This window comes from Diadema antillarum, unplaced genomic scaffold, assembly GCF_040938485.1.
Source record: "Diadema antillarum isolate AM-2024a unplaced genomic scaffold, OU_Dant_1.0 seq00000121_RagTag, whole genome shotgun sequence".
NCBI classification, from domain to species: Eukaryota; Metazoa; Echinodermata; class Echinoidea; order Diadematoida; family Diadematidae; genus Diadema; species Diadema antillarum.
In genome coordinates this window covers 1-144179 of record NW_027271201.1, presented here as the reverse complement: position 1 = coordinate 144179, position 144179 = coordinate 1, and the positions used below count along the sequence as shown (strand labels likewise).

General features: G+C 38.1%; 4 protein-coding genes and 1 non-coding gene across 5 annotated transcripts in view; 2 read left to right on the top strand and 3 right to left on the bottom strand.

Annotated features, from left to right (window-relative positions):
* LOC139727157 (uncharacterized) overlaps window positions 1-2668 on the bottom strand; it is an 82246-nt gene extending 79578 nt beyond the window's left edge. The window contains exon 1 of the mRNA XM_071638132.1: window positions 1841-2668. Coding sequence (XP_071494233.1) covers window positions 1841-2246 — 406 coding nt within the window. The 5' untranslated portion in view covers window positions 2247-2668. The remainder of the gene's footprint in view (window positions 1-1840) is intronic.
* A 51388-nt stretch (window positions 2669-54056) lies between these two features.
* LOC139727159 (TATA element modulatory factor-like) lies at window positions 54057-88623 on the bottom strand. The gene is made up of 18 exons (XM_071638134.1): window positions 88454-88623; window positions 88367-88422; window positions 85156-86424; window positions 73302-73375; window positions 69373-69476; window positions 67328-67501; window positions 64951-65118; window positions 63791-63876; window positions 62033-62159; window positions 61136-61292; window positions 60161-60308; window positions 59191-59485; window positions 58249-58411; window positions 57723-57845; window positions 57070-57210; window positions 56385-56510; window positions 55452-55562; window positions 54057-54573 (listed from the first exon to the last, which is right to left on the bottom strand). Exons 1-18 carry the CDS (start codon window positions 88597-88599, stop codon window positions 54544-54546), a joined length of 3498 nt encoding a protein of 1165 aa, XP_071494235.1. The 5' UTR covers window positions 88600-88623; the 3' UTR covers window positions 54057-54543.
* Window positions 88624-89400: 777 nt separating this feature from the next.
* On the top strand, window positions 89401-89509 carry Trnai-uau (transfer RNA isoleucine (anticodon UAU)). Its single transcript has 2 exons — window positions 89401-89438; window positions 89474-89509. It is a non-coding gene; the product is annotated as a tRNA-Ile (tRNA).
* An 11272-nt stretch (window positions 89510-100781) lies between these two features.
* Window positions 100782-131467, bottom strand: LOC139727155 (DNA topoisomerase 3-alpha-like). The gene is made up of 27 exons (XM_071638130.1): window positions 131298-131467; window positions 130596-130729; window positions 128054-128129; window positions 127083-127191; window positions 126402-126453; window positions 125598-125689; window positions 125118-125288; window positions 123649-123749; window positions 123044-123118; window positions 122293-122375; window positions 119446-119543; window positions 119056-119222; window positions 118099-118275; window positions 117531-117609; window positions 115913-116096; window positions 115090-115177; window positions 113756-113822; window positions 112720-112904; window positions 111230-111303; window positions 110101-110195; window positions 109277-109354; window positions 108829-109153; window positions 108233-108333; window positions 107628-107883; window positions 106971-107122; window positions 105001-105126; window positions 100782-100813 (listed from the first exon to the last, which is right to left on the bottom strand). The coding sequence occupies exons 1-27, from the start codon at window positions 131454-131456 to the stop codon at window positions 100782-100784; spliced, it is 3336 nt and encodes a 1111-aa protein (XP_071494231.1). The 5' UTR covers window positions 131457-131467.
* A 1462-nt stretch (window positions 131468-132929) lies between these two features.
* LOC139727156 (eukaryotic translation initiation factor 3 subunit D-like) lies at window positions 132930-143807 on the top strand (the record flags this gene model as incomplete). The annotated part of the gene is made up of 11 exons (XM_071638131.1): window positions 132930-133127; window positions 136274-136319; window positions 137080-137216; window positions 137695-137844; window positions 138903-139024; window positions 140034-140166; window positions 140779-140874; window positions 141186-141234; window positions 142547-142677; window positions 143005-143087; window positions 143678-143807. Coding segments are annotated over exons 1-11 (1203 nt in total), but the record flags the coding sequence as incomplete, so codon positions are not given.
* Window positions 143808-144179: the final 372 nt, after the last annotated feature.

Sequence of the window (144179 nt, the reverse complement as noted above, 5' to 3'; positions counted from 1 at the left end):
GATAAACAAACTGCCCTAGCTGATCAAGACAAACAAGCTCAATTCAGCTCTGCAAATTCGTGATTACGAAACACTCGCTGTACATATGAAACGGCGCCATCGTTATAAATAAATCGCCGAGAACGTTGCAATGGCGTTATGTATACGGAAGCAAGTTGCTGACTGTTACATTGTACGCTAACATGTACGAATGCGCAATTCATGTGCATTCATGTCTTATTGCGCGCAGAAACAACCACATAAACTTAATCATTTCAGACTTTATATATTTCAGTGCATGCAGGTACAGAAACAATATAGGAGTAATAAAGGACGAGATTGAACTTACTGAAATGTTTGTCAGGATCACTTGATCGTTTTGTGTATGTGAAGGCTGTGTACAAATTGTTTACAATTGTGGTTACATCGTAGTTACACGGTAATGATCATGAAAGAGTCAAGATATCTGTCTCAAAGAAAGGAAAGACATTCAAAGATCAGCGACTCGAAGCTTGAAGATGACGTTACACGATTTTCATCTCTATGAATAATGTGACCACAGGATTGAAATATGAAAAAAAAATGGGAAAAGAGGAATGAAACAAAATACAAAAACCTTCTTGGCAGGTGTGTATTACTAGTATGTAAGGTACTTGGGATAGTCAGTTCTATTTGTTACTCAAAGAATGCGGAAGCTTCCGTGAATATACTTTGAAAACTTTCGAAGATTTTGAGAATGGACTCTGGGAGTACGATACCTCGCTGAATGGTATGACCGATAGTGTCAGATTAAATCTAAAGAAGGAATAAACATGATAAATGCTTCGTAGTTTTTTTTTTCCAATTTCGTTTGTTGTTGTTGTCGTCGTCGTCGTTGTTGTTGTTGTTGTGACCTATATTGATGGCTCGTCAATCACGAAGTAAGTTAAAGTCTCCGAACATTGCTGATTCTACTAACTTTTCAATAATCCAGACTGTCAGCTTTCAGGTCATGATGAACAAATGATTTAATGAAGTTTATCGTTACAAAAAAAGAATATTCATGGAACTACTAAGGCATCTGGCTATTTCAGGAGAGAGAGAGAAAAAAAAAATATCGCGTTTCAAATCGTCAACTTGGAAGGTTATGCGGTCAAGCGTGTAGAAGAGGATTAGACGTAATTATTACAAACGAATTTCGGTTGGTATATAAAAAATCTCAGCGGCATGCTGAGGGGGAAAAAACGAGTTTCAAATTCCAGTGGCGGATCCAGGGAAATCCCCTCCTTTATTTATTTATTTTATTTTATTTCTTTTTTGGTCGTCAGCAGATGAAACCCGGAAGTGGCACATGAAATTTAAGCCACCCCCCCCCCCGGTCCTCCCCCTCCCTTTACGAATTCCTGGATCCGCCCCTGGATTCCAAGATTTTCTTTAGAGACTTAAGCTCTTAAACTCAGTAGTGACGTCATGGCAAACTACTTACTCAGTAGTTAAGTCATACGTCATTGTTTGAAAGACAGCAAAATTAATTTCACAATATTTCATCGATCAATTCAACTCATTTTGTAGTTTCCTCACCCTCACTCATGTCTGCGATTTCATCATGATAATGTGACAACGGGCAGATCTGCTATCAACATCAAGGTAACTGTCTGTGACGATTTCCCGCTCTTAAAGAACACTCTAAAACTCTGGGATTTAACTTCTTGGCATGCAAATCAGGACTGGGTGCAATGTTCTATAACCCATCATGTAGACTAGTGTCTTGAGATAATCAATGAAATCATGTCGACTTTGAGCAATTGATTAAAAAGAAGTTAGAAAGTCGCTTATAGTAGAATGGTAACTACAAGAAAAAATGCAATGATAGAAACGTTACCTTCATGATATTCAAGGATGTGGTCTGGATCACATATCCATGATATATTCCTAGTACTATCTCCAACCCATTGCACAACGTTGGTCCAACCACAGCCGTCGGGGTTACTACGAGGGCTAGGGTACCGCCACGAGACCCAGCCAGGTGAAAGCGGGGCACCACGGACTATCGGTACTGGACCGAGCACGAGAACCAGGAACGAGGACAGGTAAAGGAGGACTCCAATGGCTTGCGATGCAGGTGTCTTGATCAGTCGTAACCCCGAGCCGAGTTTGCGAAGTGTAGGGAGGAGCGCAGGCAGTGGCATAATAGCGCCACGGTGGGAAATCGCGAGTGGGACACACGGCGAAATTGTCGCCGGTGCTTCGGTGCTTGATCCCGCCACCCCGCTCCTGTGACATACCATAAACACGTGTGGCTTTCCACAGAATGCTGTCTGTCTTTCTTGTTGCCAACAGCCTGCAGACAGACGGAACTCACATCTTTAACGCACAAGAAACAGACGTAAGATTCCACCACGTTATCACCATATGTGTCACCAAAACAGCAGAAGGAGCACTTGTCACATGGACAGCAACTCCAAGAGAAGAGAATTCCCACAGTCGCCGACGGCACAGAGCTACATTATCACCCCAGCAGCGGAGTTTTCGCGCGGGCGGGGAGAGCTAGCTCGGAGCACATAATAATGGCACCGACCGTCTGCTTAAATCACTGTATGCATTTCCTTGTGTAAACAAACCCGACTTTTGAGTGCGAAGTACGACCACACATTTTAGATATCTAATATAGGAAGAACCGATCATACTTTGTTGATGAACGCAGGCGAGTTGATTCTTTCGCGGCTCAAAGCAGCAAAGATTGTGCATAAGCCCAAAGCTAATTGAAAGTAAAAGTCGCTCGTGTGGGCCGCGTGCAACCGAAACCTAGATTTCCGATGGCTAGAGGGCGGTAGCATTGTATCGTAACGCAGTTTTCGGTAAAGGACAAGTTCACCTTCATAAACATAAGGATTGAGAGAAAGTAGCAATATTAGTAGAACACATCATTGAAAGTTTGAGGAAAATCAGACAATCCGTTCAAAAGTTATGAATTTTTGAAGTTTTTGTGCAGTAACCGCTGGATGAGAAGACTACTGCAGTGTATGAATAACTTAGATGTCACATGCGTACAACAATATAAGGAAAATATAAAGAGAATTTCACAAAATTCCATCTTTTGAAAAAAAGTATACATTCCCCTGACTCGTTACCGACAAATGTTATGGGTAATATTATTCCCCCTGCCTTTAGAAAGAGGCAAGTCAAGTGCTCTTTTATTATGCGAAAAAAGTGAAAATTTGTTGAATTTTCTTTTACATTTTCTTTATACTGTTGTACGCATATGACTCACAAGCTGTAGTAGTCTCCTCATCCAGCGGTTCCAACACAAAAAATTTAGAAATTCATAACTTTTGCATCGATTGTCCAATTTTCCTCAAACTTTCACTGAAGTGTTTTACTAATATTGTTGCATTCTCTCAATCCTTATGTTTATGAAGGTGAACTTGTCCTTTAACGCTTTGCCTTGTGTGGCTTAGATGAGTAATCATAATTATTTGATATGAGAATTCATATGACATAGGAATTGCCGCGTGACATAAAATGAGCCAGATTTTCATTGCAGTGACTGCAGCAATAGTAATCTATGTTGTCCAGCCCTTGAAGTTCGGCCTCGACCGAAATGGCTTCTTCTCTTTCAGACGACACGATTGGAAAGCTTTCAATCTTTGTTGCAGTTAGACTACTTTACTCATTGCTATTATTGAATGCTCGAATGCTGTATTTCTTAGTATGTTCGCTTTCCCCGACGTGGAATTCATGAAAATGGTTTTACCATGATGGACATTAATGCATGGGCAGTCCCATAGGTAATTTCAAACACATCTACATTGCTCTCTTGAAACGCTTGAACCGTATAGGGGTGATCAGTCCAGTATCAACATGAAAAATTGCAGCAATTTCAAGGGGAAAACCTATCACAGATGACGGCTAACTTTTACTGAATCATATCGCAAATAATCGAAATTTACAGAAAAAAAAAGCTCAACCCATCGGAGCTAATCTAACTGAACAAGATATAAAGTAATGAAGTAAAATAAAGTTATTAAATTAAAAAAGTAAGGGACATGTAAAGTAAAATAAAGTAAAGCTGACATGCTACCATAACTTAGTACCGGATATGAACTTGTCACCTCCAGAATAAAGCATTTCCAAATCGGTCTTTCCATCAATACAGCTTTCACCTCAAGACCAAAATGAAAACATGAATACCAGCATCGGATAAGACCAGTTGGTGATGATAAATAAAGGAAGCACGCCAAAACATAAGCAAAATGGACCGTTTCAGCGATGTATTCAGATGTATTCAAATTCTACGCATACTTTATTCACAAAAGTTGCTTAACGACCACAAAGCTTGACGGAGGCTTGCACTTCCTAGCAACAACTACTCGTGAGAAAATGTACCCGAGGAACTTATAGAGGGGAAACAGGTGAATAAAATGGTTAGTTACGAGACTATAGGAACAAAAAGCTCCATGAATTGCAGTACAGTGCAGAAACTGCTTATTGGAGCTGTAATTGCATTCCAGTGCACGGGTTAGGCCTAAATGACCCTATCATCGCCACTAACGAGGGTGGTAACTCCATTCTGCTATGAAGAGACTGAGGAACCAATTAAAGGGTTCAAGTGTACAGGCAGGGAAGGCCAGACGCAGCTTCCATTCACCTTATAATTCGTTGGATTTACTGGCATGCCCTCCGATGTTGTGCTGACATTGTCAATCCATAGTATAATATAGAAACCGATGTGCCTCATTCATACAAGGTAGTGACAGGGTTGTCCCCGATCTGACCTCAAAAGAATAGGAACCACAGATTGCTTTGTGATTAGTACTTTGAATGGTTGCGAGGAGAAAAAAAAGGTATAGAAAGCTTTTCAACCTGAATTCTGCTCTCAAAGGGATATAGCTACCATTCCCATTTTCAAGTTGGCGTTAAAACCTGGAGTCAAAACAATTAAACAAAATTATTTAAAAAAAGAACAAAGCGACGGAAATTCATCGTGTTCACACTGATATTTGACGTAACCTTGATTATTGGCCACATACGAGGGAGTGACGTCATTGTTTGATAAACTCCCATGGACCTTCATACAAAATTTCGCTACGTTTTCCCCCTTGTTCAACATGAAAGCATAATAGTATAGAGGATAAACTTGTATTTTTTCCATTTCACTTTTAATCATTTTACTCTTTACTTTAGCAAACTCAAGTGGAAGTTGGAACTACAATCACTACTTAAACACGTCAAGATTATACTATCACAGACACTGTATCACAGGTATACCATAAATTGGTATCGGAGTCCCCTATAGATGTGCTGCATGAACACGTGCCGTAAGACAAGTATTGGCATAAAGACCTTAATGCAGTCATTCCATGAAAACTGCATAGGAAGCATGCAGGGTGAAGTTAAAGTTCGTGCAAAAAGCAGTTAGCAACACTCACACCACATCAGTACATACAAGTTATCCAGACAAAGAGAAACCAAACAATAGCAACTCATTATTGCGCATGCGAATAGGGACAAACGCCTTACAAATTAAATGATCATTGTTATTACCCATCCTTACCATCGCTTCGTTTCATTTTGATTGCAAGACCTCTTTCCTTTTAGCACACATGCATGACATTTCTTTGAATGAATTAGTTCTTCGGGGAAATGTCAATCATGAGAAGAATTCGTTTTCAAGGAAAAGAGTGGAATTTTTACGACATAAAGAGGAACGAACCCTGGTAAACAAAGTGAGCGATGTCGGAAAATGAATTGAAAGACATGAACACGTTAATGTAAGTGACCTTAAGCTATGAGATTATTGTCTTTTCCAACAAAAGTACTTCTGATATGAACAATGAAAACAAAATCCTATTCTTTAAATGATCTTAAATAGCACATTTTATTTTGTTTGAATAATCCCAAAGAGCACATTCAATTTTGTTATCAGAGAACGTTGGTAAACAAAAGTGTAATTAGTCCTACTAATTGTTACAAATTGTGAAGAATTTCCCGTACTTATGCCGGCACAATAGTTGTGTGTTTTCAATTCAAAAGAAAAACATGCGAACAGTGTATACTATATTTACTGAGCACATTTCCAAGGGCCAATCGACGAGTGTTCAGCTGGCGGCTCCGTCTCGCCGAGGTGAATCGAATTATTAACGGCGCCCCCATTTGCTTACTGCAAGTTAGTAATGCGGCCGTGTTTATAGGGAACAGGGGAAAAGGGCCTCTGCCTTTAACCGGAGGGCCATACCCCAAAAAGTCGCTTACTTAACGAGTGAGTTGCACTCTCTCTACAAACTAAGTAGACCATGCTTATTTTCAAGTTTTTGTTGTAACAAACAACATTCCACTGGTCTACCTCAAAAAATTTGTTGCGAAAGCCTCCAAATCCAAGATGGCGTCCAAGATGGCCGCCATATTTACTGAATTTGTTATTTGAAAGATAGAATTTGATTGAAACATCAGACTTCAACAAATTTGATGTCATATGAAAAAGAATAACATTTTCTACAAGTTGATACCATTTTTGTGGGTTATTGTGATAATTGGATTGAGATTTTTAGGAAAAAACACTCATTTTTTGATATTTTTCTGAAAAAAGGAAAATCATGAAAATGCTTGATTCAGCATAAATCACAGAAAAACTAAAAGATTATCTTGAAACGTTTCAAGAATTTTGTTTGACATATAATTAATATTTGGAGAAAATTAGGGGTCAGTACCATTTTCGGTTCAGGAGTTATAACGTCTCAAACTTGAAAACTCACTATGTATAAATGGCCACTTTAGTTGTGACAAGACCATGTTGGTCGTAAAAAAAGCTTGCGCGCGCCAAGACTACTACACGCACCACTGGCACTGGCGCTTGTAGCAGTGCCAGTGGTGCGTGTAGTAGTCTTGGCAAACGCAGATTTTTTCTTTGACAAACAAGGGTTTGTGCCTGAAACTAACTCTTCATACCAAGTGGTAGCTCAGGTGACGCTGATTGCTATTATTTCAAAGTAGATTGTTCTGAAGCAGATGAGATGAAGCAAAACATATCTTTCAAATAGAGGTTGAAGCTCGAAACACTAACCTTGCTATAGAAAGTTTAAAACAAAACTTGGATCAATCACTCAAAAACTTCAAGATTGCAGGCCATCAAAGCTGACATAGTGTATTGCGAATAAAGTAAACGTATCATTTCGATTTTGATACAATTTTGTCTGTTTTGCTGTCTATTTATACGGTTTTTATATATTCTGAACATTTTAATGGTATTTCAAACCATCTTAGGTTTTTATGGAGACATTTTTCAGAATGCACCATGAATATTTCTCTAAAAAGTAAAAAAATAAATAAAATTAAGAATGTTTATGAAAACCATGCAGAAATTAACATCTTTCCCATGATATAATCAATATTTGGAGAAAATTAGGGGTCAGTATTGTATTTGGTTCAGGAGTTATAATGTCTAAAACTTGAAATCCAATTTAACATAATATATATTTGCACGCATCTGTTCCCAAAGACGTCACAGAGGGTCAAATCCAAGATCGTCCTTACTTTTCGAGTTCCACTCTCTCTATAAACAAGACCATACATAATAATAAGTATACTAAGCAATGTTCCGTAAGGACACCTCAGTAGATTTGTTGCAAAAACCTCCAAAGTACAGATGCGGTCCAATAGGGCCGCCATTTTTATTGAATTTAACATTTCAAACATGAAATTTGATAGAGACATTGGATTGCAACAAATTTGATGTCATATGAAGGAGAGCAAAACTTCCTAAAAGTTGATACCACTTTAGCTGTGTATTGTGATAGATTGGGGGGGGGGGGGGGGGAGTTGTTGTTTGCTTCTCTTTTTTTTTTGGGGGGGGGAATACATATTTTTAAATTGTTTTGAAAAAAGGAAGAATGTAAAAATGCATGATTTAATATTTATCAAAGAAGAACTGAAGAATTGTTTTGAAACCTGCGATTGAGATCGAGATTTACTGAGATTGAGACATAATTCATATTTCTGGAATTATAGGCAATATCATACACTGTTGACAAGTTAACATCTAAAACTTGAAAAAATTATGTTTATGCATTATAAATTTTGCATACAATGTGTTTACATGGTCACATGTAATATTGTTATGGTCTAGTGACTTGAAAGTACCTGCAAACTAACTTTTCATGCCAAGTGGTAGGTGACGCTGGTCGCCATTACTGTAGCATTTCATCATAGTAGATTGTTCTGAGGCAGATAAGATTGAACAGAAAGTATTTTCCAAAAAGAGATAGGAGCTTGGAATTTGGCACAAATTTTGCCAATGTGTAATATTTAGCGATAAAAATAGTATCCACACAAAATTCAAGACGGCGGTAATTAATCGAGGTTGTCGTTCAAGGCATTATTTACCATTAGTGCGCGTAAAACAAAAACCCAGCTTTACTTAATTCCTCAAACTAGTTCTAAACTGTGAGTTAGGGATAGAACAACTAATGCACAAACTTAAATCAGTATAATCAATGCTAAATATTGTTAGATATACTAAATAGATCTGATAAGAATGTCTTTTTATATACTAGATTGTTAACAGTTATCATGGTTATGGTTTCTTGAAAAGAAATGGTGTTATCTCCGTATGTTTTAGGCTTTATTATTTTTTTTTACATGGTAGAATGTTTTGTGATACAACTAACCTGCACATATAAATCGAATGTGATATCTCTCCCAATGGTAAACAATACCTTTAGTGTGTTGCGTGAAAGTTAAATCTCAACTTATAACTTATAATTTGATATATTTTGTTCAATCTTCTTATATTGCTGTCTATTACATGTTTCTATACATCCGAACGATATTGTACTAGTGTAAACCATATTGAGGGTCTTTTTTTTTTGAAGGGGGGGGGGGGGTGAGCTCATTCCAGTGTTTGGGTAAGGCCCAATCTTTGATAAAAAAGAAATGCTTCTGTATCCAAGATATGCTTTTTTACTTGTATGTTACTCTGCTGTTGTAGAAACGTGAATGATGATGGTGTGTATGTGTAATAATGTCTGATCCGCAGATGTCCTTGAAAGCCCTTCTGATCCGAACCCCCCCCCCCCCCCCAAAAAAAAAAAAAAAATCCGACATGGCGGCAAATTTCTCAACTTTGCTCTTAAATGTGTTGTGCGAAATTACTTTTTCAGTATTTTGTTCGAATAAAATTGTCCAAATTGATTATTCGTGCTGTATATTAACATTTACAAATAAGCATGCTGAAACTGTATTTACTGTTATCAGATTTTTCTTACATTGTTTTTAGGCTGATTTCTTGTGGGTTATAGTGTCACAATTGATCTGAACTTATGCCATTGGTAGATGCTTTCCCATAATATAGATATCAGGATCACTCGAGAGTGAAAATGTTCATTTTCATTCATTTTAGAGTGACCTCGGGGATCACTCGAAGTGTGACGAGTGATCCCTAAGGCAGGGCTCGACACTAACGGTGGTCCGGTGGCCCAGGGCCACCAAAAACGCACGTCGGGCCACCAAAATGTCAGAAATGAAGAATTTGGTGGCCTGATCGGGCCACCGAAAAAGGTCGGATATTTGCCTTTGGGCCACCAAAAATAAAAGTTAGTGTGGGGCCCTGCCTAAAGTCACTCTAAAATGAGTGAAAATGAACATTTTCACTCAAAAGTCACTCCAATTTCACTCTAAATTCACCGTTTTCTGTTATTCACTCCTCACATCAAAAGTAAAAACTTCCACTCGATTTGTTTTAAAAATGTGTCCATAAAAACCTAAGACGGTTTAAGATAGCGCAACAGACAAAATTGTATCAAAATTGAAATAATACATTTGATTTGGCGCAATAATGCACTATGTCAACTTTGATGGCTGTCATCTTGATTTTTTTTTTTTGAGCGGTTGATCTAAATTCTGTCTTAAACTATTTATAACAAGATTGGTGCCAAGTTTCAAGCTACTACCTCTATTTGACACCCGTAGTTTTTTTTTTTTTGGCTTCATCTCATCTGCTTCAGAACAATCTACTTTGAAATAATAGCGATCAGTATCACCTGAGCTACCACTTGGTATGAAAATTTAGTTTGCAGGTACAAACCTTTGTTTGTCAAAGAAAAAGTCTGCATTTGCCAAGACTACTACACGCACCACTGGCACTGCTACAATCGCCAGTGCAAGTGGTGCGTGTAGTAGTCTTGGCGCGCGCAAGCTTTTTTATGACCAACATGGTCTTGGTCACAACTAAAGTGGCCATTTTTACGTAGTGAGTTTTCAAGTTTGAGACATTATAACTCCCGAACCGAAAATGGTACTGACCCCTAATTTTCGCCAAATATTAATTATATGTCAAAAAAAATTCTTGAAACGTTTCAAGATAATACTTCAGTCTTTCTGTGATTTATGCTGAATCAAGCATTTTCATGATTTTCCTTTTTTCAGAAAAATATCAAAAAATGAGTGTTTTTTTCTTAAAATCTCAATCCAATTATCACAATAACCCATAAAAATGGTATCAACTTGTAGAAAATTTTATTCTCTTTCATATGACATCACATTTGTTGAAATCTGATGTTTCTATCGAATTCTATGATTTAAATAACAAATTCAGTAAATATGGCGGCCATCTTGGACGCCATCTTGGATTTGGAGGCTTTCGCAACAAATTTTTTGAGGTAGACCAGTGGAATGTTGTTTGTTACAATAAACACTTGAAAATAAACATGGTCTACTTAGTTTGTAGAGAGAGTGCAACTCGACCTCTGTTTTTAGCTTTTGGCCCCCCGGTTATTACTATGCGATAACAATAAACATCGAGAAGATTGGCTTCGCCAAAGATAACACCATTTTGTAAAATCAAGAGGAATAAAATTGCTTAAACGATAAGTAATAGCCACTAATATCTTTACAACGAAAGTTAAGTGAATTACGAGAATTGCCTAGATTAAAATTTCTATCGCGAAAAGCTGATAATCTTTTTAAAAAATGAATTTGTATTTTATACTTGGGTCCCGTTACCAAAACACGGCTTAGAATGTCCTGCTTGCTTGGCGATGCTCGAACATCACACCACACCACTATAAACCTCAAAAAAAGGATGGTGCCGACGTTCGCGAATTTCGCTGCTTTGGATCTTAGAAAGGCACACAAATTGCATACAGGTAATATAGATACTGATTCAATTCTTAATTACTCAATAAGTTATCGACATACGTATAAAATGTATTATGTGTATAATCTATGCATGGGGAGGAGGAATATTGTTTTGTCGAACAATTTATTCTAAATAGGCCTTATTGAATAAATTGTTTAGACGACAATTTCCTTTCCTCTTTCGAGATATAATGTCGATGACCCTTTACTCTATAAAGACTTCCAGTAAAAGCTACGAACAATCAAACACTTGTATTGTCCCATTTATGGTAATCAAGATGATCGATTTTAATTACAAAATCTTTATCAATGATTCTGAGTGTACCTTTATATAAAGTTGGTCATATTTAATTTCATGTTATGTTTTTCACACAGGCTTGTGCAACATGTGCAAGTTGTTTCACTGGTACTAAGAGTATAGTATTACTGTATTTGATCGAAATTGTGCCTTTTTTTGTATAATGAAAGGGGGGGGGGGTGAGATTACTCAAAAACTTTTTAAACAGTGGTTTTTCTGTACCCCGCACCCGATGTTTCTTCGAAATGCACATCATACTCTCGAGTATAGCAATCCGGCGTTCAATTATATTTACGTGTTGAGGGCAGCTCAAGGTTGTTAATCAGAAGTTATACATGCAAGTAAACATGTTAAGAGTATGATGATTATACGCTCAGTAATAACGGGCAAGGTTCTCGCTATGATATTTACTTTAGTCTCGCTTATCAGAGTCATGGAATATTGCGCCATTGCGATCGTAGTCAGGAATGACTTCCCTGGCGAACACGGGCAAGTGGCTGGCTCTGCAGTGTGGTTACTTCGTATAGCATACTGGTAAATGCACTTATCCTTCACATATTCTACGTAGGTTCGATTCCTACTGCGACCCGTCACTACACGCGCTATCCAGCCTTTTGCGTTTTTTATTCCTTGAAAGCATTTGCAAAATATTGAAATTCTCCCATACGGCCGTATACGTCTGTCATCTTGCTATTCTTTTCCACTACTAATGTTACCATAAAATGTTACATTCTTTCTTTTAATTCTTTGTAGTTTTCATTGAGGATGGGGGATAAATATGTACCATTAATTTTGCGTTTATGTTTGAATGATATATATACTATTCATATTATAGTTTTCAGCATTTAGTGTACCGGACCCCATGGAAGAACAGATTCATTATATGAAAATGACTATTTGACAGGGCAATCCATCCATTATGTAATCTTTTATTTGATTCGTGTGTGATCTATAATATATTGTTTTGTGTATTTCCTTAATCTGAAATGGAAAAGAGATAAACCAAAATAGAAACAAACAAGCAAACAATAATTATCTCCCCTCCTGAAAAAAAAAAAAAACATCAACTTCAAGAGCCGAGAAGGAAAGAGCAGCGGACGTGAGTGACAGGGGGCAGATGGGGATAGGAGGGCCACTGTTTTTGGAAGTGGTAGTGAGAAGAGACCTATTTTTACGGACTCTTCCGTTAAGCAATGGAGTAACTCCCTGTGTTTTGTCCCTTTCACTGAATTGAGTTATACATCATTTTAAAGCTTAGAGTCTGCTCTTTTGGAATCTGTCCTTAACTTAAAATCCATATCTGGCGACTTTTTGTTGGTTTTGTGATGCAGGGTCACATAGGCAATATGTAGGCAACGAGTCCTACAGCCCATGAGTTCGACACTATATAGGCAACAATAAAGCCCATGAGTTCGACACTACGTAAAAAAAAAAACAGCCCACGAGTTCGACAGATTCAACACGGGGCTTAATGTGTGGGTCTCGTGGGCCTTGCTAGCTTAGTGCTCAACTAATGGGCCGTATGATTCGTGAGCTGTATAACTCATGGGCTGTATGACTCATGGGTTGTATGACTCACGAGCTGTATGACTCGTGGGCTGTATGACTCGTGGGTATCGGTCTTGTGACGTGCACCCGAGATGACACCCTCTATTGCTTGATAGATTACCTCGTGACTGATTTCCAGGAGAGTGAACTAGAATCATTTCCCTTTGTCGCAAATAGTTGGTGTATACTGTGGGTGTGCCACAATTTGCAACAGGAGAGTATAAAGGGGTTATAGGGCATTGATTATTGTCCATACTTTCAAGCAGTAACTGACGGCACTGTAAGGGGTCAGAGCCTCGATGGGTAAACATACAGCGCCCTCTGCGTCCAAGTTCAGAGTAATCTTGCGTCATACTCACGGTGAGTCCCCGTGCAGAGGATTGCACCATCGTGATCGTAGAACGAATGATTTGCCGTTTAACCTCATTGACTTGGCTGGCTCGGCAGTGTGGTTACTTCGTATAGCATATGGTAATGCACTTAACTTTCACTTAAACTACGTAGGTTCGATTCCTACTGCGTCCTGTCACTACACGCGCTATCCAGTCTTTTTATATCGCCCTAGAAGTATCTGCAAAAGAGTTGTAAATTACTTCGCTGTATGGAAATTGTAATCAAGATTAAAACAAAAAGTGTATTAATTTATGCAAATTCTGTTAGTATTATTGACAATAATGTGATTGTCATTGTGTTGTCATCATCATCATTATTATCACTATTATTTTCATTATAATGATAATAATAATAATAACAATTATCGTTATCATTTTTGTTATTATTATTTTTATTATTATTATTATTACTATTATTATCAACATTATCACTATCATTACTGGTGGGCCTATACATAAAGTAAAGATGGTTCGTCTTGAATCAGATCAATCGGATTTATAATCATAAGCTGGCAGAAACCTAGCTGATACTATCGAACATTATTTCATGCATCGTTGGCAATATTCGCCACAACGGAAGGAAATGAAACACTTCAGGCAATGACAGGTAATGTCACCCTGAAAAAAAAAATCATCAAATCATGATTGTTAATGTACCTCGAAAAAAAAAACCCCAAAATGTTACATGATATAAATCGATATTAGATTTGTAGTGTTATCAACATAAACGAATCAAAATGAATGTGGTGTTGAATAGAAATGCAATAAAATGTGTTATAAATATGCAAGATTTAAAAGATGAGTTTTGATCATTTACTAAGAAAAGAAACGAATCTTCCTTAGTATGATCAAAGAGGTACTTGGCGAGTACCTCCGTGGTATGATGCTGAAGAAAAAGAAAAACGACGACGGGTTTAAAGCAGAATGTCATTAAATTTGTGTTGCACCTAATGATGCTCAAATAACGTGATGTGGCTCAGAGAGCTAACCCTATTGTTCCGTTTGTTCTCATATTTCTGATGTAGCCTACCCTTCTTATCAACATCAACGCCAATGTTTGTAGACATAAAGAGAAAGCGAGAGAGAGAGAGATAAAAAAAAAAGAACTTCTACTTCACAAGCAGTAGTATTTACAATGTAATATGTTGGTTAGTGACACGTTTGAGTGAAAGCCCTCTACGGCAGAGTAAAGGCCAACAGAACCTCCGAAAGCATTACGTCACGTATGACTAAAAACGTCATAACCAAACTACAGCTAGCAGCAACAACGACAACTTTACATTTTCCGCAGTCGCCATTACATGGTATTGCACAAGCAGCCGCGAGAACGGATTCACACCTGAATAAAGACGTTGTGCAACACTGTGCTAGCTGGCGGGATGTCTCTTAATTATCATGAATAGGTGGATATTATCCTTCTTGAAGAGTAATGATAAAACATCTAATTTCATCTTAACTATAATATCCACTCCTCAGAATAGAAAAACATTATTTTCCAAGAATGTTCCTACTGAAAAGGACTCGCACAAAGGTATTTTCTATTAGAGATCTATGGTACAGTTCCATATCCACTTCACCATGACTCCCATTGAAGCCTACGCAATAGATCACTTATGGCGTGTATTATTATGTCGACGTTCTCGGTACACTAGTCTTTTGTTGCCCTCATGGCTGGGGCGTATAATTCTACATCGCGCGACTTATTTGAGACTAATTTAGCAATGTAGCGTGGAGAACGGCGAGGCAAGGCCACTGGGGTGAATGTACTGAGAGCTGTTCCTACAGAGATACTGAACGTTAGTGAACGCCACTGAACTACAGAACTACAGTGTATAGACATTTGGGATTCTTTGCATAGAGCGCACAACAGAGTAGCTACCGCCCTGTCTCTCTGCCTCGCCCAAAGAGGTTCTAATTCCTAATAGAGTTCGCGCGCGCATGAAAGCGGGGCCACTTGAACGACCAGCCGCCATTAGCAAAGAGGTCGAAAAACGAAGCTTGTGCGAATGCACTGTCCTACCTACCCTGTGGTGGAGTTTACTGACCCAAAATGTCTCAAAGATGAGCAGCATTTGGCAGCATTTGGCAGCTAGAACACGAGAGGAGACAAAATTTCCTTCCGCTGATTTTGCACTCTATAATATGATATAATATCATTTTGGCTAGAACTAAAATTTTTGATGTAATCTGAGGTAGAATAATCAATGGGTGTTTATTATGGGACTTATGTTAAAATGTAGCATCAGTATACAATGTACAATACATAATCAACTTCATTTGGCTACGTTTTCCCTTATTATCTTTGACTTTGCTACAATGAAAAATTACCTTATTATAATGAGATCCACGAACAGAAACATGTCACATCGGTATGAAAAAAATTAACGTGTTCACAATTTTGTGACTTGACGTTAGGACTCCTATTTGAAAAATAAAAGCAAGCCTTTTTCCATCAAACATAGTGACCATCTCGTGAATATATCTCTCTAATAAAAATCTGGCGACATGTGGACAAATATTGATTTTGTTTAAGAATAGAATGCGAATCCAACTCCACCTTCGTAGGTATACCTTACGTGCATTGCTATAATAGGCGCTTCCGGGTTCTGGGATCTGCGAGTTGACTAATATTCTTTCGTGCGCGAGCGCCAACGCTGTTCAAAATGGCCCCGTTCTCATTTACACGCATTGAATGGCGAGTGCTCACTCTATGCATATCGAACCTCTCTGGCCCTGCCGCGCTGCTAGTCTCAAATAAGTCGCACTATTTGGAATATAAATCCACATGATCCTTATCAAAATCTAGGTTGCAAAACCGTCATGTTTCAATCGGTATAATGTCTAATTATGGTGAAGAATGAATAATCTTGGTAGATGAGTAGATACGATGACTGAATGGGCTGCAGTAGGAGAGAAAAACAAACGAAATCAATAAGTATGCCTGTTTTCCCCACTTGGTGGCTGGCTACGCAGTGTGGATACTTCGTATAGCACAATGGTCAATGCAATTGTTTGTCACACAATAAGATGTAGGTTCGAATCCTACTGCGTATCTTTCCTCACGCGCCATCCAGCCTTTTTATGTTGTTGTTATGGTTGTTTGCTTTACTCTGTGTTTATTTTTCTTCTACCATCCCCTGTATGGCACATTGATTACAGGTGGTTTTTTTTTTATTCAAATTGACCAACATTATGTATTATTTTGTTGTACTCTGATTTCTAATACTCTTTTATACAGCTTGCAAGGTAAACGTGTAAAAATCGTTGACATACTCCTCCAAAATTTTCCTTCTATAATCTGCCGGATGACAAGCCACTGGTATATATAGTTTTATAAATAATCAACTTGTGATCAAGCAAAGACTAGTAAGAAATCTATTTTCCTTCATTTGTGAAGTTCTTAATTTGTCTCCTAGTATGCCCTTTAGTTATAGGGTTAAAGAAAAAAAATAATCCTATATTATGCAACGTATCTTGGAGATCTCACACCAATGTTTTGTTCTCCGAAAACAAGATTTTATAGATAACTGATCTTTATTATCATCAACTTGGCCAATTTAGGCACAAACTCAGTAATAATTCTTGAACTCCCATTTTCACCAGCATGTTTGCGAGAAACCGCGCCTTCCATAAATACCAACTCGTCGCTGTAATGAATTTCATTTGCCTGTAACTAGAACTGTTTTCACACAATCTATATTTACATTATTTTGCTGGAGCTAAATATTTGAGTAATCTCTGTGACAGTATGAAAGCGTCCCAAAATTTAAGCTCTTCCACAATCAATTAAAAGAAAATATTGTTTACACATATGTATTTTATCTGAGTCATATCACCAACATAAACATTTTATTCTATATTAACATTGTGAAATTGAAAATTTCCCAAAAAGAACCGGAAGATCAAAATCCATTTTCTCTTAACATCAAGTATTTTGCTGAGCGGCTACAACCATCCATCAATCTCTCTTGTCAGAGTCATCTACCTTCTTATCTTCACACCGCGTAATTAGTTTCTCTCTCGCTTCCTCCTTGACGGCATGACGGGGGGGGGGGGGGGGGGGGGGAGCCAGTTTGAGTCACCAAATCCTGAGATTTCTTCTTCTTCTTCTTTTTTGAATAAGGATACAAAGCAAACATAATCCTTTAAAAAAACATTAAAGTAGACTGATACCCAAGTGAAATTTGACAGGTATATGATAAAGTGCTTTACTTTAGATGCCACTTACTGCAATAAACAGGAAAACATAAAAAGTATATATAGTAACTTCCTTAAAGTATATGAAATGAATACAAGCATGACAAATGAAAACAGCAAAACGGCTGCTTGCGAGTATATTTAAACCATATATGAATGAAACAAATAAATGATAAAATTTCATGAAGATTGTCGGGTATGACAAAAAGGGATTCAAATATCGTACACTGTGACTGAATTTACTAAGTCTGACCACTGCTCTTTATAAGAAATAATCAGTGAGTCTGACACATTTGCTATTGAATTGAGGTACACACACACATACGCACACACACACATACAAATGACACACACATCAACTGCACATATTCAACATTTTGAAACCTAGTTATATATTATTGAATGCAAATACTCACTAATTTTTCGTAGGCCGTACCATCAAAACACACCATTTTCATTTAAAAAAAATGGTAGGTGTGTTCTCTATGGGGTCATTCCACAAGACCGACACCCAAGAGTCATACAGCCCACGAGTTCGACATTGAAAACAGGCCCACGAGTCATACAGCCCATTATTAGTTCGACACTAGGTAAGAACAGCCCACGAGTTCGACAAATACAACACGGGGCTTAATGTGTCGGTCTTGTGTGGGCCTTGTTTGCTTAGTGTCGAACTCGCTGTATGACTCGTGGACTGTATGACTGGTGGGTTGTATGACTTGTGGAGTGTATGACTCGTGGGTTGTATGGGTGTCGGTGTCGGTCTCGTGACGTGCACCCTTCTCTGCAGTTCTGATATAGACGTAAACTGTGACTGTAACCAATCTGTGTCTATATCACTGTCCTTGAGGACAGAGCTTGGTAGGATGGAAAAGTCGGTGTCCACAGTCCATGGTGGACGTTGCACTGCAAAAAGTCCGGTGTTAAATAGTGAACACCGAGCTGGTGTTAAATTTTCGGTGCTCATTTATGGTGTTAAATTAACACCTCCGGGTGTCATTTCCAAATTTTAAACTGTTTTTTGAAGAGTTTCTTAGTAACTGCACTTCTTGTTGATTTTTAATTTAAACAAGTCGATCAAGAATTGTACATTAAAATACTAGATTTTTGAAAAAAAAATGTGAAAATAGATTTACACCAAAGTAACACCAGCTGGTGTGGTCTCTTATTGAAGCTGGACGGGTGTTAAACCATTGATATTAACACCAACAAATATCAAAGCAACACCATGTGGTGTCATTTTTGAATTAACACCAGTACAGTGTCAAATTAACACCACGAAGTGTCAGGTGAACACTTTTCAACACCATCACAGTGCATTTTTAACACCTGTGGGTGTGGTCCTCTATTGAAGTTTGATCGGTGTTAGATTTAACACCCGTGGTGTTAAATCTAACACCAATGTTTTTACAGTATGAGATTCTATATAAGTCAAGAGTTTTATTGTTTATCATTTGTCCAAGATAAACGCACATTTTAAAAAGAAAACCCTCAGTTATGGAGCTAAACTGCGAAATAAGTTGTCACGAGATCTTACATGTAAATCTAAAGGCACTTTTTGATGGTTTTAAAGAGACAATGTTTTGAAAAGATTATAATAGAGCAACGTCTAAAATGTAACGTGAATAATGGGCGCTATAATCGGACAAAACAATATCGATATCACACCAATAACATTTTAGAGTTACACATTTTGTAGTTCACTCAAATTTGAGCTATAATGTTATTTGTTGATATAGTACCTCATCCCGTGTTACTTTTTTCTTTTCTATGGTATCGTGTGTTCATTTTTTCTATCACTTTGCAATTGCATTTCTGTTCTTTTCCTTCTTTTCAGCTATGCACAGACATGCTTAAGAATAGCCTTGGTTGAAGCTTACAGTGCTGAAATGAATTGTAATGAATGAATGAATTCTTGTTTTCCATCCCTTCTTTTTTAACGTAGAAAAAGAAAGTTTTGACACAGAAGATATATATATATATATATATATATATATATATATATATATATATATATATATATATTTTAAGGTGCCAGTCACCGGAGAGTCAACTGCAGAACTGTACGATCTCAACGATGTGTGGCAAAACGTTTGATGGCGATATAAGACGGTGTTTTTTTTTTAATAGTATCTTCCGATGTATCGCAGATACGAGCTCATTTTACACCTGGGATTGTCAATGATATCTTTGTTCTAGTAAGAGACATATCAGAATGGTTTCGATCCTGGGGACGTTCCAAACCTATCGATGACGAGGTTTAGTATATCATTTCTTTGTCTTTAAATGTCCACAGTTGATGTCGTTTTCCATTGGCTATTTTTCTTCTGTGGAAATGGAAGACATATACTCGATATCATATATCGACTGAACTTGCCGTATTGCTGACATAGTCGTAGGCCAAGACTTGAGAATGATGGAGAAAAGTACACATCATAATTATATTCACGGGGAGACGTTTACTTGTTATGTGCAATTCAGCTATAGCTTTTATTTACAATCCTTTACCGACATGGCATGCATGGAGCCATGCTGTATACAACAAGTGACTGTGCGGTGTGCTGATCGCTGACCCTAACAGTACAAAGTTACTTTGTAGGCCTACATTAGATTTTGCAATAAATTGAAATCTTCATGTTGAATTATATAGCATCAAGTTTTTGTTAACAGAATGGTTTACATATAGTTTCTCCTGTTTATGATACTGCTGGTCATACAAAGGCTATTAAAGCATCATAACGCATTATGTAATGGAACAATACATCACATGGAGTATCAATATATATTAATCAGAGGAACGTAATAAAATTTTGTACATTGACGTGACAACACGTGAATATTTATATATATATATATATTTTTTTTTTTCCGGCATCAGTATTTCATTGCTCTAACCCAGTTAATACAAAAGTGCTTCATAAAAAATGGTCCCATAAGCAATCAAGGAACATGTTCTCAAGTAGGGCCAACGAGTAATTCAATCACGTATAAGTCAAAGATATCAGGCTATAAAGCCTAACATCTTTGTTTTTATATTGATTGTTTCAACTGCTACAATTATCATTCTTGCAATCTTTTCCTTATCTATTTGCTCACAATTAGTTTTGCGTAAATTCGAGCTTCGTGTACTCAAATTGAGAGAGGCAAGTGTTTTAATGTCAGTCAAACAAGTTTACCATACACATTTCCTGCGATACTTTGGAACAGCATTGTACAAAATACTGCCATTGTATATATAGTATGCATAGTCCTGTCTTCAAGTTTCCAATTTCACTGCGGCCAGTCTGTAGCGGATGGATTTGAATCGGAATACAGGTAAATCAATGTAATGGAGCAGAAATTATTGACAGCTATTAATCGTGCACAGTCAGTAATATCAGCAGCGCGTGACTGAATTGGAGTCACACCTGAGACAGAGATATTTTTTTCTCCACTTTATAAAGAAATTGTCATTGTACATGCATGATATTCAAAACTGAGAGAAAATATTTGAAAAAGTGGCTCATTTCAATTCTTTGTACATGAAAGCAACTCGTTTCAGTTTGTCAGGTTTTGAAGTTGTGTTAGTTGTGAAAGGATATGCGTCGATTCGATTAAATAATACGTTCCTTTTTACTGGTTAGACGAATGTTATATATATATATATATATATATATATATATATATATATATATATATATACATATATATATATATATCTACATATGAGATTAAAACCCAATATGGCATTAAAACGCTTTATCCTGGCGAGGAAAGCGCATGTTTTAGAAACAAGACACCAAACAGGTTAGTCATCGCATTCTTCATCAGCGACCAGGATGCGATGTGATGTTATATATATATATATATATATATATATATATATATATATATATATATGTCTCATACATAACTACCCATATTTTTCAATAGTTATAACATCATGTACACATCTTTTATATCTACCTTTTAATTTAGGATTAAGTTTTGTTCTCCTAGCATAAGTCATTTTCTTTACTTCACATTACTGCAAAGTACAAGCTCTGCAATGAAACACCTCAAGTGCAGTGAAAATAATGATATTATGGCCAAGCTGAAAAAGACATTCCTTAAGAAAATAGAGAAATACTTCTAAATATCGATAACATACGATGTTTTCTTCTTGTCCCACACTAAAAGCATATGAACTTGTATTACTATCATGTATACTGCATGTATAAAAAAGGTTGAATATTCGATTATCTTTCAGTCATTTCTTCTTCTCCTGGCTTGAGAGCATGAGTCTTTATCCTTTATCATTTTCATTGTTATCACTGATGATGAAAGTGTCTTTGATGTCCCATGTGCAACAAGATAATTTCCTTAAACGTCGCTTACGTGTGTGCGAAAGTCACAGCCCACGCACGTAAAACATCCCGCGGCTTCATTCTTTCATAGCAAAGAGCAAAGAGCATCTGTAACCCGGTGATGGTCTGACCATTCAACTGGACCCCATGGAAGACAGATCAGTGCAGCTAAATATGGGCTATCCGGCCATCTTTTCAGGTGAAAAATATAAAAAAAGGCCTTTCATTTTGTCTGGTGTCAGCGAAGAGATTGAGGGCTTGATTACCCAATAAGTCTTGGCGGATTTAGCTGTAAGAAGTATCATTTGTCGACATGAACATGGTACGTCCGAATTTGCATATTGCATTAAAAAAAAAAGTTTGTATAAAACTGTTAAAATTCATTAAGTTTGCAAGCATTAAAAAAAGTGCTGCTAATTTTCAAATTTGAGAGGGACATGTAAACTATAATCTTAAAAAATGTTTCGGCAATTTATGAATTACAATTTTGGCAGTTAAGAAGCTTTTGCTATTGAAACAATGATAGTCTAACAGGAACAAAAGAAAGGGTTTTGTAATGTAGTTTTTGAAACCCTGATAATGAATGGTCGATGTGTAACACAAAATAAACAGTTTCAAACCCCAGTACGTTTGGATTTTTAGTGTAAATGGACTGTACCTGCGACAAAAAGACGAACGACGGACAAAACACACTGACTTTCTGATGTATCTGCTGGTATATATAGCCTTAAAATTTGAGTAACGAAGTTTTCAGCAGGACTGTGCATTGGCCAGGATATGACTTTGGCGAAAGGACTGAACTTATAAGGCGAAGTGGTACTGTTTTATGGTGTCTACTAACCACTCTAGTGTGATGAAATTTATCATGCCAGTGATTTTGATTTGGGTGTAAATCGTTTCAGGTGTGGTCAAACATTGATTAACGTATTTGCCAATACCAGATCAGTACGAGTGCACGATTTACATGTCGAAATCCTCCATAAAATTTTTATATCTGACAACATTGTTATATGTACCACAGTAAATCTGCCCCTGATAACAGGGATTCCTTCATAACATTTCCTCAGAAATGAAATCATCTTGCAGCACCTGTGGGCCTATAATACGTAAGGTAGGCCTTCTTTCCTTGAGAAGGGCTTTTTGCAAGATCAATGTGTAACATTCGTAGGCAATTATTGTTCCATATGAGGAGAACAGTATTGAAAATGGAACTATCAATACATCCATGACCTGTAGGATTTTCTCGCTGAAGAAATTGACTTCCACGTCACGCTCCAGTTCAGCAAAATTTAACCTTACCCACCTTGTGATGTTTATCGTCATAAAGAAAATAAGGCCTGCTAAAACCAACTTGATCTCCACCACTGAACTTGCTGTCATCCTCTGAACACGAAGGAGGAATTCAGTAGTCAGCCATATGGCTACAACGGAGACTAGCGAGTAGAGGATGGAATAAGTTGGACTCGCGATGCCGTACTTTTTCACATATGCATCACTGGAGAGAAGACCAATCCCCGCTGACACACGGAAAACATCTCTACAGAAGAGTCCACAGGAGCAGAGGAGAAGAAGAACATCGTGTGACTCAAGAAACACATGAGAAATGGGCTTTAGGTGAATATCTCGAGGGAGCTGTGTCCTTGCCATACGACGTCCATGAACTAAGATTAGCCCCAGTGGAAAGACCAACACCACCTCGAGGCTCTGCAGCACATAATTTTCACGAAGGCCTGTGTACTGGTACCGTTGGGACACCACAAGGAAGGCAAGAATTAAGTGGCACCCAGACATCACAACTGACAGAGTCCAAGACTTGTAGACGTATGCTTGAAGTCCAGTGGTTCCTTCCATCCGTGGGAACGTGCGTCGGTCATCCTCGTTCAGAGGCATTTGATGTGGCATTAGCACGTGTCTGACATACATCTTGCAGTGATGTGCAATCGACTGAAGCAAAGATCGGACGCCTTGTGACTTTGAAGTTTCAAAGTGATGCTGGCCAAGAGAAGGTGACAGGGTATCTCGCGGAGTCAATGATGTAAACATCTGCCACAGAATTGCCACTGCGGTTATGAGACACTGTTGGTAGAATGGGGTCATTCTAGAATAATCAAAGACCTTTTGAAGTGTTCCGTTGAAGTCACAGGGCAGATTTCCCGTGCTATAAGGGTTATTCATGATGTTGGCGATTGGCTTTTGTATTATAGAGACACATACCGAAATGCAAACTGATAGAAAAAGGGCAAGGGTAGCACTGTTCCGTCTGGTCGAAACAAAAACGGCATCGTGGTAATTCGCAACAAACTTTATTGACAGCGGAATAAATGACGACGATAACAAAAGAGATACCTCCTTTATACCGAACAAAACAGTATCGCCTTTGTTTTGGATGAGACAAACCACTTCCACAACAAGAAGATACTGTAGTCCCAACGAAGAAAGTAGGCAAAAGAATATAAAAGTATTCTTTAAAGAGTTGCGTAAACACAATCCAGTGATGTCTGCTGCTGTGTCTGTATTCGGAGAAGTGGAGTCGAAGCTATGCTGAGGTCTACTTGATGGAGCCGTATTTTCCATAGGTCTGATGTGCATCGGATGTGACTGCGACCAATCTGCGTCCTCGTCACTGTCCCCGTTTATTGATGACCACGGAGTTTGGTCGGATGATGGAGAAGACGGTGTCAACGGTCCGTGGTGGACGTCGAGATCTGACGAAGAATTCTCATTCGGTGATAGCATGTTAAGAACTTGCGCACATTCTTGACACCTTTTAGGCCAGAGGACGAGTTGCCTTTTGTGAAAATTTTTACGATTGCGAATAAAGTGTAGTAGAAGCAGTTCTATGGAGAGTGCAGCGACACAGTGTACGACTTTTACCACTGCGTATGTAATCTCCTTTATGCCGAAACTCTGTCCCACGTCAGACGGAAGATTTGGAAGGAAAGCGAGGCATGCTCCCAAGCTTGATAGAAAACACCCCAAAATTGATGAGTGGTGATAAAGTCTACCTTCAGAACCATTCTTTTTAAGCACATTCCTGCTTTCCATCTTCTCTCTCCCTTTTTAACGTGAAAAAAAGTCTTGACACACGAAATATTTTTGAAAGGTGCCAGTAAGCTGCGGAGTAAACTGGAAACTATGCCCTGAGTGATGCGTGGCAAATCATTTAATGGCGATGTAAGATATCGTTTTGTGATATCATTCGATATTTTCCAGAGAGAAACTAATTTTACCTGGGATTGACATTGAATTCCTCATTCTGGTAAGAAATGTCACAAGATATATAAATGGTTTTGATCCTAGCGATGTCAGGGACTTAAGACAGATTTCATTTTACATGCCCCATTAGATAATGAGGTTTGCTTTGTCATTTGTTAGTCACTAAATATCAAATGGTTTATAATGTATTGAAAAGAATACCTACGAATGTTATTAAGCGAGTTTTAATGAGTGATACTCTTTGGCATAAAAGGCGTTTTGATATGGTATAATGACACGAACAATACATCATCAATCATTTTGCCTTCTTTAAGACGTTGTTATTGTGGCCGTGCTTGCCAAAAGATAAGTGTTATTGGCCAGATATAGCATGCTCGTGTTCCTTGTACACAGCCGTTCTTCAGCTAGACTTCCGGGTAACATGATCATCCCCTGATTGAGCTGCACTTAAGTATAATCGATGGACATGCAACTCGCAGACAACCCTGATCGTATACAAGGTCTGCAAGGGTGCTCGAGAGGGTTGCCCCTGTACTGACTTTCCTTTTTCAAAGTTCATGTTTTCAGAAACACATTTTCAGGATTTTTTAGATGATTGTTCAGATGACTTGACAGTTGTAAAACCATATACATGAAAGTAGTCTTATACGCTAATCATCCCCTATATTTAAACGCATTTGTCTGTCTCCCGTGACCGAAATAAAAACTTGCGAAAACTAAATATTTCGAGGTTGAGCCCTGCGATGAATCAATGGAATTGTCCGTAGTTAATGATATATTCATGTTTTCCTGAGCGTGATGAAGCGAAAATAGCTATGATACTCTGTACGATCGAACCTCTGTAGATATTGTAGAAAATTCAATTGAAGAACAGAAAAGCCTGCCTTATAGCGAGAACCTGTCTGTAGCGGTCACCTGATGTGTATTAATGCGGCGACTGCACAATCCCCCAATAGAAGAGGCATGTTAAAACCCTATGTATAATGCCACCTGTCTCACGCAGCTAGCGGCCACTACTTTTGTCTCCATCGGCAGATCTTAATCTTTCTATAGCAGTCACAGACCCATTATGGAGCCACACCCAGGACCACAACTCAGTGTGTTATTAGAAGCATATGACAATAACAATGCACAAAATAGCGAATAACCCGTCTTTGGTGGCCACCTGTCTATAACGACTACTGTCTTTTCATCTCCCTATTAGGATGGCAAATAGAGACAGGTTTAACTGCATGTGGAAACACGTAATTATATTACGTTGTTTGTATTTGTAGTTTTTTTTATGGCCACACCTGCTGTCATTTTCCATGTACGCCTACTTTTTACGTTTGCAGATCTCAAAGTCAGAAATGGAAGTCATACTTGATGTCACAATTTATTATAGCAACTACCAATCTGCCATATTTGTGTAGGCAAAGTCAACGATTTGATAAAGATGCCTGGGCATATACGAGGAGACGTTCATTAGTCATTATGCAATTCAGTTAGCTTTCATTTAGAATCCTTTATCGCGATTAAACAGACTGAGGTGTGCTGATCGCTGAACTTAACAGCATAGAATTACTCCGTACGTTAGAGTTTACATGAAATCATAATCTTCATATTCATTTATTACCAATTTGATGCTGAATGATAAACACGATAAATGGTCTACACAATTACCGCTGTTTTTCATCCTGCTGGTCGTAAAAAGGGCACGTAGAAGAGCAGCACCCATATATGAAAGGAATATAACATTTAATTTCATTTCATTTCATTAATGATATGCACATACAAATTTGATACGCAATATCACAATAAGCATCATTACATATTTGGGGGAGCGTAATAACATTTTTGATACTAAATGACAACGCATGAACATCATTTTTTTCTTTCTATGGAAATATTTCATGACAAGATAGAGTTAGTTAACATGCAAAAATCTATAACACAGCAAAAAAAAAAAAAATGAAATATATATTTCTGCCAAGACACATGCTCTGAAGCTGTGCCGTTAAGATCAAGCTCTTTTAAGACTGACATGTTTTGATATTTTCAATTTCTACATTTGTCTTTGCACTTTGTTTCATGTTTATTTGCTCACAATTATTTAATTCATATCAAATTTCAAGTAATCACAATGCTCATTTCGTATGATATCTTGGAGCAAGTTTGTACAGACGGTAAATTTGGGGTAATAGTCCTGTGTGCAATGTTTTTTCAGACACTGAATTCAATTTAGATTAATTGAAGAAAAGAAAATTGAAAGTTTTGAATGGTTGTCAATAGTGTCAGCAGCACGAGGCCGTAAAAAAAACACAACAAAAACAAACAAAACTATTGAAACACGTGCTGAATTGGAATTATACGCCTGAGACAAAGTTGGTATTTTTCTTCATTAGAATGAAATTGCAAAAGAAAAGACATTACATTTGAAATAAGAGGTATAATAAATATTTGCAAATCTTACTCGTTTTATGTCACATACCAGTTGAAAAAAAAAATCCTCTAATTTGTCAAGTTGTGAAATTTTACCAGCTTTGAAAGCGGATGGATCGAGTCGGTCAAATACTTTAAATGTTGCTTTGTACAAAATTAATAAATGTTGGACACTGTCTCGCACTGTGTGACTGTCCTATGGCTTGTATGGTGCAGATGAAAATTTGCTCTTGTAACATAAACTCTTTTTAACCTTTACATTACTGCAAAGTACAAACTGTTGAAAGAAGCGCCTTTGGAGCACTGGAGAAACAACTCTTTTTTGTCCAAGCTGCAAACAACATTTTTTTTTTCACTATTTTGTAAATACCTCTAAAACATGATTTTATCTTGTCCCACATCGCCATTATTGTTATTATTATTATTACTATTATTATCATTATCATTGTTGTTATTATTATTAACATTATTATCATCATAATAATTATTATCATCATTACTATTATGACATCGATAATTTTTGTATATCTGTAAGGGATTTAAAGTTTCCTATGTTAATCATGTACAGTGTGCGGGATTATTATACTTTATAAGTGTACAAAAGAGTGCATACATTAGACATGAGTGAAGGTAAATTCCAAGCTTAAACATATACAGACTAGGCCATTCAAATCAAAATAGAGCTACTAAAAGATTTGGAAAAAGCCCAAACACCCACGCATTCGAATTATTCACAATTCATATAGTCACACTTGTTATACATTGAAAATGCCCCAGTTCTTAGAAAAAAAATCAGTTGATTACATTCAAAATAGATATAAACACCAGAGTGAATCAGGAAATGTTAGAATTAATTTCATGTTCCTTTCACTGGATTGAATTTAAAAGTCCTTAACGAAATTTTATAGTAGTCTTACTCCGAATAGAGAACTCCATGTGCGATATGCACATCTCATTGTCATCTGCGAAGACATAGGCCCGCCTGTATGATTAAGAATTTCTACTTTTCCTGCACGAAAGTACATTCTTCGCCAGAAATATTTGATTACCCATTTGTACGCTTCTGTGTGCAATTTGCGTAGAGATCCGGCATCCATGAAGTCGTGTATCTCCCAACTCGTGAGGATGACACGAGGATTTCATAAAAGTTCATTAATGTGTGGTTCTTCATCAGTGTCTAACCAATCGATATGTATTTATTTTTTCTTAATTAGCCGTTTTGAAGACTGTCTGGAGATTTTCGAAAAGGTTTTCGTCATCATTGAATGAGACAAAATAATGACAGGGGACTGATTTTTGTTAGTTTCTTTTTGTGTCGAAAGTTACAGTACATGCGTCATTCACAGAAGCCATCAAATAAGTTTCTTTAACCGTTTAGTATTTGAATTAAAACATATTCTTGACAAATAACGTTTGAATTCCTCAGGATGATATTGTTTCCTAGAAAAACACATTTTGTTAAGTTTAAAAGCAAGAAGAGAAATTGAGAGTAACTTTGAAGGAGGGGAGTCTTGAACGAGAGTCCAGGTATAGATTTCCTCCGTAACTTTCGTTTACCGAAAGGAGATCGGTCTTGTAGCACCTATCTACGTGAGGTACTTTCCTTCAGTAGGGCTTCTCGCAAGATTACCGTGTAAGATTCGTAGGCAATTATTGTTCCATACGAGAAGTAAAGGATTGCGAATGGAATAAGCAATACATCCATGACCTGTTTCGTTTTCTCGCTATAGAAATTGACTTCCACGTCACGCTCCAATCGAAAAAAGTTAAACCTTACCCATTCATTGACGTTTGTTGTTATGAAGTAAATAAGGCTGGCTAAAACCAACTTGATTTCCTTAATTGAACTTGCTGTCATCCTCTGAACACGAAGAAGTAAAGAAGTAGTCATCCAAATGGATACAACGGAAACGAACGAGTAGATAAGGCAATATATTGGACGTGAGATGCCGTATCTTTTCACATATGAATCACTGAAGAGGAGACCGATCGCCGCTGACACACGGAAAATAGCTTTACAGAAAATCGCGCACGAGCAGAGAAGAAGAAGAACGTCATGTCCCTCCAGAAACACATGAGAAATGGGCGTCAGGTGAATGTCTCGAGGGAGTTGTGTCCTAGCCATATGACGTTCATGAATCAACATAAGCATCAATGGAAAGACCGACGCCACTTCCAGGCACTGCAGCACATAATTTTCACGTAAGCCTGTGTACTGGTACCATGGGGACGACACAAAGAAAGCAAGAATAACATGGCACCCAAAAATCACAAGCGACAGAGTCCAAGTCTTGTAGACGAATGATTGAAGTCCAGTGGTTCCATCCATCCGTGGGAAAATGCGTCGGTCATCTTCGTTAGACAAACGACGTGGCATAAACACGTGTCTGAAATACATTTTGCAGTGATGTACGATCGACTGAAGCAAAGATCCGACGCCTTGTGACCTGGAAGTCTCAAAGTGATGTTGGCCAAGGGAAGGTGACAATGTATTTCGCGGGGTCAATGATGCAAACATCTGCCACAGAATTGCCACAGCGATTATGAGACACTGCTGGTAGATTAGAGTCATCCTAGAGTTATCAAAGACCTTTTGAAGTGTTCCGTTAAGGTCACAGGGCACATCTCCCGCGCTATAAGGATTATTCATGATGTTGGCGATTGGTTTTTGAACTACGGAGACACATATCCAAATACCAACTGATAGAAGCAGGGCAAGAGTAGCACTGTTCCGTCTGGTCGAGACAAAAACGGCATCGTGGTAATTCGCAGTAAACTTTATTGACAGCGGAATAAATGCCAACAATGACAAATCAGATACCTCCTTGATACTCAGGATCATTACATTGCCTTCTTTTCGAACGAGACAAACAACTTGCATTATTATTAGAAACTGCAATCCAAATGAAGAAAGTATGGAAAAGAACATGAAAGCATTCTTTAAACAGTTGCGCAAACTCAACCCAGCAAAGTCTGCTGTTGTGCATTCAGCTGTATTCGAAGAGGCGGAATCGATCAAGCTATGATTAGAACTATTAATTGATTGAATCGTGTTTTCCATAGGTCTGGTAAACGTCGTCTGTGACTGCGACCAATCTGTGTTCTCGTCACTGTCCCCATTTATTGATGAGCACGGAGTTTGATCAGGTGATGGAGAAGACGGTGTCAACGGTCCGTGGTAGACGTCGAGATCTGACGAAGAATTTTCATTCGATGATAGCATGCCAAGAACTCGGGCACATTCTTGACATCTTTTCGGCCAGAGGACAAGTTGACTCCTGTGGAAGTTCTTTCGGTTGCGAACGAAGTGTAGCAGAAGCAGCTGTATGCAAAGTGCGGCCACACAGTATCCGGATGTTACTACCGTGTATGTAATCTGCTTTGTGCCAGAACTCTGTCCCATGTCAGACGGGAGATTTGGAAGAAAAGCGAGGCATGCTCCCAAGCTTAATAGAAAACATCCCAGAATTGATGAGTGGTGATGCAGCCTGTCGTCAGAAGTCCTGCTCTGAAACGCATTTGTGTTTTCCATCCTGTCACCATTTAAGAATGAAGAGTACTTTGACACAAGTCGACGAGATTGTGAACGATGGCCAACACAGTCAAGTCAGATACAGAAATGAATCTCTCATAGCAATACCGGATCCTTGCTTACTTGCAAGAATATCCATGTCCTATGTATGTATCCCGGAAACAAGTACTTATTTTCTGTTGATGACAGCGCCGATTAATGAAAGCACAATTGCCCTGGTAATTAAGGATAATCATCAGAGATAAAGATGGCATGGTTTCGGGTCTTGGAACATCATGAGACAAAGGCTGAGACCACCTAACAGTATTTCTCAATTAGATTATGATTACAAGTACCAATCAATTGCGATGTTTTGTGGGGGATAACTCATATACCCTTTTAGGCGAGGGCTATTCAACAAATCGTGATACAAGGGTTATACAGTATTTATATAAGTGCCCAAAAAGTACTTTGCATATCTTAAGAAGTGTTCTCATCGCTGATGCCTCCAGACATGAAAACATATTATCATAAGTGTGTCATTAGTGATGTTAATAACGATGTGATAGTAGTTTTTATGAAGCGGATTTTAGACTTGTTTAAAATGTCAATGTGCTTTACAGACTATCATCATCCCGGTCACTAGATACATTATTTTCAACCAGCATTGACAGTGCTCACTCTCCACTCCCTGCTGGGGAGCATTCCAGCCAGTCGCAGCCATTTTAAGGCGCGCACATGCTGATCAACAAACACAAACATTCTTATCCTGTACATACCGGGCATGTGTGTATAATGTGTAAAGACAAAAGCGCGGAACCGGAAACGTAAAGGACATTTGATTTGTTGAAGCAGTCGATTCACATGTACATTCTACGGAAAAGAAAAAACTAAAATTAACTTACTTCCCAAAAAGATTGGGATGAATACTAGAAATAAATGAGTCTGATACTTGCGCTTAAATAACAATAAAGTTGCAAGATATGTACATTGATATTCATACCTGACTTTGAGAAAGATTTTAAGATCAAGTGAACAGAAGATGTACGTTTCCTCACAATCGAACAAACATCGAAAGGTTAGAGCATTTGCAATGTGTAATGGTATTTCCTGGAATTAAGAATCCATCACATTTCCGGATGGAAATTAGAACGAAGTGGTGACGTCATACGTCATCATGTCTTCTGCTTGCTTTAAAGCATGATTAGTCATCGCAAACCATCCTCTCTCGACATGAATTCGAGAAGATGATGTGGACACTGGCTATAGTGGATGAAAGTCCTGACTTTCAGTCGGAGGACCCGAGTTTGAATCCAGTCCAGTTCTTGCGTCCTTGGACAAGATGCTCTTATATCAACCGCATGTTCTTTCGACCTATATAGGCCTTTAGGTGAAGAATGAATGCCTGCCAGTGACAGGGTAATAATGACAGGGCAGTCTGATAAAGCAGTGGCAACACTAAAGCGGCTACCCTGGATAAAGAAGACCTATCATTTTTGTTATTGTTATTATTATTATTATTATTATTATTATTATTATTGTTATCATTATATTATTATTATTATCAATATTATTATTATCATTGTCATCATCATTATCACAATTACATGAAGAAGAATTTGTGATTTAGCAGTGTATTGTGACTTTGGAAACGGGATCTACTATGTCAGATTGCGACATTATTGATTGATTGATTGTTGATTGAATGATTGATTGATTGATTGATTGATTGATTGATGGATGGATGGATGGATGGATTGATTGATGGGTTGATTGATTGATTAAATAATAAATTTCAGAGAACGACATGTCAAACAGACACACACAAATTGTAAGTACGTATACATAGCTTCCTTTCTCAGCCACGAGGCTGATTGGCAAGCGTTGCTGTACACCTGATGATCAATAACAAATATCAATCACTAGAATATCTTATGACACATAGCAAACAACAGAAAAGGAACAAAGAGGAAATCGCTAGTACTAAAAAATATCGAGCAATTCAAGTCTGTGAATAACTTATAATAACTATAATAAACTAAACTGCGAATAATTAAGAAATACTGATATTATTTTCATGTACGGAGTGAAATGTAATACCAGGATAAGTCATTATTACGTGAACTTAACTGAGAAACGGAGTTTATTATTACGTTATGATTTCGTCTATTGAATATCAAGCCCACAAGTATCAATATAATATATATGATATATACATAATAATATTGGGGCGTGGATCCAGGAATTCCTTAAAAGGGAGTACCTCACAAAATTAAAGAGGGTGCACGCCCCCCCTTTCCTCTTTATTTCTTTTCTTTTGCAAAATAGAAAATAAAGAGGAAAGGGGGGACGCCCGGTGCCCTCCCGAATTTACGCGTAAAGCGTAAATTCGCGTTAATTTTCTAATCCCCGTTGCATATACTTCAAGTACACCATGAAGTAATAAGGAGGCCTCAACTGGTGCCTGACATGAAGAATGTTCTCTACACAAACCATAATTATGAATAGTGATGAGAGAGAGTGCCGTTAGATCTTCTTTCATAGACCAATGTGTCGCAAAATAAGTTAAGTTTCGAATTGTCACAACTTTTTTTTTGTTCAATTCAACCTATTTCAATTAAAGACAATCCACAAACTATCTCTGTTATATGTTTAAATCATTTTTCTTTAATCCTTTTAGTCATCTTGAGTGTGGGTTATGTTTTAGAAAGTAAGGGCTGTTTGTGCATAAGGCATAGTGTGGGATATGTTTTAGATTATTAGATATTTGTTTATAAGGGTGCTTGGAGTACTGCTACAATTTTATCAATAGTGTACATCGTTATTTAATAGTAGCCCCATTCATGAAATTGTGTTAGCTGAGCTTACCCTTGCGTGGGCAGAGAGAGAGAGAGAGAGAGAGAGAGGGGGGGGGGAGCGATATTCAATATTTAATTCATGAGACTACATGCACGAAAGTTCTTTTGGTTTTCTTTAAAGTGTTATCTGGGGTTTTGTTTTTAATCCATCAAGTAGTCACATGACACTCTGACTGAGTCACATGACACACTGACTGAGTCACTTCCTCATCAAGTGGGAAGAACATTGCCCCATAACGTGAAACGTTTAAATATCCATGCGGGTACTATTTATCGGCTGGCCATGCAGTGTGGATACATCGTGTAGCATAATGGTAATGCACTTAACTCTCCTTCAAGCGATGGTAGGTTCTCCATCCACACCCGCCATCCAGCCCTTTTAACTTTTTTTTTCAAAGAAATGATTATATAGCTTCTTTGTTGCTTCCTCATCCTGTCGATGCTTTTGTGTGTTTTTTAGTCTATAGAAAGAGTGTCATATACTTAAAGGGGCAATACAGTCAAATATAAGTTAGTATGATATAAAAAAGAGTACAATATTACGAGTTCAACGGTAAAATTTCGATCGAAACCGGGTGAAAAATAAGGAAGTTAGGACATTTTGAAGTTTCGCTAATTTTTCAGGAAACAGTTCTTGAACGGTCAATATGAATGTGCAAATTGCAAAGTGAGCATGTCATCCCCACACAACTTGCCATTATAGTTTGTACTTAAACTTTAGAAATTTCCATGTTTTTTTTTTTCATTCAAACGCAGTTATGCCAGAGACTTAAATCCTGGTATATCTAACTGATCACTATTCCGAAGTTATTAAACCAGGAATAACATGATGTTTCAGACTTCAATGACAGACACATTTATCTTTTTTTTTTCTTTTTTTGTACACAATCAATGGGAAATTGTGAGGTTATGACATGGTTAGCTTACTCAAATTTGCATATTCATATCCACTGTTCAAGAACTGTTTTGCAGAAATTAGCAAAACTTCAAAATGTCATAACGTCCTTATTTTTCATCCGATTTCAGTCAAATTTGTACCGTTGAACTCGTAAGATTTTACTGTTTTTTTATCAGACCAACTTATATTTGGACTAGATTTCCTCCTTTAAGTTGCATGTGGCCATGGTGGTCACAAAATATCAATGGCACAGTACCACCTGCGGTCACTCACAGTACACTGCGATCGTATATGTTTATATCCCAGGAGGCCTAAGTGTTCATAAATAGAATTTTACGATATCAATATCCATACATTGAAAAATTGTGTTTACATGGGTATAATATTATCTTAACACAAACCAATAAACAAACAAAAACACTTTCCAAAGCGTCAAGATTGTTTGGCATTCATATAGCTAGATTCAGGGTATGGTTTCCTATTTACTACTTTTTACTAGGGAAAGGAAATACAGATATTCTGCATTGGTGAGATCCCGAATGAGAGCTACAGCAAAATTTAGATCTCTTGTAAAAACGCATGCGTAGATGGATGATAAGCACAAGAAAACATAACAGTCATGTCAGTTTCACATATGGACATATTATAAGTATAATCTGCAAGAGCGAGCTTCCCAATGCGAGAAGAGCAATCGGTAATATATCACAACAGAGGCGGTACAAAACGCACGGTCATAATGACGTCTGAGTAAAAAAAAAAAAAATATGCAGCGACATCGAGCGTGTCAATCAGCTGCCCACGAAACCTTCGGTAAGAGTGGCGCAACAATTGCCTCCACTGAGTCAATCAATAAAAAGGCAAATGTGCTACACTGCCCGGCTGGCGAAGTAGTGTGGATACTTCGTATAGCATAATGGTAATGCACTTTTCTCTCTCAGAAGCGATTGTAGGTTCGAATCCTACTGCGTAACTTTCCACACGCGCTATCCAGCTTTTTTTTTTTTTCATTTATTTTTCTTTAGTCTTCCTTCAAGCAAATTCTAGCAGCTTTTCTTTAAAAATCTCATGTTTAAATTTGCCGTGATCACCTGATATATCTGTGTTTATTCGCAATGACGCCTCACTCGGGTGACTACATTTTGCTTGATCAAAATTGCTACTTTATATTTAGCATTGATACCTTGAGTTTTATCATGAATATTCTATACTATTTTGCACATTCCGCAGATTTTATCATAATCTCGACATATAGAATTATTGCACATTTAGTTATCTTTCGTAATAAGTATGATGTACTAAACGCTTACTAATACTATATTGCTTTGGAACCTACATCCTACAAGCTTTGCTTTTAAGCAGGTTTCTCATATTACGCATGACAGTGTCGATTAATGAAAGCACAATTGCCCTGGTAATTAAGGATAATCATCAGAGATAAAGATGGCATGGTTTCGGGTCTTGGAACATCATGAGACAAAGGCTGAGACCACCTAACAGCATTTCTCAATTAGATTATGATTACAAGTACCAATCAATTGCGATGTTTTGTGGGGGATAACTCATATACCCTATTAGGCGAGGGCTATTCAACAAATCGTGATACAAGGGTTATACAGTATTTATATAAGTGCCCAAAAAGTACTTTGCATAATATTATAATATCTTAAGAAGAGTTCTCATTGCTGATGCCTCCAGGTATGAAAACATATTACCATAAGTGTGTCATAAGTTATGTTAATGGCAAATATGTTAATAGTTTTTATGAAGCGCATTTCAGACTTGTTCAAAATGTCAATGTGCTTTACAGACTATTATTATCCCGCTCACTAGATACATTATTTTCAACCAGCATTGACAGTGCTCACTCTCTTCTCCCTACGGAGCATTCCATTTAGTCGCTATTTTACAGGCGCACACACGCTAATCAACCAAAACAAACATTCTTATCCTATACATACCGGGCATGTATGTATAATGTGTAAAGACAAAAGAGCGGAATCAGAAACATGAAAGACATTTGATTTGTTGAAGCAGCCCATTCACATGTTGTAAATTCTACAGAAAAGAAAGAACTCAAATTGACTCACTTCCTAAAAGATTGGGATGAATACTAGAAAGAAATGTTTCTGATGCTTGCGCTTAAATAGCAATAAAGTTGCAAGATATGTATTCATACCCTGACTTTGAGAAAGACACCAAGATCAAGTGAACAGAAGATGTAGAAAGTTTCCTCACAATCGAACAAATATCGAAAGGTTAGGGCATTTGCAATGTATAGTGGGTTTCCTGGAATTAAGAATCCATCACGTTCCCGGATGGAAATTAGAACGAAGTGGTGACGTCATACGTCATCATGTCTTCTGTCCGCATTAAAGCACGATTAGTCATCGCAAACCATCCTCTCTCGACATGAATTCGAGAAGATGATGGGGACACTGGCTATTGTGGATAAGAGTCCTGACTTTCAGTCGGAGGACCCGAGTTCGAATCCAGTCCAGTTCTTACGTCCTTGGACAAGATGCTTTTATATCAACCGCGTGTTCTTTCGGGGTCATCCCACGAGACCGACACCCGCGAGTCATACAGCCCACGAGTTCGACATTGAAAACAGGTCCATGAGTCATACAGCTCACGAGTCATACAGCGCACGAGTTCGACACTGGCAAGTAAAGCCCATGAGTTCGACACTATAGCCCAGAATTCACGAATGTGGTACAATTAAAACCATGATTTAATCCATGGACAATTTGTATAGAGCGCCAAGTGTCCCATGGCCTATTTCGTTACGAAATTAGTAATTATTTTCGTCGACGAAATGACCATTTCGTTAACGAAATGAGCATTTCTAATTTCGTAATGAAATAGGCCATGGGACACTTGGCGCTCCATACAAATTGTCCGTAGTTTAGGTTTCAATTGTACCACCTTCGTGAATTTTGGGCTTCGACAGATACAACACGGGGCTTAATGTGTCGGTCTCGTGAGCCTTGTTAGCTTAGTGTCGAACTCATGGGCTGTATGGCTCGTGAGCTGTATAACTCGTGGGTTGTATGACTCATGGGCTGTATGACTCGTGGGTGTTGGTCTCACGACGTGCACCCGTTCTTTCGACCTATATAGGTCTAGGTGAAGAATGGGTACCTGGCAATGCCAGGGCAATGATAATGACATGGCCCTCTGATAGAGCAGTGACAACACTAAAGAGGCTATCCTGAATATTAAAGAAGACATTACTATTATTATTATTATTATTATTATTATCATTATTATTATTGTTATTATTATTATTATTATTATTATTATTATCATCATCATCATCATCATGATCACAATTACATGATTAAGAATTCGCTATTTAGCAGTGTATTGTGACTTTGGAAAGGGGGTTCTACTATGTTAGATTGCGACATTATTAATTGATTGATTGATTGATTAATTGACTGATTGATTGATTGATGGATGGATGGATGCATGCATGCATGCATGAATGGATTGATTGATTGAATGGTATATATTTCTTCATAAATTTCAGAGCACAACATGTCAAACAGACACACATAAATTGCAAATACGTATACATAGCTTCCTTTCTCAGCCACGAGGCTGATTGGCAAGTGTTGCTGTACACTTGATGATCAATAACAAAAAAATATCAGTCACTAGAATATCTTATGACACAGTAAAGAATAGAAAAGGAACAAAGAGGAAATCGCTAGTACTAGAAAATATAGAGCAATTCAAGTCTGTGAATAACTTATAATACATGTAACTATAATAAACTAAACTGCGAATAATCAAGAAATACTGATATAATTCTCATGTGCGGAGTGAAATATAATACCAGGATAAGTCATTATTACGTGAACTTAACTAAGAAACGGGGATTTATAATACGTTGTGATTTCTTCTATTGAATATCAAGCCCAAAAGTATATATATATATATATATATATATATATATATATATATATATATATATACATGTCATATAGTACATAATCTATAATACTAGTACAGGGGCGCGGATCCAGGAATTCCGTAAAAGGGGATACCTTTACAAAATTAAAGGGCGCACACACCCCCTTTCCTCTTTATTTCTTTCGTTTTAACGAAAAAAAAAAGGGGGAGGTAGCGCCCGGTGGCCCCCCCCCCCCAAGATCCACAGCTGATGTATACAAAACTGTTCGGATTATGCAATTCGCTTAAATTCGCGTTAATTTTCTAATCCCCGTTGCATACTCCAAGTATACCATAAAGTGTTAAAGGAGGCCTCAACTGATGCCTGACATGAAGAATGTTCTCTACACAAACCATAATTATGAAGAGTGATGAGAGAATGCCGTTAGATCTTCTTTCATAGACGCAATGTGTCGCAAAATATGTTAAGCTTCAACTTGTCACAACTTTTTTTTTTGTTAAATTTTACCTATTTCAGTTAAAAACAATCCACAAACTATAATGTCTGTTATGTTTAAATCATATTTCTTCAATTCAATTCAATTCAATTCAATAGTTTATTTTTATTTCCATCATAAAAAAAGAAAAGAAAAAGTTGATATGATCCAAAGTGGTACAACTTTTTCAGTTTGTCTTACATTCGTCTGATAAAGGCATTTTTTTTTCAAATACAATATAAAGTATATGCACGAATGATGTCATAAAAAAGAAACAATGCACTTTGCCATGGCAACAAAAATAGTAAATAATCACAACGATGGAAAACAGTGTTCCACCAAAAATGCCAAGCTTGTAAGACGTGGAACACTGGAACAAAACAACAACAGCACCTATTTGTTATACCGATAAAACATATCTATTTTGAATTCTTCTATATACTATTGTACATTTAATCATTGATATATGATGCTGATACTATGAACAATACTTACTATGATTTTAGAATGCAAACATATAAACTATAACATATCACATTTATGGCACAGACACTATAGGGCCAGGTATGCCAGGAAAATTGACCGGAAAGGAAGATATAAAATCAGCCAAAAAAAAAAACAAAACATAACGACGACAACAACAACAATAACAACACAAAGCACAGAAATAACAGTTTCTTTTTATACCTTCGGTCATCTTGAGTGCGGGGTATGTTTTAGAAAGTATGGACTGTTTGTGCATAAGGCATGGTGCGGGATATGTTTTTTTTTTAGAGAGAAGTGTGGGCTGTTTGTTTATAAGGCTGCTTGGACTCCTGCTAATATTTAATCAATAGTATACATCGTTATTAATAGTTGACCCATTCATAAAATTGTGTTAGCGGAGCTTATTTATTTCTTACAAGACATCCTTGCCTAGGCAGAGAGAGAGAGAGAGAGAGAGAGAGAGAGAGAGAGAGGGCGATATTGAATATTTAATTCATGAGACTATAGTACATGCACGAAAGTCCTTTTGGTTTTCTTTAAAGTTTTATCTTGGGTTTCGTTTTTAATCCATCAAGTAGTCACACGACACACTAACTGAGTCACTTCCGCATCAGGTGGGAAGAACATTGCGCCATAGCGTGAAACGTTTAAATATCCATGCGGGTACTATTTATCGGCTGGCTATGCAGTGTGGATACTTCGTATAGCATAATGGTAATGCACTTAACTCTCCTTTAAACGATGGTAGGTTCGATTCCTACTACGTAACCATCCACACGCGCCATCCAGCCCTTTTGACTTTTTTCTTAAAATGATTATATTTCTTCTTTGTCAATATGCTTATGTGTGTTTTTTTTTAGTCTATAGAAAGAGTGTCATACTTAAAGGGGTACCACAGTCTAAATAGGTGCCTATAAGTTAATCTGATATAAGAAAGAGTAAAATATTACGAGTTCAACAGTAAAATTTTAATCGAAATCGGGTGTTCATGAAAGATTGTTGAATGGGATGTCACGATATCAATAACCATGCATACATCGAAAAATTGTGTTTACATGGTAGGTAAACCAATAAACAAACAAAAACACTTTCCAAAGCGTCAAGATTGTTTGGCATTCATATAGATTCAGGGTATGGTTTCCTATTTATTAGGGAAAGGAAATACAGATATTCTGCATTAGTGAGATCCCGATGAGAACTAGCGAAATTTAGAGCTCTTAATAAACAAACAAAAACACTTTCCAAAGCGTCAAGATTGTTTGGCATTCATATAGATTCAGGGTATGGTTTCCTATTTATTAGGGAAAGGAAATACAGATATTCTGCATTAGTGAGATCCCGATGAGAACTAGCGAAATTTAGAGCTCTTGTAAAAATGAATGAGTAGGTGGATGATAAGCACATGAAACGTAACAGTCACGACAGTAGCACCTATGGACATACAACTGTATATAATCTGCAAGAGCGAGCTTCTCAATGCGAGCAGAGCAATCGGTAATTTATATCACAACAGAGGCAAATACAAAACGCACGGTCATGACGTCAGAGTACAAAGTGCAGTGACGTAGAGCGTGGCAATCAGCTGCACACGAAACCTATTACACTGTAATACATGTTTGTCGGTAAAAATGACGCCATCAATTGCCTCCGCCGAGTCAATCCATAAAAACGCAAATGTGCAACAGCGCCTGGCTGGCTAAGCAGTGTGGATACTTCGTATAGCATAATGGTAATGCCCTTTTCTCTCACAGAAGCGATTGTAGGTTCGATCCCTACTGCGTAACTTTCCACACGCGCTATCCAGCTTTTTTTTTTCATTTATCTTCCTTAAGTCTTCCTTTAAGAAAATTCTAAAAGCTCATCTTTTAAAATCTCATGTTTGAATTTGCCGTGATCACCTGATATCTGTGTTTATTCGCAATGACGCCTCGCTCGGGTGACTACATTTTGCTTGATCAAAATTGCTACTTTATTTAGCATTGATACCTTGAGTTTTATCATGAATATCCTATACTATTTTGCACATTCCGCAGATTTTATCATAATCTTGACATATAGAATTATTGCACATTTCGTCATCTTTCGTAATTTGTAAATAGCATGATATACTAAACGCTTACCATATAGCTTTGGAACCTACATCCTACAAGCTTTGCTTTTTAGCAGGTTCCTCAAATACATCATCATAATATCATAGGTGTATTATGTTCTTATATAATAATGATAATAATAATAAGGTCTTATTTACCCAGGGTAGCCTCTTCAGTGTTGCCACTGCTCTACCAGAGGGCCCTGCTATTATTATTACCCTAGCGTTGCCAGGTACCCATTTATACACCTGGGTCGAGAGGGACATTGTGGGTAAAAACATCTTGTCCAAGGATGTAAGCACTGCATATTGAAAACTTTCGCCCTAATTCACGCAGAAAATCCGACGTAGCAGACGCTGGACAAAGTGAGAGCGTGTCGGGCGAGTGGCTAGTCGACATGTTAATGGGGGTGGCCTGCAGCACCGTGCGTGGAGGGACATCATGTTCACATAATTTCACGCGTAGTGTGTTGTGTGTAGGCGGCAGAAATCGGGTTAAATCTACAGTTGAGATACAATCTAGGACCTTATCATTCCTTTACAACATTATTTCAGTTGATTACCTGTGCACAACACGTGTTTATAAGCACCCAATTGCAGACAGCAGATGGCAAGCGACCGTTGCAACTACTTACATTATTACCACCTCCGAAGAAAATGCACCAGTCCGACTAGAGCCATCATCGAAAAATGAGAAGGAATGTGAAATATATTTGGTTGTTTTTGCTCCCAATCTTAGCAGTTATGTTGCTCATAAGGCTGCTACGTATCTAGATAATGTCTCACATACAACTGTATCTTGATATTGCATTGAAAATGATATTTGGCGAGAAACAAAAGCTTGAAATCACAGGAATTCACACTGCTGACGACGGCAGACAGTGAAGGTCAACGGCTCAAATTTTCGTTGGTAGTCTCGTCACGTGATAGCTCTGTGTGGATTGTACACGTTCCCTATGACAGCAATTGTGACTGGGTAGTCTAGCTTTACTGCTTATTTGCGTCAGGACTGCTCAACCAATGAACAAGATTCTTATATCACAAAAATGGACAGAATCTCTACTTTCTAAAACCGTGCGCCCCAAGTTCGTGCGACTTTCCGTTCTCGAGATATTCCGTGTGGAAGAATTGCAAGACGGCAAAATGTGCTCAAATTCGTCAAATTTGGACTGTTCGCCATAGACAAATCTACTCATAAGGTACTTTTCTGATCAAATTTGCGTCACGACTACAAATGTTACAATAATGATATATACACATAAATAATCCCTAAAGTGTCTACATTCAGAATCCGAGCGCCCCAAGTTTGCTTCTTAAATATTTTAAAAGTTATGGCAGATTTTGTGGAAAAATGCGTCGATTTTTGACCCGTTTTACGTGTTGTAGCGTTCGCGCGGAAGCGCGGCTTCGCAGATGACCGAAAGTTTTCAATATGGGCGGGATTCGAACTCACGGTCCTCCGTTTGGGAGTCGGGAGTCTTATCCACTATGCCACAGCGCCCCCATACATTTGTGCAATTCTATCTCAAATTGACTGTTGTGTTAAACACATTTTTTTCCTCGAAATCAAATAGAAAATAAAACCTGAATATGAAATGTGGAATATGGAACAAGAATTAAAAAAAAAGTGCAGATTAGTTTCAGAGTTGTGCATGCCATTTTACTGAATTGTTGGCATTATTCTTATACAGATAAGGAGGGATTTATGAAAGGGGTATTACTTTATAACCTTTCCCGTCAGTATAAACTGAGTAATTCCTTTTTCCATCTAAGTTAACTAACTAACACTAGCGTCCTCATCTCTCTCCCTGGCCTTCCCATGTAACGGCCTATGTAATTACATGAGAAACATACGTTTTGTTAAATTTATGTCTTCTTTCAGAATTTCAGTGTTCAATGATTTCAATAATCTCAATAATGCGTATTTTGTATACAAGTCTTGATAACAAATCAGATAGCTAATCTAATTTATATCGAACGTTGGTATACGTTCCATTTTGTACAAATGTGCCCTTTGCTCTTTTTCTTTTCTTTTTTGTCGAAAAGAGGGAAATAAATCCGTTGGACAAAAATTCATTTAGTGTATGTGTGTCCTATGTGCACAGGAATGTTGAGCCCAGTTCAAATCTCGCTAAACAAAACAAAACAACAACAACAACAACAGCAACAACAACAACAACAAGCACACACTTACACACAAGGAAAGTGTAATTTTTGACAGTATGTATCCGTTGTATGTTGAAAAAATAAACTGCTGAAAAGTACATCTTAGCGCATGCAGTCGCAATCAGAACACGAAAGAAGTGGTTCGTGTCGCCCATTTGTATTGTGCATCCCCGTTTAAGTATAAATTTCACTTCCATCATCCGATCAATGTATTTGTTTGCATAACATATAGGATCTATCAATTTATCTACAGAATGAGCGCTTGTACTCTAGACTGCACGTGCACTGGGCATGGATATCCTCGGTTGGGTACCTCCTGCCGTCCAGTACTGCAAGCGTATACATATATCTACAATATCACAATAAAATGTCCGTGAAACAATGGTGATGGTAATATCGAATTTCCATTCATCCAAAATTTTGTATACACGTTATAAACAACCTTTTGATTTCCTTAAGACTGTTTAGAGGTTGTACAACAAATCATTCAAAGAGCTTTGGTATTATAAAAACAAGCAGTTTCCTGTTCTAGCGAAAGGATATGTGGATATTCTTCCTTGATGCAATAGACCGTTTCTTTTTAATGTATATACCAATACAATTCATACATTCTTTTCCTGCATCCTATATAGTGACAAAATACACTTCCCTCCAAGTATGTTCCTTACAAAACTGGCGTCCACTTTAGCCCCGAAAAGGAGTGTTTGGGTTTGTGTTACAGAAACGTTGAATGTCCTGAAGATGTCCTCACGACTCCTGAGAACAATTCAAGTTGCCACAGTAGGCCTACATTTTGGACATGGTCAAAATTTGGACACCGAAATTTTTCCGAAAACATCCGAAAGTGTTTAGGAAACTTCAAAGACAGCGAAACGGAATCTTTGGAGGACATGCAATGTGGAGTAGTTGCTGAATGAATACGGAATTTTTAATCTTATACGTTCAGCGTCTTGTCCGCGCCCTATATAGTTGACGCCAGGTTTTAGGCTGCAGGAATTCACTTATAGATGCTGCTAGGTAGGGCAAATCATCGACAAACGTTGTGGTTGTTAAATACAGCAACTCTTGTGAACAATGCATACAAGCAATTTAAATACACAACTAAATTTAATACCAATAATAGAGCTCTGGAAAAAACACACAACAACAACAAACAAACAAAACAAAGCATATCAAAACTAAACTGAAACTAAAACTAAACAAAAAAAACAATAATTATAAATTAATAATCTAATGAATAAATAAACAGATGACAAACAAATCAATGAATATAACAAGTTGAGAAATGAATGAACGAATGAACAGAAATATAATATTGATAACACGATAAAATAGCAGCTATTGGCGTGTTAGCAATGAGCTTTAATCTGCAGGAACAGACTTTCTTTAGCAGCACGAGCAGAAATTGAACAATGAATGGGTAATATTTCACGACAAAGACACTACAACACGAGCTCCCGATGCATGACGTGAAGTACAACAGTACAAAGTGCAGTACGGAACGCAAACAGTCAAATAGTGTGTCAAACCTCTGTACAGGAAACGGTTCCAGTCAAAAGAAAAAAAAGAAAGAAAAAGCGGCGTTTTATTTTCTCCGTCGAGTCAATCAATATAACTGCTAATGTGCATCTACGCTTGGCTGGCTATGCAGTGTGGATACTTCGTATAGCACAATGGTACTGCCCTTATCTGACACATAAGAGATTGTAGGTTCGATCCCTACTACGTAATCTTTCCACACGCGCCAACCAGCCTTTTGGGAGGCGAAAGTATTTTTACTTTTATCTTTGATATTTATCTTTTTATGATTTTCTACAGGAGCCCGTTTAAAAAAAAAGATAATAATAATTTGATGACTGAATGGAGAGATTAGTCTTACTATTTCGGCATGAGACTTTTAATATTTATTTTTCCTTTTATCAAGTGCATGATTGAATTATGGACGCCCACTTCGATGTGTAGTAGGATGTCTTGCCACACCTACACAGTAGCGAGCTTTTATATCTGTGACGCTCATGCATGATATCACATATATTATGACTGTGAGAGTATATAGGAGGGCCTAAACAGACAAGAACATATAAAATGCAATTTCTTTCTGTTTTTCCTAAGAGAAAAGAAAAAAAATTAAGAAAATACGAATCATTTTATCACATTATATCGTTGAAGTTCTGTCCAATCAGCAATCTATACTCTGTCATTGAACTTAGCCTTAAGCAACCCTTGATATTTTAAGCTATAGTGGTGCTTACAAAATCTCTAACATCAGACCAACTTGTGGATATAGACGGCGGATTTTGAAGTTGATAGCCTGCGGGATTATTGTCTCCCATCAATGTAAATATTCATGGTACAATGTACTGATAATGATAACAGTCTGGAACATATTCCACCTTTCTATTCAATTACCAAGCAGTGATGAACAAATTAAAAAAAAAACAACGACAAGGACTATGTACTGTTTGAAGAATGCTTCCCAAAATGACAGGAATCTTGAAGATACAATAGGCCTATACTACAAAACAAGCAATGCGGTCAACGAGGTGTAAATACCCAACAGTTCCTTTCGCAAAATGGCAAGTTTATAATAATCTGCATGCGTTATGGATGTGCTGACTATTCAAACTCACAACCCTCATGAATATGGACGACCATATTTGTATCACCACTATATCAGCGTCAATATAATGGGATGGTAAACAAGAAAAACACAACAATGACTTCATTGTGTACAACGTCAGTAACTTGGACAAGGTGAGAGAACCTTCAAATAGATTTAAAAAACAAACAGAAAAGAGCTGGGTGTTCTTGTTCAAGTCGGCTGCCTTGGCATTATGGATTGCACTACAGAATAACGCGGGAAAGTTTATGGTTTCAAAAAATCCCAATACGTGTATGTGAACTCTCCTTCCAGCCCCCCTTTTTTTTGTTTAAATAAAAATGGTGACGATTTGAGAGGCGAAGGAAATGAAGCATCATTCTATTTACTGTGTATGTTTGAGAAAATTGACCCTCAAAGGCAAATTAGCAAAGGAACAATTATGAATCATTTCCTGTTGCTATTCAGCTGGACCGTCGTATCCCTGAACTCGGAGCTAGCAGTATTTCCGGCAAAACAACTTTAATGTCCCTGCGGAGTCGACGTCCAAAAGTGGAAAGAGACAAACTGTAACACCACACAAAATATCTTAGTATTATAGATCCTTACATTAGATAACGGACTTGGACTTTCAAATTTATTAGCTCACTAGTTTTACGCGTTCGTTTATAGCTCACTCTTACTGCGATAGGTGTAATAGTTTCCACCTGTAAAGTTATAACATTGTACGTACGGACGGGATTTACATTGATGAGTTTAGGTTTAGATACATACTAGACCAAACAATGTTAAATGTTAACGTGTCATGTGTCTTAATTGATATTATGACTGTTATCATCCATGTCATCTCTTCTTTTCAGGCGTTCATCGAAGTTATGCGATCTGTATTATTTTCTTTGTTCCTGAAAAGTTAAAGGACAAGTTCACCTTCATAAACATAAAGATTGAGAGAATGTAGCAATATCAGTAGACCACATCATTGAAAGTTTGAGGAAAATCGGACAATCCGTTCAAAAGTTATGAATTTTTGAAGTTTTTGTGCAGTAACCGCTGGATGAGAAGACTACTGCAGTCTGTGAATAACTTAGATGTCACATGCGTACAACAATATACGGAAAATATAAAGAGAATTTCACAAAATGTCATGTTTTGAAAAAAGTACACATTCCCCCGACTCGTTACCGACAAATGTTATGGGTAATATTATTCCCCCTGCCTTTAGGAAGAGGCAAGTCAAGTGCTCTTTTATTGTGCGAAAAAAAGTGAAAATATGTTGAATTTTCTTTACATTTTCTTTATACTGTTGTACGCATATGACTCACAAGCTGTAGTAGTCTCCTCATCCAGCGGTTCCAACACAAAAATTTTAAAAATTCATAACTTTCGCATCGATTGTCCAATTTTCCTCAAACTTTCACTGATGTGTTATACTAATATTGCTGCATTCTCTCAATCCTTATGTTTATGAAGGTGAACTTGTCCTTTAACGTTTTTTCCCCCATCCATTCTGAAAATTCGTTGAGCGCGCCGCGCGTGCGAAACTTTATTTCACTCTGAACACGAATGAATGCTGTACATAGATTTATATGCATCCTTGTGCACATATTACCGGCTGGCTATGCAGTGTGGATACTTCGTTTAGCATAATGGAAATGCCCTTATTGTTCACATAAGCGATGGTGGGTTCGATTCCTACCGCGTATATGTTCCACACGCGCTGCCCAGCCTTTTACTAATCGAGATTACTTTCTTTTCTTTTTTTACTCCAATTCTTATACCAATCCAATCTATTCAGTTCATGAAAGAAATGCTGAGTCAACATATTTTATCACACGCACAAAGTATGTAAAAGTTGGACATATCTTATCAGTGGTTTCACTCTGCAAAAAGAAGAAAAAAAAAAGATCCAAGTGGACATAGACACCAATGGATTACTTAATATACTAGTAAATTACTACTACTACTACTACTACTACTACTACACGTACTACTACTACTTATCCTACTCCTATACTATAGTACTACTTATAATGAAAAAATAACTATAATAATTATCATATTACAATCCTAATTATTATAAAAAGAAAATCTGTAGATTCTCTTTTCTATTTTCTATATCAATTATGTAAGATGTCGTTGTGCTACTGTGACATTTAATCGTTGTAGTCTTCTACTCCAGCGAGGGATACACCCAGTCCGCACACACCATATTTGGGTGCTACTCGCCTTCAAGTTTTGCTGAGCAATTTCACCGTCAACACAGCAGCTCACATGGAACCAATCCAATGACAGAGTTATACAAACATTACGCTCTGTTGTCGGGACGGCGGTGCCGATATAATCATATTTATTGCAGAAGAAAATCTCATAAATTCATACACCAATGCAAAATTCGCATCATGTATACAGCACTAACAGCAATGTACATGATAAAGTTTTAACTTCATATCTAACGCAACGGTATCCCTCATCATACATGTATTATCCGACAAAGGTATAGAAATCAATTTCCGCCTATACTTGAACAAACAACTGACTGACAATCTGACCATGTGCTAAAAATCACCTGCGTAAAAAAAGTGTCAATGAACTTTCTGCCACCATAGGACTGAGGACAAGGAGACACGCCCACAATCTGGACGGTTATCATTAATTATTATGCATGAGTCTTCCTGCATATCAGCACTCAGTAATAAATTGTTGTTTGCTTCCACAAATGTATCATGATTATTCATGTCTTGATATGTTTACCGGTGCTTGCACTACATGAGAGCATGGACTTTATCATAAAAACAAACAAACAAACAAACAAACAAACAAACAAACAAACACACAAACTTTATGATTATAAACTGAAAGTGGGCGTGTCTCCTTTTGAAGTCAGTTTGAGTAATAGTGTACATGTAATGGCTTTCCTTTCATAGACTGCTGTCAAGCGATGTGATAGGGAGAAACGGGGATCATAGAACTCAATTTAGAGACTACCATTCATTCGGCTGCATGGCGTGGCTCCTGTTGTTCTGCTGAAATGTGAGTTCATCTCCCCTTTTCTCCCTTCCCAGCAAGTCAAAAACTTTGGTAAGAAGAATATCGCACACCTGTCAACGTTCTGGCAGCCTTTCCCATCATGAGACCTATTACCACATAATCATTTAGCTACTTGCTTGCATCACATTTATTTGTACAGCCATCATCACTAATAATTTTACCATAGGCATTGGGAGGAATCATCAAAATAGCCATTCCAGCGAAGACTCCCACGAATTGGTGGTTACTAATCATACACTGAATTGAAGATTTCTTTCGTACATTGTTGAGCATGGTTCAAATTGAAAAAAAAAAAAGAAAAAGAAAAAAGGAAGATGTGGTTTTGGTAGCCAAAATAATTTTAGTGCAATACACTTTTGCAGTCGTATTCATAACATGACATTGGAGACTACATGATTATTGTACTCTTGTAATGTGTTGCTTCTCTGAAAGTCATCCGACAATTTAGAATACATTGTATAAAATTTATCATCAAATCATAAATAGTATTTTTGGCCCTTGGATCTGGAAAGTTGGTTCTAAATTTCTCTGTTTGAACTATCAAACTGTTGTAATTACTTGCACCCTTCTAGAATTATCTCGTATGAAACAAGGTGATTACCTAGCTGCACAGTGACACTACATATAATGCAAGCTTGTATGGCATGTCCATTTTTGCTGTTTTTCACAGAACAGGACTAAACTTTGGACCTCAATGACCTCCAGTGCTGACCAGAGCTGAATCCACAGTATATCTGTTTGACGTCGTATGAAGGCAGCAGATTTATCTGGTTCTAAGCTTTTGATGAACAGTGTGTTTCCATGAATAATTTGCTGTTCCTACAAGACAATCAGGTTTGTAAACTTTGCAGTGATGAATGAAGATTTCTAAGCCTCCAAAAAGGAAAACACACAATTCTTCACATCAGTCTTCCTGACCTTCCAAATACATGTGATGAAAGGTTACATGTACTAAAACAAAAGCAAAAAGAACATCGGGGAAATGACATTTTTACTGATGTACTCAATTTTAGCACAGAACATAATTCTCCTACTTCCGTAATACAAGATATCGCTACAACATAATGACATTTAAACTCTATACTCTCAACACAAGTAAATCCAAAAGTTAGGAGTGAAAATTCAAAAAAACACTTTACCACAATATTTCACCTTCAGCTTTAATGAATAAATATTATTTGAAAAGGCTCCTCTACTTTATCTTATTCTTTGCGCTCAAAGTTGGTCTCTGTTCACTGTTAACACTTGCTACTTTAAGCATTAAAGCAAGAGTTCAGCATAAGTTCCAAGACAAGTAAATCTCAATTTCAGTCAAATGCTCAACAGACTAGATAAGTCAACAGAAATTCTGACGTGAGACGAAATAGATCAAAGAGAAAAATGGAATGTCATATTCAGGAGGATACATTTGTGTTTTCTCGCTTACTGTACAAAAAAAACCCCCAAAACTAACTGGTTGACAACTATTTCTTACCGCTTCGTTCCAAGATTTTGAGGTTCTTGTCATCTTCTTACTTCTTTGTGTACACTTTAAATTAATTTTACTGAATTTTCAGCATTTTCTCCCACAAACTGATGTCACACAATATAAACAGGGCTCGAATGTGTTGCCCTTGAATGACGAGCTGCCAATTGACTCGGACACTCTGCTCTCATCAAAGGATGGTTTGCACATCTTTCTGAATACAAGGTGTGGTGTTGCTCACGTAACATATATCACAAGAAATCTGCCTAGATTTGGTTCAATCAATGGGTTATAAAAAAAGTTCTTATAATATATTTCACCTGCGTGGACTGGCAGACATGGTCTAACAATACTGAACTTGCTGAAGATGATTTACATTGTGCAATTATTACAGTGTATTTTGTTTTTTCAAATTGCCACCCTCTGTACAAATGTATTTGTAAGATTGTAACAGCTGATCTATATTTTCACAAACATGTCAGAAAAAAAGGAATCAGTGGGAATCGAACCTGTCATCTACTACTTTCCAGGCAGTGACACTACCACCAGGCTATCCCTGGTTGCCGGCAGTGACACAATGAACTTGGAACAAGAGTTTTGATAATCTCTTGCTTTCATAATGTACATTGAAAACCTACTAGCACAGTAAGAGACACACTGGTCAGAATAGAGTGAGTACCGGTGCAACTTCCTCTCTTTTACAGGTACAAGCAACTCTATTTAAGGTCAAAGGTCAAAGCTGACAGTGTAAACAAGCTTGCTCTATATGGAAAGCACCATATTCTTGTGTCTCAGCCCTATCTAGTAACATGGTATGCAGGGCTTGACATCGGTGGTGGCATGATGGTCTTGCATCACTAAAAAATTGATGTCAGGCCACCAAACTTCACAAAAGATATCTTTTGATGGTCCGACTTGAGCAACCAAGGTTCAAAATGGATTGTTGGATTGTTATGTTTCCTTTTATTTGGGGCCGACACATTTTTTTTTTATTTTTTTTATTTTTTTGAGCCAGCAAAATTTGAAACAAAGATAATAGTGGCCAACTGGTCCACCAGAGAGAGAGTAAAAATAGTGTTGAGCCTTGTGGTATGCCAGGAATTCTCTCATGAAATTTAGAAACATTCTGTACAGGTGAATCTTTGCAGTTATTCTTTTATATTGGGTTTCCCCAAAACTGTTCATAATCACTTGCACAGGAACAACACATAATAAGTTTGAGATTGTGGTCTCTCCGCTTTCTGTATAAATATGAATCCACTTTCTAAATAAATATGAAACTGCTTTATTTCTGGCTACTTGCGACACACATCTAACTTTCCTGTTGACTGTGTATAGCCTGTGGCTTTAATCGCAGAACCCCTAGTGCACAAAGCTCGCCATATGGGCATGGGGCGATTTATGTCATGTCATAAAACAATTTCAGTAAAATTTCAGCATTTTTATTTGGCTACATTAAATTTTGGACTCTGTTGTTTGATAGTCTCGTTTTTTTGGGTGTATTTTTATGTTTCTCTTTCGTTAAATGCTGTTATTGGACTGGGGAACTAATGATTGCCACTTAACATATTCGGTTGTTTGACAACCGAATATACCTTCACTCTCAGTCCATGTAATGGTATTCCATGTCAGAAAAATCTTTGGAAAATCCACCAATCAGTCACACTCAGTATCACACATCGCGGACACCTACATGCTGTTGTTACTCCCAGATGAACTATGCCATTTCTACAATGGTCCCATCTGGTGTTCTCAAAACAGATTCCAACATTCAGTGACACCATCATATCTTGCCTAATCTTGCATATCTCGCATAATCTGCTGCCATGCCTGCAAAATCTGCATACACACTTCTGTAAATTTCTTTACACTTCACTTCCCTGAACACTGCTTAATAATCAAAATCATTTCTGACAAAATTAAGAATGTACATGGCAATTACCTCATTTCTAGTCTCTAACAGCACCAGAGCTTTGTAAATAGTGATATACCCAATATAAATACTCTATTTCATCTCAAAATATAGGAAAAAGGTAGCAATTTACACAAAAACTCTTAATTGAAGAAAATCCTTCAAACTGATTGTGTGACCTTAAGCAATACAAAGTACACAGACAAATTTGACATCTTCATAACAAACAACCTTTTTGCTTTAAACATCGAAGAGGTTTAAAGAGAAGATGGCAATCCTTCAACAACAGTAAAATCGACAAAATCCATTATTTCTAATTTTACGCAATGCCTCAATTCTTCTTATGGTAGAAGAACTGCCTACCAAACATTACACGGCTTTTTAATGACAAACTTCTTAAGCTCATGATTAGACTCATTGTTGCATTACACTCTATACATAAATACAAACACACCAGGTGCAAATTTAACTAATTTCTATTAACAATATCATCAAAGGAAGGCAAAAAACAAAAGTCATAAAATATAATTCTTATATTTCATAGATCTGAACACTTAATTTAACCATATCATACATACAAAGGTTTCAAGATTTTAGTTTACATCAGCCACTAGCAAGTTTTCCTTTCAAATATGATACAAAATTTGCCCACGCTATACAACTATGCGCAATGAAAAGCTGATAGGGACACATTAATTTAATGTGCACTCATTTTAGATAAAAATGCAGTTTGATTCATTTTTGCTAAAACAAAGCTTAAATGCTACCTATACTGTCATTTTAAAACACACATAGATAGAAAAAAAAAAATGAGCGGTCCAGAAAAGATAAGTATTTCTTCCAGCAATTGATAAGATCCAAGTCACAAAAGGCCTGGTAGCATGGGTATTGACCGATTCTGTGACGCGCAATGTGTATTTTTGGCATGGGCAGCGCCATTATGCGGTGTCTTAGCCGACCCCCCCCTCTCCTCTCCCCCACCCCCTTCCGCGCACGGAATGAAAAACTGACGCATGGTTGTTTTAGCCAATGGGCATGTCGTACTGAGTGCGCTAATGCTTGCTTAGTGCGCGAATCTTTGTTACACGTGCGCGATAAACATGTTGCCCGGGGGGGGGGGGGGGAGAGGAGGGGAGGTTGGCTAAGACACCTCATGGCTGCGCCCAGTGCCACAAATTGTCTGCTGCCCTCAACGAACCCGAATCGGTCAATACAGTGGAGTAGGAAGGCTTGCCTGGCTCTTGTGTTCGAGAATCCTCGTAATATATGATGTACAGCTTCATCACTGATGATCTCCCTGTCAGTCACACACACAGCCAAAGAATCTTGACAGGAGCCGACAGTAATCAATGACCATAGGCTTCGATGCACACATTTGCTGACATGTGGCGAACGGGCACTGTTTGTGTTGTTTTTTAAATGTATCTCGGTGGGCAGCGAATTCAAGATCGATTCGATCAGACCGCTCATGTTTCTCCATGCTAGCAGGGTCTTTAATGATGATTCTATTATAACACCTCTCTTCTGGCTGACAGGATTCATTGCACGTGGTTTTCAGACTTCCGATTCAATTCAGAGCGATGACTTCAAGGTGAGGGAGCCCTCTCTTTCTCTCTCGATCTCCTTTCAAATCTATGTCGATCCTCTAATCAAGTCTTCGATCTGAAAGACGAAATTGAAATGGATAGTTAAAGTGACACAATTTTCCATTTGGAAAATGTGAGCAAAAATTGCACTTTCATCATTTGCAAGAGCTACAATAGTATGGTTTCCGTAAAGCAAGATATTTTTGTGGCATGAAATTTTTGCAAATCGGACTTTTTCATGGTAAAAAAATTTAACAAATTGCCTCTGGCATTTAATGCGTTAAGTGTAGAAAAGAACTTGGCATGCATTTAATTTAACAAATTTTGGCTCTCTTGAAATTCGTGAAATCAATGCACTCAAACATTCCTCATTTTACAGTACTAGATACTTGATTCCCATCCTCAAATAACAGACAATGACCATTTCTTTGGCACATACCTATGGTTTGACAAATTTAAAAAGAAAAAGAGAGAGAGAAAAAAAGGATTCTAAAGGCATAGTGAAAAGAAGAACACAAAGACACGCATAAGCACACACACACAAAATCAAAGAAAGAGTTATGCATCTTATAAGTTGATCCATGGTTACAAGCAAAAATTGGCAAAGCTATTTCACTGGTATTCAGTTTTGTCAAGGTTTTTAATCTTATCTACTGTCGAAAAGAAAGATCTGCTGAGGTTTAGATCTTACTTGTCATCTATGACGAAATTTTGTCAAGGTCTGAGTCTTACCAGGGGGACATTTCATGAAGCATTTCGTCCGACAAAGTTGTCAGACAAATTTGCTCTCAGCCAATCAGATGCAAGGATTTCAGTAGCTTGTAACAGTTTGTCAGAAAAATATCCGACCAAAATGCTTCATGAAATGCCCCACTGTTGTCGTCATGAAAGCTTTGTTGAAGTTTTTAGTCTTACTTGCTGTTGATGAAGTTTTGATAAAAGTTTGAATCTCACCTGCTGTCGATACATCTCCTTGACGTCCTGAAGGTCTAACTTAAGCTCCTCCACTTCCTCCGCCTTCTCTCCATACATCTGGAGCACTGCATTGTATCTGTGCTGAAGATCCTGTTAGGAATGATGAGTACATCACATGCTACAGTACATCACGTGCTACACACTAGGATACAAAGGTATCAAAGATATTATCGTGTGGAAAGATTTGTACTGTACAAGTTTGCCCAAAGTATTTTTGCACTAAATATGTCTGCACTGTAAAAATATTGCTGAGGAAGTTAGCACTGTAGAAATTTGCATTTCTACAGTGAATTTCTGTACATACGTACATTTCTGAACATTTCTACTGTAGAAATTTTGCTTGTGAAGGTTTTGTAGGCCCAAAATTTTGCATTTAAATAAGTTTGTAATGAATAACCCTTGAAAGGTTGCAGTGCACTGGCAAGGCAACAAATTCTGCAGACCCAAAAGGCATTGACACATAGTAACATTGAAGGGAAAATGATGAATACTTGGGTGCAACCATAGTTGGATGAGCAGAATTCCAACATTTTGTGACATTACGTACAGAAAACCAAATAAAGGAAATTAAATTCAACATATTTTCACTTTTCTAGCATAATAACATAGCCCTTGATTTTCCTTTCATAGAGCTGGGGTATAATGTTAACATATTATATTACAAACAACATTAGATTGAACATAACGTCATTAGCATTTGGGTTTCATTCCCCTTAAGAAGCAGACACATCGCACCACTGCAATACTCATTATCCGCTCACTGCATGTACTGTACATAAGAACAAACAAGACAACAGGGACTACTGGAAGTCAAACTGTCTTGTACTAAATATGTATGCAATTTCCCTCTTGCTGATACAATGTCCCTTGTGGTTAACAGGCTCTGCAGAAGAAACGCTGAGATATCATTACCTTGAGCTGTATCCGCAGTTCTGGCACATTACTGACTTCGGACTCCAGAGTCTCCGTCTGGTTGGTGAGCTTGACGATCTCCTCCGCCATCGACGATCTCGTCCTCTCCAGCTGGTATATCTCATTCTGCAGGAGGGAAAAGTTGGATCAAAGCAAAAGTGAATGATTTCTCAGGCTACGGATGCCACAAGAATATCTCTACATGCACCTCCAGAAGGCAAAAGAAGAATAAACGTGCGATAAATATAATTGTAAAGCTGAGCTTCACAATCAGTCTCAACATTACCTTAATACAATATTGCATTTTTCTGGTTTGGCTGTTTGTTCACCTGGTACGCATTTTCCTGTGTTGTTGTTTTCTTCTCTTTTGTGTGTTTGTTTGTTTACGGTTCTTTTCTGGGGGGGGGGGGGGGGGGTAAGAGTGATGATCAAAGCAATAGAGTCCTCTGAGATGAGCCCAATCCAGTGGGAAATTTTTCTTTCCCATTCAGAATGACAGCTCTCCTACAAGAAATAGTAATTTTGCTTTTAAAGGACACATCCTTCTTCAAAGAGAGGACAGGAAGGAAAGAAAGAGTGATTTTCTTTGGTAGACAATTGTTTTGAACATTTCTCTCCATTCCCAGACACTGTCCATTTCCACATGATGACTGTCTGGAATTTCATTTGCTGAATAGGTACATACCTGGAGTTGAACGATCTCCCCTTCTCTCTGCTTTAACTGCGACTGCAGGCTCTCGATGATGGACGCGGCCGACCCCGACACAACGCTGTCGTACACCGATCCGATCATGGATGAGGACATGGTGCGTTCCAATATCTCTCCCTGCAAGACACACAAGATGGGTGCTTTTAGTTAGACAGAATGGTAATGCTTGCAACACAGAGGCAATGAGAATCTCAACCAATCAAGTATAGATATTTTTTTATGCTACAACGGTAAATAAGACAGACTCTAGGATACAACTTCCTAAAAAAATTATGGTGTAGGGAATGAGCATGTAAACCAATTGCTTGCAACATGGGTTGTGAGAATTTACAACTTCTTTCTGCAGCAGCAACTGAACAACAACCGACCCAGTACAAGTATTTTGGCTGTTGCCATGGTAACCGAAACAGGTCCTAGGACACATTCATTTTCAAATTACTGGGAAGGGAAAGAGCATGTTTACCAACTGCTTGCAACACAGGACAAGAAAATTTTAAACTTCTTTTCCATGAGAGAAACTCAGCAGCAACCAATCAGGTGCAAATATTCTAGTGGTTGCTATGGTAACTAAAACAGGCTTTAGGACACACGTCCGTAAGATGAAAGGGTACAAAAGGAGCATGGCTAACCTGGGATGGTGTCCTGGAGAGGCTAGGGTTGAAGATGGGCCTAATCTCTGAGTGGATAGGGGTGCTGGCCCTGGAACCTGGACTGTGGGAGCCTGACATCTCCTCCTGCTGGAGACGCTTCTCCTGTGATACAACGACAAAAGATCATCAGTCTTACTTGAAATGGCATTACAGGTTGCCAAGATCAGCAAGAAGTGAAGGGGTCACACACAGGATATAATTTACACTACAAATTGAATTTAGTGCAAGAGGACTGATTCATAATTCAATATTTCTGATCCAACAAACAACAATCTGCAATTAGACTGTACAAGAGTAATCTTAATGAAATGGGTTTCCTGTAATAAATCTGACAAACTATGCTTGAGATAAAACCACCCCACATCTTCCAATAACACAAACATTCCCTCCCCACACACACATACATACACACGAAATAAGATTACAAAATAAGTTTTCCTCCCTCAGTCCCACATGCTTGATATAATGTAGGCATACTGGCACTTCACTTCTGCACCTCAATTACCTTCTCCTCCAAGGCCTCCTGTGTGATGGCCAGCTTCTTGCGTTCGTTCTCCAGTCTCATCTTCTCCAGCTCCAGCTGCTTCTCCAGACCCACCTTCTCCTTCTGGGCGTCCCCCAGGGCCTTCACGTAGGACTGGAGCTGGTTCTCCATGTGGTGGAAGTCCCTGGCAATGCACATTGAAGCAAGTGGTCTTTAATTCCCCTATGTTGTTGTTGCCTATTAGTTCATGGCACTTTCCATTCATTCTGAATATATATAATGTCTTTTATATGTTCTAAGTTTAATGTAGTCTTGTTTCCAGGCACTTTTAATTTGTTTCTATATCCATTTTTCAAAGTTTTCAACGGCTACCAATTGCTACATGGATGCAAAACCTACTCTTTGTTTGTCTAGAAGTTCTTTTGTAGCTACCTATTGTCATATCTCCTATTTTCTTTCCACACTGTATCTCATCACCTCCATTCATGTTCCTCCATGGATTCAAACTGGGTTGCCACTTAGATATGATTTTTAACATTCGGTGATGAGCAATAAGTATGCTCCTTTCAATTTCTAAAACACCTATTTGACATACTATTTTCCTTTATACTGTTAATATTAAACTGTAACAAATATCAATTATGATCTTGTATAACCATTTAATTTAGTATATCTTTACGGCTCTCGTTTCTGTTTCATGTAATGATGGCAAGCCTACTCTGAGGGCACAACAATACCTAAGCTTAACTGGCAGGTCATGTTCACACGATTAAGATATGAGGAATCATATAGGTAATATCCATTCACAGCCAGTTAGCTTCCAGACATCTGTGCCAATTGGTGAACAAAGTAGATAAAGGGTTGACATAAATTTGTGTCAAGCACTAAAAGGGCTGTGCAGAAAGAAGCAAAAAACCTCACATCCTACCATCGATTGATCTTTAAGGAGGCAACTCCTCTCACCTTGTTTTGGTCTCTTCCAGATTCTCTAGTCGTGCCTTCTCCACCTCCAGAAGGGCTGAGAGCCGCGACTTTTCCTGCCGTGTCATGGCCAGCTGCGATTCCAGGGCCGCCATCTTGGACCCTGCCCCGAGGGCACCCTCCTGTGCGGCACGCTCGCGCTCCGTGGCGGCGGCGAGCTGGGACTGGGCGTCGGCCAGCCGTTCAGTCAGGCTGCGCTCCACCTGCTCCCACGTGGAGGACTGGGCGTTGAAGGTGGACTGGAGGTTTTCAATCTGCCTCAGAAGAGGGCGGGTGGCTGGAAGGAGACGAATCATACAGAACAAACCAAATTTATTCACTCATTAAACATGTACATATATGCATTTATTCATTCATCTATATGCAATAATTCATTCATTCATTCATTCATTCATTCATTCATTCATTCATTCATTCATTCATTCATTCATTCATTCATTCATTCATTCATTCATTCATTCATTCATTCATTCATTCATTCATTCATTCATTCATTCATTCATTCATTCATTCATTCATTCATTCATTCATTCATTCATTCATTCATTCATTCATTCATTCATTCGTTTAAGCATTTATTCATCATTTTCTTTTCTCATTGTCAATTTGGGTCTCACAGGTTAATGAAGGTCACCCAAATACCTCTCCAGCCTGCCAACCTGTTCTTCAGTTTTCATGTATCCACTGTGCACAGTAAATATCATTTTTATCTTATTTGCCTCATCACAGTGACTAAAATCTGAATATATTGTTGATCTTAACTTTCTCTACAGTCTTGATGTACGCATATCTATATGAATTTCAGCAATTTTCGAATGTCACACGGCAATTTTGAAAATGATAAGATAGAGAAAGATAAAATGAGATAAAGAGAAAAAAGTAATGGAATGTCAAAAAAACCCCAGAAAAATGAATACTATCACCAGTGGGGCTGTGAGGGTGCCCTACCTACCTGCAGACACACTCTGGCTGAGCTCCTGGTTACGAGCCTCCTCCTCCTGAAGCCTCTGCTGGAGGTCAGCGACCTCCTGACGGAAAGACTCCTCCTTCCTGGCACTCTGCTGCTCCGCCCGGTTCAGACTCAGCTGGAGGTCGTTCACCTACCACACCCAACAAAAGGGGTCACTTTAGGTCATGTAACTTTCTCGCCTACTCTGAAACCCATTTTGGTTCATTGCTGTCATTACAATTTCTACATCATCCTTGATATTTTACAGGCCTGTGACATCCTTCCACTCTTCCTGGTCCTGGACTTGCTAAAAAGGTTCACTTGCCATTACTTCGGGTCATTTGTAAATATTTAGTTTCATAGGTCCTTTAACTGATCATATCTGAATACATTATAATACATTACATTAAATACATAATTTCTCTAATCTTTGCTGGAACTAGAAGTGAAAGCTTGAAGAAAAAATAAGCATTGCTACAACAAATGAATAATTTTTGTATGCACAATTTTAATTTATGCTTGATATATGAAATTTACAAGATAACAGCATGAACTATGGGTATCAGATTTTCTGAAAGCTAACATAACCGCCCCATTTATTTACCATCCATCTACAGGTGAGTGCTCAGTAACACAGTGCATTAATCTGGAAAACTTTGGGAAAGAAGAATGATGGTATTTATCAGTATGGACTATGAAGGATCAGGTTTGTTTTTAAAAGCTAACATCACCACTCCATTCATGTTCTAGCCATCTACGTGCCAGTGCTGCATTACCCAGTGCATTAACTTGGAAAACTTTGGAAGGAAGAATGATGACATTTACCAACATGAACTATGGGGTTATCAGATATGTTTTAAAGCTAACATCACCACTCTGTTAATGTACCATCCACCTACAGGTAAGTGCTCTCTAACATAGTGCCTTAATCTGGGAAACTTTGAGGAAGAGGAAAGATGGTATATAGCTCCAGCTTACCTGCAGCAGCAGCCCCTCCTGCTGCCTCCTGGCCTCCAGCTGGGATCGCTCTAGGGCCAGCTTCAACTCCTCCTTGGCGTTCATCTCGGCACTGAGGGCGCTTTCTTGTACTTTGCTCTCCTTGGCCGCCATGCTGCGATGCAGCTCCGCGAGTTCTCTGCAGACGGGGGATTGGCAAATAGGCAATTCCACAGTAAAGTGCTCAATACATACTACATGAAGAATACCATTACTGTGCATTTTCATGAATCGCTTTAATGACTGATCAATTCCTCTATGATATCACTTTAATGATTGATCAATTCCTGTATGATATTTGAGGAACTGTTAATGGATGGTTTTAAATACAAGGTGGAATTCAATGAAAGTCACACTGCAGAACACTTGCAGTAAAGACACAAACAGTCCTACCAAATTATTAGACTGCACATCATTTTATTGAAGTGTTAAAGCATGCTTAAGGACTTTAGAACCAAAACATTTCAGAGTGTGGAAATGGAAACAAAATTTTGATTCATTAGATTGTAATGCTATACCAGCATTATTTTTTGTTTTTGTTTTTGTTTTTTTCAGCAGGCTTTCATGTTTTCATCATCACGTGACTTGAATGAGAATCAAAGTTATGATGGTCAGAGACACGACATTTGTTTCTTCAACAATTGCTCCATACTTACTTTCTCCAAGGACTTAGGGTTAGGGTTAGGGTCGTAATTGGGTTTTACATTTAGTTAGGTTAGAATATTGGGATTAGGGTTAGGTTTATGTTTGTGGGTAGAATTTAGTTTGGCTTAGCGTGCAGATATTTCATGAGAGCACATGTCACAGGAGCAAATGTCATGGAACCATGGAGAGTAAGTCTTTACCCCAATTACATTTTGAGACCGAGATTTGACTTACTTGTACGAGCCATCGAGGGCGTGCTGCGTGCTGCGGACCTTCTCTCGGGCCTCATCTAACTCCGTCTTCAGTGATGCGATCTCCTTCTCCTGCCTCTCTACTGCCAGGTTCAGGGTTTTGATGGCATCTGGAGAGGCATTCACATATTTGGAATACAATCAGACATTGGAAATACATGTACATTTGCAGGTTAGGAATGCAGTCCAATGTCAGAAATACATTCAGAGGTTGGGACTGCAGTCGGAGGTTGGAAATACATTCAGAGGTTGTGGTAACACTCAGTGAGGGGTTGGATATGCACTCACAGATTGGAAATTATACAATATGTTGGAAATACATTCGGAGGTTGAGACTACAGTCAAAGGTTGGAAATACATTCAGAGGATAGACATACATTCCTAGGTTGGAAATGCCTCAAGGGGTGGACTACAGTCACAGGTTAAGAATACTTGCCTGTTCATTCCATTGTATACTAGATTTTTGTTTAATGCTTATCACTTAGTACATCCTTGCGGTTGTACAGTTAATTTTGTTTGTTTTTTCTTGTCTGTGACTGTGAGGCCCTGTAATATATAATATTTCACTCGATTTTCAATACTTGTTTATTAGTACATAATTATTTGTAAATAATGATTTGTAATCGTGTATCACTTCAGCTGTTCACTCCTAATCATGTTAATGGTAATTGCCACACCATGAAATGGATCTCCTCATTAAAAAGATAAAATAAATAAAAATAGCTGGGTGTGTTTTGATGGTGTCTCGTTTCTAATCCCCACGAATATCTCTCCTCGGAAAAAGATTATCTTATTCATGAATGATCATTTTCCTTCAATGGAATCAAATTTCAATTTGAGTCTTTTTTTTAAACATTCTGTTACAAACAAAGCTCCATCTTTACAAGTCATTCTTGTGTAAGCTCATTTAAAATTACCTTTCTGCATTTACAGATTCAAATTTCAGCTCCATTTTTTAAATATTCATTTATCATACACTCTGTCTCTACTATTGCACACAAAGCTGTATGTCAATCATGTCTAACCTGTACTGTCCTAAATGGAAATAATCCTTCCTTTAAAAAACATTAAAGAGAGATGAGATCAATGACAATCTACTTTGAAATCAGCAAGCTTTGCACAAAAAGGATGTTAAAGGGCTCGTATAGTTTTGATCGAGACCTGACTTCAGGTTTTTAACATTTTTGGGTGAGGTATTGAGGAACCACTTATGAAAGACTATGTAATTTCAAAAGGAATTAAATGTTCATTTGATGAAAATTGGTTAGGAGATACTCAAAACACAGCAATACTATTAATAAAAGGGGGGACCCACCTTAATGATTGCTTTGTTCTACTTCAGCCATTCCAAAACCAATTTTCATTAGATAAACTTTGAATTCTTCTCAGAATGGCATGCTCTGTACTATTTCATAAGTGGCTTCTTGGTATCTTGCTAACAGTTAAAAGCCAAATCCACAGCTCCTCCAATACTATACTATTCTTTTAAAGTTACTGCTGTTGTGAAAACAGCAGTGATGCTGACATTGGCTATTGCTTTTTTTTGTTTGTTTGTTTGTTTGTTCGTTTGTTTGGGGGTTTTTTTGTCTGTGTTAGCTGTATATAATGAAGTATAATTGTGCCTCATCTCTAATCATTATGCATGGGAGGCAAACTGCAATGCTTTTTTGTTTTTGGTTTTTTAATATATGAGTATATGTCACCTCTCCTCCTAAACATTATATGAAATAAAGTAAATCACCTTTCTGTTTCTTTTCCACATCTTCCTTGCCATTCAGTACTTCTTCCAAGTGTTCCACTCTTCCTTCAGCCTGCTGAAGCTGTTCCCTGTATCACATTATGAGTGACATAATAATGGCATGAATTGGGGCTTGGCATACCAGGGATTTGATATACAGAAGGAGTGATATAACAATAACAGCAGCAACAAAGTCATAATACTACACAGTATTGTAACATACCAAAATTATGTAACTCTGAGAGCCTGCAAGTGATATACAACAGTTGTACTGTGTCATAGGGCTAATCCCATCCCAATTCACTAAACTTTTTTTTTTTTTTTTGCTGCAGATTTTCTTCTTTTTTTTATGACTTGTGCTTCACATGTTCCCTATTTAATACTTCAACCTCTTTCAAATTGTAGGCAACAATGTTTGAACTTTACTCTTCAGTGTAATAAATCTCAAGGTGCCATATACTCTTCTGTTATGCAGAGCATCCATATTTTACTGCTATCTAGCTCATATTTGATATAAAAAAAATCAGATGGTTTGCCTGATAAGGAGACTGTTATATTCCCTTAGGCTGGATGTATATAATTAGTTGATTATTAGCATGCATGTTCCAACAAGAGGCCAGATGAGATATGAACAAGTAATGCTGCATAAACACAACATGTGGCAGAATTCCCATAAGGGAAATTTCCCTTTACACCTATAAACTTACAATGCATAAAAACATGCCCACTGAGTGACATTAACCAGATGCAGTATGGATCAATAATTCTGTACATTCAGTGTGGGCGTTACAGTACAATCCTAACTGCCAGATTGTTCATTGTTTTACTGCTTTAACACTCTCAACTTGTCTTTTGCACTTTAAAATATAGATTCATTGTCTATGATAGTTCCCATGAAAGTGAAACAGGGCCCGGGTTTCTGCAAAAACATTTTGCCTGAATTGCCAAGAAGCTTTGATACACTTGAGTTGTACACATGCTATACTCTTCCGGTATGTTATATCAGGAGATGCCATGTCAAAAAAAAAAAAAAAAATCAATCAATCAATCGATCAATCAAAAAAGCACATAACAAACACACACACATATAAACAAAAACAAAAACAAAAACAAGAAAGAGCCTTGAACTGTAAACAAGACCAGCAAGGCAAGAAGCCACTCACTTCTGTGATTTCACGAGTTTGTCCGTCTCTTTCTCCTTGGCCCGCAGCTTCTTGATGATGGTGGAATTCTGAAGCTGTTGTTTGGACAGCTTCTCTCCTTCCGTCAGCAGCTCCGTGATCTGCTCGTCTTTTTCGGCAAGGAGCTTTCCCGTCGTGTCGCTCTTCTCTCTGCACCAATAAATCAGAAAACGGCACAAAATTTCTGACTCAAGTGGGAACAAAAGTGGACGATGCGGACACGAGATACTGACAATTGTGTTGTACGGCTTCCTCAGCCAAGAAACCGCAATAGAGGTCCTATTCAGCCTGAAGATTTTCACTTTAAGGACACCTTAGACAAAAGAGTAATTAACAGGTCTCCACTTGGTTCTGTTTTGGACAGAGACACCGTAGCTTCACGGAGTGTGGTGTTCAAAGAATAGTGCAGTATGTGAACCGCTCATCTTTCGCTAGGGTAACCAACTTTGTGGCTGTACTTTTTTATTCCTCTCAAGGGTTACAGGATGGTTTTCTTGAAACAACATGTTGCAGTCGGTTCACTCCTTTCTTTCGCCTTAAGCTTTTCTTCACAATTTGCCATGAAGAGAAACAAGCTAACCTTGTGCACTGCAGTGCATCATGTGACACTTCACAGGCATCAGGGTAGAACGTGACAAAATGTCCGTCCTAGCAATTATCTATTTCATATAATATTGCGATCCAAAATTAGAGTCAACTACATTGGTTGCTTTTTCATCAGCGTGCATCAAAAGGGCTGAGCTGAGATTAAATGAACACTTTTCCTTGCGCTTATGTTTTATCTGTGTTTTGAAAATACTCAAATCTACTACGCACCATGCTTACATTCCAGACTAGTCACTCATCACGATCTTCAATACTTGGACATTTAAAACTAGTAGTAACTGATGGGCTAAAAAGCACTCTGTTAAGAAAGACTTTAAAGTCACTCAACATGGTGTGCATTTCAAAATCTCCTCCCATAACATACATTGTATAAGGCGAATGGCTGGAGCATGCACAATGTATTTGGTGTAAACTGAGACTCCAGCTCTCCTAATTATTCATCAAGAGATCTCCCGCTTTGAGGGCATTTTCACAAAATCTCCCACTCATCCGCTTGAGTTTGTTTGAATTTCTCCTGTTTAAGATTTAGCTTCCCCCTCCCCCACAACTTCAAACATAAAAACAAATTCAAACAGAATGAAAATATTCATGATCTTTATGACTGGATTATACCTCATCCAATTTTGTCATAAATGCTAAAAGCTAATGCTAAGATAGCACCAGAGATCTTCTACAGTCTACATGTATAACCTTAGAACGGGATCCCTTCTACAGGGGACGTCGCACTTCGCACAGAATATTGTGTGCGTGTTCACGGGATCAGAGTCTCCAGTTTGCAAAGGGGGTCCAGGCTGGAGTGTCTACCGTTTTAAAAGATACTTGGGGTTGGAGAGTCTGTGTAAATGTTGGGGGTCAATATGGCAATTGACAAAGAACATGACAGGACCTTCTGGAAGAAAAAATGGGGTCAACTGCGGACATGACATCGTATAACTACATGCATGAGGAAGACTTCAGGAAAACAAACAAGACACAGTGTGTCCATCCCAGGACCAGCAGTGCATATGCTGCACTTTTATTGTGGGGCGAAGCATGCACATCAAGGCTTCACTGCCCCATTAAGCATTAATTAATGGAGCTAAAAAAACACATAGAGAACAAAAAGTCATTTAAGTGGTGATGTGACGACAAACAAATGACATCTGTTTCATCCTGTTTCATGAAAGCAGTCACACACAGAAGGACCTCCCCTTTCCCCAGTTGCAGAATCTTAACATCTACCTCAATGCAAACAAACTTTGCACCAGTAATCAAACTGCTCATCAATATCACACGTATCTACCCAAGGACCCCTCCCCCTGCCCTCTTTTTTCTTACTTTTTAGGTACTCTGAGAGTTAATGTTTTGCTACAATGTACATTGCGGCCATATTTTAATATGAAAATGCTAAAGATAAAAAGTGAAGATCCCAAAAAAATCCTGAATGACACTACACTATTCATGGCAGAAATCATCAAATGTAATGTTGATGAAACAATGCATGTCATATCTATTTGTCTTTCCTGTGACAATGCAAAATAAGATACTGATAAAGTAATAATAATTTTGCTTGTAATAACAATATTTGATGATGATGATGATGATGATGATAATAACAATAATAACAATAATAATGATAATAATAATAATGATAATAATAATAATAATAACAGTAAGATCATCATTATCATAGTAATACACACTAATAATCATTATTACTATTTCTTCTAGGTGGGCAGGGAAGGTAGACGGATTCACCACAGACTTTACTCACATGTCATCTAGGGCCTTCTGCATCTTCTGCGAGTCCTTCTTGAACTGGTCTCGCTCCCGGTTGGCCGTTTGCAGCTTCTTTTCCATGGCGCTGATTCGCTGGGTGAATTCCTTCGTCAGCTCGTCCAAGTCGTACGACTCGCTCTTGCGCGCCTCTTCCGATTCATGCACTTGTCTGCAGTTGGTGCAAAGAAGTTGATGCATGCCAGAAACATAATGTGAACGTGCACAATGGATGAATGTGTGTAATCAGTTTGATCCATGTCATCATTGAAAATTAAGCCACCGTGTAGCTAGATGAGGTGAAAACTTGGCAAGTGATTGTTATAAGTCAAAATGAATGATACTATTGATAGTGCCCTATTAAATACCTAATGTGAGTACAGTGCACTCCCGTTATAACGAACACGGTTATAATGAAATTCTGGTTACAACGAAGTAAAAATTCAGGCCGCAACATTACCCACTCTAATGTATTGTTATGTTCATTTGTCCGGTTATAACGAAATTTTGATATAACGAAAGAAAATTGCCGGCCCCAAGGATTTCATTATAACGGAAGTCCACTGTACTACATTCCTCCAATGCCATGAACAATGAGAAGACACTATTGACAAGTACAGCATATAGATAATGATTATGAAAAAAAAAATGGGAAAAAAAAGAAGAAAAAAAAGGTAGGCAATGTGTTTTAGATATTTGACAAAAGTCATGTTACTACACAGTGTCTCAAAATAGCACCTTTACTTTCTCTTGATTTTGCATTCCCCAGGAATATTTGCTACGCTGGAGAGATATTTTGATATTCCTACTAGTACTATATATGTGACATTTCACTCAAGAATATGTTTATGAACTATACACTATTCCAAAGTAGAACATCATTACATTTAATTGGACTTCCTGTTTCAAATAATGACATTAAACAAATGAGTGCCAGCCAGTTGAAACATTGTCTACTAATGCACAAAACGTCTACAGTACCATAAGGGATACCCTAATTAGATTTACAGATTTATATGGCAGAGAACTTTGTTTACTTGACAAACACCACTGTGAATCAACAACCTTGGCTTGTCAGGCATGCATCATGCTCTACTAATTTCATGAAATAAGATTTACGAATTTTTACATTGTATATAAATTTCAAAGCACAAACTGCCTCACATCAGGCCAGTCACAGATGATATCTATAACAAATGAGAGAATAACTGAAATTCCCAGTAGACTAAATCTCTACTCACAGAGTGTGTTCGTAATATACTATTTCTCCAGGATTTTCCATAAATACATGAAAATGATGATTTTATGAACATTTCAGTTATATTTCATTTCTCTGTGTTAGAACTTGCCGGAGAAGCAGAGAACACTAACTGCAGTGATATAACTATTATTTCTGTTGCTGATCTTATTGTTATAATTATTCTACCAATTACAACTTTATGTCTATGACTACAACCACTACTACGTACATGTAGTTTTGAGTGCTACTGCTACCACTACTAACACCACCATTACCACTGCTATTGCCAATAATTATCATCATCATGATCACTATCATTATCATTCTCATCACATCATCATCATCAGTAATATCATAATCATCATCCAATCATCACCATTATCACCATCATCATGATCATCAGCCACCATAATCATAATCATCCAATCATCACCATTATCACCATCATCATCATCACCATTATCACCATCATCATCATCACCATTATCATCATCATCATCATCATCATCATCATCATCAGTCACCACTATCATGATCATCAATCATCATGACCATCACTAATAATTATCATAATCATCATTATCATCATCACCACAGTATCATCATCATCTTCGTCATCATCATCATCATCATCATCATCCCATCATCATCATCATCACCAGTATCATCATCGTCATCGTCATCATCGTCATCGTCATCATCATCATCATCATCATCTAATCATCACCATTATCACCATCACCATAATCATCATCATCATCATCATCATCATCACCATTCTCCTCCTCCTCCTCTTCACTCACGTTTTCAGGACAGAAACGGAGTCTTGCAGCTCTCCATTCTGCTGGCTCAGATGAATGATCTGTGCTTCCCTGGCCTCCAAAACTTGTGCCATCTCTGCCAATTTCTATCATTCCCCCAAAGAGAAGAAAAGAAGTACTCTGCAAATTTAACGATACTGCATAGCAATTGAATACTGTAAAAGTGGATATTTTCGCGCAACTAATTTTTCGCACTTGGCCGGGTAAGAAGAGTTTCGCGTGTTTTTAATTCCCCGAAGTCAAGACATCAACTAAGAGAACATAAGGCATGCAAAAATATTCGCGTGCTTTTATTTTCGCGCTAGCTTTTGGTTGCGCGAAAATTTCAACACTGCGAAAATTTCCACTTTTACAGTAGTCTAGATTCTCAGTGGTTGGAAAATTTGACATTTTCACACATCTTGAGCTATTCATAATGCCACGTGCAGAGATACAATATTTTGTTGATCTTTGACGAAACCTCGCTCTTCTTCCTTGCTTTTACAATGTGCTACTGTGCGATATCAAATACATACCATATCCTTTCCTCCACATCAACAGCAGTTACAACTGCGGTAGTTACAAGAGCACATTATAAATTTCAACAAAACTAGGAAAATTTTTTACATTCATAAGTATGATAGAGTAAAACCTGGACCTCACCTCTCATCTCTAAACCCTAGGACTCAGAAATGCTTTCATCTCACTAAGAAAACCCCAACTCTATTCAAATCCTTGAAATCCTATACCCTTGAAGGCACAATCTTACATTGTAGGTGCACACATGGAACTCATTCCCCAAACTACATATACACACTTTATCCATTTTTTCCCCTTTTTTTTGGGGGGGGGGGGGTGGTGTGAGGAAAGAAGATTGCATTACATATTTTCTTGTTGCAAACACCTTGAATTCCAAGATACTTGAAGATGACTCTAAGGTAGATCAATGCAACAAATCTATGATAATTCACAATACCAGTTGCAAGGTGATCATTCTTTATCTAGATTAATGACTTTCCTTGTTTCATTTTGTAACAAGAAAACAAATGTGGCAATTACATAAAAGATAACACATTTCTGTCATAATGTTCTATAAACAGTGCACATCAATAGACCATCCATACAGTACTTCACAGTTGAACAAATGTTAGCAGGATTTACATGTAATGGCAGATTACCACTACCTGTGCTAGATGAATAGACATTAAACAAATGACTGGAATTGAAAACACCTTTCTCACATACTGCATACACGGTTGCATGAGATAAAACAAATAACATCACTTGCTACATTGTACTTGTACTTATCAAACACAAGTTGCTGCACAAAACCTTTCCAAGGACTTTTGCCTCCACCCAGCAAGTTTGAAAAGTTCAGTGAACTTCTGGCTGATTGACAATTCAAATACTGCAGTACTAGATGGAGATTTATGTGCATCATATCAGCCTTCAATAACAACAGACAGGCAAATATTCTGCACTCCTTCTATTAAACAGCTTACAATGATATTTCCATTAAAAACAACAACAACAATAACTCCATATATATGCAAACTAACAGGCACTTTGACCCCAAATTTTGATGTGAAATTCTGCTCCCACATGGTCTTAACTAGAGATAAAGTTTTGTGAAAATAAAGCTGACTTACGCTTGCACAACAGGGCCACACAATGATGTGGAAAGAAAATGAAGAAATAAAATGGATGCGACAGAGAACTTCACTCGAATGTGTCTTCTGCACCAGAGCAAATGTCTTTCTGCTGTCCACTCCCAAACAGCACTAGTCTTGTACCCTACACTGGAAACTGATCACTAGCATGTTTATACAAAAAGTGTATGCCCCAAGAGTTTTTTCTCAGCGGATAATTAGGTGCATTTTCAGGCATCATACTGCTTCTGACTGAGCTCCCCTTTTATCTGCTCCAGATTTTTCTCCTTCTGTCTTCTTTTTACCCCTTTTCATCAGTTTCGCTAGACCACATTGGCTAAGTCTCAACACACACAAATAGAGAACAATGACACTGTTTCTACAGTGAGTGGCTACATAGCTGTCAATAGCTTTTTTGACGGCCCAATCTAGAACAAACAAGGTACGAAATACCCTGTCGGTGAGAAGAAAGTTAATAAGCTGTAACGCCACCACTTTTTTCTTTCTTTCTTTTTTCCCCTTTTCTGAAGAGCAAACAGTTGTTGTCGGGTTCCTTTCAAATGCAAGAATCCACACATCTTCCATATTCTCCAATATCCATAATAGACTACCACTTGCGAATGCACTGGTCTATTACGAGGGCTGCTAGAATGTGCAGTACGAGAACAAACAAGAGACCCGCTTCAAGACATGCTAAAATTCCAGGATGCTTTTGGCCCAAATGCCCCCCCCCCCCCCCCCCAATAAAAAAAAAAAAAGAAGAAGAAAGAAGTAAGCCATCCATTCCAATGTGCAACATGCTCCAATTAACCTTATTTCTGCAAGGGACTGTCTTTAGTTTTAGATGGGAAGGTGTCACCAACATTTAGCATAAAATGTGAAAAATTTGATGACATGTTGATGGTTACCACTGCATAAAAGATGTGATAACAGATTGGGGGGGGGGGGGGGGAGGAATCTGCTCTTTGGCACATTTTGACAAGTATTCTGGGAATTTCAAGTATTTGTGCACTTAATGCAATAGCTAACTTCTGGGGACCTATTAAAAGATGTAAAAAAAAAACATGTAAAAGTCTGCCATTACCATAGACGGGGCTTGACACTAACTTTTTTTTTTCTGTTGTGGCCTGTTTGAGTCACTAAAATCTTGAAATCTGAAATTTTGATGGCCCGAGAAAGATATGTGGTGGCCCCGCCACGAAAGCAAATGTAACGATCCATTTTGAATTTCAGCTGCCCAAACAGGCCACCAAAAGATGACCATCTTTAAAATTTAGTGGCCCTAAATCCATTTTTAGTGGCCCCAGGCCACCGAGCCACAGCTAACATTGAGCCCTAGCATTAGACAACCTGCTTGTATCAGGGACGCCAGTGGCATTTGTCTCCAGGGCCTGAAATTTTTTTGGGGGGCAGAATATGTGCGCATCACGAGTGTGAAGTCCCTTGCGACCGTGTCTGCGGTTGTAGATGCTCTCTGATGCAATTTCAGCCTATTTTGGACCATTCCAGAATACTTTTGAAACTTTTTTTTTGGTGGTAATTTTAATATTTGTACACAAGTGATGTTTGTGAATGAATTAATTCAGACTTGCAAACACTGAAACCCAAGGAAAAAGGATAAATTTGAAGAAATTACAGAAGTGGCAAAAATTATTAAATCAGAGATGACACTGAGAATAATAAACAGAATACGAAAATCACGATTTTTCAGACATTAGAAAAAAAATCTGAAATCAGATTATCTATAAAACATGCCTTTAAAGCTTGCTTTCTTTTGAGAAAAAAAAATGTTGCTATTTGTATTCCCAAATTCAATGGTATTTGAGATGTAGATGCTGAGTGGGTAGGGGAACTCTTTTTAGGGAAACCTGTGGGGCAATTTGTACTTCAGCTACGTGTAACAAATTAAGAAAAAAGTCAGAGTTCAGTCTAGATTCTAGGTGATTTTATGGAGAAAAAGCCTGTCCTGAAGGCAGAATTTGAGATTCATGGAAACCACAACAGCTATCCACACTGTGCTATAAAGCTTGCCCAACCTAGCAATAACTATACAACTGCATTCAGAGTAACTCCCTGCATTAAAGGAAATATGAATTCACAGGTTCGAGGTATACACGTCACACCTGTACGACTCATTTACATCACGACTAGGTATTAAAGAAGCATCCACCAAATAAGAATGTTGGTCCATCGACGAATCTTGCCAAAGAATGTAGGAGTGTACTGCAAGTATAGTATATTTTAAACGATTAATGTGTTTCCATGGAAACTGGAGCAGCTTACCTTCAAGAGTTTCTCTGGCTGCAGTGCATCACTCTCTTGGAGCTCCTCTTTGGGTGAGGTCGGACCAGCAGCACCTAGCATCATAAACAGAGAGAGGGAGACAGCAAGAATGAGTGTGAGTGAGAGGATCACAGAGACTTCTACTTTATAGCCTGATGCTCCCGCAATCACTTCCACCACCCCTGAATACACACCAATCGGATCTCGGAGCCACCTTAAGTAGCAAAGTCTCCCTCGGTCCGTGACTGGCCGCTGACTATTTGTCCGTCACGCCGGCGTGACGCAAAGCCTTACCCACTGACTCTCACTTAAGCATGACAGCAAACAAGTCCTCTAGGAGCTTCTGCCTCTTCGCTCTTCTCCAGACACTTGTGGATCTTTTGTAGTGAATCAATGTTTGGAGATTGTTGTTGTAATGTGTGACATGTACAAGCACATTGCATGTGTGTTTATAGTGTCCATAGACAAAGCCTACAGATGGACATGTAAACCAAGATCTACATTTCGAGAAAACACTAAAGAAAAAAACAACAAAAGCAACTTTGCAGTGAATGTGTATATAATTGAATGTGTGTGTGGCCAAACCCTAATGCTTGTTAAGGTCACTTAAGTGTATGTACTAGATCTGATTGTCAACGGTCAACACTGTACAGACTGACCCCTCTGTTAGTGAGAAAAAAAAGAAAAGTTACCCAGCACTCAAGTTACAAATACAGTACATAAATTGTACACATACAATTCTATAAAGTTGATGAAATTTAGTCCACCAGATTAAAAAAAAAAAAAGGCTCCTGTACAGTGGTATGCAAACATTGCATTCTGGTAAGGCTGCAACCATGACTCCTTTTCTTCTTCTTTTTTTTTCTTTCTTTGTTCAGACATGGCTTTGAAATGACGCAGGTTCCAGTGTTGGCAAATGAATTGTTTACGGTAAGCTTTGAGCTGTCCTCATATAATCAGCACATAAAGTGTACCGGATTCGCTTCGACAGATGGTCTGTCCAAACACTAGGCCCATTCAGGCACAAGTTATGAGGTTCTGCATTGCCATGCGAAATTCAATTTTATTTGCCGCTGTTATCAAAATGCATGGCCCCCCTCAAAAAAAAAAAAAAAGACTCATTCAGATGCAAGCAAACACTTTGAGGAAGTCCACCCAAAAAATAAATAAACTTCGAAAGAAAGAGAAAAATACTCCCTTCAGAACGATACAAAAATGACAAACAATGGATAAGAAATAAGGAATCTATATGACATTTTGAAATGTCACATTTCTTTGGAAAACAGTTCTTGACCGTCAGTACCTATGAATATTCAAATGAGTGAGTTGATGATGTCCTGCTCTCACAATTTTCCATGCATGTTAAATATGAAATTCTGAAAAATTGTTTGTTTTTTGCTGATAGAGGTAAAAGTATATATCTCCATACTAAAATGATACTAGAGTTAACATTTGTTCTTTTTTATCTTGGGTGGTTTTAAGGCAAGTTTTATATTGCTACAGCTGAAATATGAGGGGGGGGGGGCTGGTCATTTCTGTATATGAAATGAATAAGAAACTCTGGTTGACAGTGTTTCCCACAAAAATGCTGCAATTTCAAAATGTCATAACTTCCTTATCCGATTTTGATCATTTGTGCATTGTTCTGCAGGGATTTTTTTTTCTCTTTCTTATGAATTTGATAAAATTTTGGAGTGAAATTTTTCTTTAAATCTTCAAGCTGCACATGCTGTACCTAGACAAAGACCGGAGGAGTGATCCTGGGTACTTCCGCCTCAGATCGACCGATCTGTAGGCCTACATGATCAGTGCTAGGACCTAGTGCGGCAGGTTGCATCATGGGATTAAAAAAAAAACCCTGAGCTGTTTTTCTTTTTGTTTGTTTGTTTGTTTGTTTGTTTGTTTGTTTGTTTGTTTTTTGCGTGCCACTCATGTACCCTGCATGAGGCAAATTTTGCAAGAGGTTTTTTTTTTTTTTTTTTTTTTAATATCAAGATGATGTGATGACTGCATCGCACAGAAATTAAATTGGTTTTTGCACCACATTGCAAAAATCTGTTTTTGAAAACTGTTCAAATTTCATGTGTGGGTATGGATCCACAATGCTATTTTTGTGTGCATCATGTGTTTGTTTGTGTGTGTGCATGTGTGTGTGTGTGAGTAGTGGAGGAGATGGGGAGGGTGGTCAAAGGACTATATTATAAAGCTTTAAAAAAAGATACACTGTACTACAACACTTACTATGTACATAAAACTGTCCAATTTCCATCTTTCCCAAAAAAGGTTGTAGCACCATGGATATGTATCATTGGCCCATACTGCCTTTAATCATCTCAAAGACCTATCTTGAAATCATAAACATTCCAAATTTCTTTTGAAATTTCATGTCAGTATTAAAAACACTTCTAGATTTAACATGTTGTGGTGCAGTCTGAATACAACTATTTTCTAGTTCATTTCTGACTGCAGATTTGACCCAAAATACAAAGGGCAACTTCTACAAATTGTGCAAATAATGAAATTCTTCAACTATTTCCTTCATATTGCTAGCTTGGTACAGTACAATTGTAGAGAGTTCACAGTGTGGCAAAAAAAGAAAAGAGAAAGGAAACAAAAATAAAATGTTTGTTTTAGGACAACTTAGGCCAAGTCTGTTCCCTTGTTTCTAAGGACAGCGTGAGGGTTTCATACACTTAAATCTTTGATTTGTGAGCTCTACACTTGCCTAGAAGGGTTTCAGTCCACAAAGTTGTCTCATTTCAATCACAAGACAAGTGCCATAATGTGTCTCGCCCATTCGCGTACAAGAAATTGTACGTGAATGGGATATACAACTTGTAACAGATTAAAAAAAAGAGACATAACAGATAAAAAAAGAGATATAACAGATAAAAAGTGATATAAAAGGGTAAAAATTTATGGCAAACAAGAAACGTGCCATGAAAATTCAACATTGGGCCCTTAAAGTTTGTTGACCCCTGCCTGTGACCTTTGACCTTGTGGTGACCATTCACTCACCAAGGGACATCTACCATCCAAGTTTGGTCACAAACGGACCTATGGATCAAAAGTTATGACCCATAATAGAAACGCGCCATAAAAACTTAACATTGGGCTCTAAAAGTTTGTTGACCCCTGCTTGTGACCTTTGACCTTGTGATCACCCACTCCCCAAGGGACATCTACCATCCAAGTTTGGTCACAAACGGACCTATGGATCAATAGTTATGACCCATAATAGAAACGCGCCATAAAACCTTAACATTGGGCTCTAAAAGTTTGTTGACCCATGCTTGTGACCTTTGACCTTGTAATGATCATCCACTCCCCAAGGGACATCTACCATACAAGTTTGGTCACAAACGGACCTATGGATCAAAAGTTATGACCCATAATAGAAACGCGCCATAAAAACTTAACACTGGGCTCTAAAAGTTCGTTGACCCATGCTTGTGACCTTTGACCTTGTGGTGATCATCCACTCCCAAGGGACATCTACCATCCAAGTTTGGTCACAAATGGAGTTATGGATCAAAAGTTATGACCCATAATAGAAACGCGCCATAAAAACTTAGCATTGGGCTCTAAAACTTCGTTGACCCCTGCATGTGAGCTCTCATGCTCATGCCCTCATGCTACAGCAGGGGGCCATCACATCTTTATCAATACCATTTGCAGTCCATAGCAGGTTGCTGTAAAACGAATGAAGGTTTGCGTGCATTTTAATTTTCGCGCATTTCGCGAGAGCCTAGATTCGTTGAATTAAAATGCACACAAAAGTTCTTGTCTACAACTCATCAATGCACTGAATACCAGAGACAATTTGTGAAAATCTGATGTCGTGAAAAAGCTGTCGCCTCCAGTTCACAAAAATTTCATGCCGCTAAAATATCTTGCATTAAAGTATGTGCTGCAGCTCCTGCTAGCACCTCAGTTCATTTCAGGGAATGCAGTTTAATACAGGGGGCACACTTTGACGAAGGTCATGTTATTTCTTGTCAAAATATTACACAATGTTCAGTTTGCATAGTATTATTGCCTGCGTACAACTGTCTTTTCGACAGCAGAAGGCATTCTATTAGTACTGATGTACAAACATACTCTATGGCTTCAATCAGCCATAACTGTTATTGTACTGTCTACAATTTTTTTTTTCATTTTTTTTTTATAATACGGGAAGTGCCTCTTACACATTTCAGTGTACAGTGCACACATCAGACATGTTTACTTTGCTTCGACATGAATGCTTGAGCAAATATTTGAAGAGGTCTCAAACATTTTTTTTTAATACTCTTCTTTTAACAGAAGCATCCATTTAATCATCCTGATTATAATGCAGTTGTGACTATAGCTGTATAAGACTACAGCTGTTAATAGCTCTACATAGTAATGTTGGAAACGTTTCCCCAGTATATTATTCATTGTGAGTGCTGCCACCAGCACAAAGTACTGACTGCTAACAATCAGTCATGATACTGGCACCATTCACATGTGATGCGTCCCCACAAAAGCCGGTATATAGTGTTGAGAAAATATATTTTTTGATTTTTGGCAGATCGGATGAATTTGCCAGATGCTAAGACTTAAAACGGACTTATATAACTGGCTTAATACTCCATTGCGAGGAAAATACAGTGTATGTTTAAAAAATAATAAGAGGTAGAAAACTGTGACGGTTATAAGACCTATAGGTGTATACTGCTAGTGACATTTGCTACTGTGACAACTGCTCTGGGCCCCGTTTTATCAAAAGATATTTAAGCGAGTGTAAATTCCCTTACCACACATGCTGCCATAGACTTTATGATAGAAATCAACTAACTATATTTATAATCAATTATAACTCTTCATAAAACAGGGCCCAGGTCTCATTTTCTAAAAGGACTTATGTCGGGTCAGGGTGAGAGTTGTGATAAGGTTTTAGGTTTAGTTTGACGTGAGAATTAGGATTATACGTAGGTAGAATTTATGGTTGACTATAAGCGTGCAGATATTTCACGGGAGCCATTGTCACAATCTGCGCAAATGTCATAGAGCCTACTGTATACTGCCAAAATCGCCTTTACAAGCATTTTTCTTCCTTTAATGATCTCTTCTTTTATATGGGTAACGTGATGACCCACACTAAAACCAATAAAATAATGGCACTATCAGAGACATGGCATTGCTATCAACCATGTCAGTGAGAATGAACCACTTCCAGAGATGAACATGGGTCATGTCACACGTCATGACAGTGCTCATGGCTTTTATCATAACCTTGATGGCACTGTGAGAGTGACAATTTTGGTTTGACTGTAAGGTTTGAGGTGCTGGTCATGTTTACGTACATCTTGTACACATTCTAGCAGTGGACTTGGCATTCTTTTGGGCAAGTCCAAGATAACACGCGCGTTACGTATGGGACATTCAGAGACTTTTATGACCTGAAAAATAGTGTTAATGGCTTTTGATCATATTAAACTTTATCATGGTGATTGATATCTAGGAGAAGTATAATCATGCAAAAAATGGAGAAAAATGACCTTCACAATTATATTCTAGAAGAGAAAATATGTGCCGTTACGTATGGGACCAGAAAAATTTTGTTTTTTTGAACATTTTTTTCAACCTCAAAACTCTCTGAAAGTATTTCAATCTACAACTTGTAACTCGCTGTGATGAAAGTCACAACACTCAAGATTATCACAGGTAAGTTTCGTGTCATTAGGCAAAAAGCTCTAATTACAGGTTCTAATTAAAGACAGACATGACGTGTTACGTATGGGACAGTTACGTATGGGACAGTTTGTCCCCCATTCATTTAGTGTGTGAAGAACCATGTTTATGGGTATTTTGCATAATTATTGAAGTAAAATCAGTTGAAACTACTCAAATACTGATCCAGATTGTCAAGGAAACAATATTCCCCAAATATTCACCATCCTAATCATATTCAATCATATTTTTATATTTTTATGACCAACCTGAGTATGCATGCCCTTTGTCCCCCATTCGTTTAGTGTGTGGAGAGACATGTTTATGGGTGTTTTGCAAAGTAATTTTGCAAAATACCCATAAACAAATTTTTGCATAATTATTGAAATTGAATCAGTTGAAACTACTCAAATACTGATCCAGATTGACAAGGGAACAATATTCCCCAAATATTTACCATCATAATCATATTCAATCATATTCTATATTTTTATGACCAACCTGAGTATGTATGCCCTATTTTTATCAGGATAGTTACTACTGAAAAATTGAATAGTTTAAAGTGTTTACTTCCATTGATGAAGGGCAGTTTGCCATTTCGTTTCAATAAAAAACAACTTGACACAAGAAATATTAATTTTTATAAATAAGCAATACCTGCTGCGTGGAACCCCAGTGATCGAGTAGATATATGATGTCTGTCTAGCAGTCAGGTCATTGATTCGAGTCACACCTCAGTATTTATACCCATGAATTTTGTCGTGGCTTTTATTGAAACCTGAATAAGGACAATTTGTGTATCACTTGCAATAAAAAAAAAAATCATTTTACTTTATATTCTTTTTAAATATTTATATCACAACCATTTCAAATTGGATCTCCATCACTAAACTTTGAATTCCTCTAGTCTTAGGATTGTATGCTCTTTAGTAATTCATACATGTATAATTGGTTTCCAATCATCTCATTAAATGTTGAAAACTGAATCCCCATTTCTGCAAAAAAAACTATACCATCCCTTTAATGCTGATTTTTCATTGTGTATTTTGCCATTTTCCCCTCCCCCTTTCTGAAAATTGTTCAGTCAAGTACATGTATTGTTCAAAGTGTCTATAACTCAAAAAGTAGCTACAATGTTGGGATGCTTTCTTCAGGATGATTGACCATTTGTGTACTTAGAGACCTTCCCAGCTAGCTACATGCATTCACATGCATTATGTATGAGGATGTCCCATACGTAACGCATTTGTCCCATACGTAACATTATTTCAATGCCTAATAAAAAATATTCCTTTTACTGTTTTTTCTTTTTTCTATGGTATTTAATTTCTCTAAACAATAAATTAGAACTTTCCAAAAGGGCATTAATATAACCTTAGCAATTTCAGAAAAAACCTAAAAAAATTACCTCAATTTGTTACGTATGGGACATCTCATGATAGGACACGAGCTAATTTGCATAATCATTTGCATAATCCCTAAATTTTCATACCAAGTTAAACTATTTGATGAACTTCTTATGTCCACATATTAATCAAATATCATTTGCTTTCCTTTGAATTAATATGAATTTTTATAAATGTCCCATACGTAACGCTGTGTTTCACATTTATGCAAATGAAGCCCTTGAAATATGCATAAATTTACGTAATATAATTTTTTCCTCCATGGAAATCAAAACTTCAACTCATAAGCTTCAAAATGATACCAAACATGTCAATATTGAGCAAAGATGAAATTCTGTCTTCTGAGGGGACCTTATCTTGGACTTGCCCTTTTAGAAATTTTGGCTCAATTTCATTTTTAATTTGATTGAAAAGGAAAAACACACACTTGTTTTGACTTTCTAGCTTTTAAAGATTGTACCTCTTTAAAAAAAAAAAAAAAATTAAAGAAAAATAATTACAGCCAGCAGCTTTGCGCTGTGACTGGGATACCACGACAGTGCATGAATGATGCACAGGTCTATAAAGTGCATCAGTAGGAATTGTGTACATGTACATAAGGTTACTTTGGAATGCTTTACCCCTGGACAACTTACTTTACATTGTAATTGTAAGCTGGCATTCTACACTAAATTTGAGTTGTCCTTAACAGCTAATCACTAGGCTCCAAAAATCTGACAGCATCTTGAGGCATGAATGAAGTACATGTATACACACCTCAACCAGGGAGGTGACGTTTCACCTCCCTGTTTCAACAGACCTCCTGTATTGTATTCTTAAGCATGACGTCACGGAACAGTTTACACTGGAGCACACAGGTGTGCTGAGTCTGCCACAAGTGACCTTTCAAGGGTTCAAGATACTGGTTAGCCTATAACAATGGCGTACATACATTTAATGTAAGTGTGCAGAGGGCATTTGTAACACACTGGTACACCAAGTGTAAAAATGAATCTAAAATATGAAGAATGAAAATATGGCTCTTAATAACATTGTACATCTGACATTTGCCGGAGTCAACATCTGTAGGGTACACGTATGTAGTTTCTATTAGTTTGTTTGTTTTGGTTTTGGTTTTCTTTTGCTCTTCTTTGAAAAACTGCACAAATACTAGTATTGAACCCTGCACTTAATAATGTATGTACTGTATACGCGTATGTGCGTGTAATGCACAGCTGTGCAACTGTATGTGTGTCTGTCTGTCTGTCAGTTTTTTTCATGATTGCATTCATAATTTATGTGTAGGTCAGAGAGTACAGTAGAGCTTTACAACAGTTTTTCCTTAAATCCTGTTTGTATGATAAACCTAGAAATTTGGCATTGCAAAAAAGAAACAACAACAAACAGACAATACATGCAACACAAACATGAAGGATTACACAGCAGGTCTAGATAAAATATTTACTGGAAATCCCTGTTATTTCTTAGCCTAACAATTCAGTCCATGGAAGGTGTTGCAATAGACACCCCACCCTCATACATGATGTAACACCTAAACAGATCCTTGTCATCTGATTAGTTGTTTGATATTGATCATTTGTCCCATTTTATACTGTTACATCATCATTCGTGCATTTGTGGCTCCATTTACCATGTAATCTGGGATCTATGCGATTTGTTCCATTTGCATGCACACCGAGAGCCCGGCACACTACCTACAAAATGTAAGTAAAACGCTTGCATTTGCAACATTATGCATGCCATCAAGTATATTGACGGACAGTGCACTACAATATATACATGTAGTGCTCAGCACTCTCTCGATCTCAGATCTCACATTTTATTCTCCCTTGTTTCTAAATTCATAAAACATCAAATGACAAGAATTGATGTTTAGGTATTATTGAAAACAAATGATAAATGTTTTTCATTTGTGCAATGGACAGAATAGTTCATTGTGTGAAAGATAAAATCATCATTTCATCTTTCACCTAATGAAATATTCAGTCCATTGCACTCATAAACATTCATAATTTACACATTGTTGTCATTGCTGAAGAACAGTGCTTTAAAGGGACAGGTAATGTAAACAGCAGGGGAAAAAAAGGGCTTCAAAGGGACATTCCAGACAATTTACACATTTAATATCATATAGTACTACATAAATCAACACTGCCATGAAGGACCTATAGATCTGTGGAAGTTAATATGGTCCTTGACTAGAGATACTATGAAAAACCTAAAACATACTACACTGAACACAAATGATGACATAGCAGGCTCGATTCAAAAAATGTAGCAGCGCAATTCCATGAAAAACAATGTGCTTTATATCAACTTAACTTTCTAGAATTCATGTATGCTAGCACGAATCATCGTCTACTTCATCATCCTTGTTTATTGTGATTTGTTATGAATTTTGAAAATATTCTTATTCCTTAATCCCAATCACTACAAATTCTGGAACTCTGTACCCAATATACATGTTAAAAAGAATTTATAGAATCTGATGTTCAAATGCAGATGCATGAAATTCATCCATCTATAGGTCTCCTTTAAGCCTTTGAGATCATGCTCAAATGGTGTAAATGCAGTTGTACGGAGACAAAGTTAGCATTATCATTTTGATGAATTACATTGTGAGAGTTTTGTGTGTGTGTGTGTGTGTACACTGTTCTTGTTTTATGACCATGTGCCATATGAATGCTATACTGTATACGCTATATATTTCGCGTGGGTTTTATTTTCGCGAATTTCGCGAGTCGGGAGCTATTCGCGAAATTAACAACACGCGAAAATATTACCTTCCAAAATGAATCCCTTGCCTTGATGATATGAACATTTCAGTACTAGTATACCATGTCACGGCTTACCGAACAGACCATACTGGCTCAGCTTGTTTACGTTTACGCACGTCCACGTCTACTTACGAATACTGTAGAGAGCCAATCCATTATCGCAAGGGGACCACTCGTCAGAAATCTAGCGTGATGGACTTAACCACTTCAAAAATGTTGAATTCTAACTTACTAGTTCGCAGAGCTTGGTAAGTTTTTTCATGCAGTGTATAACTAGTATCATTCTTATTTGCTAGTAAGTTGAAAATTCACACTTTCTTTGCCACTTCATATTTTCTCTGGTCCCCCAATCGCGAATTTAACCACTCGCGAAAATGTGTGACAGCGGCAATTCGCAAAAATTTATGTACGCGAAAATTATAGCGTATACAGTAAATAGACCAACATACTTTTTACATCTTACAGTACTTGCACATAACTTCCTACAGTCAATAAAGCAAAGAGGCCATTCAGTCCAAATGAAAGCAATCTACTGTTTGTTTTCTACAGGTTTTTTTCCAAAGTGGCAGCAGAGGTTACAATGAAAAGTTCATTAATTTACAGAACATGGCTTGATGCTGTCGCAACGCAAGAATTGTCTATAACTTGAAGACATGCTCACGTTGAATGGCAAAGCTCATGTTGACTGTGTGTGTATAAAAAACTAATCTTGAAGAAATCAGTTACATATCGTTGCTGGGGCGACAAGACCTCGTATCTGAAATTTTGGTGAAAATTACTTTTTTGGATTAATGGTCAGATAATCGGCTAAAGCCTTACAATCGTATGGTTGTGCGGCACGGAGACGAACGCAACACGCTGCCTCCCCCATTCTGTATCAAATGTAGTGACACCGAATGAGAATAGCGCTGGCTCAATGGGTCAGCGAACAACACTTAGACTAGAAATCTCCTGACCCAAAATGGCTGTCCGAGCCACGAGAGCTTCCGAATGGACGCACACTCTCAGTGCGCATGCGCATGAAGAGAGGCCAAAAGAGCCACGCGTCTTCTGGCCTCTCTCCTCCAATCACCGCAGCTCGCGGTCACAATGTTTGTATATGATGCGTACACACACACGCACACACACACACACGTGCCTCAGTGGCAGCATTGTCCCACACATTTATGGATATAGCACCGAGTCTGGCATTGCGCAATTGCATGCACTAACTTTGGTCGTTTGGGAGTTTGCGAAGTAACGTACCATTAGGGGTGACGATCGTCCGACTTTAAGTGATGTCCTGTCCAAAGCCTAGCTGTCTTACCCAAAAAATAAAGCCACCATGGTATGTCAAAAGAAAGGTTCTCCTATTTCATACAGTGCTTTGGCTGCCACGCTTTTTTGCTCTCCTAAACATTTGACATTTTGTAGATACGAGGTCTTGTTGCCTCAGCGACTATATGTATTTGATCAATTCAACACGAGCAGTGTTTATCAATTATACGCTTTTACCAAACAATGTACAAATGTAAATACTGCCACTCCTTCTTTCTTATACTATTAATGGTCATATACTGTCATATACGTGTAGTACAAGGGAGACTTATAGCATGTTGGCCACCATACTGCATCTTCTAAATATGATGAGCAAATTCAACTCATCAGACCAGTTTGACCCACTTTGACCCACACACCAGAACTTGATGGCATTAAATCAGAGATATCATCTAAATTGCAAAATAAAGACCCTAAAATATATGTGATTTACGCTAAATATGGAGAAAAAATAAACACAGTTTGATAAAAAAAGAAATCATGCAACTAAACCTGATGTACGGTAAGCAAAAACAAAATCAGACATTTACTGGAAAGATATTTCTGCATTGTAAATTGTAATTTCGTTTTGTGGGGAAAATGAAAGAAACTGCATGAGAGTGAATAGTATTTCTGTATCGTAGGGATGATAATAGCAACAGCAGAAGCAAAACTCACCATCTTCTTCATCAGGAGGGAGTCTTGGTGTAACCTCCACCTGTCCAGCATCCGTACCAGATTTCTGCTGTCCTTCCTCATTCGGTGTGGGCGTCGAGTTATGATCGTCCCTGACAGTACTACTCTCCTCCGAACCGGACCGAGGTCGCTCGTCGGTGCTCGAGGATGGCGTGGTCTTGTCATCCTGGTCCTCGGACTCGACGTCGGCCGAGTAGGAAGGCGAGGCCCGTTGCATGAGAGCAATGGAGGCCTGCTCCACCAAGTTACCCACGTCTTGCGCCTGCGCTGCTGAGTGTATGGAATCGGGCATGTCGTTGAATCGCCCCTCCGAAATTATGCTGAAGTCGCTGTCGGTTGGGCTTCGCTTCCCGTTGGAGGACGACGAGTAATGCTTGGGAGACTCATTTTCGGGGGATTCACGCGTATCGTACAGATAGACGGATGACTGCTCACTGGCTGTATGCTCATTAATCACAACAAAGTCACTGTCGCTTTTGACCGAGGTCTGTTCATCGGTGTTCTCAGATTCCGATTTGACTTCTACGTCACTGCTTTTTCTACACAGAGGAAGACCTGCATCCGCTGCCTCCAATTTCTCGTCAGCCTCCACAGTCCCAGTGCTCGTGGAGTTACTACTCTCCATACTCTGACTGTGAACTTCATTGCCACAGCTTTCCCCTTCCTCTCCAAACTCTTTCACATCGCCGGACTTCACCAGCAGAAAACTGTCGGTTGAGCGGACTATATCTGCATCTATTGTACTTGCCTCCACTTTTGACGTCTGTTCTTCATGTTTCTGTACCTCCACTCTGTCAAGAGACAATCCCGTGGCTTCATCACTGCTCTTGGGACAGGCTCCCTGCCTTGGCAACACACTCTGTGAGTGAGATGAACCCACATCGACATGGAGGGGAGTTAAAATGGTTTCACTCTTGGATTCCTTAGCTTCAGATTTTTTCTGTCCAGGGTGAGGCTTCTTGGCAAACCTAACAGCCCGTCTTTCTTTCCCTCTTTCATCTGAGTCATCACTGTCATCTTGTACAGGTTTGCTCTTCACCTTCGAGGTCTTTCCGCCTGCCAGTTGCTTCCCCGCCTTTTCCGTAGCAGCCTCTCTGGCTGCTTCGTCGACTTTCTCTGGTGCCGGTGTCTGCTTGGCTGGAGTCCTTTTGGGCTTGGCAGTCCTTACAGGATCACTACCCTGGGCAAGAAATTCACTGAAGAAGCTGTCCCCATCATCCAAGGAAACATGGCTACTGGATCTTAGATTTCCTGTGAGATACAAGCAGAAATCAAATAGAAGAGTTCCAGTGGCATCATTCTATCAGTGTTTTCAGTTTGATCTGTGACTAGAAACTTACATTACAGTACCGGTATGTCACAAGTAGACAAGCACTTTCTATGTACACATGTATAATGTGTATCTCTTTCAAGAAAACATTGAATATCAACTGGAGAAAGAATGCTGAAAATTCTCAGATAATTCAACATACATTTGTATAACCATCATTTATAAACTGAGTAACATTCAATTGATCAAATAACATTTTACTATAAGTATTAGTATTCAGCTGAAAAAACTGAATGGGTAAATTATATAACATAAAAACAGCACAGGCTCTCTGTGAAATATGATAAATTGGCACAGAAACAACAGAGCGGTAATTAGTATTGATGGCAAACACAAAACGGGTTGTCATTTGATTGCAGAAGGTACAATATTAATTATGTAGCATTGTCATAAGACTAATTGATTCATGTGATCAAGTTGCTTAAAGGACAAGCTCACCTTCATAAACATAAGGATTGAGATAATGTAGTAATATTAGTAGAATACATCATTGAAAGTTTGAGGAAAATCAGACAATCCGTTCAAAAGTTATGAATTTTTGAAGTTTTTGTGCAGTAACCGCTGGATGAAAAGACTACTGCAGTGTATGAATAACTTAGATGTCACATGCGTACAACAATACAAGGAAAATATAAAGAGAATTTCACAAAATTTCATCTTTTGAAAAAAGTACACGTTCCCCTGACTCGTTACCAACAAATGTTATGGGAAATATTATTCCCCCTGCCTTTAGAAAGAGGCAAATCGAATGCTCTTTTATTATGTGAAAAAAGTGAAAATATGTTAAATTTTCTTTTACATTTTCTTTATACTGTTGTACGCATATGACTCACAAGCTGTAGTAGTCTCCTCATCCAGCGGTTCCAACACAAAAATTTGAAAAATTCATAACTTTTGCATCGATTGTCCAATTTTCCTCAAACTTTCACTGATGTGTTCTACTAATATTGTTGCATTCTCTCAATCCTTATGTTTATGAAGGTGAACTTGTCCTTTAATATTGGCATACATATGCAATGACTGGCTACTTGGGTGATTCGCTGTGGACATGATAAAATTTGGTTGTAGGCTGCACACTGTACCCCAAGTTCACGGCTTTACTTTATTTCTGTGAAAGAGAGTGCTATGTTTAAGATCGCCAGAAAATACTGATGTCGTGACGAATGTACTAGTAATACTTTTAGAGTAATTTTCTCTGTTTATGACTGGGTGCCTATTTGCAGCAGGGGCACTTTCATTCATTGATAAGACAGCTTAAGAGAGTCAGGTGTGCTTAGTCCCACTTCAGAACAAAAGCAGGATGAGTCACTCGCAAGCTTTGATTGGGGAGGGTACCGTACTTGATACCTTGATGTAATCCCTTGCAGCAGCTTGTACATGAAGCTATACTATAATTTACCGTTTGGTTATGGCGTTACTGCCTGGCCATCACGTTACTAATTGTTAGGAAAATTAACCCCTCTACACAATGTTCCAAAATTTTACTCTTTGAGGAAGTTTGAACTATTTCATACAATGTCTAGCAATGTCTAGTAGGCAGCCTCAGAGTAACACTTTACTTCCAAAACAATCAATCCTGGAGATGCTTCTTTGGCTGTGGGGCTAGCCTTGCTAGCTAACACATACATGTAGAGTGTAGGCTAGAGACCAAGTTTGCCAACTCAGTCACACTCACAGCAAAACTGCCAAAACTTTAAAAAGCTAACTTTTCTGCCAGTTTGCGTCTGCCTAGCCTGGTCAACAAATGAAATGGGCTGACAAATGTGAATTAATTTAAGCTCCCCTTCAGATAGAATTTTCTAGATTAAGGTCTCTCGTATTAGTAGCTAGGGGAAGAAAGTGGGGGAATAGCATTAAATTTACCTTTCCCAAAATTGCTTGCATCAACATCTTCTGTTGCGCGAGTCGAACTTTGGTCACTCACAACGCGTAGACCCCGAACTTCTCGGTGGTCTGCTGCCGGAGCTGCCGCTACTCGAAGGACTGGTGTCCTCCTCGTCCTCCCTTATATCCAAAACTTTGTCAATTGATTTTTGTGCCGTCGAAAGAGCCGTCTTAGCAAATGAAGACAAACTTGCCTGATTAAACCAGCTCATCTTTGATCCACAAGACGTTCTAAGGCATCGTTACGTGAAAACAACCCACTTTATCATTAAAAACTACAATTCTTCAGCTCGTTTTTCTTCGCCAACCAAGGAGCGTACACGTAAACATCAGCCATCCAGCCAGCCGGCCGACAGTGCAGTGACCTATGAACATATGACAAGGCTTAATCGATTCTGCAATAGGTAGATGGACAAGTTGTTACCGTGTAAAGTAGATATGTTGAGCTCATTTTCTCGAATTTTAACCAAAAATGTAGTCACAAATATCCTGTATGGTTGGTTTTATGCGAAATAGTAGATTGATTTTATACCACAGAAGTTGAATTCAACATTTTTAGTAGAACACACTGTCTGAAGATAATATCCCCATTCTTATAATGGGAGGATCGTTCATCAAGTAATAGGTAACAAAAAATAAATGATTTGTCAAAATTCAAACAAATTTTAGTATACGTATCTTGTTTTAAATAAAAAAGTTCAAATAAATTTTTTAAAAAGTTTGTAATTATATATTTTTTTACAATTTATTCTTATGAATGTGATATTGAAAGCTGGTTTTGATAATATCGTCATTGTTGCCAATTTTAGACGCTCGTACAAAAACAGGAAAAAACTTTCAATTATCTTTCCAGTTTGCATAGATATGAATGCAATAGGTCTTCTTGGCAAAAAGATAGTACCAATATATGAAATATTGATAGGTGACAAGGATTGACGGCACGTGATACAACATGAGCATGCCACAAAATCTTATTAGAATCATGTCATTTTGGTACCCTTTCCCGCCAACCGTCCCCAGTGGCGCAATAGGTTAGCGCGCTGTACTTATAGACAGTACCCAGCGCCGTCTGGCTACACTGTAGGCATGCGGAGGTTGTGAGTTCGAACCTCACCTGGGGAAATAGGTTTTCTTTTGCTCTACACGTTACCGTTTAATTTCGGCTTTTACGAGTTGGAGCAAATCCACACGTCACGATTTAAAGACTCTCATGTCAAAAAAGTTATTATAAGAAGCTAGAACAACCTACTCAAAATTGCCATGTACTGTTAGCGAGGGAAAGATCAGTCTGAAATGAGTAATTATGTTGACGTTGCCATGGTCCAGAAAATGGGAAGTTTTGCCATTACTTATTATTGTGGTTCGATATGTGGTCCGATCATTTTTAAAGTAGTAAAAAGGCTGAAAAAGGCTAAATTTTTCATATGTCCTCAATCTGATTTGATGAAACATTCTAGCATTCTGTTTGTCTGATTTTATTGAATATCCCATCCAATGGACAACATTAGGCCTATATTCCCATATACTGTTTGAGAGCACTAAGGTGTACTAAAACAAAGCCACCCGTTAGCACCTGGTATTATAATCTGAACATGAATTAGAAATGGATACCGGTAGTTCGATATATAATTGAAATGTAGGCCTATCAGGCCTTATCAGGAGCAAATCCAGGAATTCCGTTTGTGGGGGGGGGGGGGCATAAAAAATAATTTTCTGACCACCGTACAATCGAAAATTAAAGAGGGTGCACTTCCCTTTTCATTTTTTTTTTTCTTTTCATATTAAAGGATGTGTACAGCTCTGGTTGAGGTGAGGATTTAGCTTTTAACGTTTTGCGAGATATTCAGAAACCACATACCCACATGAGAGTGTCAAAGAGCATGCAATTCTAAGGGGTATATCAAAAGTTTATTTGATAAAAATTGGTTTTGAAATGGCTGAGATATCCAAAAACAAGGTGAAAAAAGAGATCCTAATAGAAGGCGTGGCCTGTCGCCTTTTATTATCATCACTTTTATGGATATCTCAGCCATTTGAAAACCAATTTTCATTAAATAAACGTTGAATCCTTCTTAAAATTATAAATATACATGCTTTTTCATAGTGTAAATTTCATAAGAGATTTCTCATTATCTCACTTAGGAATGTTGGAAACCTGAATCCCCACCTCAACCAGTATACTGTACAGTCCCTTTGTTTAATCTTTTATTTTCAGAAAAATTAAAGGGGTGCGCACCCGGTGTTACCCCCCCCCCCCCCCCCCCCCCCCGAGTGATATAAATGGGTCTCACTCTTCGGTCTCTCACTCCACTACAAAAAGACAACGGATGCCGTCACAAGAGACACTGCACTCATGACTGCCAGGAGCACTTGATCAGCATGTGCTTTGTACCCAAAAGGTTAAATCAAACTAATCTCACAGAGGCCCCAAAACTTCAATGTTCATTGTGGAAAGTGCACTAAGAATGACACTGATATTCAGAAAGAAGTAGCCAGCATGTATAAGGCCTACACAATGTATATCATATTATGCATGGCCGGCGGAACGGGGGTGGGGGGGGGGGGTGGGGCTCACCCCCCCCCCCCCACACAGACACACTTTTTATGTGCACCATACAAATGAATACATAAGGTGTCATCACTTAGGCCCCCCCCCCCCCAACACACACACACACACTTTTTTTTTGAAGGAGAAAGATGAGCTGAAGAAAACATTTTTTTCTTTTGCTTGTCAGCTGAAGAAACCCGGAAGTGGAAGGGGAGAGATGAGCTGAGGACCCTTTTTTTTTTTTTTTTTTTTTTGCTTGTTAGCTCATGAAACCTGGAAGTGGTCTAATGTGAGGTCATAAGACTGTTGTAGGTCATGCAGACAACGGGTATAATGATGTAATGCAGATATAGATTTGAGTGAGTATAATGTATAGGCTGACTGCAGCAACAGGACAATAGGCCTATAAGCTTGTTCTGCACATTTTTATCGTTATTTACTTACCACGGAGCTTCATTGCTATAAGCTCCTTGATATAATCATTACAGGTATTATGTTTATTCATTTAGGGCGGGCTGCTTGTTATTCTTCCACTGTATGTCGTGTTTATTTTTCATGCCACTACCAATGCATATTCATACCCCGTTGACTTGTGTGTCTTCCATAACCGTTTCATATGATGCTTAATATTCTCTCTAAAAAAATCGAGTGAAAATATTCACTCCTAAAAGAGTGAATACAAAAAAGAGTGAAATTGGAGTGAAATTGGAGTGAATTTTGAGTGAAAATGTTCATTTTCACTCATTTTGAAGTGACCTCAGGGATCACTCGAAGATTTTGGAGTGATCCTTGAGGGTCACTCTAAAACGAACTCCAATTTCACTCCAAATTTACTCTTTTTTTGTATTCACTCTTTTAGGAGTGAATATTTTCACTCGATTTTTTTTAGAGAGTTCAACAAATTTGTTTAACACAGTATTCTGTATAGGCCTACATAGTATTATGCTATAATTACTTTCATTGTAATTCATTCCAATTATTCCATAATACCTAGCTATTATTTCATTTTATGTTCCATCTGATTAAGTAGACAGTCCCTAGCATGACTATATAGTAATGATGAAGACATCAAAAAAAAGTTTCAATAAATCTGGCCTCCTGCGACATCCTTTGTCATCATTTTTTCATCACGAAATATTACCTACAAATAATATAACACACACAAACACACACACACACACACACACACACACACACACACACACATATATATATATATATATATATATATATATATATATATATATATATATATTATATGATAAACAGTGTATTTTATGTATATAAGATATCATATAAGTATAGGCCTACACGTATTATATCTATAAGTTTGATCGCGAAACAGGGACCTTTAAGTGTCATTTTAAACATTTTAAAGTAACTCCATCATCACAATAGACTAAGTGAAGCCAAATAAAAGCTTTCCAGTGATGCTTTATTTTACGTAACGAGGAACATTCTATGTTGAGAATTATCCTATTTTTACGTTTCGCAAAATAAATACATGTATGAGGGATGCAGAACTTAACGTTTTGCGATATACGTACGTTGTATAACTCTTCGTATGCGATATCTTACACGTTTATAATAGAATTACATACATGTGTGTGTGTACGTAGATGTAAGCAAAGTGCAGTCTGAAATTCAGTTCATTATACTTTCGACATGAAAGCGGAATACACCGCATATCGAATTGTATGCGCTATCATAGAGAGAGATATACGGTAGACTAAAATAACAGAGTGAATGGAATTTAGACTAGGGATGACGCACGTACCCGGAAGTGCGTCGGATTGCGCAATACGCCATAGGTTTATAAGTTCACTTTCACGTTCACTGTCGGTGTCAGCTCGATAAAGTGGTTACTTCGCCTGATTTTGTATTTACCACCAGCGGTGAATTATGGAACATACCGTGGGGATCGAGCCCCATTAGAAACCACGAACGCAATCTGGCACTTTTGCCACGCGAAGACAGATCCCAAGGCGTCGGCATAGAGTTCGGGTATACGCTACAGGCCGCTGCATGACCAAAATCGCCGACTATATTTATCATAGTAGGCAGCTGTATGTCGGGCGAGAAGTCACTGCATGTCCTCAGTCCCATCACACATTCAGACGGGTCAGACGAAATCTCGTCAGCAAAAATTGATATTCGCAGATTACAAGGTGGCCATTATTATATCACCCGCAGTCGTGCATTCTCAATCATGTCGCGCTTCGATAAGTACAATAAGTACAAAGGCAATTCTAGTAAAATTGCTGTTGACAAAATTTAATTCCCCAGATATCATTTTGTTTTTCTGCTTTCTTTATTTTCAATATAACCGGCGTTATGCCTTTCCATCCAATGCGGGCAATCTATTGTACTGAAAGCAGGAGCATCTAATTGCTTTTTGTTGCATTAATGCTGCATTATTACAGGCGCCTGAAAGCTAGACATTGCACACTATTATAAATTATGTTTGTTTTGATACTTGTTAGTAGGCCTAAAAGGCATCTAATCTGACACATATAATTATGATGATGATGATGATTATCATCATTAGGGGCCTATTATTATTATTATTATTATTATTATTATTATTATCACTACTACTACTATTATTACTATTATTATTATCATTATTATTATCATTGCTGTTATCATTATCATTATGATCAATGATATCATTATCATAATCTAATCAGCAGTATAGAAGTAGTAGTAGCAGTAGTATAGTTGTAGTATAGTAGTAATATCAGTCATCATCGTTGTATTTGTCATTCTGTCGTTATCACCGCATATCCATGCAGTGCCTGATAATTTATGGGCCTAAATTTCTTCATTTACATTTCAACTTTTACCAAGATAACAATTTTAGATATGCTAATTAAGCCTTTATGACCGTATACGTGTCCAAAGTCAAAGCAGTTTTGAATTTCTTTCTTCCTGCATCTTTCCGTTTTCTCCTCCTCCGCCGCATCCCCATCTTTCCATTCCTTTTCTTTACATCACCTTAATTGAATTTCCTGCTTGCCTTAGAAACTGCAACCCCGACCAGTCCTCATGTGTGATGAAGCCAGATGTTATATATGTATATATATGGTATCATGACAACCTGAGTTTTGTCGGATTTCTTAATAGCTGCAGCGCCCCCCCCCCCCCAAAAAAAATAAATAAATAAAAAGGAGAAAAATGGGAACATTAAAAAAAAAAATCCCTGACTCTCCGAGGTCAGTTCCACCCCTAAATTATGATAATATTGATAATGATAACAATGATAATGATAATGATAATGGTGATGATGATGATAATAATAATAATAATAATAATAATAATAATAATAATAATAATGATAATAATAATAATAATAATAATAATAATAATAATAATAATAATAATAATAATAATAAAGAAAATAATAATAAGTCCAAAAAAAAAAAAATAAAAACGTTCCGCGGCCATTCATAGGAGCGTTGTGCATACAAATGGAAATGTGAAATATACATCTGAACAATCTCCACTAGCGGTCTTCAAAGATGATAGCGAATGATTTGGACTTTTGCTGTTCTTATATTAATGTATTCAATACTCATGTACCTTTTAACTTGAATAAACATTCAAGGAACGAATTTCAAACGCTAATGAATTTACAGTAATTCCTTCAAGAGGCAGATTAATTCTATCTATAAAACCCTAAAAATCGCTCACAGAGGTGTGCCAGCTCATCTATGTGGTTACTTCGCTTATAGTATTTCGCACACTATGTGGGGATCGAACCCACGTAAGGACCATGCGCGCAACCTGGCACTTTCGTTGCCATGACGACGAGCTATTTTACGCCTGAAACGAATTGTGATCATGAACAAAACTTTTCTAAAACTCTCTAATCATAAATCATCATGGATCGTTAAAAATTCAACAGGTTTCTCTTGAAAATTTGTTACTATTGTGAAATGGAAAATTTTTCTTGGGGTTCCGTTTTCACCGGACACTCACTGTGGTCAAAAAGATTCTTGAGAAAATATGCCGGAAGAGAGGTTGGTTATTAATAATTTTGTTCTTATAATCAGTATCTTGTTTTACCTCCAAGTATTTTTGTCTTTTCTTTTTCTCATCTATCTCTTTTCTCTGGTTTGGTCCTAAGTTGAACCCGTGTTCCTTACCTAAATCTTTGCCCTTGGTTTCTATACCGGGACCTAAAACAAGATTACTTTTAAGTAAATTTTTGTATTATTTCATTTGCATTTCTCCAGCATTTTTACTCAGATTCAAATTTTCATAAATTGACCTCCATGTGTTATGTTTGTAGTAAGGATATTATTCTACGTTCATCGTAGCTGGAGATGTTATGCCTCATTCTGTTTCGTTTTATTTGATGTACTTTTCAGTGGGAAATATGAAACTAAATTGAAGTGAAATTTATAGTAGTTTCTACATAAAATCAAAGAATATATCTGATCAATGTAAAGGAATGTATACAAAAAAAAACCTTTATTCAGTTCTACGCCCCCCATGACAATTACAAGTCTTTTGCACTAGCAATAAACTGACACGCAGACCCGTTTTGAAAGAATGTTAAAGATAACAATGGTTGAAAGAGTACTTGCAAGAAAGCCCTAATTTATATGCATTTTGCCGCAAACTGATGATGTGATTGGGCTGCTTTAATGTTGAATGAAGTGCAATCCAATTCACTGAAACTCATCTCTTATGTTATTTGGTGAGTTTATCGTAATAAATTACAACGCATTTTTTGTTTTTATTTCACAGTTATTGAGATAAGATGATAAGGAAAAAATAATTAATTAAGGGACTTGATGTAAGACCCTAAATTTAAAAAAGAAAGAAAGAAAAAAGATGAGCAGTTTATAAACCAATTGTATTTCTTTACAGAGACAGGTCAGGTCATTCTCTCTTTTTTAACTTATCTTTTTTTTTAAACAAAGATGGAAATGTCAATGAAATGAAGTGGAATAAAATGAAAACACGGGATTTTTTTTAAATTACTCAATATTTTTGTCATATCATGTTGGTTTTTATATTACTGCAAAACATTCGGCCCACTACATTTAAGGTCATGAAATCGGGAGTGGGGTGGGGGGTGGGGGTGGGGGTAGTACCTATCTTCATGTTGCATACATGGTACATGGTCTGAGCATGAATCATGCGCATCTTTACAACTGAATGGTCGCAGCTTAGGGAAGTGTGGGTGGGTCTCCCACATTCTTGGTCAAAGTACAAGACAAGCACGAGTGTAGTGTACTCCTACTCGCTGTATAAATAGCAATTTGTGCGCCCTCTGTCGTGCCAGCTCGACATTGTGGTTACTTCGCTTTGCCTTTGATCTATTCGCCAATTGGATGGCTTCGGACGCTGTGTGGGGGGTTCGATCCCCACGTAAGAACCACGCGCGCAACCTGGCACTTTTGTAACCAGATTCGAGTTTTTCCTCCTTATTTCCACATTGCTCGTCAATTAATAAAGCAAGATTATGCTTGAAAATTCTTGAATGCTGTTCTGGACGATAAATCGTACAATCAGAATTTCATTTTGCTTGTTTTGTTTGCTTGCTTGTTTTCACCTGTTTGTTTGTTTGGTTTTTTGTTTGTTTGTTTGTTTGTTTTTTTGTTTGTTTTTGCTATTTTTTAAACCAGTGGCAGATCCAGGGGGGGGGGGGGCATTGGGTTAGCATCCTCTTTAATATTTTTGAAAATAAAGAAATAAAAAGAAAAAATGAAAGGGGCACTTTAATTTTTCATTCTAAATGGAACCAGAAAAATTGCACTGCTGCATAGGTGGCACCAGAAATATTTTTGTGCACTCCCCTATACAGAATTCCTGGATCTGCCCCTATTCCCACAGGAGAAAGAACAACAACCAAGATTATACTGTGGCTCTCACAACACTTGAAAGCAGGCCTGCATTTCATGGGCGAAAGCAAGAAAACACCAACAAGCCAACAACAACAACAACAACAACAACAACAACAACAACAACAACAACAACAACAACAACAACAACAACAAATAAGTCACCCCAATCACTCGCATCCAGACATTCCGACTTTTACACGACTGGGGGCAGGAAAAGTCTATTACTCTCCATTAACAAGCAAAATAAAAGACTGAGGCAAAATGAAGTTACAATTACATTTGGCTATTGAGGACAAAATGATGTTCGGTTCAAAACAGAGGATCCAGAAGTGAAGGGCTTGATGATTGTACGCATATAACCAGGGAATTGAGTAATATGTAAATGAATAAAAGTGACATATAAATAAGAAGTGGCAGATGAATGAGGAAGTAAATTTAAAACAAAATATCTCAAAAGATTGATAATTGTAGAGAAAATGAATAATTACATAACAAAATAATAAGAAGAATTTGAATGATGAGACTGGGCATCTAATTTGATGTAACTACGGGTGACTCCCATTAGAGTAAAATCCTTGGGACCAGCAAATTTCTTTTATCAAATCCGAACAAATGAAGTGTATAAAGTTATCAAAACTTAAATTTTGGGCCCTGAATTTTGCTTCCTTGTATCTGAAATTTTGTTATAGCCATGTTCATTATAATGGAAGTGCACTGTACACTTTACTAATTCAATTTGAAGATTGAGCAGAGTTCACCACACTATTGCTACATACATTGTACCAACACACACACACACCAACAAACATATTACTTCACCAAATAGACACAGAGATACACTCTTAACAACACAGTTCAACCATAAGCGCATGAATTTCTGTAACAGACTTAGAAAAAGTTCTCCCTTCCTGCATACTTATTATGAATCATTTACCATCTTTCAGTAAGATAGTAACTTAATAGATACAGCTGTAAATTCATATGTCATAAACATATCACACTTTCCAGATTTGACTCTTTAAAGTGCATTTTTTAAGTTTTGTGCATGGAAAAATGATTCAGGAAACAAGGTTCTTCATTTCTATGAAAAACTCATTGCACTTTAATTCAAGTACAGACATATTCATGGCAAAAAGAATTAACATTTTTCTTTTCACAAAATGCCCTGACCCAGCTGATTACATGTGTTGTGCTGCCTAATATACGTTTATGACTCAAGTTTGGTTTAGAAATGTCCATTTACATTTGCACAGACATGCATCTTTGCCATAACTAATTCCAATCAGGGCTTTGTTCAAAGGTTATTACTGCTATGTATTTTTGTATACAATGAAAAATACATGAAGAATACTTTTTAGACAGTAGCTGGAAGACAAACTGAATACAGGTGTACATGTTGCTTTCTCTAGCGTATATAGACAATACACATGAGAATATATTTTCATGCATTGCAAATTTATAAGTCAGACTTTTCATAAAAAAAAAAAAATTCAAGTCATTTGGAGCAATGCAGGCAAAAGTAAAGGACCATGAAACAGTTTACATTTTTTATTTACAGTATCATGTCTCATTGAGCATCAGTTTTCTAATACATATCATCTTTAACAGACCTCAAAATCTGTTGTCTTCATGAAATAGGTGGACAATATTTGTGTAAGAATCCTTTTTTGTTAACGTGTAAGAATCCTTATTCGTTGCTAACATGAAATATGGCCTATATTCGACTGACATTTTCCCCGTCTTGGATGTTTTGTGACAAAGTCAAACATCTGTAAAGGAGTTGTGAAGACAATACATCTTTTGAGTAACTATGAAATGACTTTCACACATTTCACACAAAAACAAAGGAGCACTTTAAAGGATATAACACAGTGTAGTGGAAACTTAGTACAATTGCATGTAACAACAAAAAAGCTTTTTGAACTTACAAAAGACAGGCGCTACAACAGGTATCTTGTTACACGAGTACAGGACAGTGAAACTACAACCTGTAACATAATACATCTGTCATTAATTTGCACTTATATACACATGTAATATTAGTGTTCTTCATGATTAAAATTTGATAAAAGGAAAGATCTGAAGTGTCCATTATGACATAATGAGAAAAGAGGGAAACCCTACTATGACGAGGCTGCAAAGGATCAATGATTTTACCTCACTAAAAGAGGTACTTTGTTGTAAACATACTAACAAAATGATTAGCTCATTGCAGTAATGGGACAAGTGGAACAGCCAAATTCACCTCATTAAATGATTCAAAGTGGTACCTTGTGAGCAAGCTCGTTTCTGGGGTTTCCCTATACATGTACGTGATTAAGTCCCGAGAGGAAGCTACACTTCAGTAACCTATAACTGGGCTTGACACTAGCAGTGGCCTGGTGACCCAGAGCCACTAAAAATTGATGTCAGGGCTACCAAATTTCCAAAAGGGCTATCTCTTGGTGGCCCAATTGGGCAACTAAAATGCAAAATGAATGTTTATGCTTCCCTCTATTAAGGGCTGCTATTTTTTTTTTTTTTTTTTTGGGGGGGGGGGGGGGGGGGGGGGGACCACTGAAATCTCAAATTCAAAGATTTTAGTGGCCCAAACAGGCCACCAGAGGAAAAAAAAAAGTGTCAAGCCCCACCTACAGGATAACCAAAATTCCTATATGTACTAAAACGTTTGATATCTGTATGACTTGAAATGCCTCAATTCACACATCAACACTTCCACTAATTTGTCTCAAAAGCATTAAATCTGTTATGCAAGATAATAGTGCGTCTCACAGCATGAGCTGTCTTAAAGACGTTGCAGATAAAGTGAAGGAAATATGTAGTCTTACACACAGAAAAGTTATACACTTTACATGTGCCTGTCATGATTTTTTATACCACAGGATTTCCCCTCGTCTTACCTCTTCCATTAGAATAACTCTCCTTTGTGGTAACTTTAAAGAGTTGCAACTACAGCATCAATGACACAATGACCCATTAAATGAATTGTTGTTGCTACAGCAATTGTCATCTTGGTATCAAGGTATGATATAGTACTCTGATGTTAAGTCTCTCACTCAAGGTACATACAAAGCCTACCCTATCTTACCCTACACAGGGCATACAGTACTACAATCCAGTCCTGAAGCTTGGCATGACACTTGTTCAGTGATTAGAATTATTGCATTGTGCATCATTGCAAAGCTCTTTCATTTTACATGAGTACAATGCTCTGATCTTATCCTTCAGCTTGCATTCTTCTGAAGCTTAGGAAACATTGTATGCAATGTTTCATTGTAAAGCAAGACTTTGCAAATTTTACACAACACAGTTCATCTGATTATAATCTGAACTGCAGTGGTTGCAGAAAGCCATGTCATACTCTGAGCCCATTTCGTAAGGCCAGTTTCTATGTCGTGCATATAATACTGTAAAAGTGGAAATTTCCGCGGTGTGGAAATTTTCTGTGCATTTCACGCCACCAGAAGCCAGGGCGAAAATAAAAGCATGTGAATATTTTTGCACGTTAAATGTTCCGCTAATACACGTCTTGATTCCACGGAGTTAAAAACATGTGACTCATTTTACCCAGCCAAGTACAAAAAATAACTCCAAAAAAATGACCACTTGTACTGTACTTCATGTACCTGTGTCAGTAACCATCCTTGCCTTCACACGTCATCAGACGTTGACTGCCAAATACACACATCATTGAGAAACTGTTAAAACCCTACCACATCTGGTCTGGTCTGGCTGTACACTTATGTCATGTGACCATTACCTGTACAGATAAATATCACACTTTTCCCATTCTACAAAATATTGAACACAGATTAGGCACTCTTTAACAAATACTGCATTTGTAAGATGGATTGATAGAAGGTCAAGCCGTATCTTCTGATGTAAATCCATAGTTTACGCACTTTGCTTTTTCAGTCAAAGCAAATGGAAATGAACTGATGTTGATCTTCTGTCCGTGTCAAGACCGTGGCCCAATCTGCCTCCAAATTCACTTCTGTGGGCACGACCTTTTTGTGTGGCCTGTGATACAAGAGACAAACCATGAAGCACATTTTAATTTTCATGAATAACATAAATCTAGATGATTTTGCTGATGTGTGTGTGTGTGGGGGGGGGGGGAATTATTGAATATTCTGAAACAACTATGCACTGAATTACTTTTATTGGTGATAAGAATGTAATCTAGTATTTGAGGAAAAGTAAAATCATTAACAGTGAAAACAGATTTCACTTAATAGAAGATGTCACCAAAAACAAAATTTACAATTGAATTATTTATATATATATATATATATATATATATATATACAGTCAACCTCGCGTAAGTCGACATAATCGGGACTGAGAAAAACACGTTGACTTACGCAAAATTCGACTTACGCGTAAGTCGACATTTTGTCGACTTATAAATGAAAACTAATTTCCCCTATACAGGGTATAAAGATCACGATGCAGATCGCTACGGTACCCAAATCTTACTCCTTTTGCCGCCAAAACATACCTACTGACATTAACAACAATTATGTTTTAGTTTATGCATAAATCTCGCGCGGATAACGCACAATTCCCAAATCTCTACAGAGATTTTGAGAGAGCGGGATCGGAAACCTGGGCCCGTTTCTTGACACTGTACGTTTTAAATTTGATTTGAAAAATCAAATGCATATTCCCCAAATTGCATGCAACTTTGCGATTTAAATTCAAATGCATTGATGCAAATATATGCGTGTGAATTCGTATGATTCTGTCGAGATAACTTTTCAGCGCCGACTGAGTTGAAATATGATGTGTGATTTTCCTTCCCTAAGTCGCCATATTATTTGTTTGCTTAAATTTCTATTGCCATACTCTGAAAATGAATTGTTCTCGCGCTCCGATTTGCAACATTACCGCTCTGTACGGCGCGGGCCAGTCTGAAATAAAAAGAAGAAGAAAAAGTTTGTTAATCCGAAAACGACATCTTTCGGATTACTAACCTACGTAAAAACAAAACTCTTCCCAACGTCGGACTAATTTAACTTTGGTCTGAGATTTAAACCTTCGGCATAGCGAACTGTAACAATAATTTGCTACCATATTTTCATTGACATTCCGTGAAGCAGCGTGCGTTTCGGTAGTTTGAAACGTGTAAATGTTGCGATGTCTTTCCCCCGCTAGTGCAGACTAAGTTCAGTCATGGCGAAAGTTCCATTACGAAATAAAAAATAATGCAAGTCTTTTCAACAATAACGCACTTCCGTATAGATTTTTATGCGTTTAAACGCAGTTTCTAGTTTCGTACAAAAACCGCAAGTCTTTTCTGCAACGCTCTTGCGTTTTAAATACAGCGTTGCTTGTGGTTTGATGGACTTGCATTTGATTTTTAGAATTGCGTTGAAACGCAATTGAGTTTAAGTTTCTTACAATTTTCTAGTTTCGGATGATTATCAAACGCAAGTCTTTTCAGCGTTCCGTGTGATTTGATGGACTTGCATTTGATTTCCGGGGTTGCGTTTAATTTTTAATTTTGCGTACGAAATAAACGATGCAAGTCTTTTCAACAATAACGCACTTCCGTAGATGTTTAGAGATGCGCCGTTTAACCGCAGTTTCTTATAGTTTCGTACAAAAACTGCAAGTCTTCTCTGCAACGCTCTTAAGTTTAAAGACAGCGATGCGTGTGATTTGATGGACTTGCATTTGATTTTTAGAATCGCGTTTAAACGCAATTGAGTATTTAAAAAAAGTTCCCTAAAAATTTTCTAGTTTCGTATGATTATCAAACGCAAGTCTTTTCAGCGTTCCGTGTGATATGATTGACTTGCAATTGTATTTGATTTTCAGAGTTGCGTTTAATTTTCAATTTTGCGTACGAAATAAAAAATAATGCAAGACTTTTCAACAATAACACATCTCCCGTAGATGTTAAGAGAAGCTTTTAGATGCAGTTTCTAGTTTCTTACGAAAACCGCAAGTCTTCTCTGCAACGCTCTTGCGTTTGAATACAGCGCTGCGCGTGATTTGATGGACTTCATTTGACTTTTAGAGTTGCGTTTAAACGCAATTGAGTTTCAGGTTCGTACAACTATTTTCTAGTGTCATATTTATGATTATCAAACGCAAGTTTTTTCAGCAACGCACTTCCGTTTATGTGCAATGTTGCACGTGATTTGATACACCTGCATTTGATTTTTAGTTGCATTTAATTACATGTAGTTGCATTTTAATTAATTTTCTAAAAATGGGCCCAGGTTTCTAATACCGCTTCGGAATAATCAGCGTAAGAATATTCGGATAAACGGAAACACCTATTTTATGTTCTGATAATGATTCTCTACTGGGACTTATATAGGTTTACAAAATTTGTGCGTTTTGAGAATAACGAGAAGGAGAAAATGGGGAGAGTGAACTACTTTGGGTACCACATGTAATTCTCCAATGTACTACAGTAGTAAATGAGTGTATGCCCTTTCTATTCTGGCGTACAAGACAATGGACTCATGGGGCGAACGCTACTGCACCGTACACTAGCAAATTACTGAGTAGAAATGCTGTGAATCGGAGCGGGAAAACAATTCTTTTTCAGAGAATGGCGATAATATTTTGAGCGAAAAAATTATGTCGACTTAGACGAGGGAATTAACATGTATTTTAGCTCAGTTGGCACTCAAAAATCAGGTCGACTTACACGAGTTGTCGACTTATAAATGTCGCCTAAGACGAAGAAATTTTCAAGGAATAACAAAGACAAAAATCAGGACTTTATTATCATGTCGACTTATGGCACACATACACACACTATAGCTTCTGACCACACGAGCAAAGAGAGTTAAGGGTTTGGGACGAACATCGATATAGGGCTCAGTCGGTAGAGCACCAGTCTAGTAATCCGGGTTTGAATCCCCATGAAAACCCGATTTTGTATATATATATATATATATATATATATATATATATATATATATATATATATATATATACATACATATATATAAATATATAATATGTGACCCGCTACAACAAAAAGGTCCTAAAGTCGCGCACGGTCGAAGCCGTGAAAATCGAGTTTGAAGTCAGAGCATTAAAATTGGTCAAAACTTACGATTTTCTGATTTTGATATATTATTGGAGTCTAACATGTCTTCTATCATCTGTCGAAATTTTGAAGCAAAATGATCAAAGGAAAGACCAAAAACTAGCGTTTTTCTGAGCCATGTTTTTTGGCGTTTCAACGAAGCAGAAACTGGTTCGAAAATATGGATTGAGCGCCACAGATAGGTTCCGCCCCTAACAACGACCAGAGTGATCTCATTGGTCAGTTTGCTGCTTGCTGCTAACCGAAGCGTGAAGCTCGCACACTGCCCAGTCGACTGGTGCACGTGCGGGCAGGGTGCGCTATGCTCAGGCGCTTCTCACATCCTGGTCACTGATTGGTTGGTGAGGAGACCGCCGACGCTGATGTGCTTGAATGAACTCTTCGGGGGTTGCTAGGGCTTACCTTCTATTGTCCAGAGGTGAAAACTGACTTGCGTGTCCCTGATCGCGATTGCGTCGAAAGGAAGACTTTGAGGGCGCTTTTCTCGAAACAGTGATTTTCCCAGACGCCTCGACATGCTCTCTTTTAAACATCGATATCTCCGCAGCCGATTATTGTCATAAAATATGTTATATATCAATTTAAAGCAGAAAGATTAGGGGATTATATCATGCAATTTTCAAATAATCGACCTCCCCCGACTTTAGGATCATTTTGTTGTAGCGGGTCACATATATATACATATCAGTTATTTACAGACTTCATGTAAGGTAGAGTGTGCAGAGTATACATGAACAGCATACATTCAGCACTTTGTGAAAGTCCATGTTCAAGCTCATTTGTCCTCACTACTAAGCGGTACTGCATAAATCTTGACAATTCTGAAGTCTCTTCAAATTCTGACAAGTAAACTCAAACTGTGCACACACAAACAGTTATTCACCAGTGGGACTAGGCTTGAAATAACTCTTAATAAAATCAGGCACTGCATACACATCTCCCTATGCATTACTTTTCCACAAACCCTGCATCCACAAAGTACATACTGGTATCAGGTCGATTTCTTTTATCTGACGTGAAAACACTGATTGTGAAAAATCGTATTGTCTTCAATCTGAAGCTACAGGCGTATATACTGTATCACATTGCTTGCTCTGAATGCCCCCCAAATTCGTAACTTCAAGAAACTAACCCTCTTCATGGCAGATACTGCAGGTCGCTTTCCGCCTCTTGTTGTCTTTGGAGAAACCCTTTCCACCCCATCCTCCTCCTCCTCCTCCTCCTCTTCCTCTACCTCCTTGAAATGAGGAATGGCCCCCTTTCAGGAAAGACAAAACAGTTGCAAATAAAATTGGAGAAACAGAAAACAACTTTGACAATCAATGCACAACAAGAAACACTTTCCCTCCTGTTCATCCAAACAATTATATTACCAGGTAATCATTGATCATACAAGCTTCACACATCCTAAATTCTTTAAACTCTGTTTCATTTCCTATATCCAATTTTGCTTTACATAAACTTCATGACCTGCCAAATAAACCATTTTAGATACTACACTGTAGCTAGTCAAGTGAAAAATTGATGGTTGCCATAGTAAAAACATCTTGAAACTGACAGTAAAATCACTTGAAGCATCAACACGGGATAACTGAGCTTCTTTCCTCATTGCACATAATGTTTTCAGGAAATACCATGAGTAACATTTTCAAGGCTTAAAGGTAGGGAATCCCATTTGCATGCCTTAAATGAAGAGTTGTATAAATACAGTGGTATGTTGAAGAGAGTATCATTTTAGAAACTCCCACAAAGTTTTGAAAGTGGAAGGTAACATTTAGTACATTTTTTTGACCGTTAGATTTTGAATTGAATTTTTTTCGGGGCTCACCGTAAATTCCAGTACATCACTAGGCTACCTTTGCAGACCCATGCACTGCATGTGTGTCCATCATGTATATTTTGTGAAGAAAGTTCATCAAAACTTACAAACATTTCTATATACATTCTTGCCACACACTCTATATGTTATTACATCAGCTCTTATACTTTTAGATTTGTGTTTATAGATAAAAAATACAGAAGACTGCAACAAAAAGGCTTAAGTGTGGCTGACACACAGAACTACTGAGAAGTTGAGTTTTGTGCATTATTCAAATTGTAGACAACTGTTGACTTCCAAATTTCTCAGCAGTGGCCTAAACAAGTCCCCTGAGGTTCATATTAAATGTTTTGCTGCATTTTGCGAGGTCTGTAAAAGGTACCCCCTACCTTTAACAGTGGTGTACTTAATGTTAGGCCTTCTACCACCAAACGATTTATCGCCATGGAAGCCTTCAAAGATTGTAATATTTTCAACAAGGGCAAAATTACATCTGTAAATTCAAGGGATGGTCTAAACTGAGCAATAATTAGCAAAAACACTAAAAGTTCCTCAGGAAGATTGAATTAGTAGTCAGAGACACTGTTTCACACTGTGGTGGCAATTTCAGTAATTGTTGAACTCTGCCAACCAAGTTGCTCATGTATGTTGATGTTCAAATAAATGAAAAAGACACCACAGCATACAAATTAAATTTGTTTCTGATTTTGAGAAGACTCAATGAATTGAACCAGATCCACTGACTATTCTTCAGGAGAAGATACTCAGAGAAGTTCCAAGCTACCAATTCAGAATGACAGATAGGCAAAATATCCCCTGGATTCAATGGTTCAAGTGTCTTTTAATTATGACTGAAAATGTGTAAATCTGTTGAGATTAAAGGGTGTGCACAGTTCTGGTCGAGGTGAGGATTTAGCTTTTAACGTTTTGCGAGATATTCAGAAACCACTCTATGAGATGTCAAAGAGCACGCAGTTCTAAGGGGTATCAAAAAATTATTCGATGAAAATCGGTTTTGAAATGGCTGAGATATCCAAAAACAAGGTGAAACAAAGAGATCTTAATAAAGTTGTGGCATGTCGCCTTTTATTATTAGCACTTTTTTGGATATCTCAGCCATTTGAAGACCAATTTTCATCAAATAAACGTTGAATCCTTCTTAAAATTATATGCTCTTTCATATTTCATAAGAGGCTTTTCATTATCTCACTTAGGAATGTTCAAAACATGAATCCCCACCTCAACCAGTACTGTACAGTCCCTTTAAGAGGACAGCATCATACCTCTCCCAAAGGATGAACTTCCCCCAAAGCCTCCTCCACTGGTCCTCGGCTCCTCATCAGCCCACTGGAAGAAGCTGCACTGCTTCTCCCGTGGCTTCCCACAGACATAGAATTGCCGCCCCTTGTTTGGACCCTCCTTCTGGACTGTGCGTCTTTCAGGGGCAAAACAACAACAACAACAACAACATAAAAAAGACGATTTGGATAGAATGAAGGATATGGTTTTTGAAATTCAGTAAATCTACCTAATTTAATGAAATTCAGTAAATCAATCTAATATAACAAAGAGTATAGTTTACATGCACTAAATCTTCTCTGAACACTTCAAAAAGAAAGTGAAGGGACAGTCCATGTATTTGACTGTTTTGTAACAGCTCTCATTATCTCATTGACAACCACAACAACTGCGGCATTATCACGCACATCACACACACCGTGGATATAACTTGCTTCAATAACCTTTCTTTTCTTCTGCATTCAACTTAACTGGTGATTTCACTCTGGTGCTTGTAAAGAGTTGTGCTGAAGGTTGGCTTCTATCATGGAAAGTGCAGTCTTCCCTCATGTATGTGTAGATGGGAAATTGTCTGTGAGATCCATCACAGAGATGAAACTTTCAGAGCCTTTCAGAGATACATGAGTGATGGCAATACTCACTGTACTGCTGCACCATTGCACTGGCATGTGATCTCCCCCCAGACATTAGTGGAGTTGCCCTGGTCACTGCCATTCCTGCCACTGTCTCTGACCCTCTGGAATGTTCCATTTGTGGATCCAGGGGCAGAAGAATTGAAGCTTCCCCTACCACCACTGTTGAAGTGAGAGTCGTCTCCCGCTGACTGGCCCTGGGTGTTCTCATCCGACCACAGGAAGAAGTTACAACCTCCCGACTGACACTTGAAAAATTGACGACCTGATAGGAAAAAGATTTAGCATGATATTAACTGAAATACTCTTGGTTCAGTGCAGCTTCTTGTGTTTGTACAAAGAGGATATGATGCCTTTCTTTGGCATATACCTAGTGAACTTGCCAATAAGATGTAATGCTGTATGGTATTTAAACACACATAGAAACACTTGATAATTTGAATTTGAGGTTGTGGGGCATTGAAAGTAAACGACCTGTTTGTTTTCACTCCAGCTATACCAGAAGTGACGTATACCTGACCATCAGAATTGAACGAGGTTCTAAATAGTGATAAGGAGGGCTTTCACGATGCCTTCAGCATAGAAAAAAAAAGAGAATGCCAGGAGATTCAAACCTTGATTGGGCCCCTCCTTTCGAACGGTGAGCTGTATAGCGTCCTGACCGCAGCTACACACCACAGCATTGCCAGAACTGTCAGACACATCTCTCCCATTCCTGTTCCTACTGGATACACAAGATTAAAGAGGACTTCAACTGCATAAGTAATACAAGCATCTTGGAACATGGGATCTCTAATATCCATTGTAATTATTCAATACATTGTTGATAATCAAAGACAACTTTGTTCCAAAAAAGTCAATATAAAAAAAAATAATGATAATCAGTCACACCTACACACAGGATCATATTTCCGTTTATCTTGTAATTGTGAAAACCATTATACTATGTTATCAACACTAACAGCATGGTAGGACAAATTGTTTTTCTTATTTTGGCATGTCATATTTGCAAAGCACTGTGTGACCCTTTATGGGCTAACCAATTAAATGATAAAGAAAGATAAATAAAAGGCTAATAAAAGAAAAACAAATGACTGAACAGTTTACTTTACAAATCATGATCAACTCAAAGTTATGCATTATTGCAATGCAGCCATCATGAACTTCGTAATGTTAAGTTTTCTCCTGCTGTTGTCAATTCATTTCATACCTGGAAGCTATCTGAGACAGGGGTGCCCTTGCAGGTCCAGCAAATGATGATGTCGAATATGACCTAGATGATGACGACGAATTTCCACTCCATCCCCCTCCTCCTCCTCCTCCTCCTCTTCCTCCTCCTCTTCCTCCATATGTCCTGTTATTGGCTGATGATGAGGATGATGTTCCACCAGAGTTGAACCAATGTGCTGCCTCCTCATCATCACCATCATCTCTCTGTGTTCTTCCACCAAACCTACCACCACCACCTCCTCCTCCTACTCCCCTTCCTCCTCCACCTCCTCCTCCTCCTCCTCCTCCTCCTCCTCCTCCTCTTCCTCCATATGTCCTGTTATTGGCTGATGATGAGGATGATGTTCCACCAGAGTTGAACCAATGTGCTGCCTCCTCATCATCACCATCATCTCTCTGCGTTCTTCCACCAAACCTACCACCACCACCTCCTCCTCCTACTCCCCTTCCTCCTCCACCACCTCCTCCTCCTCCTCCAAAGCCATTCCCTCCTCTGTTACCAAATCCTCCATCCCCTCCTCCTCTGCCTCTTCCAACATGTGAGGCTGACATCTGTCCACCTCCTCCTGTAAAATTTGAGAATGAAAATACTTTGCAACAAGCTATCTATCGATGATGCCTACATACTGACTGCTTTACTTCAGTTGTAAATAGATATGACCCTATCTAGCAGGAACATCTAAGTTTGCAAATTGAAGATGGGCGCAAATCCTTTGTAGACAGTGAAAGACAAATACTTTTGCTTCATTTTACTTTGCAACAGCCTATCTCGCAATGATGCCAACATACTGATTGCTTTACTCCAGTTAAAAATGAGTATGACCTCACAAATTTTGCAAGTTGAAGATGGGCGTAAATCCTTTGCAGACACAATGAAAGACAAATACTTCTGCTCCGGTTTTTTTAATCCCACAAATTATCTGAAATTAAATCTAAGAGGTATAACTTGACTTTCTATTCAACATACTGGGCACTTTTCAGCATTAAATCATAAAATCAGCATTCTGCACATGCAAATATATTTTGTTACCACTATATCATGACTGCTATATGGTGTTTTGATTTTAAAATTTATATACGGCTTTTGTGCACACACTGCTCTGCAAATCTACAAACAATCTAACACTTTCAAACTCTCACATTTTTTTTTTTAAATTCTATCAAAAAGTTCATGGGATGGCCACCACCAAATCAACAAACGTGCACTTCGTCTTTGCTCGTTTATTTGGCCTTGACCATTTTCGAAAATCACCTGTAGCTGACTGGCTCCCTCGTCTGAGGTAACTCAGATTGAGATCGAGGACATCCTTGAGGGTGGAATCACAGCCTCCAATGCATCCTTCATACCTGGGGAATATCATATAAATAGACCAGATGGACTAAAGAATAAAGGTTTCCTACCAGGGGTCATAAGCAGTAGGTCTACAGTGCGACTCCCATTATAACGAAGTCCTCGGGACTGGCAGTTTTCTTTCGTTATATCGAAATTTCGTTATAACCGAACAAATAAACAATATAAAACATAGAGCTGATAATGTCGTGGCCTGAATTTTTACTTTGTTGTAACCAGAATTTTGTCATAACCATGTTCGTTATAACGGGAGTGCACTGTACAGGATTTTTAACCTCTGCACATGAAAGCAAACAAATAAACAAACAATCAAACAAACAAACAAATGATGTACTGATTCACAGGTATAAAGCTAAAGTTACACTCATATTTTGAACCAGTAATGGCAAGACACACAGCTTCTTCAGGTGAAGGGAGAGCAATCACTATTACACTGAATTTATTTACTTATTCATCTGAATAAAGATGCACTTTTCAACACTTGACTGAACGAACCCATTACTACACTGATTTAATATGTGCTGGGCCAATAGTCAGCACTGAGAATTGAAAGAAGAACGAACATATCAAACTAGCTACTTGCAATCATCCACACACAGTATTTAGAGCAGCACTCACAAACCGATGTGAAAAATAGCATCCTGAAATAACATTTCAAGTGGAAAATTTACAATCTGTGGACCACACAGTCATCTTGTCATTATACGTATGTAATTGCACATGCCAAATGTGAAGGAATAAATGAATGTTTCATAAACAATTTACATGTAACATCTGCATGGTGTTTAATCTTTATTATGCACCTCTCTCTATGAATAGACATTTGTACTAGGAGAGTTTTCTTGTCATGATAGTGAAGGTAGTCAGCTTATTCACCGTAAGCTGTTGTCTTTGATTACTCAGCATATATCATGAGTTTGAGTTTTGTAAGTGCTTTGTTTGGGAGTTTTCTGCATGCTGCCGTGAGAATCAACCATTGATAGCACTGAACACAGCAAAAATGTCAAAGAAAGAAACGTTTTTCACTCACTCCTGTGGCATCATTGGTGGAACTGATCCGCGCTTGAACTTGAACTTGATCTTGTGGACAGGACCGGGGCGACACTGGAAGAAAATTGAAGTGAAGTGGAGGTTTGACAGCTTTGGTGATTAACACTTTTTGCTATCTATTCAACACTCCACCTTTTTTATAGCTCACAGTGATAACTACTGAAACGGGACGAGATTTTGCTTTATCAGTGCATCCTTACTGGACTTCTGTAAGAATTGAAAATTTTGTGAGATTAATTTCTCATGCTGAGCCAATTCTAGTAAAAACTACATACAATTTTGCAGATGAAAGTATTTTTGTATATAATTCAAACAGCATCCCCTCCCTCAGATTTAGTAGAGGAGCTTTCAAGAACAGCAGAACACTTGCATGTACCGTCTGACCTCTTCTATCCAGAAATGTTGGGACCGGCGCTCATCCAGATAAGGGATTTGGCCGGATATGGGAGACTCAATGTTTAATACACACATATACATGTATCAATTTTGTGTGAACATGTCAAGTTCTCGTCAGCCGGTCTGCATTCTGAAATCTCTGAAAATTTGCTCAATGAATGATTGCCTGCACCATGCCCTGATTTAACAAAGAGTTTTCTGTCCATGTTCTTGCTGTTATTTGGGGGTAGTATATGCATGTTATGTCGGCCCCCTAAATGAAAATTTGATGCGAATGTATATTAAAGGACAAGTTCACCTTCATAGACATAAGGATTGAGAGAATGCAACAATATTAGTAGAACACATCAGTGAAAGTTTGAGAAAAATTGGACAATCGATGCAAAAGTTATGAATTTTTAAAATTTTTGTGTTGGAACCGCTGGATGAGGAGACTACTACAGCTTGTGAGTCATATGCGTACAACAGTATAAAGAAAATGTAAAGAAAATTCAACATATTTTCATTTTTTTCGCATAATAAAAGAGCACTTGACTTGCCTCTTTCTAAAGGCAGGGGGAATAATATTACCCATAACATTTGTCGGTAACGAGTCGGGGGAATGCGTTCTTTTTTCAAAAGATGAAATTTTGTGAAATTCTCTTTATATTTTCCTTATATTGTTGTACGCATGTGACATCTAAGTTATTCACACACTGCAGTAGTCTTCTCATCCAGCGATTACTGCACAAAAACTTCAAAAAATCATAACTTTTGAACGGATTGTCCGATTTCCCTCAAACTTTCAATGATGTGTTCTACTAATATTGCTACATTCTCTCAATCCTTATGTTTATGAAGGTGAACTTGTCCTTTAATTATGTGGGGAATAATATGTAATTCACGTGAGTTTCTGTATGAATTTCGTTTGAGTTTGAAATCCCCCTTTTCCCTGTAATTATTAGATTGAAAAAAAAGAAAAGCCGAGATCGCATCCGGAGATCCGGATAAAGGGAGACCGGAAAGGAGAGGTCGGACTGTATCACACAAAATAGAATGTTGCATTTGACACATATTGAGAGGTTTCACATGTACCTCTTGGCAGACCGTGTCTGAGAGCTCAGCCGACTCCACGGCTGCTGGTAGCCAGACCGCTGCCTTGCAGGCTGGGTAGCCCATACAGCTGACCATCCATCCCCCAGTCTTCCTCTCCTTGAGGGACATGGGCTGACCGCACTGGGGACACGTACGGACGATGGCTGGGGTGCTCACTGGTAGGGCTGGATGGGATAGGATGAGAATGTACTCCAACGTCTCTTCCTTGTTCCCTCCCATCAAGATTCATTTAAGTCAATTCACTTCCACTAATTCAGTTAAATCCCTACATCTGTCGATATATATCTAGAAACTTGTTTTGTTTTTTTCAAACAAACTGACCAACATTAAAAGAATGCATGGAATCTAACTTTAAGAAAAGAGTAAAGCAATTATACATAAATAATACCCAACATGCACATATCAGAGATTAAAAATGTACATGTAAAACATGATATGTTGACACCAAAATAATTGTAAAACATTGAAGTAGAATACTGTAGCAGTACTAATCTTGAAACATGCACACACACAACACCTTAACAAGGTATTCTTGAGCATCTATTCTGTTCTGTTTTTTTTTTTCATCAAAATCCAACCACAGTAAACTTCTTTTTCAGTTACACTTAAAATCCCACCTCCCCCCCCCCCCCCCCCAAACAAAAAACATGCACATACAAACATGACATCAACTGAAGGACAATGCTTCTGACAACCATTGCTCAATGTAGGGAGAGTAAAATGCATTCAACAAAAATATTACACTCTCTCACAAATGATTCTGAAGGTGTACTCATTAATCATGAACCTCTTTCAACCAACCCTGTGTAAATGATTGATTTCAATCCAGTCCAAATTGGGTTTCAACTTTATAGATTAGTCAACTTGCTGAACTACTTTAATTCATATGTATTTAATTTCTAACCTTCAATAATCCACTGCAATACTGATTTCAAATTAATTTTACATGACAGATTCAATTCTGAATTGCTGTGTCAATTCAAACTGAACATTCCCTTTAAGATTAATTTCTCACCAGTAGCATTCTGTGACTGGGCTGGCTGGCCCAAGTACTGCTCCAGGGCATTATCAAGTGTAGTGGCCTGCACAGATAGGTGAAAGCATAGATTCTTGTTAACCCGTCGAGGACGGTTTGATTTTGCTCAAACACGCACTTCCCATAGACACCTGCCCGAGTATACTCGGGACTCGTTCTCAACGGGTTAACTCGTTGAAGACTAGTTCTGAGTGTACTCTGACAGGTGTCTGTAGAAAATGTTATAGCAAACCCAGCTCACCTTCAACAGGTTAAAGAGGGGCAATGCTCATTTCGCTACTATCTACTTTGAGTGTTACACACATTGAATTTCTACCATCAAACAAGTATTTGGCTGGGGTACCAGGGCTCGACACTAACTTTTTTGTTTGGTGGCCCGATGGGGCCACCAAAATCCTCAATTTCAAATTTTTGGTGGCCCGAGAGAAAAATTTGGTGGCCCCGAATCAATAAAAAAAACATTAAAAGAGTCAAATATCTAAGTTTTATCCAGTCATAGTAAGAATTGGAAGATGGACATACATCTACTCATAAATAAACCTCAACAAACTCGCAACACTCACTCTCAGGCACTCATTCAGTCCTTTTCATCCATCCTTTAAACAAAGCGATTATAACTGCTAATTTCCGGCGCAAAAAGTTACGAATTAATTGACATACTTTTCAAAAAATTTTGGTGGCCTGAGGCGGGCCACCAAATTTGCCCTTTTTTGAAATTTGGTGGCCCGACTTTCAGTTTTGGTGGCCCCGGGCCACCGGGCCACCGTTAGTGTCGAGCCCTGTGGGGTACAATGAATGACTTCAATAGTCTTCATTACCAGTCCTAACAACAGCATCACCCTAATTGCAAAATCATGAGATAGAGTAGATTCTGCACAATCGATGCACTTCTGAATGGAAAACAAGACAGTATGACCTGTCATGTCGGCCAAGATCCAAAAAGTTGTTATTGCTGTTCAGAGTGTTTGGAGAAACACCCTTCTTGTTCTCAGAGAGCAATACAAATTGTATCAGTAGCTGATATCCTCTACCATTTTAATACTCACATACCATGCTGACATCTTTTAAAATGTTCAGTATGGCAAAACCAGTGAATGATTGTGATGACTATATGCTACTCAACCTGCTGGATTTAAAAAGGTACTAAGTACACACAGATTTTACTAAAGTGATTTTAGTATTAATGCTACTTAAATCCTGCGGCAAGAAATGAAATGTGATTGTTCTCTCTGAGGACATGAAAACATCCATTCCTTTATGAATGATAAATGATATAAAGATCATGACATGTAGAGTGATTGAAATGCACACACCTTCCTGGCTGCCTCAGTGAAAACTTGCTTGTACTTTTCCACTTGCTCCCCAAGGACTGCGTCAGGATTTTTCTGGCCATCACATATTCTGAAGAAAACACCACATGCAAGGTTTTTGGATGCATATTTGATAACAAACAACAAGGAATTTCCTTAAACATATTTGCCACAAAGATGAGTTCTATCTTGAGGGAGAATGGTTCTACTTTTATGTATCATTTCATGGCATGTTGCATAAGCTCCAATTTTTGCTAGGACTTTCTTCCGAACACAAGTGTTTCAGAATATTTTGAGCATATGTTTTCTATTCTAGATCCCTTCATATTTTGCTGTCTAAAGCACTACTTTATGTTCAACAAAAACACAAGTTTGAATCACCATCCGAAGCTTGCTTGCTTACAAAATCTCTCTTGCCAATCAAAATACAAACTTCTATCAAATCTATCTGTCTGGGTTTTCTTGTTTCTATCTTCACTGCTTATCTTATATTTTCTTAGAAGAACTTTGATATTTTTAGATTTTCTATGACATTTCACACATATAAAAAGTAAGTTACTGATAATATCAGCAGAGATGATGATATATAACATGATATGGCTTCTAAATCACCATTTCTAGAAGTGATAGTAATATCACTAGTGATAATCACTGTCATGATCACGATCATCACCACCAGCTTTGCAAAGGCAATTATTACAAGAAGGATTAAAAGAGCAATATACAGAAGAAGTGAAAGAGGAAGAGGAAGGAGAAGGAGGAGGAGGAGGAGGAGGAGGAGGAGGAGGAGGAAAAAAAATGCACAAAGCACCAACAGGAGACTTACTTCTTGAGGTCAGACTCTAACTCTGCCCTCAGGTTAGGCTTCGAGAGCTCATAGCCCATGTTGTCGTATCCTTCCACCAGCCCCATGCCCAGTTCCCCTGGCACCAGCCTACCGTCTGGCCTCACCCCGACATACAATCTTGACTTGATCGTCTCGATGTGCTCTGCATGGGTAGCGTCAGTGCCTGCCAGGAGCAAGTTAAGGACATGAGTCACACTTTTGTCTCATCAAAGGATAAACTATGGCTGGACATGAAATGACTTAACCCTATTCTAACTGGGTTATTTGAGACCAAGTTTTTACTGGGGGGGGGGGGGGGGGGGTGGTCAATTTGACCCCCCCCCCCCTTCAGATCTCGGCCGCCGATCACCGCAAAATTTTGCCTGAAGATAGAGCCGGATGTCAACTACAAGATTACATGGTCATACAAAAGAAAAATTTTGATTTTCTATTTTTAGTTAATTAATTATGCAAATTTACGCATAAAAATCATATTTTCACCTATAACTCCATTAAAAAGACTGAATGATTGCTAAATTTTTGTGTAAGAGTTCCTCAAGACACACTGAACAATTTTCTTGTAAAAAAATAGCACAATCAAAATAAGTTTCCTTTGTTTTTTATTGTTTTGTTAATTTCTTATGTATTTCATTGTTTTTTTGACCTTTGGTTTTCTATTGTTTATTTGGCCAAAATTTGTTGCAGGCACTTTTTCAAGCTTATCTACATTAAAATTGATTAATTTCAACGGTTAAAAGTTGAAATAATCTAATTTATATCAATTTAACCAAAAAACACAATTTGCATTGGATTTGCACACGATACCATGAATTTGAGCTGTTTTTGGGTTGACATGCATACGCAAAACATTACGTAACTTCAGAACGGTGTACCCGGACATCGCAAATTTGGTCTCAAAATATGCGGGAGACTTCAATGAAAAAAGTCACGAAACGACGTGGTAAAATCTTTGCGCGTTGCGGAATCGCGGCGTGAAATGTCGGGGGGGGGGGGGTCAAATTGACCCCCCCAGTTAGAATAGGGTTAATCCTCTTAATTCTTTTTCTTTCTTTCTTTTTTTCACTGACTACCATGCATAGTCTTTATTGCATACAGGTAAAATGTGCAGCACAGCAAAGTCACCTTAACCATTTTGATATACTGGTTTAAACATCCATTCTGACTACATGTATATCCACATCGACGTTGTTGGATTTAATTCATTCATCATTGCCATCTACATAGATTTCTATAAAAGGAAGTCAATGTAAAAAAAGGTTGAAAATCTAAATAATATCTGCCATGTTTAGGCTTCAATGTTTCACATGATGCATTCTGCATATGTTGCATTGAGAATGTATCCTTCAAATAGTATTAGTCCCAATGACATTTACAGTTGTATTCGGGTTCCATATCTCCTGTGCAGAATAGAGAACAAGCATCATGCAAACAAATCACGCAAATAAACGACTAACATAAATAAAGTTTAACATGAAGGCCAGTTTCCTGTTGAGGAGCAGTGGTGCTACTGTGCAAGATGCTCATGTAGCAAGCAAGTTTCAGGAAACTTATGCTTCATCAAACCCTGGACGGGGAAAACGGGAGGCTGGGAGCTCACCAATGCCATGTTTGTCCATGAGGGAGATCAGGTCTGCTTCTGTGAGGAGGGGTGGTGGCTGGGTCTGACCGTCGGTCATCTGGACAAACATACAGGTACACACAGACAGAATCGGCAACACAATGACATATACAACAATAATCGCAGAATGGTTTCATCAAATTCATATTTTATGTCATATGAAGTGCGAAGATGTCGTCAATTGGAAAATGAATATCAAATAGCTGCGAAATTGGGGCAAAGATCATTTGATCACCTGCCCCACATGTACTGGTAAGGTCCTGCATTCACACAGAAAATCATTGTACTCATTGTCTTTGATTGAAATGAATCAAAAGAAGCATTACCTTATAATGTATGTAACGTATGTAATAAATGTATATTGGCAAATTAATGTATGCTGAATTTGAGATCACGCTCTTTTTAGATTTAAATGTTAGCTTCAGACTATCACTGATTATGTCTTTGCATAGTTTGGGAACATCACATTCAATTCATGACCTACAAAAATAGCATGCAGTATCTAAAACTGCACATTTATTTCCACCTAGTCAAACAGGATTTTCACCTCTATCGTGGTTGGCTCAAACTGCTGTCCCTCTTCAAAGGTTGGAATGGTCTTGGCATTCCAGCGGTCGTAGGGGTAGACGTCGAGGTAGTTACGAGCGATGATCATCAGGCCGGTGGCAGTGAATTCCTCCGATGCTATGGTGATCGCGATGATGGTTTCCTTTCCTTGTGCATCCTGTGAGGGAATGATAGATTAATGTGAGACTAAACTAGAGAGTCAGTAGCCAGATGCAATACATGTATTTGGTATTATATCCTTCACTAATGGCAATCCTGTTCAGTGATTGGTCTGCATGGCATAAGTGACTAAACATAACATTGCTATGATGCTAATAATGTTTAAATAAAATACAGATGGAGAAAAAATGTTATACCATGGCAATCCATTCATGGTGTAGTAAACTTTACCACAAATAGTATAGCATAGATTACATAGACATGCAAATAAATCAATGTGTTTTTTTTTTCTTGACAGGATGTGTAAAATGCTATTGGTACTGGCCTCATAGACCACCCTATAAATCATGTCCACCGCGGTGTTCTTTTTGTCTATGCTGCAATAGACAATCATATACATTCTAATACATTTACTATTTTTAATTCAAAGATTCTTTCATGTTGGAATATACACAAATATAAACTATGCACTGTTTTGAGCCACTAGTGACATTATAGATGACAGAAATTGTACTTTTTTCTTTTGGGCTGGGACCCTCAGAAGATACTGCTTTTCCTGCCTCCATGGAATCCATAATTTCAATTAGAACCTGTAAGTGCAAGGAATATTTCCTGACAATGCCATGCAGAAAAAAAAAATGCAAGTGTTAACCACATAACAGCAAAGTGTGACCACTTAGTCAGGACAGAGTTGCCTCCCCCTCCCCCCCCCCCCCCCCTTATGCTCTGGGGTTTTCCTCAAAGTCTCCTTTAAGCAAGTGCCTGCCACCCAACCTACCTGAGAGCAACAGGCAAGGAAGTGTCGAACCACCAGTTCATAGACCCTCTGCTCATTGCCCTGCAGGTTGCTGGCATGTTTAATGGGGTGGATGGGGGGATGGGCGTGGTCGGTCTTGGTGCCCTGTCTTGGGGTGGGGCCACGCTGAAGTATGCTGCCAGCAAAGGCTGATAGAGGAAAACAAATACATTGCTAATGTAAGTCCACTCCAAAGAGAAGTCAAATCAAGAAATTGAGCAAGTAGTCCTATGAATCTTACAGTGGTTGTGTCAGAGAGCATGATTTGATCTGATTAAATCTGATAACAGTTTAACTTACACATTAAAGTTTGTGGTTCATGAAAAAAACAGATAATGGCCAATACAGACAGCAGATATTCATGAAACTCACCACCCCACTGAGGATCTTGTGTTTGCTTCTCAATCAGAGGCACCAGGTTCAGCTCCTTTGGGAAGATGTTGGTCTCAGTACGAGGGTAGCTGATGTATCTGCAAGGGACACATGTTGTGAAAAAAAAGAAAAAGAATAATGTACTTCATGATTCCTTCTCTTTGTGAAATAGGATCCAGTATATAGTGTAACCCCTATACAGTGCACTCCCGTTATAATGAACACGGTTATAATGAAATGCTGGTTACAACGAAGTAAAATTTCAGGCCGCATCATTTTCCACTCTATGCATTTTTACTGTTTATTTGTTTGGTTATAATGAAATTTCGATCTAACAAAAGAAAACTACCAGTCCCGAGGACTTTGTTATAACGGGAGTCCACTGTATTAAAAACTGAAATTGGACTCATGTAGTGTTTTGCAATGTGATATTGTTCAATGCATGTATTTTATCTATCCTAACAGAGCAGATTAATGACAAAGTTATGAGATGCATTATTTGAGTGTCTCACTCTGCTTCCCATAAAATATCACGGTTCAGCTTTATATCTCTGCTGCTATCTGCAATGTATAAACAACTATACAGAGCTAGAGAAAACAAACATGAAGCAAAGTTGAATGAACGTAGATGCAAATGCTGACTGAAGCCAAATTCCTCTCAAACTCAGTGGAAAGTTAGGAAATTTCTGAGATTCACACCAGACTACACGATAGAAGTCTTATCTTTTGCATTTTAGCTTTCATGCCATTGAACAAACTAGATATGTCCATTGCCGCGCAATGCTATTGTATCCCTCGGCACTAGCAGCAGCTTTTGCTTCATCTTCACGTTTGAGCGAGGACAAAGATCCCCTCCCTTCTTCAAACATAAAGGTGAATATTGCGAAGACGAGGTGCAGCTTAGATCATGGTAGACCTTCATAGCAAATTTGAACAAAATCTATGTAGCCTATAGAGCGCACACAAACCATCCACCAACAATATGACTTTTGACCCTATAAAAGACCGAACACTGGGGTCAGTGTAGATTTTATCATGGTAGACCTTCATACCTAATTTGAACAAAATTTGTCGAGAAATGTAGCCTGTAGAGTGCATATAAACTATCCACCAACAACACGACCTTTGACCCTACAAAGACGGAACACTGGAGGCAGCAGATCCAAAATCTATAGGCTTGTAGATAAAATCATGATAAACCTCCATACCAATTTTGAACATAATCTGTTCACAAATTTAGCCTATAGAGCTCACATACAAACCATCCATCAACAATATGACCTTTGACCCTATAAAAGATGGAACACTGTAGGCGGCACATCCAAAAACTTTCGACTTGTAGCTCATATCATGGTAGACCTTCATACCAAATTTGAACAAAATCCATTTCGAAATGTAGCCTATAGAGCGCACACAAACCATCCACCAACAATATGACCTTTGACCCTATAAAAGACGGAACACTGGGGGCAGCACATCCAAAATCTATAGGCTTGTAGATCATATCATGATAGACCTTCATACCAAATTTGAACAAAATCCGTCGAGAAATGTAGCCTATAGAGCGCACACAAACCATCCACCAACAATATGACCTTTGACCCTATAAAAGATGGAGCACTGGGGGCAGCACATCCAAAATCTATAGGCTTGTAGAGTACATAATGATAAACCTCAATACCAAATTTGAACAAAATCTGTTGACGAATGTGACCTCTCGGGCGCACACAAACTATGCAAAAAAATATGGCATTTTACCCTATAAAAGACGGAACAATGGGGGCAGCATCACCCAAAGTTATAGGTCTGGAGATATTACCAATATGAACCTCCAGACAAAATTTCAATAAAATCTATCCAGGTTTGTGGCCGCTAGAGTGCACACAAGAATGTGATGCTGCGGCGTAACGCTGCTGAATCCAAAGTATCCTCTGCATACATGGCGGGGGATACAATTAATCCAGAGTGGTTCATTTTGCGTATACCCTCCGAATGACTGTCTTCACAACTACATTGATATTGAGAGGCCAAAAATGGTTTCAAATGTGAGTGTCAAAAGACAATAGGCAAATTTCACAACAATTTTACATTATTCAAAACAAATCAAAAGGATCCTTGTACAGTAAGAAAAAGAACAGGAATACATGTGCACATAACTCAGGAAAAATAGCGGAAGACATTTTGAAAGCAAATGACATTTGCAGTTTAGTTAAAGGACAAGTTCACCTTAATAAACATAAGGATTGAGAGAATGCAACAATGCTAGTAGAACACATCAGTGAAAGTTTGAGGAAAATTGGACAATCGATGCAAAAGTTATGAATTTTTAAAATTTTTGTGTTGGAACCGCTGGATGAGGAGACTACTACAGCTTGTGAGTCATATGCGTACAACAGTATAAAGAAAGTATAAAGAAAATTCAACATATTTTCACTTTTTTCACATAATAAAAGAGCACTTGACTTGGCTCTTTCTAAAGGCAGGGGGAATAATATTACCCATAACATTTGTCGGTAACGAGTCGGGGGAATGTGAACTTTTTTCATAAGATAAAATTTTGTGAAATTCTCTTTATATTTTCCTTATATTGTTGTACGCATGTGACATCTAAGTTATTCACACACTGCAGTAGTCTTCTCATCCAGCGGTTACGGCACAAAAACTTCAAAAATTCATAACTTTTGAACGGATTGTCCGATTTTCCTCAATTTTTCAATGATGTGTTCTACTAATATTGCTACATTCTCTCAATCCTTATGTTTATGAAGGTGAACTTGTCCTTTAAAGCACATTTGTGACCACGTAGTAATATAAAATTTGATTGTGAAAAGCACATCCTTTACATACCCCTGCGTGTAGAGCTTCTCTGCAATTTTCATGGCTTGCTGAGCACTGATCTTCAACTTTCTCGAAGCAAGTTTTTCAAGTTCCTAGTGAGGTTAAAGAGCAGTGAGACATTGAGCTCATGTACAGAAAGAGACAAATTGAAGAGAGGGAACACCATACGAGTGAGAAAACATATTGCATATTTACTGCATAGTAAGCAAACGAACTACATTGTAGCATATACCAAAAAGATTCATCATCTCCCCCATGATATGCTACATGTTATCTTAATCTTCATACTTTCCAGTTGCATACATACACTAATTTTCCCTAAATCTAATCGGTCAATCATCCTGTCATATTCTCATAGTGAAATGTACAGTGTAGTGCATACACAAACTCCAGGGCCCCATTTCATAAAAAAAATTTTAGGATAGCAACTCTTGCTGGAATGGCAACTTCCAATAGCAACAGCCAATCAGGAAGCTGGATTCTTGTCATTTCCATGACAATTGTCATCCCAGCAAGAGTTGCTATTATATCAACTTTTTATGAAATGGGGCCCAGAAGAGTATTTGTAGTCATTCTAAAGCAAATGAAGCAACAAGAAATTATCATACTCACAAGGAGAATTAACACAACTTGGTAACACAGTGCTGTAGGTTGAGCTAAACTTTTGCTGCCATTTGAGTGACAAAAGGACAACCAGTGAATGCCGTTTCATCAATTGACTCGTGTCACAGAGTATGGATGTACCGATACACAAACTTACCACAGTATCCAGAGGAAGGGGCCTCCACTTGCTCTTTGGTTTGCTACGCACCTCAACCACAGTAGCCAAGGGATTCTGAATATTCAACAGAGTAGTAACAGGTGGAATGCTCAAAAAGGATCAAGATGATATGTCAAACTTAAATCATTTTTTTTTTTTTTTGAAAACAAGGTAAGAAGGTTACAAAAATAGCATGTGAATGTACACAATCAAATACACACTGCCACATGTCCAAATCAAACTGTATTAAGCGCATGTGCATGATGTAATACATATATTGCAAGCTGTATCATTTTATGTTATCACTTTACTTAGGATACCTTGTAAATCAAGTTACTTCTGTCAGTGTATTACAATTTCATATGAACTCATGCCTGGACAGTGAAGAGTAGAAAGGTTACACTCAGCAAACACAAATTTTACCTGAATGTGCACAACTGAAACAATATGTCGTGCGTACTGAATTGAAGTTAACAAAAATAAAATATCAATCAATCAATCAATCAATCAATCAATCAATCACAGTTTCACTTAAAGTTCCTGGGTTAGCTCTTCCGTAAGCATATGCACAGTAAACCTACCGGGAATATTCTGAGTTGACTTACCTCTGTACATATGTCATAGAACACTTGGCAGGCCAGCTGGTCAAACAATCGGTGTCTCTTCCAGTTGAAGTCCACCAAACCCTCTTCTGTCTGGTGGGAAACTGTCCATCAACAAATATAAGATATGAAAACAGATCAGAACTCAAAAATATGCACATAGTCCCATCCAAATACAGCCATGCTGGAACTATGTATGTGATCAACATTTGTAAAATGATTCCAGAATTGATTACATCTGACCACTAACACAATTCATTTGGATTTCCGGCAGTTGGCGGAAACATAGCGGAATTTTTTAAAAGCAGCAAAAGTGGGAAACTGTGCTTCAACACATATAGGGTGGGACATCCAATTACCGGACGCTTTTTTTCGTGGCTTTGAATTCCGTACTCAGAGGATGAAATTTTGGCTAAAAATAACACCACTTATTCACAGACTTCTGAAAATTACGGATTCAGCCAACTTATGTCAATTGTTCGCTCCAGCTTTTAGAAAATATGCTTCAAACATACCCCTCTAAAAAAGTTGTCTTTTTGCGCGGTGCAAAATCGCATTGTATTACCGGACGCGATTTTCGCAATGAAATAATCGACATCTTTCGCACCTAGTCCTTGCACCAGAATCACAATTTATCCCACAAATCACCGTACAAATTCTCATCGAGCGGATGACAAGGAAAAAATCGGCAAATGAGGTTCAAATTTCGTATTTTACAGTAAAATGTCTGTCTTGAACATTTCGAACAGTTGCACGCAATAAAACCATGTGAGAAATCGACAACTGGTTAGACTCTGTTTCTAGTTTACGTGCTTTGTCTATGGGACCTGCACGCGCGGGTGACGAGTTGCGGGCCCCTTGGCGCACAACTATTCCACATCGTTCGCATTTTGAGGACGAGAGCTGCAAATTTCCGATATCGATCAGTGAACTTTTGGTTCTATTGGCATCTTCAGCATTTTTCCTGTATGTGAGTGGGATTTCATAGAATTTCAGTCACGAAATGTGATTCAAACATGCATAAATATTAACTATGACGAGGTGTGGGTCACTCAACTATAAATTTGAGGTAAAGTGTGAATTTCTTCGTGTTTTTACAATTTTATGTTGCGTTTTTTGCGATTTCGGTCAACACAAAGTTCTGTGAGGCTAATCTACGAAGTCTCGCGCGTACAGAATGTCATTAGTATGCAAAACTGTGCGTGTCCGGTAATATCATGGTGTCCGGTGACACCATGCTTGCCTATACTACTGAATATATGACAACAGATCAGAATTCAGTTCTTGTCATCCCATTTCATAACAAACCTAACTGCCATGTATGCAAATACTTTGTCCTTGCAAATACAACAATGTTGAAAACTATGTAATCAACATTTGTAAATTAATTCAAGAATGAATTGTAACTGACCACTACTACAAATTAATTTCAAGTTATTCCTGGTAGATGGCAACCTTGTGGTTCAAAATACCTTTGATCTTGTAGAAAGTCTCTGGGATGAAGGCCTCCACCTGTTTGTAGCGCTCCACCACGAAGCCCAGGGTGGGGAACTGGCAGGAGCCAAAGCTGATGAGCTGATTGGCCAGAAGTTCTGGGAAGACTCTCTGGAGGCGGAGGGTCTGAAACCTGGTGAACGCTGCACCTGGATATTCAATTGCAGATGGATACTGGTATGAATGATGTTGCTTGGTGACTCAAAACTATAAAGATCAACTTAATGCACACAGATAGAGAAAACTGACCAAATGTGCCAGTTGACTGGTCAAAGAGACATTTAGTCAAATTCAATGGTTCATGCCTCACAAGGCTATTACCAAGATTAGGCTGGTAAGAGGAATGTGTAGTCCTTGATGATGATGATGATGATGATGATGATGATGATGATGATGATGATGATGATGATGATGATGACGATATTGATAAGGGACTTATAGAGGTCTATTTCTCCTACCTATCCTGAGATCAAGCTGTTGCCTGACATCCACTGCTTGAGACACCCGCTGGTCAGGTCTGCCCAGATTACGACATGCATTGGCAATGGATCTGCAATCAGAAGAAACAAACAAACGAAGGATGGAATTGGGGGAGAGCACTATCACATAGCACATCGTACCACTCCAAAGAAACAGGAAGAGGTGTGACATGAAGTAGTGGACTAAGCATTCACACTTAAGTTGATAGACATGGATTGATGGATGAAAGCATATTCTATGAAAGCACAAAGGATCATTCTTTATTATTTTTCATATATATTTCATAATGTAACACGTTCATTCTTACACAAAACTTGAACATGGAAAGAAGTACCATGTGCTGCCTGTTGCCTTGTGGCAAAAGGTACAAGGATGCATGAACAGTCACATGATGGAGAAACCAGATTGGACTACATGCTAGATTCTTGTGTATAACATTTATCTGCGGTATGCGAACATTGTTATGCATTGAAGTACATTGTACATAGTCATTCATCAAGTCACAGTCAAATATTTGCAATTCTAAATTAAAAGAAAATGAGAAATATACTACATGCTTTATAGTAATATCCTTTTCATTTCATGACTAAAATTCACAGAGATATAGATTTTCCACTTTGGTTAGGAAAGAAATTGTAATTAACCCGTTGAAGACGAGTCCCACGTATACTCGGGGAGGTGCCTACGGGAAATGCATGTTATAGCAAAATCAAACCGTCCTCAACGGGTTAAGTTTGCTGTAGCATGTACAATGTCCAAAGCATACTATGTTTTATACTTACTGGGGAGTAATTTCAGAGAACCTTGCACGATACACCTGAAGGTTTGGTTTCACTGTTAGAATAGATAGAAGAGAACGAGATGTACCTCATGGTGCATAAATGATTCGTCAATGCATTTACTAGTATATGATTTAGAACAGAATGAAATAAAGAGAAATGCTTGCTGAAATCTCTTTTGGCATATCAGCAGCAAAACACATGCAGCATCCGTGTTTAGACAAGTCACATTCCATAAACCACAAATAGCGACATCTTGGACCAAGCAGGGCATTTCTTTACAGTGAAGCTCACATCACAGTTCACGGATAAAGAAACAGCCTTTGAATACATGACAATTACTGATGAAATGAAGGAAGACAGCTGTGTCTGGTGTCTGCACTCCAAAAGAAACCCTCACCAGACTTTATTTTCACTTGAAAGGAATGCAAAGTAGCGTATCTTCCACCCACAATTTGTGACTGCATAACATAAAGGGAAGTACAAATTGTACAATCGACCATGAGATACAAGTGTAACTTGAGAACCTTTCAGAAAAATGAAGGAAATATTAACTTAATTAGAATTAAATATTACTCCTCACCCAAAGATACTGACAACCATTAAATTTGCAATTAATGAATATTCAAATCTGAAAAACTGATGAGATTAAACAACAATTTTAAGAAGAACTTTTGAAGGTACCTGCTTTGCAGACATCTATGACCTCATATCCGATGTTCTCTCCTTCTCTGTCACAATCTGTCCATACAACCAGAATCTCCGCACTCCTTGCCTCACGCTCTAGAGTTCTCTGCAAAGCAGAAAGCAGCAAGGAATATGAAGTGACGGAAATATCACATTCGCCAATAAAAACGCAGTGTGCAGATATGGTTACAGCTCGTTATTCCGAAGGATTGTTATTCCGAAGACTCTTTATTCCTAAGATTCGTTATTCCGAAGGTTCATTGTTCCGAATTTCATTTTTGGATTAACCGATCTTCGGAAAACGGAACCTTTGGAATAACGCCACAAATTTTCGGATTAACGAACCCTTTTTCATTTTCGGATTAACGAACCTCTAGGTATAGGGAATTTGCGTGTTTCGGATTAACGACCCTTCGGAACAACGAACCTTCGGAATAGCGAACCTTTGGAATAACGAACAGCACCCGCAGATATATAGCAAAAAACAGTGACTTCTGACACACATACATTTGTAATTCATACGAATACACTTGAGTAGACACATCCATATTCATACATTATTGAGTAAATTCAAATACAGAATGCTCACTAATTCAATACATTACTTGGGTACACTACAAAGCAGAATTAAGCAGGATCAACACCACTTGAGGTTTTCAAGTAACATCATGTACCACTTGCACACTGTGGGATACATTGAACAGCCTTCTCATGCAAGTTAACAGGTTAGAGAAAAAACACAATAAATTCAGATGGAAATCAGTCTAGTCTACTTTTGTATACAGTGGTTACATTTAGACAAACTGGTACTCAATTATGCTTCTGATAAAGAAGCAACTGCCAATCAAAGGAAAAACAAAAATGGATTGGAACAGCTCCAGAAAGGCACATATTACATACGCTTGTCACACACACAAAATTGTATTCTACTTAACTAATGGCTACCTAGAATGCTTGTTATACAGTACCTTGATATCTCTGTAGTTATCTGGACATCCTTTTTGCACCGGGGCATCAAACAAGGCCACTGGGTTGCATGAATGCCTATGGGTAGATAAACAGGATCATTCAATCATTACCACATAAAAGTTACCCTTTCCTTCATTTTAGATCAGCATCTGTGATCACATATTGTTGTGTCATCTGGTTTAACTCTCTGAGGGTACAGGATAGGTTAAGGCTTGAGAGGATTACAAAGACTGCTGGGAAAATAATAGGTGAAGATGTAGAATGTCTCAGTAATTTGGCAGATGAACGGCTTCTGACTCACTTTCAAAAATTATTGAAGGATTCTTTACAACCACTAAATCCTCAGTGATTTTAAATGAGTCTGGTCGAGCACGTCAGATACGTGTCAGAACAGAACGTTTTCGGAAAACTTTCATTCCATGTGCAATACACTTATTCAATAGTTTACAGCGATGCTGAGTCAGTGACTGTTCGGTCTTTGCTGAAGTCCTTTTTATTATGAGTCTGTAGACTGACATATGAACCTTATGAAACTGATACATCCAATGTAACTATCTGTGAAGAATTATGTTAGGAATTTATATACTTCATGTATGCATTTAAATTTGTTATTGATGGGGAAAGCATGCAGTTTCTCTTCTAGCATATGCATTTTTCTCTCTTTTCTTGCTATCTTTCTTTTTTTTTCTTTCTTTTCAACATTTCTTTAACTGTTCTTTCTTTCTTTCTTTTCTTTTTCTTTTCTCCCTCCCCTTCCCCTACCTTCTTTTTTTGTATCATTAGATATTACAAAGAAGAATTTTTAATTCCAAGTGCAATATACTTATTCAATAGTACTCAGCGACACTGAGTCAGTTGGAGCTGTTTGGTTTCTACCGTAGTCACTTTCTTTAATCTTTTCTTAGGCGTCTGTAGATTTGACACATGAATTGTGTTTAGGGATTTATATGTATCATAAGATGCCATTTAAATTTGTTATATGCATTATAATATGTTACTTAATTTGTTATTGATGGGGAAACAATAGGGTACATGTAGTCTCTCTACCAGCATATGCATTTTTTTCTCTTTCTCTTTTCTTCTTTTTCTTGCTTTCTCCCTCTTTTTTTTTTCTTTCTTCCTCTTCTTTTCTTTCCCCCTCATTCCCCTCTCACCCTCACTTCTCGCCTCGTATCACTTGATATAATGAAGACGTTTGGTCATATTTATTTATTTTTACCACTCGATTTGTTTTAACCTCACATGCATTAAGCACACTTACACAAAACCATGGTAAATTGTTTGAGTAGATGCGGATTGTCTCGCCTGGAGTGTGCTGGGCGTTGATCGTGCTAACTACACAAATTTGCATGATTCGGTTGGCATGGTCACTGCCTGGCTTGCACCTGGTGGGACATTCCGCATCTGAAGTTACATGAAGTTACATGAAGGTATGCTACTCCTGAACACTGCATTCCAGCTTGTGTCCTTAACTAGGGCACTATCGACAGGTTGTCTTTGTGTCTTTCCCAGTGCAGTCTTTGTATATGTATTTCTTTCTTGTAATTCAATTTAAACACAGTGCAGTGCATAAATGATGTCCTTTTTCTCTTGTCTATATCAGACTTTTTCCTTTCTTTTTACCACTTCTAGTTGGGTGTCTCCCTTTTTTCTTTCTCCCTCACTCTCTTTCTTATTTCTTTCTCTCTCTGTCTTTTTATCTCTTATTAGTCTCTCTTCCTGGTTACTCTGTATTATGATTGTGAAGATATTTTAATTGTGTTTTAATTTATGTGGATTGTATATTATGTGCGACTGCTAATTTATATTGTTGTAGTTATATTTTTATGTCTGAATTATGTATACTTTGTATAATTTGTATTGTATTTTTTCACCTGGAAAATGATTATCCTTTTTGTTGGAAGAAAGACTAATAAAAATATCTGTATCTGTATCTCTATCTGTATCATTGCTAACACACAATAGTAAAATATTATAGTGTGCTTATGTTCAAATCTGACCAAAGAGTTATGTAGCATATCACCATCCCCCTTCAAAAAAGAAATAAAAAATAAACATTAAATCTTTCAATCTAAAGTGGGATGGAGCAATAAAGACTTAAATTGACGTATTTTGTACTGTTCCTAGAAGATACAAGTATGTTCATTTTGACAGATCTCACCACTAGTACTAGTAAGATGACATTTCACAGATGGAGAAAAGAGCAAGTGCACATCATTGAACTAGCAGCTAAATTTGATGTGCTATACAAGGCAATGGACAATAGATGTCCGAGTATTGCAACTCTAAACCATTATAATATACAATGTATGCATGAATGTGTGAACGTTACAAATTCAACTTTCAACTTTTCATTTCAAGTATTACTCCTACATGTCCAAGGCCTATGTTCTTGTACCTGATCTTCAAAGGCAAATTTAAATCTTTTTAACACAGCACTTCAAGAAAAAAAAAAATAAACACCATATACTGCTGTAAAGGTAAAGATGTTCTCACTGTGGATGTAAAATTACATTTGGGTAAAGCCTTATGCCTACTTACCATTTTTGAAAAGCAACTGCAAACTCATAGTTGAGCAGATGTCCAGAAACTGAAGTCATAGTCATTTCACACTGCCGATTCAGAATGTTGTATTCGAACTCGTAGATCTTATTGAACTTTGAGAAACCTTCTCTCTGTAAATGAATGAAAAGCATGTGTGAAGACGATGGCGATCAATATCACTGTAAGTGATCTTCTGTTGCTCCTCATTTACTGCATGCACAACATATTTCAAAGTAAGTTTGCAAATTTTTAGTCATATACAGACAGTAGTCTGTAACAAAAGTGTGGTACATACCATCCCCTGTAATCTGTCCCCTCAAAAAGGATGATACTTTAATATTGTCCACTTCAATTCAGTTGGAAACTCTTTCAACAAATGAAAAATTGTTCACTAAATGTGAAGTAAATTAAAAGTGTAAAACCCATAATTGTAAGATTAAGACATATGAACTCCTAAACTGAAGTGCAGCTCTATTAAGGGTAAAATTCAAGGACTGAGTTTCAAAACAAATTCCTGATAACCTTGTAGGAAACCACATCTAACATCATCTTTTCAGTCATTACATAGTTCTCTGAAGTATTTCGTGACTACCAGGTACCAAACATTCAAGCGAATTAGTCAAGTTTTTATCAATGGGATGCTTTTATTTATGCCAGAAAATCAATGTCATGGAACTTCAATTATTGTCAAACAATTACCCTTCTGTATCTGCCCTTGGCCATCACCTCTGCTATTGACTTCGCAGCATCATTCTTTTCTGCCACATTCAGCACCTTGGTCGCATATCCTCGCGCCATCACGACAATATGAGATTTGGTGAACTTCCACAGGTTTCGAGAACAAAGAGGAAGTATCATACCCGCCCGCACCCAATGGCTGGTGGTAGATTCAATATCGCAAGTTTCATTTAATGTCAACAGACCATGCCCATACTGACATTAGTGACAAGTTAATTCTCTTGAGCCCGTTCTTGAGATGTATTATTAAATATCAGCTTTGTGCAGTACAAAACTATATTTTGCAACAGCAATATACAAATTGTCAGATATCAGTCAAAGACTAGAGTACACTACACATCTCTCCTGTTTCTACTAACTATACACAGCCCAGTCGCTGTACGTAACACGACAGTACAGCATATTATTAAACAGCGTCTGGTCAGGCTATGTTTCTACCTGATAAATAAAATGTACAGATCAAACAAGTTAGATCACCTTTCTACCGTTTTTTTACTGGTAGGCCTAGTTTAATTAAAAAAAAAAAAATCCATTCTCTTCTCAGAAAGGGGAACCACATAAAAAGTTTTAAGTGGTCAACAAGTGGCAAGTGGCAACCAGAGTTTTACAGAGCACACAGACCAGTGCAGTACCCAAGCAATGGCAATGACTCATGAGTGACATAAGAACAGGGAGTCAGGGACAGGGTTCTACTTCAGACTATAGTATAGATAGGCCTAAATAGAAGTTAGAACAACTGTGATTGTGAAGACAGCTCAGTCAGGCCTGGGCCGGCGGGGCGGGGCAGGCAGGGTCAGGGAAGGAATGCGGTGCTAGCTGCTGTGTGTACGTGTGGTCGTGTGGAGACTTTTTCTGTGTGGTTAGTGCATTCACAGTGTGGTGGAGTGATCATGGTGATATCCTCTCAGCTCAACTGCTACATAAAAAAACCTGGGTAGTCATTTTTTAGCCTAACGTTAGGCCGTGGGTGGAAGCGAGAATCACAGAAGCAGAAGACCCCGTGTGAGTCGGCGTGACCGTCCGTCCGCGTCCGTCCGTGGTTTACAACTGCGACCAGCCCGAACGCAACGCTGCGCTGTAATGGAGCGCCCCGGAGGAGTTAACCCCGACTCCGAGCTCCAGCTCCGTACCGTGACCGCGACCGTGGGACGTGGGTGCTTGGAAAGAAAAACAGGCAGGCAGCAGCGTCCTCGTAATAAATGATCCTCATACAACAACAACAACAACAAAAAACACAATTTTTTTTAGGACGATGACTCCAAGTTTAACAAATGTTCACGACCTTTAGTCGTACGTTTTTTGGCTTTTTTGTTTCTGACTTGCGACGCATCGCCCCAAAATTTCGATCAAGGAGGCCGCCATCGCAATTGTTCTAGCCTTGAACTAAATATGTTTAGAACTACATACTATTTGATATATTTTAAGACATTAAAATAATTTTTTCCAGAACATAGGTATTTGAAACGTGATAAAAAATTATTTAGAGTGTAAAATGATATTGGAAATTATTGAACATGAAATATATCTTTGGGTCCGGTTGTCTCTCAAGTATTATCCATGTGGCGCACGTAAAACATAGGCGCAGTACAACGCGTATGTGTGCATGTTTGTAGGACATATGCGGCACCCAAATTCGACGAGATAGAGACAGATTTTGTGGTCAAAATGAGTGCTCGCTTTATTCCGCCAGATATTCAGGACAATCCTACAGGATGGGGACCATGCACGATTCCAAAGCAATTTAAAGATATTCCATATCAGCCTTTTTCAAAGGGTGATCGGCTGGGAAAGGTGAGTACCCTAGTAATAGGGCATGCACGCTGTGTGAAGCCTGACTGTGCTGTGGTAAATTCCCATAGAAGTCTACGTACTGTTGCTGTACTTTCATGACTGACGGATCTGAGCAGCTGCTGTGTAGTAAATGACAATGTGTGTGTCTGTGACTGTGTGTGTGCTGTCCATGCTCCGTCATGATCTGTATCTGAGCTGAGCTCTCCATATGCTATGCAAAATGGGAGGTCAAAGGCATCATGTTGCTGATCCTGATGAAATTGCTGGAGACAAGATCAGAATTTACCGTGGCCAAGTACAAATCCTGATATCGGTTCCCTCTCGCTCGTTCTGCGTGTGCGTCTCCACTAATGTGCAAAGACAAAGTCTGCTGTCTATTGTGATTGGATGTTGAAAGAAGTCCCTGGCTATGACGAAATGAACAGCGGTGAATGGAGTGGGGAAACTTTTCGCGATTGCCCTGTTACCATAGAATCAGTTAATGTAGACGTAGGGGAACCATACATGGGGGCGCAGGCTAGTTGACTGAAGGATCAATCTGTAGAGGTCACGTTACTAGTAGCTGTAGAACGTCTAGAATAGATCTATCTCAAACTGGTCGTGGGGGATATATTTTGCAGAGATTTAGACTCCATCTGGCTTCACGGATCCCCTCCAATAAAGTCAAAAAATGATAAAAGACTCCTCGGGACACATTTTCTGTCTACAATTGGTCTAGGGGCCAGATAATGTAGTTTACTTTTTTGCACCGCCACATCAATTGATCTAAAAAAAAAAAACAAACTGCAGACAAGCACAAACTCACTCTTACCTTAAATATCCAACAACCACAAATATTTTGGGCTTTGCATCTGAGTGAGATCCAAGTCCAGTAGAAATGAGTTTTTGCTGTTTTGACATTTTTTTTTTTTCACATTTGTTGTGTTGGCCTATGTGTGTATGTGTGTGAATGAAAGAACATTGTGAAAAATGTGGTCATATCAGGCAAGAATAAAAGATTAGGCTATAAAAGAGAAAGGTTAGGAAAAGGTGGGAAAAGAAATGAATGAATACTGAAAAGGTAAACCTGGACAAAATTAAAAGGTTTAGGAAGTACACTTGAAAAAGATAATGGAAGAAAAGAACTAAGAGAAACTTGCATTATTTTCAAACTTTGTAAAGGAAAGCATAGGAGAGATGGATATGTTTGAAAAGAAGAGTTAAAAGCAAAGAAGAATTGAAGATTGAAAACGGCAGAGTGAGAGATGAATCAAACTGGACAAAAGCAAAGATGAATAGGAAGATGAAGAAAAAAATAAACGGGTTGAAAAGGAAATAAAGAAATGGATACAGCCGAACGAAACATCAGAAAAAGATATTGGAGAGGAAAGAAAGGAAATGTAAGTGGAGGGCAAGATAAACTATGAAAGAAACAAGAACAATTTAAGGCAGAAAGTAGGATTGAATAGAAAATTTAGCAAATTAAACAAGTGGAAACCCACAAAGAAATGATTAGTAGGAAGTAAAGGGAAAGTTAGGAATACCTGAAATTAAAGATAGAAAAGAAAGAGAAAGATGTACAAGGGGCTGCTCAACTGCTTTTTTATATAGAAGCTACTACCGCTACCACAAGACTTGGCTGAGGAAAAGGGAAAAACAAATTTCTGCTTTTGAAAGACACCACAGAAAAAGCTGCTATAAAGATAGGTACATTCAGATCAAACCATCGACCCTCACTGCATTCACTGAACGTATTCCTATTGTGCCAATTGCTTGTGTACAGAGCAGCATTTCAAGCACTCGAGATTTTATGACACTTGTGAAAGTGTTAAAACTTAACTTCTATTCGACTTCGGAGACTCAGATGCAATAATTTTAGGTTACTGAGTGACTAAGGGTGAGTTTGTGCTTGTTTCGGAATCATTTGATGAGGGGGTACAAAAGTACACCAGTGCCGAAATATGTTCATGACCAAGCAATATTTGGAATCGCCAATCGGATGGCATGATGGTGAATCATCAATTCTATGATTCGTACGAACTTGGGCTGTTCACCAAATACCAATACGGTAACTTAGCTCACAAAGTCATGGTCGACAGAGTCAGCAGAGCATGTTTATCATGAAAGTCACCTTCAATCATATGATACAAGCAAGTCTCCAACCAAAGGAATAGTCTTGTGATACAAACAGTGATCATGGTGATACATCTGTCTGTGCTACATGTACCAGGTACAGTTGTGCATGACAAAATGCTGTGTAAAATAAGATTGAAATACATGTATAATTGAGCAGCTCTAAGCTGTGAGTGGGACTCCAGCCAGTGATTAAACACTAACCTCCGTGCACTGGGATTACTCATTATTGTGGTTTACATTTATAACATTCAGTCAAATTAAAATCTTGATACTGTGCTATCTGGATTGTCATGCAATTACAAGTAGCAATTATGTATGTACATGTATTGAGATGCAATGCTGCACACTAGTCCGATGGTCCAGGACCAGTAAAAAAAATCTCTGTGTTGGACCAGTAACTTTTTCTTGGAATGGAGCAGTAAAAAATGAGAAAATTTAGTTCTTACTGGTCCGACAAACAGGTTGGACCAGTAGAAAAAAATGGGTTAATGTGCAGCCCTGTTATATGAGTTCAGGTTGTTTTGTGAGATAATAGGGTGCTTATTCAATTATTTCAAATCTGGAGAAAAAAAAATGAAATGGTGGTTTTGAAATGGGTGTCTTCTGTGTGTCCTTGTTGTCTCTTCAATCACTACTTTGGCAGCTTCCAGCACAAAAAAAAAAAAAGTATTCTTTGTAAAAGAAAAATGTTGGTCTTTCGTATCATGTTTGTTCAATGCTTCAATGCTAGACTGATGGAACAGGCATGTGACAAATAGGAGTTAAATTTGCTCACTTTGGTAAATTCAAATGCACTCCAAATGCCTAAAAGTAAAGCTTTTATTAAACTAATAAGACTAATAAGACATGTACCAGTACCAGTGTTTATGTGGTTGTCTGAATTAATGAATCACCTTCTCTTTGAATGATATGAAATCTTTCTGCTTTTGAGAAGCTGTATGACTTTTGTTTTCAATGCCTTTCAAGTCAATTAAAGTCCATTGTACATATGTGTACTTTACACATTTTATTTGTTTGTTTATTTGTGGCAGGTATCAGACTGGACAGGGGCTACCTACCAAGACAAGCGATATCTCGGTAAACAAGACTTATATTGTTTTCAGTGTAATTAAAGTGATTGATGAACACAATTGGATCAACAGTGTAACTTCCTCTTTTTATTATGTTCAGCAAAGGTTCTTCTTTCTTTCTCAGACTTGTAGATTTTCATAGGGATATTCATGGACCTATGAGAGAGACTGAAACTGAGTTCATACTTGTAGACAATTCAGTTCATACATGAAGCCTCTTTTAGTACTTAAAGGGACTGTACAGTACTGGTTGAGGTAGGGATTCATGTTTTGAACATTCCCAAGTGAGATAATGAAAAGCCTCTAATGAAATATGAAAGAGCATGCAATTTTAAGAAGGATTCAACGTTTATTTGATGAAAATTGGTTTTCAAATGGCTGAGATATCCCAAAAAGTGCTAATAATAAAAGGCGACATGCCACAACCTTATTAGGATCTCTTTGTTTCACCTTGTTTTTGGATATCTCAGCCATTTCAAAACCGATTTTCATCGAATAAACTTTTGATACCCCATAGAAATGCATGCTCTTTGACATCTCATAGAGTGGTTTCTGAATATCTCGCAAAACGTTGAAAGCTAAATCTTCACCTCGACCAGAACTGTACAACATGTACACACCCTTTAAGCCAGAATATTTTATGCATCAGTTGAATGAATGATTCTGAGAAAAAAAAAATATGTTGTCTTTACAGCTTTTTGGTTGGATATTGCCTTCTCAGTGTAAGAGTGTTCTTGTCTTGCCAATGTTCCAATCTCACTCCTTAGGCAAGTACAATTCTCAGTTTGGATCTGGCAACCAGTACACGTATGTCCACGAGCAGGATGAGTCCTCATTCCAGCTGGTCGATACATCCAAGGTGCAGAAGCCGATCTACATGAGGAACAGGATACGATTCAACCAGGTACGTGGGAGAAACTGGAATTTTTTCATCCTTTTGAATGTGTAGTCAGTTAGTCCCAACTGCAGTGTATCATGATAAAAAATATGTACATTTTAGGTCCTCCTTTAAAAATTGATTAGAGACTTTGTAACTTGCCATCTATGAGCAAGTATATGTATTATACCTAATGTAAATTTGATCAGTGTATTCTGGACTTGTCCACTTTTGGACTGGGGATGTGTAGATACTGCATGTGCAGATTGCACTTTGTGCATTGTTGCTTTGACATACATAAGTCCACAGTTCATTTAATTTTGCGATGGCTAAATCAAGTGAAAATCAGCAAGGGTGAAGCAAAAGTCCCATACTTATTCAATGAAAAGAATAGATTTGAAGGAAATTAGTTTGCACTGCCATTTATCTGATTCATCGGACATACAACAAAAATGAAAAAAAGAAATGACCACAAAGCACCCATGTCTTTTTATGTTCCATCCAGCGTAATCTACGACGTGAGAGGGAGCGTCGGGAGCAGCGTGCCTCGGCGGGCATGCAGTCGCTGACCAAGGCACAGAAGGAGAGGCAGAGGCAGGTCCGGAGGTTACAGAAGCAGTACGGAGGCAGGAGATGGCCGGACAAGAACCAACATGTGAGTGACCAGTGGAGGACAATGCCCAGAGTTGCCAAGTCCCCCACAATTCCAGATTAGAGGGGCATAGTATCAAGCATTTTGGCAGATTTTTTTTTTTTCTGACAAATACACTCTCAGCCAATCAGAAGCAAGGATATCAGTAGCGTGAAACAGTTTGTCAGATGAAATTTCTGACAAGATGCTTCATGAAATGCCCATCAGGAGGCTGGGGGGGGGGGGGATCAATTTATATATCTCTTTATCATGCAAGGTCCTCTAATAGCTTCCCCAACTTCAGAAATACGTATAATGTGTCTCTGTTGAGTATTGAGATGTATGTAACACACATGTAATGCATCTTCCATATTGTTCTCTTGAATCTCCTTGATTTTGATATGCAAAATTATCAGCCCTGAACACCTTTTAGAACTTGACAGTGGGTGAATGTAAAGTACCCAGTAATACAACCTCTTTTGCAGGCAAGTAGACTGGCATACCTTAAATGCAAATCCGTCTCTCTCAAACACAAACTTGATATTTCTTTATTTATCAGTTTGTAGCATTTAAGCTATGGATAGATTAATGCAATTATCTTGACGTGTCCTATATAATCCACAGCATATGTGTGCATGCATGAGATTTTAAGAGTCGTAACACTCGAGCAAGTACTGTAAAAGTGGTTTCTTTCATGGTGGTTTTATTTTCGCGCTTTGAGGTTGAACCGTGAATTTAACATCACGCGAAAATGTTTTGAACTTGTCGCTTGTACAGCGCTATCATTACCAACCGCGAATTTAAACACACGAGAAAAAGTCCGCACCGATGGAAACCGCGAAAGTTTCTGTATGCGAAAGAAACCACTTTTACAGTAGCTTTTAATCAGCAAACTTCACTGCACAAATAGCAAGCTATTTTTTTTTTTTTTTTTAAAGAAGACATGGTTTTGTAGATCAGAAGGAAAAATAAAAGTCCTGAAATGTGGCTAGATATTTGACCAGCAGTGGGAGCAAGGTTGTGTCTTCAATTTCAAATGTTCCGATGACTACAAGTGTCTACGTTTTGTCAAATGCCAACAGAATCAGCAGAAGACTCGCAGTGCATCTGTCCAGGTGCGGGGTGAGTGGGGGGTCATCGAAGAGCTGGACTTCCCCCGACTGAACAAACTGCGGCTGCCCACAGTCGGAGAACCAGAGGATCTGTGAGTGTCTGGAGCTTGGTCAATGTCCAAGCAGTCCTTTCCAAGGACATGCCAATTTGGCAGTAGCACAATCAGTGTACAAATACTTCAGCAACATTTGATGTTCCTCTATATAAGATCCAGCAATGATCTAGCTGAATGGTTTTCTTATGAAAGAGTTCCAAAAGTGTAGACTCAACTTTGTTTGTTGCTCATATTTTTCTTTTTAAACTATGGGAATATATGTATTGGTAAGAAAATCTCTCTGTTACAGATTCTTTAGTATTAGTGTATGCTCTTACAGGCCATTCTTTGTCATGTATTGTTATGATTGACTGATGCATGTCGAAAATTAATATTAAGTAATGATAAAGGTGTCATACAGTAAATCATTTGTGCGCATCATGCACACTTTTCCATATTCCACCATACCTCATAGATTTTTCATGGTATGTTCTTCTCTATTACCTGAGACAAAGGGTTAAAGGTGCATGGTCCCGGTGTTTTAGTCAAATGCGTAAGCGGGCGCACGGCACAAGTTTCCTATAGAAACCTACGCTATGGACTCCTCTTTGGCACTTACGCTTTGGCCCACTTCCCCGAGTCCGAAGAAGTCTGATTCACTGTAGTTAGTGGTTGGATCACAGTTCGGCTCATGATTCGGCTGAGGGGGATGACAGCTTTAGCAAACTTCTTTTGTGATGTCATAATAACAAGCACAATTTGCACGCACCCTGGCATTACTACAGACTGCACGATGCGCAGAGAAGACAACGAAGGCAACGTTACTTAGCAACAGCTATGCACTTTACTCTTGATGACAGCTGCAACTTCGGTAATCTTCATATCAATGCTAACGGTGATCGGCAGTATCATCAACAGCGCCCTCTTCATTACCGGGACTATGCCCCTTTAATATCTGTTCTTACAGCTTCCTGTTTGACATGGGAATAGTCTTTTATATTTTTTCCCCATACCAGAATGTTTGTGTGTTAGATGTTACTCTTCTGTTGGTATGTTGTTGTAACAGGATCAAATGTGGGAGCCTGGAGTTCTATGACAAACTTTTTGACCGCATCACCACCAAGACGGAAAAGCGGCTAGCGAGGGTCAACAGACTTTTCCACAAGGTCACCACCACCGATGACCCCATCATCAGGAAGGTGAGGTTTTGATTTTGGTAGTTGTGGCGGTATATTACTAACTTTTAATTTGTGTACGTTCATGTATCGAGTCCGAATCAAGTTTAGAAAATTGCTTGTGTATGTAGGAGAGTTTACTCTGCACATGTGAATTTGTTCAAGTGATTCAAATGTATTCACACAGATTTTAGAGAGGAGCCTTTAGTGGGTGGATGTCAGAAATTCAGAGTGTTCATGTAAAATGCATGAGTAGTTTTCGGTCTTGATTATAGAGGATGTTGTTCATGCATCCTTTTCATGGCTATGGCAGAAAAAACAACTTTTTAGCGTACTTTTTGTTTTGTATGATCAAGAGCCAAACCGTAACAGAAATAGCCATCACTAATCTCGGTGAACTGGCTTTATCAAGGAAATGATGCAGGAGAAAAACATTATAAAGATAGCAAAATTGTATATCACTATGATGAGTGGCAAACTTGTTACGTGTGTTTTGATGATTTTATGAAAAGCGTGTCTGTTACTCAAATGTTTGTGTCAAACTGGGATGTGCATTCTGCGCTACCTTGATCCATGATCCATTTATCCTTAGGAGGATTGGAACAAAACTCTTATGTTTTTTGTGTCTCTTCCCAGCTTGCATCAAAAGGCAATGTCTTTGCCACAGACATCATCCTTGCCTCCATAATGTGCTGCCCTCGATCTGTGTACTCTTGGGACATCATCGTCCAGGTGAGCAAAAGGCAATGAAGCAATGTTTTGGGGTTTATTCGTTTGTTTCTTATTTTTTGTTTGTTTATTTTATGTGATGAAGTAAGTGTTCATTCATTGCAGACAACTTGTCTGTGCTCAGTTTGTTATTTTTATCACATTTATGCTTTTGTAGAAAACATTTTCTGCATTTAGATTGTCCTGGCCAGTAATCTCGAATGAAGTGTGTATTGCTTTGGATTTGATTTTGGTATGGTATCAATTGTTTTCTCAAGATACAAAGCGGAGAATTATATGTATAATTGCTTATCCATTATACATCTCCCCTGCAGCATGTTGGAGGCAAGCTGTTCTTCGATAAGCGTGATGATTCCGAATTCGGTAAGCACTGTTTAGAAATGAGATCTTGTCTTTTGTTATTGCCCTATACATTAAGTAGGTGCCATCTGTCAGTTTGCCCTCTGTTGAATACTGAGCATCATTGGCCATATAACAGCCAGTAACACAGCCAGTGGATAGCTGTATATGGAGTGCATGCATATTGCAGGAAGTAGCAGATGTTATTTTGGTGTTACAAAGTATGTCTGTATGATTTGGCTGTATGGTGCTGCATATGATCAGATACAGCTATTTGAAATGGTTACTTTCCTGTCATTAGACCTGAAAGGGTATCATCTTGTTTCGCCTTGAACAGATTGAACATCCAATCTGAGATCAAACTCTGTCAAACTCTCCTATATGATATTAACCCATTGAAGACTAATCCAGAGTATACTGGGCCAGGTGTCTATGAAAAATGCAAGTTATCACAAAATCAGCACACACCCAAGAGGTTAATAGGGAGCTTTAGATTTTAGAGGCGCGGATGTTCAGAGGGAAAAAACATGTTCTTAGCGTGCGCAGAAGCATGCGTCAAGTCGATCTATTTTTAGCTTGCATCGCCTGAGTTTTTCACTACGCGTACCGGGCTATTTTTACGTCCGCACAGTTTGCAACGTAGAGAGCTACTTCATGCACTGATCATATGGGGGCGAGATTTTGTTTTTTATAAGTTGCGTCCCAGCGTAATCTAAAGCTACTTTTCAATGCGACGCAGGGGAGAGGAGAACGTCCAGCGCACTTGTCGTCTCAAACGTCCGCGCGTCTAAATCTAAAGCTCCATAATATCTGTTGTGAAGAAGAAGAGCAAGAAGCTTGTAGGCTGTGTTAACACCAATAGAATACCAAAGGGTGACGTCATAGCTATTCATCATCATGGAAACTGGTTCTAAACAACCTCACATAACCCAAATATCTGTGAACACAACGGTTGCTGACCATGCTTGTGCCCAGTTCCAACTCATTGCCTGAAGCCTTGTGCAAGGGTATTTTGTTTGGAACCAGCACTAAGCTACTGTAAAAGTGGATATTTTCGCGCTTGGCCCGGTAAGAAGAGTTTCGCGTGTTTTTAATTCTGCAGAATCAAGACAGTAATTACAGGAACATATGACAAGCAAAAATATTCGCGTGCTTTTAATTTCTGATTGCGCGAAATGCGCGAAAATTTCAACTCCGCGAAAATTTCCACTTTTACAGTATAATGAAAGACTAAAATCATTACCACGGTACTCTATGCCATCATGATTATCCAAGTAATGATGTTTGTGGAGATGAAAGTAGAAATGGAGAAATGTCTTGTCACTTCTGGTCCCAGATCTTCTGACCGTGAACGAGACTGCCATGGAGCCCCCTCAGGACGAGGGGACCCACATCAATTCTCCCCGCAACCTGGCCCTGGAAGCCACCTTCATCAACCACAACTTTTCCCAGCAGTGCCTGAAGATGGTAAGGAAGAATGAGGATTGTACAAACATACTGACAAATATGCAAGCAAGCATGAATGTTATCCAAGAATTCTCCTGGATTAATGACTTTACTGAAGGAATGATTCTTAGTGGACTTGAGATCGATGGAAGCATGCTTGGATGGAAAATACAAGTAGATATGAATGACAAAAGGCAACAATTTTTGTTTGGTTGCACTTGAACAGAACTGCTTAGTTGTCATGCAGGGACTTTTGTGAGACACATCGCAAACCTTCCTTTCAACTGACAAATGTCTCTGCCGTTCGTTAAGTTTTTGTTTTTGTTTTGTCTCGTTTTTTATCCACAGGGTCATGAGAAGCACAAATTTGACACGGAGAATCCGTTCATCCAGGACGAGGAGGAGTCGTTAGTTGCATCAGTGGCGTATCGGTGAGTTTGACATCCAAATGTTGTCTGCGTCTATTTTGCAATGTAAATATGCTTGTTTTTTTTATATATGTGCACTTGCCTTGGGATCTGCAAACATGCTGCGTGGTATGTATGTGCTTGGTTTCAGGTATATGTACATGTGCCTGTTTACTGGTTTTAGAGCACACTTCCTATGCAAGATTATATTCATGGGTACATTTACCACTTTTTCTGAGAATCTTTAATGACTAGACTTGTCGGTGATGCCTAGTTATCCCTGTCTGAAATTCAGTATCAAACTGAGTGTAGACAGCAAATGTGAACACTGAGACAAGTGAGTGCATCCAAGCAATGGAAGGGGGGGGGGGGGTAGTGGGGTGGAAGTGCAGTGACCCTTGGTTTTGAATTTAACATGACCATTGAAATTATTCATGAAGTGGACCCTCATGCAGGTCAAATGTCTGGGACGATGGTCATTGGGCTAAGCTGTCTATTGAGGTTGTCTGATAAAGCTGTCCATCGTTATAAAATGCTTCTCAGAAATTACTCATAACTTTGAGGCTGATCAACTTGGTTGATGATGCTCTAGAAACTTATTTTTTGTTCGCCAGATACCGTAAGTGGAACATCGGTGATGACCTGAACGTCATCGTACGCTGTGAACACGATGGTGTGATGGCCGGCTCTGGTGGTGAGACCCAATTCCTCAACATCAAGACACTCAACGAATGGGACACAAAGGTTAGACACCTATTTTGTTTGAAATCACACTATCAGGAAGGTGTTTTGCCTTTCTTGTGTCTCTTTGTCATGGACTTCTGGGCAAGAAATGAAGGAAAAGCCCTTCTTGTCTCATTAATTGTCTTGGGGCATGATTTGTGGGTTGACAATATACAGAACGTGGCATTTGTGAGGAGCTAGTATTCGGACCAAGAAAAAATTTTTGTGTATGACAGTACAGTCAACCTTGCTTAAGTCGACCTTGCATAAGTTGAATAATCGCCTGAGTCAAAGGTCTTTTCAAGTCCTCTTCTCTTTGTATTCTATTGATTGTAATCCCTCATAAGTCAAATTTTCTGTAAGTTGAAGCTATTTCTTCAGTTCAAATAGATT

Excerpts from the sequence above, each read along its gene's own strand:
- LOC139727159 (XM_071638134.1), bottom strand. The coding sequence starts at position 88,599 with ATGAGCTGGTTTAATCAGGCAAGTTTGTCTTCATTTGCTAAGACGGCT. Across the intron at positions 61,293-62,032 it reads GCCCTCGATGGCTCGTACAA|AGAACTCGCGGAGCTGCATC; the intron begins GTAAGTCAAATC and ends CCCCGTCTGCAG. Across the intron at positions 58,412-59,190 it reads CTGGAAGAGACCAAAACAAG|GGACTTCCACCACATGGAGA; the intron begins GTGAGAGGAGTT and ends GTGCATTGCCAG.
- LOC139727155 (XM_071638130.1), bottom strand. The coding sequence starts at position 131,456 with ATGATACTTCCTCTTTGTTCTCGAAACCTGTGGAAGTTCACCAAATCT. Across the intron at positions 128,130-130,595 it reads GCAGTTGCTTTTCAAAAATG|GCATTCATGCAACCCAGTGG; the intron begins GTAAGTAGGCAT and ends ATCTACCCATAG. Across the intron at positions 125,690-126,401 it reads TTCTCTGAAATTACTCCCCA|ATCCATTGCCAATGCATGTC; the intron begins GTAAGTATAAAA and ends TTCTGATTGCAG.